The sequence below is a fragment of the Crassostrea angulata genome, chromosome 6 (assembly GCF_025612915.1).
Source record: "Crassostrea angulata isolate pt1a10 chromosome 6, ASM2561291v2, whole genome shotgun sequence".
In the NCBI taxonomy this organism is placed as follows: Eukaryota; Metazoa; Mollusca; class Bivalvia; order Ostreida; family Ostreidae; genus Magallana; species Magallana angulata.
In genome coordinates, this window is record NC_069116.1 from 50,075,754 (window position 1) to 50,219,932 (window position 144,179).

Here is a 144,179-nt window from a genome sequence, read left to right on the forward strand (position 1 = left end):
TAAAGTTCTATATAATAATTGGTATTTTATAATTAATAAGTGTAATTTAAAGGGTAAAGAAACTAAAAATATGTTGTGCAATAAATCAATTATCATCTACTATAATTGCAAATTGTAATTATTTTCATTAAAAATCCTAGAACAATGAATAAATCATGAAAATTGATTGCTTAATTAGTTTAAATTTATCATCTATGGGAGCTGCCATTGATCTTATTAATAAATCTATTATGTCATACCATCTATTATTATGGTTTGTTTTATCAACATAGCATCAATATTAGCAAATCATGATTTTTGCTCTAAATGTTCTGGAAAATTTGAAAGAATATCGATTGGAGACCATTCTTTTACTTTTGACTTTCCACTAAATTACAAACCAACGTTAAACCGAGCAATGTTCAATTGAAATCTTAAAGCAGAGGTTAGTGTCGATTGAATCTCCGCGTAGTTGTGGAAATTGTTAACAGATGTCAGGTATCCTACAATATGTTTTTGTTATTTTGACATGGTTATTAATTCCGACTTTAGAGAATGTATTTTAAGCATCCATATTTCAATTATAAGAGACTTATTTAGTTAGCAAAGAACTTGATTTGGAATAAAAATTTATTCGAGGTCATTTTCAATTTTGAATGATAGCAGATTAAGGCGGAATAACACATCATCACAAAATGGCTGTTCTCTTATCGAAACAAAATGTTGTTTTTTAAAAGGATTTTATCGACGTCAACATATAACTTACTTCATAGCCGAGTGGATAAAGTGTTGGGGTTGTGATCCGTACATCCCGAGTTCGAATCCCTGCAGGGGCTTTTGTTGTTATTTACTGAATTGAATTTTTTAGATATTCATTTTTATCCAAAAACTGCAATTTTTTCGCTGATTTGACATATGTACAGTTTATTTATCATTATATCTTTCATAATCAAATCATTTTCTGTTAATTTGAGTGACTCTTTCCAGGTGTGTTATTCCACCTTAACAGCTGTCATTTATTTTTTAAAAATGCATATACTAGTATTTATGCATACATGTATATTCTTTAAATTGACATGTGAACTTAAACATTATCAATTTGTTTAGTTGGATACTTGAGTGACAGAAAGGCATGAACCAGTGTTTTATATAGCTCAGCACTGTGTATATTGTATATGTAAACCAAAAGGAATAGATGATGTGACCTCAAAATAATTAATTTTTGGTTTGGTCATAATTAGTATATGATTTTGAGATATTTTTGTAGAAATATTGAGAGACATTCATTCCTAATTTGAAAGATTTTTTGCCATCTGAAAAATAATAACTTATTAGCATGCTTGGTCATAATTAGTATATGATTTTGAGATATTTTTGTAGAAATATTGAGAGACAATCATTCCTAATTTGAAAGATTTTTTGCCATCTGAAAAATAATAACTTATTAGCATGCTTTATAACAGATTTTTTTTTTTCAATCTGGTTTGCAAGCTAGCTAGTGCACTTATTATGTATTGGTTGTTGTTCATGAAAATTCAAGCAATTATTTTTCTCTGGACACAAGAAATTCTCTAAAAAGGATAAAAACACAACAATCATGCAGATTTGTGCAACATTCATCTGTAGGCTTTGATATTAAGAATATTATCTCCTGAGTGAAAAATGGCACACTTGGGAGAGACATCACTAATGGAGTACTGGTTTAATATCAATAAAGAAGCTGTGAAAAACTCAAACAAATTGAGTTTGAGAGACACCTCCCCCAACAAAACAATCAGATGTTATTTTCATGGTATACAGTGACTTGGGATTCCAAAAGCAAAATTTCCATTATTTTAGATGCAAAAAGAGGTTGTTGACAAAGTTAGATGGTGGACCCATATTACTCATTTTCAATATTATTGAGTATATTGCTTATAATACTAAACAGAAATGTAGACAACAACTTTCCTCTTGCCAGTGTAAGATGTCTCTCACTTTAATTATCTGTTATGACATGTTTGAAGATAGTGTGGCAATTGTTACTCTAATGCAAAAAAAAATTTAATCAACTGAACTGAGTCCCTTGAGAGTATGCTAAAGTGCAATACACACCTAGTTCTACACTAAGGACTGCCAGACAAACCATGAACCATCAGCTGTAAGGAATATCCAGAAAAACCATGGTAGCTCAGATATATAAACATTGGTCTTTACACCTATATTTCAAAGCCTATGGACATAATGAAGTGAAATTGGTGTCCTAACAATTTGTAGTATTTTTACTAACCCAAGATTTGTCAGATATGAAAAATGACAATAACAAAGTGACAACCATCCATGAAACGAAATACAGATTCAAAGCAGAGCAACACGGACCTCTAAAAAGATAAAGATTGGATCAGGTGCCATGGAGGAGTGAGCATCCTCTGCTGACCGGTCACACCCGCCGTTTGCTCTTTGTCGTATCGGAAAAAACCCCCGGAAAAGTCTGTAGACAATTATGCGATTAATTATGGTCTAACAATTAGTATGAAAAAGGTCAGTCAGCATGGGAGACACAGAGGAAGATTGTATTTGCTGACAAGGTCGTTTTTATCGACCATAGATCTCGGAGCTTTATTTGTTGTCATGAAGTTTAAGACAGTTAAGTTTGAAATGTAGTGGTGTAAATTATGAGGGAAAGTTAAAGAATAATCTGTTGCTTTTACATTCAGCGATACCTACCATGTTCATAATCACTCGTAACCATACATTAGGAAGAGGATACTTGAAAACTAGCTGATATTTTTACATTTATGATCTGGATGCAATCGTATCACTCTCTGGAGCACAGGAGCAAAGTTCCACATATATGCCTGTTGTTTGATGTTCGAAGTTGTCTCATAATATGCAAGCTTATTACAAAGTGCCAGACAAGGGCAATTTTGCTTCGTTATAAGCATAATGCATGATAATGTCAAGTTGACAATATGTAATAAGTCACGGGGAACGTCAATTCATCATAAGTTTGCTATAACTGTGTTTTACTGTAATATCATAAAATGGAAAGCATGTGCTTTTTCAACCATGGAACCAAAGTTTTCACAATGTGGAAACTTTATTTTGTTACAGCCTGAAAACCATATATTATATGACAACTCAGAAATTATTCAATATAACAGCCTAGAAACCATATGATATACGATAACCTGAAAACGAATGACTTTACAGCCTGGAATATATTTGATATTTTATTTTGAAAACCAATGAATTTACAACATTGAACCATGTGAGTTAGCAACCTGAAAACCATACAATTTTACTTATAAAAAATGTTATACAAAAGAAAGATCATATGATTGTTACAACCAGAAATTATTTGAATCAACAACGTGGAAACCAATTCACTTAACCTACAAACCAATTGATATTTTAGCCACCTAGTAACTTTTTGACTTAACATCCTTAAAACCAATGATATAACAAACTGGAAACCATATGATATGAAAACCTAAACACCAGTAATGAAGCCATTCGATAAAACACCACAGCCAGGAACCCATATTGTGTTACTGAAAACCAACATGGTATTCAATGGTTTTAAATTACTGAAACCATATAGTTTGATAGTCTGAAAACCACTGGATGTTTTTACAACATTGAAACCATATTATACAATACCTGGAAATTGTATAATTTGAACCTGAAAACAGTTATATATGACATATATTGTATTTCATAGAATTGGCTGAATTTAACCTTACAACTACATGCTAAACTGTTTATAAAATCTGATACTTTCAATGGAATGATGAATTGGCAAATTGATTGTAACTATATCTCGAGCAACAATGTGTATACATACTATTCGATTAACCTTTAATTGTGCAAAGAAATTTTAAATAAGTCAACAATTATTGAGAACATAATGTAACAATATTATGGTAATGCAGATGCATATTTAGGTTTTTTGTTTTCATTTTAATCATGTGATATTTTTGTAACATACATGTAACTTTCATCTGTTTAAGTGCTTTATTTCTAAACTGTGATTGTAATGATGTAATATAATTCTTGCAATGTATTTAAAAAACTGTAACATTCAAAATAAATGATTTATTCTATCAATACCTCTCAGTGATCTTGGCATTATAAATTGCATTTGCTCTCTTGTCAGTTTTCCATGATTTGCTGATGCATATCATGGTATTTGTCACAGAGCGTTTGCACTTTATAATGCCAAGATCACTGAGAGGGGTTAAATTTTTTTTTTAAGGAAAGGGATTGTTTGCTGAAAAATCCTATCGGAGAGGAGAGTTTATAGTGGAATATGCTGGGGACCTCATCAGTCGCAAAGAAGGACTCCGACGAGAAAAGTCTTACCCTGCCAGGAGAGGAAGTTATATCTTCTTTTTTGTCTGGAACAGCAAAAAGTACTGGTAGGTTTTCTTGAGGTGATAATTTTGGTCTGGGCGTGATCAAATACAATTAATCTCGAAGGGCTTTATGATACATTTTATCAAACCCCGACCAAAATAATCATCTCATAATACTCAAAGAATGATTCCATATTACTTATATAATTTTTGCAATTTTACGATTAAATATATTGTATTTCCTCCAAAATCTTTTGATACAATGGACCCAGTTTAATTTAAAGAGAGAATCATAGCCATCTTCCCCATGTGGCACATATTCGGAGTTGTCATTGAGATGAACAAACAGTCATCAAAGACAAACACCTGTCCCTTGGCATGACATTTGGAAACAACGAAGTATTCCTTTTAAAGGAATGATCGGCAATAATGATATATTGATAGCTAGAAGCAATCAACATGATCAGTTTGATGTAAAATAATTAAAAAAGTACTGTATTCTTACAAAATATTTTGAATCTGTACACCATAATTTCATCATTATAAACCGTCAACAAATTTAATTTTGAAATTAAACTCCTTGTCTAGTTTTATATTTTTAACGATATTATTAAATGTTAATGTATCTTCTTCTTCTTCTACGGAATACTGAGTAGGGCTCTTCAAAGAGCATTAACACGTATACAAAGAAAGAGTTGTATTAAAATAATTTAATGCGACTGAAAAACATTGAATGCCATCATAACTTGCGCTATTGAGGTCGCATTATAAGGTAACCTTGTTTATAAATCAAGTCCTCTTCCTAGCTACTATTATGCAACATCAATACGCGGGTATGATAAGGCAACTCTCAGCGATCAAATTCCTCTGATCAATATGATGTCACAATAAGCAGCATGATGTCATATTTTACTCAGAAACATGTCGATTTTAACTTTATCTCTGGTTTAAATTATAAAAACTACAGGCATAAAATATCACAAGAAACTCTTCAAACTGAATATATCTTCGATTTCTCTCTATTACGTATAATTATCATTGATGACGTCAGAAGCATGTTTAATAGAGAAGATCATGTCGGGAGACAAATCATCGGAATGCAGTGTAAACAATGCCGAAATAAGACTTATTCAATACAGATACATAAGATTTAGATGAGTATCAGTTAGGATATTATCAGGATAATACAGGCATGGATATTTTGTTTATTCAGTGTGTTTTAAGGTAAGCAGATTGACATTTATATGGCTTGACCAGCCTTTCCTCTGCCAGTGTGTACAAAAAAGGCAAAAGTGTAACACTACCCCGGATATTATGAAAGATGACTTTGGTAAATATCAATGGTATATGACCTAAACTACTTGAAAAGTGCTGCTAGAATCCTGTGCTTGTTGTTTTAAAGAAAAAATACGTAGTATTTTCAATGAAATTATAGAAGTTGAGAGGGTTTCCGATAAATATTTACAATATTTATTTTATGCGATTAACAATAGGATTCTAGCAGTAATACTAATAAACATGAACTAATTGCCGATCGAATTATTGTAGCAAACATACAAATGAACTTCGGGGTGGTGTTACACATTTTGAATTTTTGTTAAGGTAAAAAAGTGATCTATTTTTAACTGTCACGTGATACCATGGTACGGCAGCTTCAAAGATCGAGTCGATTCCGAAGTAGAAAAATAAAATCTTGGTGAACACATTCACTTGGCATTAATATTCAGCACTGTTTTCATAAAAATAAACAGTTTTTAAATTGATCATAATTTTGACGGTCATTAAACTTGGAGTTGCCTTAACCTACCCGCGTAGATCGAGGTCAGTTCATGGAGTATCTTCTTATGATTGAGGTCAGTTCATCGAGGTCAACTGCATTACTAAATGAATCTTTCGATTGAAATTCTTACGCGTGAGACAAAATGTGCATTCTTGAATCAACAGGTCGAACTGTATTTTATTTATGTTTGCATTTCTTAAGGTAAATGAATTGAAATAAAACTGAGTAAAATGTTATATAAATACTAAACCAAACTTCAAGTTTTTATAAGAACTACTTATGCAAGCGGAATGTGTGCGCACGTGGAAGCATTTGCCGGATGCCTCATATGGACACAACACAACACAAAAAGGGTGTTGCAGTAAGCAGTTCTGTTTTCCAGTACTTCTTGATGTCTAGTTGATGCAGAAGTCCCACCAGCATGAGAAGTGATATGAATTACTTCATATCTGAGGAATTTGTTTCATACTATTTGTGAAACCTACTACATGTTGTCAATTGAGCAGCTGAGCTCAAGAATTGCTGTGCATACAGATTTGTCTGTTGTGCAAGAAATTAAAAAAAACTGTCATTGAAAAATGATTTAAATATTCTTGAGGTGAACCTTTGTTGTTCATTAATTGCTTGTATTAAGCCAGGAGTTTTTGCATAGTCAAGGGATGGGGGCTCCTCGTCTCTTGCCACCCAGTTGTCTGAATCTATAAAATTTTCTAAGTTTTCGGTAGGTCTACTCACAAATCAAAATCGTCAAATTCAAAATCACTGTCCATTCAAAAATGCTTCAAAACCAATGCTCCTTGCTGTTGCCATTAATAATTATCCTCTGCTCAGTACACTCATAAGATAAGTATTTACATGTATACCAGGATGCATATACTGTAGAAGCACATATTTTCGTTGGGGTAAAATTTCGTTGTTTATAAACCAAATACAATTTCGTTGGCATTTAAATTCGTCATATCCTTATCCATAAAGTATATTACATATCAACTCTGTATTTATTGAGACTTGTTTTAAAAGTTCGTCATGGATTTAATTTCGTTGATTCATTCTGCCAACGAAAATAACGAAATTAAATCCTCAACGAATATTTCTGCTTCTACAGTAATCGGGCAATACAAAATAGATATATTGATATTATAGAGTTACTTTAGTCATGTAAGTAATTACAATTTTTTATTTACAGTTTGGATGCAACAGAATCATCCAGAAAAGGCAGATTTGCCAATGATGCAGCACCTGGTGATGTCCATCGTAACGCTTCAGTTAAGTGTTTATCCAGCGAAGGAAAACCATATTTGGCTCTCTTTGCCGATAGAGAAATAGAAATCGGGGAAGAAATAAGATATGACTATGGGGTTCCAGATCTTCCATGGAGAAAGCAGGTACTTTGAACACAAGGGCTGAACATTTTCTGTGTAAATTTAACCTAATTAAGGTGGTATATTGAACACCTTCCCACATCTTGGGTCACTAAATACTTTATATCATAATAAATAAATTAAAATCAAGTATAACCTTATAAAAAATAAATCCTCTAAACATCCAAAATCTAACACCCCCCCCCCCCCCCCCCCCCCCAATTATTACAAGGTAGTAAAAATCAAATTGAAAGTTTTCAACATTTTATTGCACTATCCTTATATTCTTCAAACACTGAAGTTTTTTAAAATCATTTATTTTTTTATTTACCCTCATACACTGTAATTACACATTACTTCAATTAATATAGCAGGGAGATGTTGTTTACATTGGTTTCTGGTAGATTTTAGGCCATACCCACATTTTGAAAGTCTGTTTTCTACCTAAGCACATTAATGTTACAACTTGTAATTGAAACAGTCATTTTAATATGTGATTCACATCTATGAAAGAAACTGGAACATCAGTCTGCTTATATATTATTACTTCGAGGAACGGAGAGCATATTACTTCTGCCTGTTAGTATGTCCGTCGGTCCACTTACAGTTTCCGTTCATTTTCTTCGCAGAGGATGAACATGTTGAAATGAAATTTTGTAAACAGGTTTATCATGATAATATCTAGGTCAAGTTCGATATTAGGTACGATCTCGGCTCTTGGACGTGGAAAAAATCCAGTAATTTGCAGTTTCCGCTTTTCTTTGCAGAGGGTGAACATATTGAAATGGAATTTGATATACATGTTTATCATGATAATATCTAGGTCAAGTTTGATATTGGTTATGATTGAGCAATTTTCGACAAAGTTTAGTTCCGTGGACGTAAAAAAATTATTTTTTTTGTAGTTTTGTTTACTTTCTTTGCAGAGGATGCACATATTGATATGAAATTTGATACACAGGTTTATCCAAATCATATCTAGGTCAAGAATGATTTTGGGTATGATAGAGCAATTTTCAACAGAGCTATGGCCCTTGGACGTAGAAGAAATCTACTAATTTGCAGTTTTCGTTCATTTTCTTCGCAGAAGTTGCACAATTTGAAATGAAATTTGGTATACAGATTAATTATGATAATATATAGGTCAAGTTCGATATTGGGTACCATTGTGCAATTTCGACAGAGTTATGCCCTTTGGACTTAAGAAAAATTCCAATTATTAGTTCATTTTCTTTGTGGATGTTTCCAAGGGAGGGGGGCATAAGTGTTTCACAAACATCTCTTGTTTATTTAAAAAGTGCAAAATCTTGATTGCTTCCCTCTATAGTAGACATGCCATTTAAAAATTTTAACCCGTTTTCGACCTCATTTATTTCCAAAAAAAATTTAAATATTGTAAAATTAAAATTTCTAAAACAGTAAAAGAATTTTGATTATAATGGGCTTTTTTCCACATTGATATTGACAGTTGTCCAAGAACAAGAATGTTTACTAACAGCTGTGTTTTAATCATGCAGTCTATCTAAACCACTAATTAAGCTTTTTAAACGCCATTATATAATCTAGCATCATTATATCTACATGACAGAAAATATTACATTAAAACTTATATCGCTATAAAAATTTGGAAGAAAATAATTCTGTATAATTTTTGCTGAGATACATAAAATCTAGATGATATTTAAAGCAATTGTGATGGTCAGACCGGTTGGTTCAAATACCGGCGCCAGATAGCTCAGTTGGTAGAGCACTTGACTAGATATTCAGGAGGCCTGGGTTTGAATCTCGGTCTGGTCCGTCATTATTTTTACCATCCCGTTACATTTGGTGCAGTGACCAACCCCTGCAACTGACAGGTTAACTCCTGCCAGGGGAAGAGCCTGGGGTGATCTTCGAGGTTAAAGATCATTTAAGGGGGTAGGAATGTGACTGTCAGACCAGTTCGAATACCGACGCTAGATAGCTCAGTTGGTAGAGCACCTGACTAGAGGGTTCGAATCCCGGTCTGGTCCATCATTATTTCTCCCACCCCGTTACACAATAAAAAGGTATAATGTAGAGGTAGGGCTTTATAGTCTTGCTTACAAAGTACATTGCCTCGCACAACTTCTACATATTACCTGTACAATCCATAGGATCCTCAACCCCCTGGGAAGCATACAAGCAGAGCTGCCAAATTTTGGTGCAAATGCTTTACATTCACATAGCCAGCTCGTCCCATGTGCCAGGTACCCAATTTAAGCTGTGGGTGGAGAGAGTGCACTAGTAGAGTAAAGTAACAAGGTTACAATGTTACTGCAATAGCAACAGACCAGACTAGAACCTGGGGCTACCGTGTCTAAATCGGTCAATGCTATCAAATGCGCCAACACCTCTAAAATAATTTTTCAACTTTTACTTGATACATTTGCTCTTAAAATATTTGAATACAATTAGAATTAGTTCTTTCTTTTTTATTTGGTTTCCTTTTTTTCTTAGGGTAAAGAATGTAAAAAAGGAAAAAAAGAAACTTTTTGTGCGAAAAAAGATTTGCCAGTAAGTATACATATATATTATCTTGAATTTTTTTTTCAATCACAACTATTATTTTGTAATATACTGAAGAATAATGATATTGATATTTATTTAAGTTAAATCAATATTCAATGATAAATGTGTCAATGGTTTTGAAAATATTGATGTTAAGCAACCTTAAATTTAATTTTGTGTAATTTTCCAAGATTTTTAAAAATTTTATTTTGGTATTGATACACCTGCTAGTGTGTAATCTGTTACATCACTCAATGTTTTAGTTAAAAGTGTGCAGAGTACTTGTCAAGAGACTACCAGTGAATATTGGGAAAGTGGTGTTTCTGTCTGGTGAGTAAAAAATTAAAACAATTGATAAAATAATTTTGGCTTCCTACAAAGCAACAAGTGGGTGCTCATAAGTGTGGTTGCTGTAGTTGAAGATTTCAAAGCTTATAGACGTAAGTGAAATCATGAACAAATGAAAACATTTGTGAATGTCTTATGGCCACAGCTGACTCAAAAGGATATCCACAGATGTCAGCTTGACACATGGGTTTCTTGTCTGTGTCAGAGGTGATGTCATCAATTTCAGATTCCCGCACTGTGGTCCAATCGACCGGAGACTCATCTGCAATGAGAATGAGTTTGTTTCTCCTAGATACTGTAAAACAAGAAAATATGGTGCACTACAAATTGTTGTGCCTTTTGATTTGCTGCAATCTGGCTCATACTCTCTGTCTTTGATCAAAGAGTATACAGTGACCTTAAATGATATTTGTAGGTCATGTTTCAAGGTAATATCGGATCACACAAAAGAGCATATATATAAATACTCTTTACTAAGCCCTATTTGGCTAATACTTAAGCTGAGCTGTTTGCGCGGGGGTGTTAAGGAAGCATATGGGCAATTTAGCGTCTTATTTTGACTGTTATATTCAAAATCGGGAAATTAAATAACTATTTTAAATACGATCAAAAACTTAGTATTATCCTTTGAAATAGATGTCAGTGCAATAAAATCGGGTAGTACATTACTGCCACATTGGTGCATTATCACCTGACAACTATAAATAGCTTACGTATATTCCTTAACATAAAATGAGATAGAACAACACTACCCCGCAGTTTCCAAAATAAAATAAACATACCAAGTGAAGGCAAAACATCTCAGTTTAATCAAAACTTCTGCTAGAATCCTATGTTTTTCTTAATTCAATAGTTATTCATCCAGTTCTCGTAAAACCTTCCCAACTTTAATAAAGTTTGTACGGAAAACGGCAAGTTGCATCAAAACAACACACAACATGGGATTCTAGCAGTACTTTCAATTGAAGCATTGATCAAACTAACGATACATATAAAATTCCAAGTTCAATATATGTCGGGTAGTGTTGTTCTAGTCGGATTTTTATATCGTAAACAACGACAGAGGAAAGCCTGGCCGAGAAATAAAAGCAAATTTACATACCTTCTAGCGAATGATTGATAAAACTATTATCTCTCCCAGTATTCTTATGTTCCATTCTCAATAAATCACACCACAATATTTTATTAGAGTTCTTAGATTAGTTATATTTTGAATATGTTTACAATGCTTTCCGATCAAATTCACACGACATTCAACTTTTAGTCATGACGTCATCAATGTGTAAATCTACGTAATACAAACTAATTTCTGAAAAAAAATTTGACTTCAGTTTTTTTATTTGCTTTTGGTCTACGTTTCGTTGCTTAGATGATTGAATATGTACATAATAACTAAGATTTGTGATTTCACGAAATTACATGTAACTCGGAATCCATATGCTTCCTGAACACCCCCGCGTGGTTAATGACATGCAGTGATTTTGAACCAAGTCAATGTTAAGGTTAAAGTGGATCTCTTTATAATCAGTTTTAGATGGTCACCAAAGATTATTTTTCATTTGCTTAATCTTGCTCAAATGAACAAAAATGCATGTAGGTAAGGGATAATGAGATGGAATAAGAAGTTCTATGCCAGGTGGAAAATTTCTAAGTTATAGGTCAAGGCCAAAGCAAAATTGTTTAAAATTCTTTTCATCCTATTGTCCATTATTTAAGCGGAGCCTTTGAGATGGTCACCATCTCAATGTAGTCTAGTTTGCTTAGCTAAGAAGTCAAGAGTCATTAACATTTGAAAGCTGGTCATTCAAGTTATCTAGTATATTGAATCTAAATAGGATTTAAAGAGGTTGAATCTGTCAGCAACATCTGACATATAGCCTCTGGTCTATATGTATTTAGAATTTTTGGGTCCTTATGAGTATAAAGTCATCCATAGACTGGTCTCTAATTTTAGCCAGGAAAACTGTAGTCTGCTTTGAGGACATAGGCTTAGATAGTCTGTTGCAATGTGGCATCGAACTACAAATAATTTAAAAACCCCAAATTCCACTTTTTATGTGTTCAAGTCATATGCTTATGATGGATTCAACCATCTCAATTGTAAACTATAATGATATAACAGCCAATCAATATGCCATTTAGTTAACATGTATTTTTTAGTTCACTTGAGTCACTTTATTAACCGCCGGGGCCTCAAGGGTGGGGCCAAAGTTTTTAAAATCTTCCCTTATCCAACACATGTGAAGGAAAAAACTGAATGCATGATTATGATGTCCAGCAGTCCTTTACCAAACAAATGGAATGACATGGCCCTTGGGTCAGGGGTGACAGACCCTAAGATTAAGCCAAGATTTCCATGTAGTGAAAATGTAGTAAATCTTAAAAAATCATCTTTTGTACTCCTTTATATTTTTGAGAAAAACTAAATCAATGGTCATTATATCCATAAAGCTTTCAATATAAAGTTGTAAAATTCATGACCTCTGGATCAAGGGTTTAGGCCCTTTGGGTAGGGCTAAATGGTAACATAATGAAAATGATTTAAATTTTTAAATATTTTCTTCTGTACTTACTGTGGAATCATTAGATTTCGTGGTGGCTCAATTTTCGTGGAATTCGTGGGTACCTCTCATCCACGAATTAACATCCTCCACGAATTAATAAATTATGGTAATAAAGTCATATTTCCTTTGTAGGTTTAACAGAATACACGAAATTACGTCCACACGAACTTGTAAAATTTAAGCAATCCACAAAAATTGGCCCCCACGAAATTTAATGATTCCACAGTAAACTCTCATTGGAGATTAATTAAATGTACCATATTATTATTATTATGTCCACGATGTCCTTTTTTTAAATGGTGAAATTCCCTGCCCACGGGGCACAAATATGACTAATAGTGAATGTGTATTTTTAGCTCACCGAGACGAAGTCAGGGGGAGCTTATGCTATACCCCCAGCATCGGCGTCAGCTTCTGGACCTGGTTAAAATTTTTGTTGCAGGTCCTGTATCTAAGTTATTACTTGTCCTATCTTCACCAAACTTGCATGGATGATGCATCTGGACCTACTTTTGTACTTGAAAGACGTGGATGCTGAATCTGGGTCCTAAATTTCAGATGCTAGAGGAGGTTTTTTGAGCAGGTAAAAGTTTTTGTTGCAGGTGCCCTTTGATAGCAATATCTAAGTTACTGCTGGTCCTAACTTCACGAAACTTGCATGGATGGTGCGTCTTATGATACTGATGCACCAGACAGGCTTGAATGCTAAATCTGAGCTATAGGTTTCAGATGCTGGAGGAGGTTAAGGTTTTTAGAGCTGGTGAAAGTTTTTTTTGCAGGTGCCCTCTGATGATTATATCTTATTTACTACTGGTCTTATTTTCACCAAACTTGCATGGTCTTATGATACTGATGCTCCAGACAGGCTTGAATGCTGAATCTGAGCAATAGGTTTTGGATACTGGATGAGGTTAAGGTTTTAAGAGCGCTGGTTAAAGTTTTTGAAACAGGTGCCCTCTGATGATGATATCTTACTTATTACTTGTCCTAACTTAACCAAACTTGCAAGGATGGTGCGTCTTATGATACTGGTGAACCGGACAAGTTTAAATGCTGAATCTGAGCCATATGTTTTGGATGCTGGATAAGGTTAAGTTTTTTGGGAACAGATCATGTGTTTAATAGATAATAACACTATTTCAAACTTGCATAGTTGATTAATCTATAATATGAATGAATTGCAGACTGAGGTAGCTTCAGATGCAGAACTTGATTTCAATTATCAAGGATGCTAAAAAATATATATAATATTGTATTGTATGATACGATATTGTATATTATATATTCTACTACAGTTATTGCAGAGATCAAAGAGATGCCGCGGACATTATTCTCCAATATACCACGAACGTCATCAGTAAATTATCAGATCAGAAATACCTATTTGTCTCGCACTGATTATGAAAGTACAACTTCAAACCGTAAAAAGTTTTAAAACCATGTCAATTTCTCATGTTAGTTCCAGTCAAAACGATGTGTATTGCCTCAAACGTTTATTTTTAAGAGATTAATGCGGCTGTTCCTAGGACCTCCCGAGCACATTTTCACTGCATGTTTTTACAGAAAATATATAACGTGTAGTAGTAATAATCGCATTAAATTGCCCTTAAATAATTAGGAATATAACTCAAAGATATTTTATAAATAAGTGAAGAGTATCAAAAATCCCAAGAAAAAATTCTGTCGTCTGCATGTGATTCCTCTGATCGATACACATGTAAATATGACTTACATAACCACTGAAGTTACACGGAACAGCTGTCAAAATGACATAGATCATCTCTCTATAGGAGAAACGATCTGTAGAAATACTGGGCTGTTAGTAGAATAGAAATTAAGTTCTTGTTTTTTTTTAATGTTGCAGGATAACCTCCTGGGTCTAGAAATGTTGTTCAAAATATAAAAGCCTCGGCTAACACCTCGGCTTTTATATTTCAAAACAACATTTCTCAACCTTGGAGGTTATTCTTCAACATTCACGATAACTCATCCTTTATTTCTTAAATATAGTATCATACTTTATTGTATAATATGATATTGATTTTTATAATATGGTATTATATCACATGAAATTGTCATACCCCACCGTCACCAAAATTTTTAAATCCCTCAGCTCAGTCCTCAACTCAAATCCTTAAAGGAAAAGTGCATGAATTTGAGGTAAAAACTCACACTTGACGCTGAGTAATGACTTCAGGAAAGTTGGTGACGGCGGGGCATGATATTGTTATATTATATAATATCTTATTTTATTATGTGATCAAATACAATAATGTATAACATGATATAATATCATATCATATGTTACAATATCATATTGCATCCTTATTTATTACAGTATTTTATTGTATTATATGATATATATTGTAAGTTAATATGATAGGATGCAATATCATATTTTATATAATTGTATTGATAAACATTGTATCTTATAATGCTGTATGAAATGAGCATAATGATTATCATACAATTTTTTAACAGATGATATACGATATTGTGTCAAAACAGTATAATCCATGAATATCTAAGATCATAAAGTATGATTTTCATATAATATGATAAAGTTGGTTTCATAAAGGTGATGCCTCATAAAGGTGATGCCTCATAAAGGTGATGCCTCGTCTCGGTGATCTTTGTAATCTGTGATAACCTATGTTTTTTCATTAACTTAAGACACTCAGGTAACCTACTGCTGTTGGTCATATGTTGCCTGTAAATAATTGAACATTTTTAACTTGAAAATTTTAAGTGAACTGTAACTGTCATATGGCCAAATTAAATTTTGTACAGAGGGTTCCACTTAATCTGATAGTGGTTAATCGATTAGTTCGGTTAATCTAAAATAATATAAAAACACCAAACCATTTCTTATATATCCCTTTATATTTTGTCCTGATAATCTGATAGGAAAAAATGTCATTTTGGTTTATCTGATAGGATTGTGACCATGATGTAATGATTTCCCACCGTCTTACAAATGACAATATTCTTTTGTTTAATTGGTTGACACCCCTCTTGTGTACACAGTAACTCTTTACAGGGCATTAGTTACACTTCAACGCACACGGGTGTCTCCCTTCTTCATAAGATGAAAGCTACAGCGATAATTATTCTGGGTTACCACACAAAGGACTGACCTTACCTGTGTACACATTTTATTGTTTTTTTACGCGAGTACTTAATTCTGCGATTCAACGATTTACCATCAAATCGTGAGTACATAAAATCGCGATATCCCTTTGAAGTCCGACACGAGACAGGTGTATGCCTATGACACCGGAAATTGTTAAACAAACATTGACCACGCGCCGAGTCAACAGGTGACTGGTTACGTAATGGCGAATACACTGGCGATGGTCAGAGTGGATACTTATTTTAATGCTTGGGAATAAAATATTTCTGACAAAGTAAGTTTAGTTTTGCATAACACGCGATATCGGGAATTGTTTACAATGCAAGCGACTTTGTAGAAGTTGCCGGTATTTGAAAATTTGATGCATAAGTATAAAGCGTAATTGTTTAAATGTTAATCATTAATAATAATTGGTAGCAATATCGGTGACATAGTGGCATCATACACTGATGTTACTGCAGTTTTATAGGCCATTTTGAAGTGATAAGATCGACGTATGGTCTGAGATCGACGTATCGTAGGAATTTGTGAAAAATTTGGCTAAAAATGGGCAATTCGACGAGTCGTCTGCATCGACGAGTCGTCGGGAAAATACGGTATGTATAATGGGACCGTATTTTGACTATGAGGTTTCAAGGGTTTCGAGAGATTGAGAGTTCGAGAAATCAAGGGTAAATTTGCTTAGTTATATAGCGAAAAAAATCGGGACCGGCAACTGACTTCGAGAGATCAAGAACTTCGAGAGATCGAAGTTCAAGCCATCGAGTGTTACCTGTATTGACATACAGATTATATCTTTTCATTGATAAATTATGTCTTAAAACAAGTTCTATCTTATTCTATACCAAAATCAAAGACCACAAAAATGCTAAATCGGTCAATCTAATAATCGGTTAATCTGATAATTTTTCTCTGACAAATGACTATCAGATTAGGTGGAACCCTCTGTATGTGTTCTTGTTGAGGAAATCTAATTTCCTGTGCATTGTATGTTTGTGTGCATTTTAAACGAAACTGTGAATATCATTAAGTATTGACCATTAAAGGCCTGCAGATTAAAAAAAAAAAGTTTAAAATTTTCGGCCCCCTAGCAGAAGCCTCTCACGCTAATTTATGAATTGGTGTTTACAGATTTCCAATAATAAAAGCAGGGGATACTTGTTTGAGGAGACTCGGGTTTAAGACTCAAAACTGAAACATGAGACAGGTCCATTTAAGGGAGATGGTACTCAGGTGACCATCAAAGCCTAAGAGCCTCTTATTTAATTTGAAAACAGAGTGATCAGGGTAAACTGTCATTTGGCCATTTAATTAAATATGTAAATCTTTCAAAAGCTTGCAGCAAATGTGTAGTGTACGAGTACGTTTTAGGGTCTGTAATTTATCTTACAGTTTTACCAAGTGTAAACTTTAGTCATTTATTTAAACCACTTCATGAGTTCAAATATAAAAACTAGGGATGTCAACGAGTACACGGTTAACCGGGTACTCAATCAAACGTCCGAGTATCGAATACTAAAATTGGTACTCGGTTACTCGGATGTATATTTTTTAATATATCTAAGTTTATTTAATAATGCATTAAAACATCGGTTTTAAAACTTAAAATGTCCACTGCACTTGTACATACAGTAATTAGGATTTCCTACGCCTCTAAATATGCTAAATGACCGTTATCGCCTGTGGCAGTGTTTATATAGTAATTATCGTGACCAAGCACCTATTACCTAGTTTTTGTCACCTTTGACTGTCTTCTACCCTTATTTTTGGCTTACTTTAATGATTTGTTTTCACTGAACATCGTTTATATAGTCTATTATATAAATTAGATAGCACACAGTAGAGAAATTGAACAGACAATGCCGCCACCGACTTCAAAGGTCTGGAAATATTTCCAAAGAACTGAAGATTCAAAAGACGTAAAATGTCAGCTGTGCGAAGTAAACTTATCCTATACGGAGGAAACGACAAACATGTTAAATCACATTCGTCTTAAACATAAGGAGGAATTTGACAGTCCAGAAACTCCAGAAAAACAAAAACTCATAATTCTTACACATAAACACACTTACAGGGCAACCTCCCATTAGATCATGTCGTTTTATTTCTACAAAAGTGACCAAGGTTTTACAGTTATCAATGTACTTGTTCATATTTATTTACACTTTTGCCGAGTACCCGGGTACTCGATCGGAAAACATCAGATCGACCGAGAACTAAAAATTGACGGATTTGACATCCCTAATAAAAACTAAATGACTTCTTTTTTCATCCTTTAAGATTTAGTCAAGCAGCAAGGTGGCTTGCTGGAAGAAGATATTAAAGACGAATCACAAGAAGTAGAAATTATACAAGAATTGGCAGAAGAAGATGTAGAGAAAGAGTCACAAGAACAGGAGGTTATACAAGGATTGCCAGAAGAAGATGTTGAGGAAGAGTCACAAGAACAGGAGGTTATACAAAGATTGCCGGAAGAAGATGTAGAAGAAGAGTCACAAGAACAGGAGGTTATACAAGGATTGCCAGAAGAAGATGTTGAGGAAGAGTCACAAGAACAGGAGGTTATACAAGGATTGCCAGAAGAAGACGTTGAGGAAGAGTCACAAGAACAGGAGGCTATACAAAGAATGCCAGAAGAAGATGTTGAGGAAGAGTCACAAGAACAGGAGGTTATACAAGGATTGCCGGAAGAAGATGTAGAAGAAGAGTCACAAGAACAGGAGGTTATACAAAGATTGCCGGAAGAAGATGTAGAGGAAGAGTCACAAGAACAGGAGGTTATACAAGGATTGCCGGAAGTAGATGTAGAAGAAGAGTCACAAGAACAGGAGGTTATACAAGGATTGCCAGAAGAAGATGTTGAGGAAGAGTCACAAGAACAGGAGGTTATACAAAGATTGCCGGAAGAAGATGTAGAAGAAGAGTCACAAGAACAGGAGGTTATACAAGGATTGCCGGAAGTAGATGTAGAAGGAGATGTTGAGGAAGAGTCACAAGAACAGGAGGTTATACAAGGTAATAACTTATGAATGCTGCAATATGTTTTTTCTTTACATTTTTTGGATGATATGAGTTTTTTGAAACCTTTGAATTTTATTTCAAGGAGGACATGATCTTTTGAGATGTGGAAGATGCAAAGGCATTTATAGTGATGTAGCCTTGTTTTTTAAGCACAGAACAACTTGTCATGCAAAGAAAGAGAGCACCAAGGTAAGTTAAATTGTGATTTACATACATTCATAGTTCTCTCAAAACTACAGGCTAAATGACGAAAGCCTGAATAACAGTTTGTTATAGAAATGAATAAAAAAATGTAAACCCACTTTTATTTGCGACGACTTTATTTCGTGATTTACTTCCAATAAACTGGTTTGTGATGACTAATGTTTATGACCAAGCCTTAACAAGGCCTGTCTTGTTATAACTACAAAACGATAACAACTGGTTCACAGCGAAAAATATTCACAAGGACGAGGCCCTCATGAACCTAGCTAAAATTTCTCGCACACGAATAAAAGTTGGTTAACAGTAATTTTTTGAAAATGCAAGGGCTTCAATTTTTGAAGATAATTTAGAAGCATTGGTAAGTTAAGGCAATGTTATTAACACTGTTGGTCAAAGAGTAGAGAAGGAGGGGGCAGGAAGGGTATGTCCAATTTTGAGAGGAGAGAGAGAGAGAGAGAAATTAGGAGTGTGTACCATACACAAGGCTTTGCAGTAATTAAGTTCAATTATCGCTCTGCTAGCGATGCTAGCAAGATTTAGATAAAGACTTGAATTGCATTTGTGATGCTCTAGGCAAAAACCTCCATTATCTCATTAAAAACAACGTCAATCCACGCGTCTAAATATCACGACGTAACCGGTGTATTCTCTTATGCCTTGTGTTTCAGTTCCATGTCCAAACATCAGTTACAACGTAGTGAGGGAATTTCTGCTAAGCCTAAATAAAGTTTTGCATAATCAATAATTTTTTTAAGTTAAAAGTGGGATGTTTAAAAATTTATAAGTGAATTATGACTGAGTGTTGAAATATACATGCATGCACTTTTCAAAGAATGTGGACCTAAGTTGTGTGGAACAAGTAAAATTTTGGGGCTTCAAAGTTAATTTCAGTAACTTTTTTTAATGTAATATTCATCAATTTACTTAAGGTACTTCACTACACCGAGACTTATACTTTTTAAGACACTACGTCACAAGATGGCGATTAAACTGTTTTGTTAAACTGTTTGTATCAATCGATTCAGATGTATATCGTCGTAGCTCAGTGGTTAAAGCATCAGGCTTGTGAACCGCAGGTCATGAGTTCGAATCCACCTGGGGCTTTTGTTTATGTTTACTGAATGAAATTTTTGAAAATATCATTTTTTATCTAAAATTGCACATTTTTTCGCCTATTTGACATATAAACTTCTTATCCATCACGCTTTGTATCATAAGCAAGTAATTTTCTGCTGATTTGAGAAACTATTTCAAGGTGTAGTGAGGCACCTTAAATACTAAAGATTTTTATTAAGTAATTGATAAATTAGCATAACTCAAAATATTTTTTTTAAACAAACGTGATGCTTAACTGAGTGACGATCTAATCTAAATGTCATAGGTGCCCAAAAACATGTATTTATGTGTTGTCAGTAGTAAACGATAACCCGATATCAACAGTGACATGAATGATTTGTATACTTCAACTATAACTGTAGCAATACAAAAAACAAAAAAATCATCTGACAAAAAATCACTCATGAGATAAGCTACATACCTTTACCTTCATGGAAAAACTGGGTTGACTAATTATCCGAGAAGCTACAATTCTGCAACTATCATAAGATAAACATTTATGAATGCTAATCAGAAATACAGCAGAACCTTTCATTGTGGTTTCTATACACAGCAGTTGTTATTGTCTTCTTTTTCCTTTTAATTAGTATTACTCAATGTATTTGAATATTTAAGAGAGATAAGTATGTTTGGACGCTTTAAAGGGACTTGGACACGATTTGAGATCAAAAATTTTATTTTTTATGTATAATATGATTTATTGGTGCATTTTAAATGATTGACCAATATATTAAATGTTAAAATCAAGTTACAAGTGAGATAAAGAGGTAAGAATTGATTGTTATGTAAACAAAGCTTGAGTCTTATAGTTGTTTACAAAAAATGTAATGTAAAGAATTACCATTTCTTAGACAAAATGGCATGTAAAAAAACAATTTAAACTAATTTAATATCTTCTTAAATAATATTATCAACAAAAGAAAGTTACATTTGATTGAAATTTACACCAATACAACGAATATCTAAAAAATGACAATATTCGAGCTAAATTGTTTACAAACAAAGAATTATAAACTCTGTATCTTGTTTATAAATTGATATTTGAGTTTCAAATTTTGACATGGCATTATAAACTTTTATATTTTTCAGTATATATATACACATTGAAAATGGAAAAATAAAATTTGAAAATTTTAAGTCAAATCGTGTCCAAGTCCCTTTAACAGATGTACCTGAAAGGCTGAATTTCATACCTTTTGGCGGACACTTAGCTGTTACAGGAACCAATCATTATACAACCTGTTTTTGATTTGTGAATATATCTTCTACTTTGTTTGTTAGTCTCATGGCTTTTGGATCTGTGTATATATGAAAACCAAAAATGATACACTACAGCCAGCGTGGATCCCTTATTTTCCCGCGACATCGTGATGGTGTTTTAATCCTTTCCGCGACACACCGTCGCGGGATTGTCATCGCGGTGATCGCGGGGCCACGATTTTACCGCGATGGTGTAAGACACCATAACAGGTGTGTTATCTGTATCATTGATTAAACCGAAAAGAAGAAAAAAACTGCTGTTTTAATTATTGTTAGAATTTAGATATAAATATTATTAGAAGAAAAATTCATTATTTTCTTTGAATTGTTTTTAACAAAAACTTCTAAAAAACTATTGCTGCATTTCTTAATATTGTGTAAGAGTCCCAAACATACCAATTTATTACGCAAATCATGCATATACGTGTACTTGAAAATTAGTTTAAAGTTTTATTTTTTGCATATGATGAGTTGAAAATATGCCACAGATTTATAGAAGACAAATATTCCGCGATGTACTATTATAAGGTCGCGATCATAGGCATCGACTCAACTTTTATGTTTTCCCCACAATCTGACTCTTATTTAACTCATTAAATACTTTCGGGGCCCCCCTCTCTCTCTCTCTCTCATTATAAAAAATAAGATTTTATGTAAATTATCTTAAGAGGGTCGGTGTTAATTATAGTTTAGGCAACGGTATCGTCAATTATGGAACAATTATCACCTTGCAGGACAAGTGTCACCTATTATATATATATGAAGGCGACAATATATATCGTATGGGCTTTAGGTAGACTGCCTATATTCGAACACAAAATAATGCATACTTCAAACAGGCACATTGAAAATCAGTCATCCGTATGTTTAGGGGTGTGTAAATATTACATAACACTTCCTGTCTGTGACAGCAACCGTGCTCTGACCACGTGCCATGAGAAATCTTATCAAATGTTGAGACATTCTCTCTCTCTCTCTCTCTCTTATTCCAAATAAATTATATTTTATGTGAACTGCTAAAGTAGAACATGTAGACATTAACGGCATTCTAAATGAAATGCACATACATAACCGACGTTTTCAGAAATATATATCATACCAGGGACGTATATATAAAAGTCCATGATCATACACGATTTCTATTTTTACCACATGAAGATAAAATAGTGCATGATTCAGACAGATATATAGAAAATCAGAAGTACAGCACAATTTATTCAAAAGCTATCCCTGTGTATAACTATTACATAACACTTGCCGTGAGAAATCTTAGCAAATGTTGAGACACACCTCTCTCTGTCTCTCTGTCTCTCTGTCTCTCCAAAATCAAAATATATAAAATTCTAAGAATTTTGAAAAATAAAACTTTCTTAATTTTAACATGGCTAAAGGAATTAATAATATACCACATATACAAACGATTTTATCATTAGCATTTTCTTAAACTGATTGAACCTATTTTATTTAAAAACGATTGATAAACAAGTTATACAACTTATATTAATATTTTTCGTTGGCACTGATGTCAGCGCAAGGGGGTCAATGATGTGGGAGAAAGCCAGAGTGCCTGGAGAAAACCCACGTGTACAACCGGGCAACCTGCAGCAAATACATGCAACTAATGTCGATCACGGGGATTGAACTCGGGTTGCAGCGGTGATAAGCGAGTGCACTTTAAAACATTTTATATCTACATGTACTTTGTTATTCATTAAATCAATTCTTTAAATGTATTTCGAAATGGCCAGGTGTAAGGTATGTTTTATAAGTAAGAATTAATTATGAAAGATTGTAAATGAAATGCTAATTAGTATCCCCATTCTCGAGGCCAAAAAAGATATTTTGATGAAATGTTTATTATATAATTAATCAAATTAACTGATAACCAAGAATTGTCAGCGATGAATGTGCCAAAATTAATTTATATGTAACGCTATCGAGTATAAAAAATTCTGTATTAGCATAATTACAGGTTCCTTTTATTTCTCCCACTTTTTAAAGTAATAATAATTAATTGTAACAATCAACACCTTTTATAAAATAAAGGAATATGAATTAATATTCATTAATTCTCTCAATCATATTTCCCATATGAGAAGAAATTGGGGGAGGTAACTCGCGTTAAAAACAAGAAGAGTTCACCTGGGACTGGTTTCACAGTACCGCGACGGTGTGGACAAGGTGAGAAGCTGTATCGCGAGGATGCACGGTTTTACCTGAGTTATACCTGATCGGATATAAGGATTTGCGAATTACTGTGAAGTAAAATCAGGTAGAACATTTGTATGTTAATTCTTACGGACGGCGGAATATCACAAATGACCGTTTGATGCTGAGGATATTTTGGAAATGAACTTTGCACAAAATTGAATTCGTGAATTCTTTGTTGAACTGAGAAAATTACAGCGATCTGTTTTCAATTACTTTCTTCAATTTTGGTTTGTTTCTTCATATAACAAAACAGATGTTGACTGTTTTTCGGGTAACATTGATTATATAAGCCCCCTTGGGACGAAAATATTGCCCTTCACTTCGCGTCGGGCAATATTTATCCCTCAGGGGCTAATATAATCAATGTTGTCCTCAACCCCAGTCAATATTTGTATAATATGTATATGTATAGTTACAGCAATAATTCTGTAGCGTTTATTTGCACAGTTGATGTCAAAGCAAATACATCAGTCCTTATTCTATACAACACCTTAATAATGAGAAATATATGTAATGCTGTATATCATTAGATAAGAATCAATAAAGAACTGAAATTGTCAAGGCGTAAATATGCATGACATGTTTCAATGTTCGTAAAATTTCGATCTCTTGCTAAAAAAGAAATAGTTTTTTTAGTAAAGAAAAATAGTTGTACCGTACGTAATGCATTGGTTGCTCAAACCCCTTGATGTAGTAGATGTCCATGGATACACTAAGCCAATCATTTTTAGCACACCTGGGTTGAAAGCTTAAGTGAGCTTTTCTGATCACATTTTATCTGTTGTCCATCTGTTCTTTTGTCCGTAAACTTTTCACATTTTCGACATCTTCCCTTAGGCACCTGAGGTGTGTCCAATGCACGATGTTTTATCAATATTGTCGACATCGCAATGTTGCCCAATACCGAGTAGACATTGTGTTAATATCATATTAGCATAATTTTTAAATTTGCATTTGCAGCGTACCATATATATCCTGTGTACATTTTCGATATCGCAATGTTGAACAACATCGAGTCGACATTGTGTCCACATCGTGTGTCTTGTTTCCTGTTTACATCGTCGACATTGCAATGTTGATCGATATCAGGTCAACATCGTGTCTACATGGTACCTCTTATATTCTGTTTACATCATCGATATCGCAATGTTGATCGACATCGAGTCGATATCGTGTTTACATCGGGTGCCTTCTCTTCTGTTTACACCTTCGACATTGCAGTGATGATCAACATCCTGTAGACTTTGTGTCTACATCTTACCTCCTGTTTTCACAGTCGACAACGCAATGTTGATCAACATCGTGTAGACATTGTCTACACCGTATCCTGTTTACATCGTCGACATTGTCGATATCGAATGTTGACCAACATTGAGTCGACATCGTGTCTACATCATGTTCCTTCTTTCCTGTTTACATATCGACATCGCAATGTTGATCAACATCGAATCGACATCCTGCCTACATGGTACCTCTGTTTACATCGTCGACATTGTTGATATCGCAATATTGATCAACATTGATTCGACATTGCAATGTTGATCGACATCGAGTCAACATCGTGACTACATGGTACCTCAAATATCCTGTTTACATCGTCGACATCGTGTCTACATCGTGTGCCTTCTTTTCTGTTTACATTGTTGACATTGTTGATATCGCAATGTTCAACAACACCGATTCGACATTGCAATGTTGATCGACATCAAGTCAACATCATGTCGACAATGTCGACTTTGTAAATGGCAAATAAAATATTGGCAATGTTAACAATGTAAACTTGATATTGTTTCAACTTCGTCAACGTTGCAATGTCGACGATGTAAACGGCAAATAAAATATCGGCAATGTTAACAATGTAAATTCGATATCTGTTCAACAGGTAGTGGTTCAAAGTAATGAAATTCATGACCCTGGGGGTAGGTTGGGGCCACAATGGGGGATAAGATTTTTACATAGGAAAAAATAGAGTAAATCTTTCAAAAGCTCAGAAACTACTCAGCCAAAAAAGTTGAGTTGTGAAATTTGGGGGGGGGATCGAAGTTTTACATAGAAATATATAGAGTAAACCTATAAAAAATTTTCTCAGAAACTAATCTGCCAGGTGATTCTTTGAAATTGTTTAGACTTTGGCCTCAGAATGATCCTTGGGCCTTACAAGGGGTTCAGAGTTTGATGTAGGTTTATATCACATACATAAACAATTGTTAAAAATCTTTTTGATAATTTTAAGAATATCCAGGGGGAAAATTGATTTTTATTTATACAGGATCTACATGTATTATCCTACATTGTCCTGATAGTTTGTATTATGACTCCATTGAACTGATTTTTTAAAAATATGTATTGTTCTTCAGGTGAGCGATGTGGCCCATCGGCCTCTTGTGTTGAATAATTGATCGTAATATTAACATCAAAAGAATAATTTTATTTGTCTATATAAAAGGCAGATTTACGGTATGAATTAAAAAAAATATGATCTCTGATGCTCAGCCATAAATGTAGATAATTTAGAGTTAATAATGGCCGAGCATCAGAGATCATTAATCAAATAGAAATAAAGAATAAAGCAATATGTGTGTGTGGTTTTTTTTTTTTGGGGGGGGGGGGGGGGGGTTCATTTTAGGGGAGTTGTAAATTGGTGCCTTGGGGTCAGTAGCTTGGTCTTTTGGCCATTCATTCTTAATCATCATGTTAATTTGCTCCATTACATAAAATGTTGTAAATTTTATAAGAAACAGACTTTGTATGACACTTGTGTTAGCTTATTAAACTAGAATATTTTGTGAATATGACATACCAAATTTTAAAAGCTCAAATGATCTCAAACTTTTTCACTTGATTAAAAAATTACAATTGCAGGCAAATCTTGGCAGGAATTTGTCTTCCTTAAGCAGTGATAAGAATCTTGCAGCTGAGGATGAACCAACGGCAGATCATCAAAATCCAGCAGGTATGTAGTTTCCGTACAAAGGCTATGTAGTTAGCTACGATAGCCATGCAATGTTTTACCTCTTAAAACAAAGTGTCAAAATTCCACTGGGATGTATAATAAGCACCCTTTTAATTCTCATAAAGACATTTTTTAGAAAAAAATATGCATATTGTCATCAAATTGTTGTACATGTTAAGCTGTTAAGCGCAAGACTGGCCAATTAATACCTTTGTAATGAAGTATATAAATAAATGTAGATATATAAACAGGTGTTGTAATCAATTATCTCATTAAATCCCCGCAGACTTCATGATCAAATTACACACTCAATTATTTGTCATAAATTCATTATCAGGTGTCGAAGTTTGGCTTCTTTTGTTAAGGGGTCACATGTCAGAGTCAGAAGTCATGTGACAAAACAGACAAAATAGCCGTTGAAAACAGGCATGTTGAAACTATGGGACCTAAAAACACTGGCTGCTGGCCGCGTTAGTCAGGTGGCCGCTTAAATTAGTTAAAATATAGTGAAATACTAAATGGGCGGGATTGAAACTTGCCATTAATGGTGAGTTGCTGCTGATTTAAGGTGGCCGCCCGTACCAAACATTCTAACAAATGCTCATGAGCAGCTCATGAGAAGCACATGAGAATCTAGTAAGAAATGTATGCAAATTAGGTAGGAATTCATTTTGCTCATGTGCAGATTGTTAGTCTCTGTTAGGGAGGAAATTACTAACCAAAATGCACATGTGCAAAACTTTGCTCACCTGATTGCTCATGAGCAAAATTCTATTCGAATTGCTCACGTAAGCAACAGGCTTATATTATATACAGATACATTGACGGTAGATTTTTTTCTAAGTTCAACTTTCTCACGTGAGCAAGAGGTTAGGAAATTGGACTTAGTCAGTATATGCAGTATCAAAGTTAAATCAAAATGAAAGAAAAAAAAATTACGTCCTTTTTCCTCACGTAAGCAATTGCAAAATTTTGTTAACAAGTACATTTTGACACCCCCTCCCCCACCCCATTTTTTTTTCGTGAACACCAAACTGTCAGGTTTTTTTTTTTTGGTAACGTTATATTCTTTTTTTCCTAAATTGAATTATCACTCAACTTACTATTTAGATATGAGAATCTGACAAAACCGCTTGATATTGTGATTTTTCGTACGCTGTTTGTTTCTACTTTTACTTTTGTTTTAATGTAAAGTTACCCGCTAGTCTGGTTCTCGCTCCCGCCCAAAACGAAGTAAATAACGCAGTGGCGGGGGAACCAGTCTAAGCTACGCGCGCGCTCATTGGTCGATTAAATGCCAGCCGCCAATTTTCATATTCGATTCCGCCATGTTGTCTACCATCACAGATGACGGTGAAATGAATTAAAAAGGGAATTATCTGATTCTGTACGGTACTACCGGTTGATAAGGTTAAAAACTACGTTGTCAATGGGGTATTCGTCTATGGAGTGTTTTAGTGTGAAAAATCCACGGCTGAACAGAGAAAGAATCTGAATGAATGAATCGAGTGTCGACACCCCCTGCATCTTCTGTATGAGCACTTCATTAAGTAAGTTGAGCATTAACTTGTTAAAATATATTCTTTGAATCACTTGAATGGCAGTTAAACGTGTTTGTAATTAGAATATTGTCTTAGCATCTACCTTTAAAACGGGGTTAAACAATTTACAACTGACCATCGGGCAAATACCGGTGTCTCGAATGTAAAACACTCGTTATTTTTTTCTTTGACATTTTACTTGACAATAATTTTTGAACAAATAATTCTAACTACATTTTTTTATTATTAACACTGATTAACGATTTTATGACACGAAGAAAAGAGCTCATGTTTTTCTTGTGTAGAATCTGATAATATTAATAGTTGCAGTATTATATAATGATTTTCTTAAAAACTGCTTGAAATATGAAAATTTTTAACAATTTCACTGATATCAAATTTATTTATCTTTCCAATAGGCTTGCCCTGAGTTGCACAGACCTGAAGAAAACCATGAAAAGCTCGCTGATTTTATGAATGATGCAACAAAAAAAGTGGAGACGTAATTTAAGTAATGGAGAAGTTATACATGCTGAAGTCTGGTTGTGTCAATTTGGATATTATTGTGATGTTCTGGTAGTCAGCTGTTTGTGTGGTTGTTTATGTGTGAAATCAGAGAGCATGTGAGACACGAGACTGTCAAAGAAAGGACATTTGGAATGTTGGAGACGAATGCCTCGATCGATTGTAATGCAGCCAGTGTTTGTGCAGCACTTATGAACTACTTTGTATGGTTAAATTGAACTTTGCCTACTGTGAACTGTGATTTTTTTTCCAAGTCCGTCTGTGTGCTACACTGCTTTGTGTGATCAAACTGCAATACAAGTTTCAACATGCCAGCATTTATTATTGGTAAACTTTCTAAAGATTTATGTAAATGTAATGTTAAACAATGTATGAAATTGTATTTTTAAAATGACTGATGTAAATATATATTGATGATTTTAATTTCAATTTTTGTTCATTGTCTTTGAAGTGAGCAACTGTTGCACATGAGCCTCATGAGTCTCATAAGCCTCATGAGCCTCATGTGAGCAAAACTCTTGGTGAGCAGATCTATTCCTCACGTGAGCAAAAAATGCTCGTGTGCAGAATTTTTCTCACGTGAGCATTTTACCTAATTTGCATGTTAAATTGCACATAAGACTCACATGAGCAACTCACGTGAGGAAATCTTGTTAGTCCTCACGTGAGCTGCTCATGAGCAAATTGTGAGAATGTTTTGGTATGGGCGTAACAACAGGTGCGACTGTATATAGGAAACTGTCATATTCCGAACATCGACAAAATAATTGTAAAAATGCTACTAAGCTTTTTTTTAGCTCACCAGAGCTGAAAGCTCAAGTGAGCTTTTCTGATCACATTTGTCTGTTGTCTGTCTGTCCATTCATCTGTCTGTCTGTCTGTTCATCAATCCATAAACTTTTTACATTTTCAATTTTCTTATTCAGAATCACTGGGTCAATTTCAACCAAGCACAAAACATTAATAATATTGGGTGAAGTGAAGTTTGTTAAAATGAAGGCCCACACCTTTTTTAAAAGGGAGATAATAAAGAATTAATTGAAAAACTGTTGGTATCTTTCTAAAATCTTCTTCTCAAAACCTGTTTGGACAGAAAAGCTGACACTTTAATGGAACTAACCTCAGGAGTGAAGTGTTAAGTTTGTTCAAATCATGATCATTTGGGGTAGGGTGGGGCCACAATGGAAGGTCAAATTTTTACATAGAAATGTATAGAGAAAAATCTTCTTTTCAATAACCAGTTGGCCAGAAAAGCTGTCACTTGTATGGAAGCATCCTCAGGTTGTGTAGATTCAAGTAAGTTAAAATCAAGACCCCTAGTGGTGAGGTGGGGTCACAGTGAGAGTGAAGGGAGGTCAATTTTTTTTCATATGAATATATAGGGGGAAATATTTTAAAATCTTTTCTCAATTACTCAAGTACCATTAGACTGATAAAGCTGTAACTTGTGTGGAAGCATCCTTGGGTAGTGTAGAAATCATGATTTCTGTGGGTAGGGTGGGGCCACAAAGGGGGGGGGGCTCAAATTTTTACTTAGAATATATATAAAAATCCAACTGGCCAATAAAGCTGTAACTTATGTGGAAGCATCCTCTAGTAGTGTACACAATGTTGGGGGGGGGGGGTGTTAGATTGAATTCTTACATGTACATTGGAATTTCTATAGAGAAAAATCTTTTAAAATCCTCTTCTAACAAATGAATCACTGTAACTTTTATGAAAGTATCCACTGATTGTGAAGAATCAAATTTAACAAAATCGTGATCTTCTGAGGTAAGGAAGGACTTCCAATTCTTACAAAGGGAAAAAGTTGAAATTATTCCAAAAAACTCAAATGCTATAAGACAAGTGATTTCTTCCTATATGCGAGCATCTTGATATTTTGTTGATTCTCAGTTGCTTATACTGTGGCCTTTATACAATTTTTGATGAAGGTTTATAAATATATGAACAAATGTTTAAGATCTTCTTGAGAACTGCAATACTATATATGTGATATGACTATAAAAACACCCTGTTACAAATGGGGCTTAATGTTTAACATAAGAATATCTGGAGAAAAATTTAAAAATCTTTGTATACCGGAACTATTCTATTACACTGTCTAAATATTTTGTATATGACTACTTAATCTGATTTCATTATGGTTATTTTTGCTCAGGTGAGCAATGTGGCCCATAGGACTGTTCATTTATGTTACTTCTTATAATGTACCCCATAATGTTTCATTCACTACACATCATTCTCAGAGAAGTTTTTAAAAGTCAATGTTCTCAGAAGAGTTTGTAGGTCTAAAATGCGAAAGTAAGCACTGATGTTAACACTCTCTTAGTAAAAAAAGGAGGGGGAATTCTGTACCTGAAACACTATGTTTAAATCTTTATCATCTAATTGACACTGTATCTGAGATGCATCAGATAAGTAACCAAGGCTGCTTATATACTGGAACTTAAAATTTATGAATAATGATTTTTAAAATTAAAAGTAAATTGTATGATTTTTTGTATTCAATTTATTCAAGTTTTTGCATATATTTATAAAACCATGCTCATTTTTTTCCATAATTTATGAATGGACATATATACCAAGTATAAGTTAATATATACCTCCTTAAATTATCATAATCAACATTCTTTATTCGATATAAGAGATATTCTAGCCAATCAAAAAGTGCATTGCAACCAGAATTAAATTGTTTTATGCTATTTAAATTTAAAGATGATCAAACCAAATTGAAAAAATCCAAACCAAAAAGACCATGTCCGTTTTGTGGTATGCTGGCCTCTCGACTCACAGACCACATAACAAGAAAACACAAGATGGAAGAAAGTGTTAAAGCAGCATTGGCGTTACCAAAGGAGCTAAGAAACAGGGAATTTCAGAAGTTGAAAAAAGAAGGAATTTTTAAAGCAAATAAAAATCTTCTTAAGGAACAAAATCCAGACTACAGCAAGATTTTGGTTGAGCGAAATCAAGGGAGGGGTGCATTGGCAATGTGTTCCCTTTGTAAAGGATTCTATCATAGGAACATAATTAACAGACATAAGAAACGATGTTCTTCTGCAGAAGGTACTACTGACTACCCTGCAACATTTAACATCACACTGTTAAGTCAGCCAAACTTCTCAAACTCTTATGTAGAAGAGATTTTAAATCGTTTCCAAGAAACTGAAATTTCAGCTGTCATTCGATCTGATGATTGGATCCAAAGATATGGATATCTATGCTTCCAAAACTTTGAGGGCACTGAGAAGAGAACAGAAAAAAGGTCATCTCTTATGTCTAATCTAAGACGCCTAGCTCGCCTATTTTTGGAGTTTAAACAAATTATTGCAAAGGAAAACCCATCTATAGAATTGAATTCTTGCAGCCAAATGTTTGATAGAGATTTCATTCTCTATATTCAAGAGGCCATTTGCTCTATTACCACAGACAAAGATACAAATGCAGTGAAAAATGGCCTGAAAGTTTCTCTGCGTTATCTCATAAGTGATGTCTGCAAGGTTATGAGAGCAAATTATCTGTTAATGAAACAGGATGAAAAAGCAGAAGAAATGGCAAAATTCATCTCTGTTTTACAACTGATTTGGCCTTCCTTTTTTGCTAGTGCAGAAGAATCAGTAGTAAAAAAGAGACAGTCTGATTTAAGAAGACCAGTTAGACTGCCAAGTGAAAAGGAAATAGAGAAATTAAGAGACTGCACAAAGGAAATTATTGACAGTCTCTCCGTAGATATGTATGAGACTTTTGACTATTCAAAATACAGTCAGCTACGAGATGCTGTTGTTTGCAGATTAACCCTGTTTAATGCCAGAAGAGGGGGCGAGCCAAGCAGAATGGCAGTCCAAGATTGGGAAGATGCCCTTCAAGGTGTTTGGATAGACCAAGCAAAGGTGGAGCATGTTGAAGATGACATAGAGAAAAAGCTTCTATGTGAAAACAAAATTGCCTACATACATGCTTCAAAGGTAACCAAGCTAGTGCCACTTCTCATACCAAAAGACTGTTGGCAAGCAATGAAAATTTTAACGGATTATGAAGTACGCAGAGGAGCAGAAATTAATGAGGACAATACATATGCATTTCCAAACATAAAGCATTCAAAAAATCATGCCTCAGGGTGGATTGCTGTTAATAATTTATGCAGGAAAGCAGGACTGGAGCGCAACATAAGTGCAACTGATATGAGGCATTATGTTGCAACCTCATACGCTCTGTTAGATGTGTCCCCAAATGAAAGAGAAATGTTTTATAAACATCTTGGACATTCAAAACAAATGAACGAAAATGTTTATCAGTGCCCTCCGGCAATGAAAACAATCACACAAGTTGGGAAATTTCTTAATCAGTTGGAAGGCAACTATTGTACATGTAAGTTTGTTATTCATCTATTAAACGAAGACTACTATCACTATTTACAGATAACCGGCAATAATTTATTTTGATAGAGCATAGAATTAAATCATATCACGAACATTAGTGATGTTTTGATTTTAATGATATGGATTAAATTTCAAGTATTTATTTTTCAGCCATTTCAAGCCCAAAGAAGTCAGGTGCCAGAGAGGTCGGAGTCGAAGTTCTTTCTGGTATGTTTCATTTATTGATGAAATAGTTTTAAAAAACTAAGGTCAGATGCGACCTATCTTTCATTATTTTCTATTTTTTTCTATCTCCGCAATGTAAAGATTTCCACTACACTGTGGTTTCATCAATATTCGTTGAATACCAATTTTTGTGTACTGTCAAATTATTAAAATTCGGGGTACGGGGGGGGGGGGGGGCAATTTTACAGGTTAGTAGGGATGTAATTTCGTGTTATCACGGATACTTACAAAAGTAAATATGACTTTACAGTCCTAATTTATTTATTCGTTGAGGATGTTAGTTCGTGGATTAGCAGTGCCCACGAATTCCACGAAAATTGAGCCACCGCGAAATCTAATGATTCCTAAGTATTTCGTTGTTTAATTGATCCTTGAAATTAAATGTTGCTAACTGTATTTTTCAGAATTTTGGTTTTAACCATTTATTGATTCAAACTAGCGGTCATTTTTCTACCAATTCTTCAAAGTGGACCTATTTACACTTTTTAGAAAAAAATTTTGCTAAATTTAAGTAGACTCCATCACCCTATAAAATGGATCATTCTATTTTTCGAAAAATATGATGTTTTGTATATTCAGTGTAGGGGTATCATTAGGCCAGCATTTTTTGAAATTTCGATTTACAAACCCGCCGACCCTATTGTTTTAAAAATTCAAATAAAAATAAAAGGACCTGAACTAGCTATTAATTTTATTTTTTCCTCCGACCCGAAATTTTCTTTCTGGTAAAAATAAATGTTGATGCAATCACGTATGTGTAGTCTGAATTATTGTTGTTCATGCATTGATTAAAAAGACAAAGTTCTTTCCGATCAAGTCACAGGCACTAGAAGTCACAAAAAAAACACCAACGGGCCTACTTCTATTTGCTTTCGCCCAACCCTACAATTTACGACCCTATTAAGTTTTGTGATCGGCAACTTAGCCAGAATTTCCTCAAGAAAGAGAAGTTGAAGTCTTTTTCTATCACAATTCCGTAAATTAAAAAAAAAAAACCAAGAAAATGATAAGTTACTTTTTTAAAAAACATTTTTGCAAAATAAATTCTAAAATAATCATAATTTAACCGTTTGGAAATAGATCCTCTACATAACGGTTGTAAGTGGGTCATAGGGTTGGACTAATAACCCTAAACACACTGAACACAGTAGTCTTATGACTGAAGGAAAGAGAATGATTTTATTTGTCATTAAGCTAACAAAATAACGAAACATTTCCTTCATTAAAGGTATAATTACATAAATAAATAAAATTTTAAAAGTTAGTTAGTCTTTTTTAAATAAAAAAACTTGTTTGATTTTTTACTGACATTTATGGACATGCTTCTAATCCAATTTATTTTCAGTAACAATATTTTAAATTTTGAATTTGTGAATAGCATTGTTAATTTAAACAAATAAATGATTTCTCAAACTTCTTCCTTTTTTTCTGCAAGGAAGAAGTGAAAACTCCCTTAATTTTTTTTTGTCTTAAAGGGTACCTGCAGCCCAGCCGATGTGAAACATATGTTAAAGAGTTTATTTACCAAAATTTAATGCAAAAAACCGCATCGAAATCGGTGCAAAAATAACGGAGTTACGCCTCCTCAAAGTGGCTATTTTTACCTGCTTTGGGAAATCTAATCAAGAGAAAACAGAATTAGGCGATAACGAGGCTTCAGCGGAAGTGACGTCACGGGGTCAACAGGAGGGAAATTTCCTTACAAAGCTATACAAATTAAATTCGATTTTTCAGCCAAAATGATTGATATAGGTATTGTTTTGACGTATCTTGTTATTTTAAGTATTGTAGGTATAGAAATTTGTATCCGTTATTATTTTATTACAATCAGATTTCTTTTTAAAGGATTTTAAAATTTGTTATTCTCGTCGCCTTTTTATCGATGAATACGATATCTTAAAACGCTTACATGGGCTGATTATGTTCATTATTCATTTTTTGATTACATAATTTCCTTTCACACACGAGTGATTCGAGACAATGACACAGGTAAACAGGTAAATAATGAAGCCACTGCACCAGACACACGTGTATCTGGGGTATGTATACACAAGGTACACGAGTCTGGTGAACAAAGAGAGAGTTTCACACCTCTAGACTGGTAAATTGATTTGTGTATAATTAGCTACTCAATTGTTAAAAGATAAAACAGAAAAATAAATTAGACTGTGTAAAATCAAGCATTCGTCAGCTAAAACATGTGTATAGTCCGTCAATCAGTGCATGATACTATTAAATAGTAAAACTAATGTTCGAAGTAAATGCCTTTACTGTTACTTATCTAATCACTTAAATAATGACCAAATTTACAATTCAGCAATTGAAACCTTTTTTATAAGATCAAGTAATTATTTCGGAAGTTATTACGTTGGTCTTTATAATTTCTTATTTAATAAAGTGCAACTTTCTTTCAAGCGCTTTCAAGCGCTATTTAAACGCTTTAAATAACTCCGTATAGCTTAAATTGTAATACTGACAACGAATTATTTTGAAATCTGAATAAACTGGAACATTTTGACAAAGGATGTAAATAAATGTAAAAATTCCATTATCGTATTTTTAAAAGAACACGAGACAGACTTAATCATGCAGCCATCTTGGACTTTCGCATTGATCCGTTTATAATCCAGTGTTTGTTTGTTAAAGAATGCATACTATTTTGATTTTTATTGGTCCGAAATCAATATTATTGAATAATCGGGCGACATAATTTGTAATTTTATGCCTTATACGAGGAATAGACCCCGAGTTACCTTTTACGGAATATCATTATATGTATTATCAATATTATTAATCAGTTAATAATGTCATTGAGAAAGCATTCGAAAGAATGACATTATTAACAAAATATGTTTCTTATAACAATAATGCTTTCATTAATTGTCATTTTGCTACATATGGTGTGCATTTATATGTAAAACGTTACACATTTGACGAAATTCATGAAGCAAACAATTGTCCGAATTCGTCATTTTTGTTCGATAAAATACGGGTTAAACTCAAACAACAGTATAATTAGTCATCCAGGGTTGATAAGGAAATAAAACAACAAAAAAAAATGTTCATATTTCGATAAAACAGTACAAGAAAACGAACAGTTTTCATACGATATTCCTGTTTCTCATACAGCGGCGTTGACCCCGTGACGTCACAGTTCATCTCGCGCCAAATCGGCTTGATTCAAAACTCGTTCAGGTGTGAAATCGGGTTTTCCCCAAATATCTCGAAAACTACTTATGCGATCGCTGTAAGATTTTCAGGATGATATTTTTACACATAGATCTCCATTATATCAAAAATTGACGGGCACTGCAGGTACCCTTTAATGTACCGGCCATGTATAGTATGTACTTGTATATATATAAAAAAAAAACCTTTGTTTTTATACATGCATGTACAATTTATCAAGACAAATTTTCAGTGCCCATGGATGAAATATGTTATGATAAAAACATCACCAACAACCAAAATTACTTATATATTTAAAAAATGGCAGCTCCTGGACACGTGTTCTTATTTTAAAAATAAAAAAAATATTGTTGAAAAATTGTTTTATTTTTATTTTTTTTCTCGACGGACAAATTTTTCAATTTTATTTTTATTTTTTTTCCCTCCTCCTCACCAAATAATTCGAAAAATATTTCGTAAATCTAAAAATAAAAAAATGCTGGCCTTAGTGAGTTTTGTGCTCTTGTTCACTACTAGATAAAATATAGCAGCCAAGACTTGGACACAGAAGAATTTCATAAAAGTTTTTCATGACACTTAATTTTTAAAATGATTCAAAATTGTAAATATATATTGACATCTATTTTTATCAAGATGATGATTAGATCCAAAATTTGATTCAATTTGTAAACAGGCCTTATAAATATAAGTTATAACAAGTGTTAAATACTCATTTAATGAAGGTTGAAGATTATTAAAAATCCTTTAAATGAGCAATTTAACACAGTTAAGAAATGAACCATATTGTTCATCACTAGATGATCAAACTTATGAATCTGTGCAAAAAAGGAATCAATAGGCATACCAAACCATGCAACTGGTGTAGTAACACATTTCAGATTCATGAGTTACTGAAAAACATGTAAATACAGAAGCTTTGGAATGATTTTTTTTAAAAACCACTTTGGATATCTTGATTCCCGGATATCCCAAAGTTTTGTGGAAGTCCCCTCCCCCCCCCCCCCCCCCCCCAAGTTTAAGATCCCAATGTTTACCTGTATACACAGGGACCAAGCACGTTTTAACATTAATTTCAATGTATCACCATAAATAAAGGGGACGAACTCTGACCCAGACAAAAAACTACCAGCTCGCTTCAAAAGCCTAAAAAATCAAATAATTTTTATAACATTTGCAATATGCATGTAGTTTTCAGAAAAGTGATGTCTGAGATACAATCATGCCGAATTTCATGTTGATGGGTCGAGATCTTAAAATAGCGGAGATATACGTCATTATTCTCTCGAAGTCGCCAGTTTATTTTTACTCGGACATTTACCGGTCCAGCTAGGGCTCAGGATGGGTTTTTGCCTATGACAACAACAGTATCTCGACAAATGGAGAAACATTTGCACTAATCTTTTAAAATTTCAAAAATCAAACGCACTCTACTTACATCCTCCAATTCCGATAAATTTCCTTAAATACTCTCCAAACTGAACTTTTATTCTGCAGCCACATCAACTTCTGACAAGGCCGGCCATTGTGATAGCTAATGTTAAACTCAATTTCATTGGTTAATATTCCTTACGGTCCAATCAGAATCAGTCTTTTTTGAAATCATCAAAATGGCTGGCCCTGTCAGAAGTCAATGTGGTTGCAGAGAAAAAAGTTTAGTATGGAGAGTAATTAAGGAATTTTATTGGAGTTTTTGCATGTAAGTAGCGTGTGTTTGATGTGAGATTTTAAAAGATTAGTGCTAATTTTTCTCCATTTGTCGAGATACTGTTGTTGTATCAACCAATGGTTTTCGAGGGGCTGTCAATTTCAACTGTTATCCTCCCAAACAGGCACTATTTATTTTATTATACTGAATGTCTAAATTTTAGAAAAATTATTACTTTTTTACACAGAAATGACGTGAATTCTACAGCGAACCATGCGCGCATAATTTACGCGCATGTAACAATTCTTTGTGTTACCTGTTGCCAAGTATGTTGCTAACGCTGAGGGTAATAGAACGGATTATCAACTGTGTATAAATCAGATTTCAGTATTTAAAATGAAAGTATGGGTAATGATATGAAATTATACAAATGACATACATCTTTTAAATGTTTTAATTGTATTTTACAGAATTTATTGAATTAATGGCACCAGATACTTCATTGCCGGACGTTCTAAACTTCTACACCAAAATTGATGAGGAGCATGTGACTGTTGACCCAGAGGAGTTGGAGCAGAGAAGACATCTAGTTTTAGATGAGGATGTTCAATGCCAAGCAAAACAATTTTTTACAGAGGATGCTTGGCTAGGCATAATGAATACACTAAAAATGCTAGCTGCAGATACTGGTAAGCCTTTTTGGTGTAATTTAAGTAAAGTTCTAGATGTTAATTTACAGATATTTATAAATTTAAATTTAACTGACTAAAAATTATGTCATTTATAAATGATTAAGGTATACATGCATGTATTGTGTCTGAAAAATGGATAATTTGTAAATCGCTCAAGATGTGGTTTGATATATTTTTTCTTTCCATGGCTTTTTTTTTTTTCAGACAACAAAATACAAAAGCAAAGCAAAACCCCCTCATCAGGTAATTTAAAAGGTTTTCTATTGTATAATTTGATTTTTGTTGAAGTGTTTTGAAAACTTCATGTTAATGATCTCCGATCCTCAGCAGTGTTTCGTGCCATAAATCTGACTTTTATACAGACAGTTTTGATTAGTATTCTAGTGTTAGTATTACTATCAGTCACGCAACTGCATGCTTGGCGTAGTGGATCCATAGAGATCTACTAATCAAATTCAAGACAGCAAAGAGTTGAAGCCACTGATGCAATGGTACTTTTTTTCATTATATATGTTTATTAATTCCATAATATCCATCGTAAGCAAATTTGCAATAACTTTGTAAAATGCATGGATACCATCTAAAAATTTCATTTTATTTCATTTATAAAGTTTGAAAGAAAAAAAAAATTATGATGAAAAAAAATACTTTGAAGCTGAGAATCGGAGAACCTTAAATACATAGATATTTAGCTCAGTTAAAATTTAACATTTTTTACTTCCTCTCCAGAATCACTTGGCCAACTTCAACTAATATAAGCTTGACACAAAGCATGATTTGGTAAAGGGGATTCAAATTTGTTGAATGAAGGGCCATGTCCTCTTTCAAGGGGAAATAATAAAAAACTATTGGAAAATTGTTGATAATTTTAAAAAACCTTCTCCTCCAAACATATTTGGCAAGAAAGGCTGTTACTTTATGAAAGTATCCTCAGGTAGGGTAGAGCCAAGTTTATTCACATCATGAACCATTTGGGTGGGGATGGGTAGGGCTACAAAAAGGTCACACATTAACAAAAGAAAGAAAAGAGAAAAAATTCTTTGAAAAACTTCTGCTCAAAAACTAATTGGCCAGAAAAGTATATAAGTTGTTAAGAAGCATCCTCAGGTTAGGTAGATTCAATTTTTATCAAAATCCTAATATTTTGGGTGTTAGAGTGGGTTACATTGGAGGTTACAATTTATTGTAGGAAAAGTTTTTGAATTAATGTATATGCATTCATGTTAACTCTACCGCTTCACGCAAAAGTATACAGCTTTTTAGCTCACGGTTTCTCATCTACCGCTTTTCTTCAAACAGTCTTGTCAGGGGTAAGATTAGCATGTGACTTGAAATGCTTTTATGAAGTCAAGTGTATGATAAATTTTCAAGTAAAGTGATTTTACTATTCATACAAGCCCTTGGAATACAGGAATACATTATCTGCACATGCAGATCGATAGGGGTCACCTGAAAATTAAATCACTTACGATAATTTTGTTACTTTTGATTTTGTGTTTGTGGAGAGATATGCTAGAATTTAAGTTCCTTATACATATGACTACATAATGCTGATTTTTTTTTTATGGCTATTGTTGCTCAGGTGAGTGATGTGGCCCATGGGCCCCCTGTTATCCCCTTGCGCAACTTGTTGCAAAGGGGATATAGCATCGCTACCATGCGTGTGTGTGTTCGTATGTGTGTGTGTGCACTCCATTTCAATATTCTTGTAAATTAAAAAAAAACTCCCAATAGAATTTCCTCAACCTTTGCACAAATATGCCTCATTGTAAAAGATTAAAACAAATGCAATGTCATATTATTTGGTCAAATCTTTATGCAAAAACTTAAATAAAATTACACCATTATAAAGGAGGGGGGCATACATTATGATAAAATTTGTTTAAAACTAAAAATCATAGATTGCACACTTCTGTAAAATAACAAATAAAAAATGCATGTGCCTTTCCAAAACCATTAATACTATTACAAATTATTATTTCATTAAATCAATGTCATCATCAACTTTGTATACGAGTTATCAATCGGAATTTCTGAGTAAGAGTTATCAATCACCCAATGCGAAAGTAGCGTGACAGAACAACGTTACGGTGAGTTGATAGAGTTAATAGCTTAATGTGTGTTTGAATGTTTGTTATTATCCCCTCGCGAAACTTGTTGCGAAGGGGATATAGCATCGCTGCTGTGCGTGTGAATGTGTGTTCAGCTTGGAAGCAAGTTAAAGAAAACCCTTGCACGAAAATTTATCAAACTTTGTATACCTATTTGGCATGGTACATGTGAAAGGACAAAGCCTGGTAGTTTTCAAGTCAATTAATTGAGTACTTTCTGATATATCGTTAAAATAACACAATTTTAAACAGAAATCTTATGTACAATTTGACAATAACTACTTCCGCTTCACTTCTTTGAAACCAAAGTGAAAGTTTTTTGGATTTAGATCTCATACAGGTAAAGAAAACGTAGGTTTTGTAGTAATGGAGGGTTAGTAGAATGTGGTCTTCTCATTTACATTTACTATATATTCCTAAATAATGCATCCCCACACAATAACTCTTATTATATACTTATTGTATTCTGTTATATGATCTTTTTAGTTAAAAGATTTAATCGTAAATAATGCAATTGAAATAATTCTATGTGTATGATTATATTGAATTTAAGGCAGACGGTTGATAAAGTTTAACATAAAAATGATTTGTTGTTATAGGGTTAAAGAGAACCATAATTGAAGATGACCTTTCAGAAAGCGAGGTAACTATCAATTAATCCAAAATAATTTTAATTAGTGATTCAAATATGTAATACAATTACCGGTACAAGTATCCTTATTTTTATTATGAAATTTCTAAACTAACGAGGTCCTATTTGTTAGAAAAACTTATTAAAAATGCAAGGTATTTTTTATATGTTCTCTTAGATTCCTGGCCCTAGTCTGATGAAAAGATCAAAGAAAGATAAATTTGAAAGTGTTTCTTACATTTGTGAGGATAGTGTATCATCAGGAGAATCATCTTACAAGGATGATAACATATCCCAAGAAGGTATTAGTAAGAAATTTAATAATCCATGCAGGAACAAACAATTTATTCAGTATAAATGTTGGGACTTAATTCATTCTGAGCATATTTGCTACAATAGTGTTTTACTGTAGACATGCATATGAGCACTATTTTACACTGAAAGCATTCTATAATTGATCTATCATCATTAAAAAGTATGAACATATAGTACATAATTTCAATTACTGAAAAGCATTCCACCAGACAAGAATGTTACACATAAATCGATCACCATTCAGGGAAAAAGTGAGGAAAAAAAGACATGAATGAAATGTATTTTATTTTATTTAATAGAAGACAGGAGTTCAGTAGTCAAAGGCCAGAGACACACCTGGTCAGCAGAGGAGAATGCTGCGATTGAGCGTTTCTTCAACAGTCACATTAATGATACATCTAAACCTGGAAACCAAGGAAAACTGCATGGTAATTTATGCATGCAATTTAAAAAAAAGCAGAAGGAAACTAAGTATATGTTGTACAAATTTCAGTAAAACTTGTTTAGTACGAACACGGATATTGCGAATTCACGGATATAGCGAAGTCATCTTGGATCCCCAGCTATGTAAATTTAATTAATTTCTTATACGTTTATAACGAATTACATATATAACGAAGTAATTTCTTAGGTCCCAGTGACTTCGTTATAACCGAGTTTTGCTGTAATTTTCTAGTAAATTTGATATATTTTCCTTAAAACCCCGGAACAATGAAGAAATATATACTGCTTAGTTTAAATTCATCACCGTTATGATCGAGAATTGCTATTGATATATGACGTCGCTCCATCTATTCCAATTTGTTTCAATAACACAGCATCAGTATTCACAAATCATGATATTTGCTATAAATGCAAGTTCAGGAAAATATGTAGTGTTAGAGGAATCACCGTATGCAAGTGTCAATCAAAAAATATGAAGACAATGTGGCTGTCTATCATATATTTTTCAAAACAGTCATGGCTAACAGATTAAATTATGCACTAACACTACTTATTTAATTGATATATGAAGTTTAATTCCATTTAATAAAAGTGTATTTTTGTTTCCTGATTTTTTGTACAGTTTTGTGGTCTTCAACTTAACTATCACATGTGCATATTGTTGATCAATTAAACATTGAGAATGAAAGATTTTTGGGACAACTCCTTTTGTCAATTTCAGAGCTAACAGATGGATGCTTGGTGGTTGATAAAATGATAAAATGCTGTTAAATGTTAAAAATCTGTGAAGCAGAAATGAAAGATGTTGTAAATATTAGAGAGGGCTGGAGTTGAAAATCTGCTTTTTTCTAAAAATCAAAAATGAAATATAAATTTCTGATGAACTGTCCCTATCTTTTCTTGAGGACAAAAACAATGTTAGGAAAGATATTATATCCCTATTAACTGGCAATGAGAATGATAGCAAGTTTATTGTCCCCCAAGACAGCAACTATTTCATAAGGCAAACAAGGGAAAAAGTTGCTGTCAAGGAAGATACTAAACTTGCTATCAACCAAATAGTAAGCAAATAGGTATTTTATTATACTGAAGAAAACTTTATTTGCTGGCGATGCAGAATTTCTTGATGATAAACAAATTAGAGTTATCGGATTTTGAATTTAATGTAGCGATTGGATTATGCCAGAAGCGTTCTGAGTTTAAAAAGGAGGGAAATCGTATGCCGCCGGTGAATAGTTTCGATGACTTATTACTATGTACAGATAACACAGAAACTATTTCACGGTTAGATGGAATACCATGTTTATTTGTTCACTCGCAATTTTAGGTGTAACAAATAATTATAAATTCTGATTAAATTCAAAGATACATGTACAATACAACCCCCCCTTCCCTTTTATATGGTCAATTCTGCAAATCCTTTTAACTTTTATAGTTATAAAAAATGCAATTATAACAAATTTAATGATATATTGTTACTGGTATATTAATAACACGTGCAATTTTACAAAGTTATAACCCTCCTCCTAAAACTGAATTAATGGAAATGACGACTGTAGAAAGTTTTCCTCCTTTAAAACTAAACTCAGTCTTGTTATATGTAATCTTCATGTTATGCTGTTATAAAATGTTAATCTTTGTTTTTATGATTATTCACAGTTGCCAGTGATATACGTAACTTCATACTGAGATATCCAGAAATACTGAAAGATTTTCCAAAGCAGAAAAAAATCCATTTGATCCGAACAAAAATATTGAATCTAAGAAGAAAAAAGAGAGAAAATGCCTATGAAAGAATAGAGAAATACAGGACATAATTCTAGCAGTGTCAGTAAGCTGAGCACATAGCTCCAGCAATGAAATTATTTTTGAGAGGTAGGAATTTAATTTATCTTATAAATTTCCACTTGATTACAGGATCTTGACATATTTAATATCTGACAATTTAAAGGGGCATGGTCACGATTTTGTTCAAATTCCATTTTACTGTTTTATTATTCACATTGTTTTAGAAATGTATTTCTAATAATCAAATGAAATTTGAGAGTCAGTCGTAGAGTTATAAGCAAGATAAAGGGCTCACAAATCTTTGTCATGTAAACAAGGCTCGTGCCCTGTTTTCGTTTACATAGGTTCAATATGCCTGTTAAAAATCATTTTCAAGCTGATTTCTCCATCTTTAAATTCTTTTTAAGCATAAATATATAGTTTCTAAGTTCAACACATTCATAATAGGTCTAAAACTGGAATTTCCACTTCAACATTCAAAATGTAAACAAAAGCTTTGTTTACATAGCGAAGAATTGCAAGTTCAGTAACTCGCTTATAACTCAACGAATGACACTCAAAGAACTTGATTCAGTTGATGTGATATTACGCCCTCAAATTTACCAAAAAATTAACTGCACTCTTGAAAAATAAATTGTACCGTAAATATATATTTAATATATGTATTATTTAAATATGGAATAAATTTTGCCGATATTGCCTCGAAGATGATTTTTTTACGTGAAATTCTCCGGCGGAATTACAATATCCGGAAAAAATTGGTAAAATCGGCAGTATAATTCAGCATTTTACTGTGTGCGCATTGATTTACCAAGTTCTTACTTTGCCAAAAAATAAAACTCTATAGGAGCGACTTCCATGCCGAAAATCACGATGGTAAAATTCTGCGCACTATGTTAATTTCTAAAAAAAACAAACAAATTTTTGAGTTGTTTCCCTTTCGCTGTGTAAACAGTATGACGTCACCGTAGTGACAAACGCAGACGAATGATCGAGGTGTCCGAGTTTAATTTGGAGAAATCCAAGACTGCCACTTTTGTTTATAGGTAAGTTTAAATCCATAGAATTGTACAGTGTCAAACTGCCATGAAAAAAAGAACTAAACCATGTAAACCTGCCCCTCTTCTTCATTTGCATGTAGAGACGACTTGAACACAAAATGCACACAATCGTCTCCTGGTACTGTAACACTATGTAAGCGATTTCACTAGTATTTAGTAATCCACCTACATTGTGTAATTAATACACTCATTAAATAAAACATTTTATTCAGTGTGTTTACATATACATGCATTTTAATAGTCATTTTGAAGGTTACAGATGTACATGTTTATCGATATACACTCGGACAGTACTGGTTTAGGGTAGGCCTATAACAATAATGGACAATTTTCGTCGTCAGTTGTGAATTTGTGGACTTGATCACAGTTTATCAATGGACGTTTGGTCATATTTTTTTTTATAATTTGTTCATTATGAGAGGTATATAGCGCATTTCACACATGCACCGTGTGTTTCCCTATAAACAATTGGAAAGTACCTGTTACTATAAATAGATTTACTTGAGGTAGCCAACTTTATAAAATAGATTTGTGGAACTACTTTTATACGAACTTTGGTATGTGATGAAAAATATACTCATGTTTATGGTCCAATAGATAATTTGTTTTTAAGATTACAAGTTATTTTACAGCTTTAAACTGTTAAAACTAGAATTATATCTGGATATATTTGCTATAGATATTATGTCATATCTGTACGTGTGTATACCGGTACGTAGCTGTTAGAACACTTGATACAAATTATTTTTTTAATAGCTATATGTATTAACGAATGAAAAGACAAAATATTATGAAGTTTTAATATTGTATTGTCTATGATGTCCCATATTGAGTCATGTACATTAATTGTGTGAGCATTTTAACATGTGAATTATGTACATAATGTTAATGTATGAGACACTTCAAAAAATATATCTAAACTTAAATTTGCTTTAATCTTGGCCCCTGGTAGGTTAGGCGATTAAAGGAAAGTTTGACAATGATCAAAAATTACATAGAAAATGAAAAAAAAACTAATAAACTGTTTATTTGGTTCATTATATTTATGAATTATAAAGGGCAATATTGGGTATTGAAGATTCAAGTTTATTCAATACATGACCATGGCCTAAGAAAGATATGACTGCCACAACAATTAGAGTACAATAGTTTCACCTAGGCATGGGAAAAGAACTCTTTAAGGTAGGATATTATTAATATAATTATTTTTTGTAAAAAAAAAAAAAATCTAAAGGGTAATTAGGCCATTATTGAAGAAAAAAAATATAAGAATATAAGAAGAAAAAAGAAAAAGTATCAAAAATACAGCAAGCCAATTAAATTGCATGACCAACTGAGTTGCTGTGGCCCATTGGTTATATATACAATCTTGCCAATATTTATCATTAATCATAATTAATGCATTATATAATTATTAGTACATCTGCTTACATATTTGTCAACAGACGTTGGTAAACTTGCTTATTATAGTGGTGCACAAATTAATTAATTTACTGCTTATTATATTTAATAGCATATGAGGAAAAGAGAATATCCTTGTGTTTGCTGTAAGAAACGAACAAACCAGAGAGATCGACGTACTGTGACAGCTGCACAACGACTAGTTCTCCAGAAGTGGACTGTAGGCGATGTGTCTGAGGATGAAGTGTTGTGTAGTTTGTGTCGAGTGAAGGTACATTCTCATCTTAAGCGGAGGAAAAGTGAACAACAAAACTTGGAGCATGAGTTAAGAGACACAGCTCCCTTCTCTCCTCCAGAGAGGAAGCAAATTAATGCTAGGAATGCTGCCATTCACAGTCCTCCATCAGTAACCCTGACAGTGCCCTCCACATCTTCCAGTCATTCCAGCTGCTTCATCTGCAGAAAACCTGGGCCAAAGTTGGTTGTGGTGTCATCAAATGAACGTCACTCTGTTTTTTTACAACAAGGAGTATTGATTCCGCCAGGTTCAAGATGCTGCACACGTCATCTCCCCAATGGAAGATTCACTGAAGAGGCACTAGAAAAAATTTCCTCATTTTCAGAAACATCTACACTTAACAGGACATCTATTGTTGATATGCTTATGTATCTAAGGGAGATTGCTCTGCTAAATGGAGGGAAAAGAATAGACTTTGATGATCCAAATGCATTGAGTGACCAAGAGTATGTCAACCTCACTGGAATAAATAAAGTCTCCTTTGATGATCTGCTATCAGCTGTAGATGGAAAGGTAAAGAACACATCCACTCGCAGTGTTAGAACCAGCCTTGGAATTTTTCTTCTTAAGATGAGATGTGGTCTGTCCAATGAAATGCTGTCAACACTATTAAATGTTTCAAAGTCAAGCATTCGTCGCGCCATCTCGGTAGTGAGGAGAACACTGATGGAGACATTTGTACCAAACAATGTTGGGTTTCAGCACATCTCCAGAGAGGATGTTATAAATAAGCATACCAGGCCATTAGCAGAGTCTCTTTTTGGTGGTACTGGCACCCAAGCCATTCTTGTTTTAGACGGCACATACATTTATATACAAAAAAGTATGAACTTTGCCTTTCAAAGGAAATCATATAGCATGCATAAGGGTCGTCCATTGGTGAAGCCAATGATTGTTGTAACAACTAGTGGCTATTACCTCTCTGTCCTTGGACCATATGTAGCGAAGAACAATGATGCTGCAATCTTGAGCCACATCATGAAGACTAACAAAGAAGATGTGTTGAAGTGGATCGAAGAGAGAGATGTGTTTGTTGTAGACAGAGGCTTTCGGGATTCCTTGACATTACTTGAAGACCTTGGATTAGTATCTGCCATGCCTGCATTTATGAAGAAAGGTGAAAAGCAAATGTCAACAGCAGATGCAAATACAAGCCGTTTAGTGACCAAGGTAAGGTATGCTATATACAGCATTATTCTAATTTATAAATAAGAAAGAATCAGGAGAGAGAGAGAGAGAGAGGAGAGAGAGAAGAGAGAGAGAAAGAGAGAGTTGCTATATATTAGTATATTCACATAGAGTTGATCTCTTTTATTATTTATGTTACAGATACGCTGGGTGGTAGAATCTGCTAATGCAAGGATAAAGAGGTGGAAGTTTTTTGACCGTGTCCTTCCTTCGTCCCAGGTGCCGTTCATTAGTGACTTCATCAAGATTGTGTGTGGAATATCAAACAAGTACTTTCCACCTTTGTCAACTGGTATGTATATATGCTTTGAAAATGATAGCCATGAATAATGGAACTTCTTTATATTTAAGTCACTTAATTAAGTCACTACAAGTATAATATTGTTAAGTGTACACGATGCTAGTGAAGAAATGTGAGTGTATTACAGTATTTTGTTTATCCCTGATCATCCGATTTTACTTGGTTTTGGGTATAAACATATATCACCAATCAGTTTATTTTGTTTCATCTTTAATTGTGTGTATCAATTGTAGAGTATGCTATATTCAGTGTATGTTAGGACCCACGCTGTTAGATCCTTGGGTCTCTTAGTTTTTTGTTACATGTACATTACATTTCATGAATTATCTTTAGGTTGCACTGAGGAAGACTCTCTTGTAGCAGCTAAGATGCAGTACCTGTCCAGACAAATCAATCAACTAAAAGAGGAAGTAGAAGAAAGGAAACTGGATACCCGCTCAGCGATCTGGAAACACCCTGACGAGCTTCAGGATTTTCCTCGTCTTGATGAAGATCAACTTCGAGAGCTGACCTGTGGCACATATCAAGTGAAGCTTGCTAGTAGTTATGCAGAGGAACACTTTGGGAATGGATGTGATATCATGGTTCATAAAGAAGACCCGTCCTTGATAAGAGTCAGGATTAGGAGCCGGCATATTTCCTCAAAGTCTTACCTTCTTTGGATACGATATGATGAGGGAAGCGTGATTGGATGGTATTGTAGATGTCGTGCTGGGGCAAGAGTAGTGGGTATGTGTGCCCACATTGCCGCAGTTTTATGGTATATTGGTTTAGGACGTGACATGGAGTCCTTAAGATCTGTAAGGGACTGGAGCAAGTTCATTGATGATGCAGCTGTTATTCCAGATGCAATTGATGAGTCAGAATCAGAGGATGATTCCTCAGAGTGCTTGAATGAACAATAGACTGCCTGTTCTTCATAGATATAAATGTGTACCATACATGTATATACATGCTACCTGCATTGCCAATTGCCTCAATTTTTATTATGATCTATTCAGTTATTGTTATAATATTCTGCAGTCTATTTTGTTTAAGTAGACTGAATTAATATTAACCTTAATTCATTTAGGGAAGCGGATTTACATGAAAACTTTTGTGTGAGTTTAATGTTGGATGCATGCAGAAATAATCTGCCCCAGATGTAAACAACAGTTTTTTTTCAAGTAAATTAGCTAGTGTGGTTTTATGTCAAAGGTGGAAATTGGCCAACCATATGTATAGATATGCTATAAGTTTAATCAATGTCAATTAATTTTTTTTGTGTAATTCATGTACTCAAAATATCTGATGCAGTTACCCAGTACATGTATTTAAATTGGAATTGCACTAATTATGGTATTACTCTTGAAAGTAAACTGTTTAATTACCAAATTAATTTTGTTAACATTCTGACAGTTTGTTATTGTCATTTTTCATAGAGGTCTGATTTTTTTTTCAATTAATGTTATGTGTGTTACAGAGAAAAAAATTGTAGGAGTATAAACTTTCTTTGTAGTTTTTCTTTAAACACGCACATTTCAACTAAATAATTTATTTGTACAGTGGTAATTTTCTTTATACACTGTATATTGTTTAATCCTCAGTTTTATGCATAAAATAATTATTTCATCCCCCCAAGGTTGTTTCCTCATAGTAGTTTTGCTAGACAATGAAGAAATCGAATAATATGAATTTATTTAGACTTTTTAAAATTCAACAAGACAGCTTTTTTGTAAGCATGTTAATTAAATTATTTTACAATTGGTTAGAAATTACAAATGATTTGATCATCTTTATTGAATATGTTTTTGGGGAGATGAAGCATGTTTAATTTTATTTATCTTTGCTATCACCATGATCACTTATTTTGTAGTGATATGTGCCAGTTTACTCAGAATTGTACCTTAAAAGGTACATTGGATATGTTACATGCGCTGAGAAAATTAAACACTTCATAGGGCCTAGCCTTTCATTTTCATTCCGCACTTTGTTGGAAATATTTAAAGGATAATCACTTTTAGATTTCATGGATTATTTTGTTATATTACATTGTTGACTTCAGAGCAACATATACATGTAGACCGACTGTTTGTCCATTTGTCTATCAAACCTCATATCTTGACCAGAGGTACGAATTTCATATTTATTTGGCTCATGTATCGCATTGAAAAAAAGACTGTATACAGTATAATATATATTAAACTTTAAAATGCTTTTTGGCATAGGTACTGGTTTTGCTTTTGAGCATGTTCAAAAAAACATATAGGCATGTAAATATATTGTCTGTCTGATCTTGATTTGGGCTTATTTGAAATAAAAGTACTTAAAATCATTGATATATATCAAGAATTTTGTGAAGTTTGACTTGCATGTGTAACTAGTATTTTAGTAAGAATGTCTCTCAAATGTTTTAATGACTTGTACCAAACATGCGCCATAAGTTCCAAAGCTTTCTGTTGGCAGTTGAACATCCATCAACCACAAGAAAACTTCTGTTATTCTCGACAGAAAAAACCCCAAAAGAAGTTCTTTGATTAAATAAAAATGTCATTTGTGCTTTAACAAAGATTCCATTTATAGCTGTATTTTGCTAAAAACAGAATCAATATAATATGGAATAATGTTTTTTGATTGTGAGTCTTGAAAATTGTTAAATCTAACTTGTTTAAATATTCGTAAAAATAATCCCAACAAACTGTTGTTGACTTGATAGAAAAGATTTGATGGAGGTCTGTGTTATTTTGATTCTTTTGTTAGTTCTGGATACTTATCCCGACTTTTTGGCTGATAAGTCTTTAAAATTTAAATTGTTGAAATAAAAAAATTAAACTGTGAACTGTTAATTTGGAAACAAAATATTAATGAATCTATTTCAAATTAAGTATGGATTAAAAATTGCCCAGGTCTTAAAGATATATGACGTCATGACGTTGCAAATATGCGACGTAACGATAGCGTAACCATGCTATATTCAACAACCTTGTGTGGGGTGACTAAATGCCTGACTAAATTTATTTTGATAAATTCTTATTCTACACGTTCTTGAGTCGATATTGTAAAAAAATTAGCTAATTTGAAAGAGGGCCAATTTTTAAGGGAAGTGAACCAGGTCCTTTTGGTTGCCTGTTGAAAATGCCTTACTGAAGCATTGTAAACATTAAAATCGGAAAGATAATTTTTTACCAAAATCGTGACCATGCCCCTTTAAGTTTAATATGAAGATTTGCTGTATTGAATAAATGTTCAAGTACCAAAAAATCAATGCATCTAGACCCATTTGATGAATATACCTTAATGATAGTATAGAAATAAATGTGAAGAATGTGAATGCATGAAAAAAGAATTGTGCTGTTATATTTGTTATTGAGTACCTGTAAAACTGTGCTTGTCTGACCGTCACCACTAAAAAAGTGGTTATTAATGCCTAAGGGGGAGGGATTTACACTTAAGTTACACTGTAATACAATGTATCATTATTGATATCATTTTTTTAGGAGTTGATTTTAATCAAGTCTCCTATGCAGTTACTCAGACAAACTGAAAGTGAAATAGTGTTTGGACCTCAGCACAAATCACTGCTGCTGATAATTAGACTTAATTCAAATCTCCTTTGCAGCATAGTGTGAATCTTTTGTGGACCCACAATTTGGAGGCTTTGAGGTCACTGAACGCCACAGGATTTCTCTCTGTGAGTGTGAAATGATTGTATAAACTTGACTTTGTAAATAACTGACAATGCAGTAAAATCACTTACGAAGCTATGGGACATCTGTCAATATTAATTTGGATAAAAGTACATTTTAATTAAAATACATTCACAAGTTTAGAATTTGTAAATTTTAATATTTTTAACCAAAAAACATGTTTTAAAAGTTTTTGGAAAGGTAAAAATTGCAAAAACACCAGCAGGATTCGAAATAATGACTTAAGATTTGTAGTAAACCCTCTAACCCACTGCACTACGCTGTTATGTGACAACTGTGGGAACAAAATAAGTTATAAAATTTCAATTGATTTTATTGTTTACTTCGATAAATAGTATGTCACAACATGGAGGAATCCCATACCACGTTAATTAATAAGTATCATATGTATTCATGGGTTCTTTAACCAATGAGATGATAAGCAATAATTTTATTTGTGTTTTAAAATTGCTATCTGAAATAAAGTGATAACAATTTTATTTATTAAAATTGAAGTTAAAAATTGTTTTTAATTTCAGACACTTAAAGTAAAACATTGCTCCTGGCTTTAGCGTAGCATGGTTACCTAGAAGCGAGATCATATATCTGTCTCATTCAGAAGATTGGTACTTTGTACTCCTTCTGACATTGACTTGATTTTGAAAGTGGATGATTTTATAAAGTAAGTTTTACTCAGTGTGCTTGTTATAAGTTAACATGAGGATTATTTAAAATTACATTAATTATAGTTGTTGTTCATTTTTTACTCATAGTCAATTGAGCTGTGTAGCTTCTCCATATATACAGTATATATATATACACACGTATATACTTGTTTGCTGTCAACAGGTGTGTTTTGCACAAAAAATTAAGTATTTTTAGCAACTTTTCTTATTTAAAATGTTAAAACCAGAAATAGCAAGTGTGGATTAGTTTTAAATGTACGTAGTATGTTCTAATGGTTATCAAATAGGTATACCAGCTAATTGCATGGTTATAATGAGCAAGGCATTCTAATATATAATTTAAACATGACCTACACCTTATTTTTTAGTTGACTTATACAACTTGTACTTTATTTACACTTTACTTAATAAACTTCAAGTACAGTATTGTTTCTGCATTCAGGTCTTAATTTCAATTTTCAATCTAATGTATTGTTGTTATTTCCAGCACACCTTGAGGACAGATGTCTTGATGAACCCATGCAGGTCTTGGTCTATGGAAATTCCAACTGATATGTGATGGTTTGGAGAAGTACTGCATAAGTATTGTTTTGATATTTTTGCATGATACTGCTTTCAGATTATTGTACATGTATTTGTATATTTGTACTGTACACAGAGTTAATTAGCGAGAATACTATTTCCATAATTGCATTTCAAGCTCATTTTATTGTTGAAGTTTACAAAACAAGAAAACTTTTCTTGATTCAATTGTAAAATGGAATAAGTCTTAATTGATAAATTTACACTTGACACTGATGTACAGTACATGAATACATGCTCAAGTTTATTGTTGTTTCGTGTAGTTGGTATATCTTGGTCTACATGGGCACTCTGAAATGAGCTACAATGAGTCCAGTGGCGCTGGATGATACCCCTGCCTTTGAGCAGATAATACAGTTGATGGGAACATGAACTATTACCTTTAATTGATGTGTCAAGTTATGTTTTTTTTTTCATTTTGAGTGATAGCTACATGTAGTGTAGGTAAAAACTTAATGCACCATAGTATGATTTGATTTACATGTAAACAAAACTCCATAAAATATGTCCAGTTTTTGACTGCTTTCTATAAGGACTGTAAAGTATGAGTATGCCGGCCATTACTTACTGTAATGCAGGTCTACTACCTTTTAAGCTCACCGAGACAAAGTCAAGGGAAGCTTACGCTATACCCCTGGCAATGGCATTGGTGTCGGCGTCCGGACCTGGTTAAAGTTTTTGTTGCAGGTCCTGTATCTAGTACGGTAAGTTATTACTTGTCCTATCTTCACCAAACTTGCATGGATGATGCATCTGAACCTACTTAATATGGACTTGAAAGACTTGGGTGCTGAATCTTGGTCCTAAATTTCAGATGCTGGAGGAGGTTGAGGTTTTTGGAGCAGGTTAGAGTTTTTGTTGCAAGTGCCTTTTGATAGCAATATCTAAGTAAATGCGTGTCCTAACTTCACCAAACTTGCATGGATGGTGTGTCTTATGATACTGATGCACCTGACAGGCTTGAATGCTGAATCTGAGCCATAGGTTTGGATGCTGGATAAGGTTAAGTATTTTGGAACAGGTCACATGTTTAATAGATAATAGTATTTTTTCAATCTTGCATAGTTGATTAAACTATAATATGATTGAATTGAAGTGGTATCTTCAGATGCAGAGCTTGATCTCCAATATCAAGGATGCTAAAAAATATATCTTAGTTATAACTGGTCCTAACTTCACCAAACTTGAATGGATGGTGTGTCTTATGATACTGATGCACCTGACAGGCATGGATGCTGAATCTGAGCTATAGGTTTTGGATGCTGGAGGAGGTTAAAGTTTTATAGAGCTGGTTAAAGTTTTCGAAACAGGTGCCCTCTGATGATGATATCTTAGTTATTACTGGTCCAAATTCACCAAACTCGTATGGATGATGCGTCTTATGATACTGTTGCACCTGAAAGGCTTGAATGCTGAATCTGAGCCATAGGTTTGGGATGCTGGATGAGGTTTAGTTTTTTGGAACAGGCAACATGTTTTATAGATGATAGCTTGCATAGTTGATTTAACTGTATTATAAACGAAACGCAGAGGTATCTTCAGATGCAGAGCCTAATCTCCATTATCAAGGATGCTAAAAAAATCTCCTACCACTCAAACCTGCTTGATCCTCATAAAGGTGATGCCTTGTCTCGGTGAGCTTTGTAATCTGTGGTTACTTATGTTAAGTTAATTTTTTTATTAAATATGATTATTAAAAGTAAGATTAATCTAGAGTGTACATAATTATTCATGTTACACTTTCAAACTAGATTTAGAGGCATGTTCTGCTGTGCCATGAGCTATATTATGGTTTTAAACTGTAAAGTTTTACAATACTTTACACATACAGGGTATTTCAAATTAAACAAAAATCAACTATCAAGTTTTAAACAATAAAATATGCTCACATCTCGTTAGGATGTATTATGTTTTTACACCCAATGTTAAAATGACACTGAATTTAAAAGATTTTTTTTTTAATTCTTAATTTGCCAATGTTGAAAATATTTCACTAATTTTAGTTAGGTCATTTTTCTGCTGTGATCAGTTTGGGAGGTCAAGATCCACTATGAGCAATTTGAATAGCTTAAATGAAGTATACATGCAATTTATTTGTTCCCTGACATCCACAGATTAAAAACCCAAATGGTGTTATATTCATGTTCTCTTCCACTGGGGGACTCATGGCCAAGAGTTACCTTCTTAATTAGAAGTTAAATACATGCATGTTGCAATTTTATCATGTTTTTATACCCCAGCTCTGAAGGAACTCTATACTTTTCACCTTTCAGTGTCTGTCTTTGGGTTAATGTGTGTGTATCCGTAATAAATGTTTGACACAATTTTCTCAACAACTATTAATTACAGATACTTGAAATTTTAACACACTCTTTCTTTGGGTAATGCCTTATGATGGGATTTATTTTAGTACCAGTCAGACGCCAACTTCATGTTTAATGACAGCTTTGTTTATTTGAAGCCCAAATTTTAGAACAAAGATTTCTCAGCAGCTATTTATATATAATCACAGATGCATGAAATCTTAACACACTCTTTGTTAAAGCATATCATATGGTGGGATTCATTTTTGAACAAATATCTATGTCAACTTCCTGTTAAATGTCGTATTTTGTGTCTGAGTTGTATCTTTCTTATGGAGAATCATTGAAAGTTCCTACTTCACACAAAGATCGCCTATCACCTGAGAGTATGTCATGACTGACTCAAAGTCATTTGGGCAAGTTCATGGTCACTAGAAGTACAAAACTTGCGTCCGGTCTATTATACCCGGTTAACGTTTTTTTATGGAGATCAATCATTAAAAGTATTTACTTTACACAAAGATTGCTTATGACCTGAGGGTGTGTCAAGATTTTGACCCAAGATGATTTGGGAAAGTTCAAGGTCAAGGTTCAAGAAAGGATAAGTGCAAAATTTGTGTTCAGTCTATATCTTTCTTATAGAGAAACATTGAAAGTTTTAATTTCACACACAGATTGCTCATGACCTGAGGGTGTGTCATGACCCAAGGTCATTTTTACAAGTTCAAGGTCACTATTAGAAAAATGGTGCATCCATTACTTTCCAATAGAGAAATACTCACACATGAGTTATTACATTTTCTTAGCGCGGTGTATCATTTGTGAGCTTGCTCACAGTGCACCTACTCTCCGGATGATATCTTAGAAATCCATCAAACATTTGCAGAGAACTTTTACATAACTTATTCCAAACAATGGCCTAAGAATTCGGCACCAATTCATTTTAAAGTCAAAATGTCAATACACTGTCTTCATCTTCTTTACCACTTATTTTGGTAATTTTTAAAGTACATCTAATAGATAATTTTTCCAAAACTACACATGCACCTAAAAATACTACCAACTTAGATCTGTGTGTAAAAATAAATGCCATCAAGCACCACATGTGCCGATGGATGAGGACCTGACACCTGAATCGGTGTTTCAGGCACATTTAAGAGATATTGCAGGGTCTGCCCCTAATAAGGTCCAACCGGGGTTAATGTTTTTTCATTGAACATCAGTTCGAACTGATCAGTTTAAGAATTGAGCATTATATTTTTTGTAATATATGGTAATACATGTACAACATGTTCACTAAGTGAATCCAAAGCTGTATGTTTTTAACATATTCAAAACAATGAGTTTGACAACTATTTTGTCTTAGAGAAATAGTATTCTTTAATGTGTGGGCTAATAGAGTATTTGCTTGCTTGTTTTGTATCATTTGTTTAAGTCGGCTTTTTTATAGAACTGAAATATGCAGGCGGGGCGATACGTCACATCAGCGCGCTCGTGGAGGAGTAAGTGCTCTTCGCGTAAGAGATTATTGTTTGTTATATCTGCAGGGAATGAAGCTTCTTCATTTTAAATTTCTTACGTGCTTATTAGTCCCCTACCGGTTTTCATCGGAGGGGACTATAGCTTTCCTCTGTGTCCGTCAGTCCATCTGTCTGTCTGTCCCACTTCAGTTTTCCTTACTTTTTTTCTTTATGCGTTTGAGGAATGATATGAAATTTGCTGAACAGCTTCAAAATGTCAAACTACAGATCAAGTTTACACTTTTATAGCGTCTGGTTGACATATTTTCGAGAAAATTATTTTTTTATATTCCATTTTTTTAATGATCAGGTTCGGAGTGTACAAGGAAAGTATGTAGTCAGTAATAATATCGTGCATTACTTGGACCATTCCTTGTATAAATTGTTTCTATTAACAAACAAATAAGTTCTGTAAAATAGTGTTAAGCATTGTGTTGTAAATTTAATCGACAGGGTTTTTTGGTATTATTACAATCGGGTTCGTTATCAGGTTGGTCTGTTGATTCGGGGTATTAGGTCACATACCACTATTTTTACCCCATGCTCATTGACCAAGCAAGTAGTTCCATTCTAAAAAATGTATGTATTATTTCAAAATTTCCTTGGGGTACTAAATGGTCGAATTTGGTTCATTTTATGGCATGGATGGAAAGAAGAAAGTTTGAAAAAAAATACAGGCAGGAAAAAATTTAGAAAAATGATCTTTACAGGCGCAATAGAAAGGGTGTAAAGTGGCCAATGTTTACACAAATTCCAAAGTGAAAGTGAATTTTTCATGGTAGGGGTTATTTTAGGGGCCATATCTCAGTCCCCTCTCGATTGATTTTCCTGTAGTTTGGATATGTTGTTGGACTAGTGTCATTCTATAGGTATGCTGTATTTGAACTCATTTGAGCCGGTGGAATTTTTTATATGATTTATTTTTGTATAAAAGATTAAGAGGGAAAAATAATTGTGGTCTGTGTCCTACAGAAGACGATAAGAAATGATATTCTGCATAACAGTGCATTGTTTTTACAAATTCTACAAACCGGTAGGGGACATGTATTGCTTATGCAATACTCTCAGAATGCTTGTTTATTTGGCTCTAAGTCATGTTTAAGAGCTTGTTTATATTTCTGTGTTGCTTCTATCCAATGATAGGGGGTGTCAGGAATATTAGGAGCAATGCTTTTCTTTTTTATCTGGGCTCTGGTGAAAGCAGAGTCCTGGCTGTAGGCGGGCAAACCACCAATGTTACTATAAATAGCACAACTTCAAAAGTAAACAAAAAACCAAACAGCGTCAAAGTCAAAGCCTCTGCTATACCAAATAGTTTCACAACGAGACATGTTTTGTCAAAGGTATGATTGGTTTTTAAGTCATATATAGTAGAAACACACTGTGTGAGGTGTTTTTTTGGCTGTTTTCTTCTATATTTTTAAAGGAGGCTGGGTGGTCATCAATTTACACAGTACAGTAAAGGCGGCCAATAAAGATATCGGCAAATTTTTGTAATCAAAACACGTATATTTCAGTTCAACTGGCATGTCCTTTTTAAAATCAAATACAGTTACTTAAATGCAATAAATTTCTAAAATATATATATTACCGTACAATATTTTATGTTCATAGCGGTTACGTGATATGACAGTCGCATGGTACAAGCAGATGTATTTGTGGTTTTGAGGTCATTTAAAAAATTCAATATTGCATGGGCATAATCATGTCAAAATTCACAACTGAATTAAAAAATAACTTGATGTTATATTGCAGATTTTGAAAATGTTGCGAACTTTTTGCGATAAGATTATTTGGTAGTAGAAACCGTAATTTATTATGCATATGTTGAATAATTTTGAAGGTCACAGGGTTAATTCATTGAAAATAAAAATTAATTTGTAAGATTTTACAAGGATCTTAGAAGTTTTTAAGTTACATATAGCATATTTCAAATGCACATGTAAAAGTTTGTCAGTTAAAGTGATTTATTTAGGTACTCAGCTTTGAGAAATACGATATTTTATACAAAACCGAGGTTGCGCAAGAAAACGAAGGCATCCTAACTTCTAGACATGTCTTAAACTTATTAGAACCTAATTGCAAAAAAACGACGGCATCCTAACATCCAGACATGTCTTAAACTTATCAGAACCCGACACTCTTAATGAAGCATTTGGCCAATTGCTTATATATGTCATAGCTAGTTAAGAGTGTTTCAGCGGTATTAATAGCACATGTCATTTCAGAATTGTAATAAGGCCCACCTTGTCAGGAGTTCATCTTATGCATAAACCAATTAATCTCTTTGAACTTCAGTTGGTTTTAATTTGGATCTAATGATTAGATTACCTATATTTTTGTGTTTACTGTTTGCAACCATACAAGGTGTTGTGAATCATATTTTGCATACTTCGTCATGTTGTATGTTATCCCAGTATTTCATAAGTCGTTTCCTTAACCCTTTAATTAATACATGGGTTAAATTTGGTCAACAACATGTTCGGTACAGCCTCTTTAGTGTTTTTCTTCTTTTGTTTATTGAGAATAAAGATCCATTTGATTTGCAGAAAGAGTTTCTTGCATAATAGATTTGTAACTGGTTGGAAATGAATTCTAGAATGATGCAAATCCCGTGTGAGTGCTTATTGACTTATAACTGCTTTTACTGCAAAGACTGCTAAGAAAACTGCTTAGAATAATTGCTTATACTTTTACCTAGACAGTTTTGACTTGCCACTAAAACCCTTACTGCTTGTAACTGCTTGAAAACCGCCAAATAATTTGAAAACTGCTTAAGAACTGTCTAACTACTGCTAAAATAGGCTGCAGTTCATTTTGCCATGGGTTAGATTGTGTGAATTTGGTACGAAAACTTTTTCTCAAATGCGATTGTTTCGGCAACAGTTTACGATTCATATCTAATTTTATTGGTTGCTTCTGGTCGTGCGCCAATTGTGAAAGGGGCTTTAGATGCATTAGTTGTTTATACGTAGCAGAGAGAGTCTCTAAACCATTAGTTTATAAATAGTCTTTTACTTAAAACGAAGCTTTAAAACTGCCAATTCTTTGATACTGGTTTTTAATATGAATGAATTCTTTACGTCTAGCAGTAACAGCAGCATCTATGTAAACGAAACATACGGTTTATTGCTGGTTTGATATACTTGTAATTCACTTTGAACGTTGAGATATATATTCCCTGAAAACTATCCACAGGAATGCAGATCATGATGTCAAAGTTAATTATTACGTCATATCGTATGAAGTACAGACAAGTAACTTTCTACATATTGCTGTAAAATCAATCGGGAAGCCTTAATCTGCACGTGTAGCCTTATTAGTTATCTCATTTCTCTGGATAGGTATTGTTTATCTTTCAGAGTTGACAAATGAATTATGGATACAGGTAACATAAAAGAAACCCGGGTTTGGTTTACTTTCCAACTTGAACAGAGAGTGAACAATGTGCACATGCTTCAGCTGAGCTAACAGTGAGCGCACGCTGAACTAAGTTTGGTGAGCGCTTGTGAATGGTGAGCAAACGCAGAGAGCAAATGCAAGCGCATTCTAAGCAAATGGTGAAAGAATTCAATTGTGTGAACACTATGTGAACGTAAGATAAACAATTTATTACAAGAGCCTTGTGTTTCGTTGGTCATCAGGAAAAAATAACAAATAAACTACATGTATGTATTCTTACTAGCCGAAATATAATATTGTCGGACTGAACGATTAGTGACTCTGAACGTTAGGTAAGCACAAGATGAACTCTTAGTGAACGGTGAGTGTGTACAGAGTTGAGCGGAGAGCGCAAGTGAACGCACTATGAGAGCACTGTGAGCGCAGGTTGAACACATGGAAAAATGTGAAAGTAGAATGTTTCAGGGACTGTACCTCAGAGGAGGAAACAGTCCCTATGCTGGCACCTGACTATTGTTTATAGAGGTGCCCATTAAATTCATCATTCTGGAGCAGAATTTTTAATAATTCAACTAAGATTTTGACATTTGGAATTTTTATTGTAACCTCATTTAATCCAATTTTGTGAGTGCTTTTGTGGTAGATTGTACCAGTTTGTCATTGATATTGGTAAACATGGATTAATTTCAGTTATGTTATTAATAAATAATAAGCCATGTGTTAGGTTCCAAATGCATTGATTATACTTTGTTGATAAATTCAATAGTGTCTCTAAAATAAGTGCTCTGTACAAAAAATGATCTACAAAGTGGCCAATCAGCATTGTAGTGGAGGCGCATTGAGATATGATTGACCGCCCAAGTAACAAGCATCATGCTACCATGCCTCTAGTCCTTTGAACTTTTCAATGTCCAGGATGTCAGTTTTATGTATTTTAGGTACCATAGTAGATACAAACTGCCTGGGTAGAATTTAAGTGGCTATGGGAGATATTTGTAAGTGATTCTATTAATTTTAGAATTGATATGCAAATTTCACCTACAACCTTGTTGACCAAGCTATGTATATCTTGCGTATTGTCCTTGAGGATAATTGCCCGAGTCCTTCACCAACATGACTGGCGCAATTTTGATCCGCAACAGTGGAAGATTTGTCCACATTAATGTGATAAATTTCACCATTTAAAAAAAGAGCTGGTCATTAAAATGACCCTGATTCTCTTGTTGGTTGCAAGGTGCTTTGTTTCTGTGTACATTGATTAACATAATAAAACAAAGCTATAATCCAAATGAGGATCAAGGTCATTGATTTAAATACAAATTAAAACAGAAATCAAATTTCAATACTAATATATAATAAAAAGATATTTATTTTTTCTTATTTATTTTGACTGTCCTTCCTCTTGGAGTTACAGTTATCACAAGATCGTTGTTCCATGTGGGACGTACTCTGACAAAAATCTTTAAGTTCTTGAAGGTGCTGAAAACAAGATTAAAAAGCGTCTTTAATAACATAATATTAAATACTGTAAACATATTACATTTGGCTCTATATTCTTTTTTGTGTATTTGGCAAACAACTGCCTCTGTGAAATCAAAAACATTGCAGTACATTCCTATATGCATAAGAATAGGTACTTTCAGAAATAAGCTAATTGAAATCCAAACTAACTTGAAAAATAATTCCTTAATCCTGATTTACAGGTTCTACAAACCAATTCTTTCTGATAACTATTTTTAACAAAGATGAACTGGTTTCGATTTTTGCCAAATATCGTACATGCTGAATATATTACTAGTATATGTTTACAGTAATACCAAAAAACACAGACAAACCAATGGGCTATATTTACATCTACCAAGTATGATTCCCTCTATTTCTTACGGAAACTTATATTAAATTCATAGCTCTATAGAAACAGCCAGACTGAAATCTACTCGCCCCATTTATCGATTGGTCGAAATCTACAGCGGCTGAAACTGACAAGAAAATGACAGGACAGATATCGACACGCCCTGTTTATCGATTGGTCCAAACCTATAGCGACCTAGGAAAAATCACGGACTGCACGAAATTATCATGACGATGTCAGACTCAAAGTCTCACAGGAAACTATTTGGCTGTTCCATTTAGCTAACTTACTTACGTACATTAACAGTTATTTAGTGAATTTTACTTACTTTTCCTAATCAATTTATCAATTAGCTTAAAGAAAGATGTCAATATAAACAATAAAATGCTTTCTTTGATGATTCATTCGGGTTATGAAGGTAGTGATTATTGCGGAAAAATTTTACATAACCCGCGTTATTTTTTCTGCAATGTCACTACCTTCATATCCCGAATGAATCCCCAAAGAAAGCATTTTATTGTTTAAATGTCGCTCACCTGAGCAACAATGTTCTACCTTAATCCAAGTCAGTGATTTTTTTTTCTTGTAGAGAGTTGCAGTGAAATTTTCATTCTGTTCTAATTTTGTCCTGTTTGCCCTCACTGACATCAGTGAGTGAAATGAAATAACCCTGGCTTATTAATCTAAAACCTCTCTGTCTGTCTGTAGACTTTTTACATTTTCGACTTCTTTTCCAGAACCACTGGGCCAGAATCAATAAAACTTTGAACAAATTTTTTACAGGATCTATTTCACTACATTGTCAAGATATTTTGTAAATGAATTAATAATTTAAAATGTGATAATATTATGGCTGTTGTGGCTCAGGTAAGCAATGTGACCCATGGGCCTCTTGTTTAGTGTCTGAGTTGTCTTCAATAACATTTTGAACTAATTTTGTATAGTACAGTCCGATAAATTCATATGACCGGTTGGGGTGCAAGCGGGGTTTACATATCTGAATTAAAAGAAATGAAAATCATATGTCAATTAATATATTCTAATCTTCAATCATACAATATGCTGAAAATTATGTACTAATATAAGTATTAAGGAATCATTCTTTGAATTAGATGATAATTTAGGTCAGTGCATAATCAAATCTATCAAAAAGCCCAGAGTTCGTGCTTTTTTGGATTTGACCATGCCCCGACCAAAATTGTTTACCACATAAAACTCAAAGAATCCTTTTTCCATAAATAATGTAAATTTTGAATTGTTCAAAATGAGACCACTGGACCAATAACAAGACCCCAAGGAAAGATTCAATGTTTAATACGGGTATATAAGAATACAGTTTAGAATTTAAATTGCTTTAAATCTTTGCATGATTGACCTCCTAACTTATACTAGGTCTCTGGAGATCTAGAGTTTCAAAATTTACTATAGGAATGTATGCAGAAAATATTTAAATAATTATAAATTCTTTTCCAGAAATTCAATTCTTCACTTATATATATTTATTAAATCATCTTAATAAAGTTTTTATTTTTTTTAGTAAGTGTTCAAACAACCAGAACCATGGAAACAACCATGCATCTAGGAGCTAACATGCAATGTTTATAAGCATTAGAATAAGTGGGGAAAAATATAAATCTAAAACACTTTAAAAACAAGACATACTATATGAAATATTTGTATTGCATGCATGTCTCTTTTTCAAAATCATCATCACAATCCACAATATTGTAGAAGTAGAATAGACACATTACCCTAAGCTTGCAATGATAAAAACTCGGTATATTTTTAGCTCACCTGAGCCAAAGGCTCAAGTGAGCTTTTCTGATCACAATTTGTCCGTTGTCTGTTGTTGTCGTTGTCGTCGTCGTTGTAAACTTTTCACATTTTCATCTTCTTCTCAAGAACCGCTAGGCAGATTTCAACCAAATTTAGCACAAAGCACCACTAGGTGAAGGGGATTCAAGTTTGTTCAAATGAAGGGCCACACCCTCTTTAAAGGGGAGATAATTGAGAAATATTGAAAATTTGTTGGTATTTTTCAAAAATCTTCTCAAAAACTATTAGGCCTGAAAAGCTTAAACTTGTGTGGAGGCATCATCAGGTAGTGTAGATTCAAGTTTGTTCAAATCATGGTCCTCAGGGGTAGGAAAGGCCCACAAGAGAGGGATCAAGTTTTACATAGGAATACATAGAGAAAAATCTTTAAAAATCTTCTTCTCAAAAACTATCAGGCCAGAAAAGCTAAAATTAAAATGGGAGCATTCTCAGATAGTGTAGATTCAAGTTTGTTCAAATCATGGTCCCTGGGGGTAGGGTGGGGCCACAATAGGGGGATCATGTTTTACATAGGAATATATAGAGAAAATCTTTAAAAATCTTCTTCTAAAAATCTATTTGGCCAGAAAAGCTCAAATTTAAATGGAAGCATCCTCAGGTAGTGTAGATTCCAGTTTGTTCAAATCATAGTCCCTGGTAGTATGGTGGGGCCACAGTGGGGGAATGGGTTTTTACATAGGAATATATAGAGAAAATCTTTAAAAATCTCCTTCTCAAAAACTATTAGGCCAAGAAATCTCAAATTAAAGAGGAAGCATCCTTAGGTTGTGTAGATTAAAGTTTATTCAAATCATGGTCCCCGGGGGTAGGGTGGGGCCACAATAGGGGGATCAAGTTTTACATAGGAATATATAGAGAAAATCTTTAAAAATCTTCTTCTCATAAACTAATAGGCAAGAAAAACTCAAATTAAAATGGAAGCATCCTCAGGTAGGGTAGATTCAAATTTTTTCAAATCATGGTCCCTAGTGGTAGAGTGGGGCCGTGATGGCGGTTTGAATTTTTTCACAAGAATATATAGAGAAAATCTTTAGAAATATTCTGGGAAAGTTTTCGGTCCTAAACTCAGTACTTAGTGTGAAAGCACAGGTTATGCAGATTTAAGTTTGATGAAACCATAATTCCATAGAGAAAAGTGGGTCCACGAAATGGGGGGGGGGGGGGGGATATAGGAATAGAGAAAAATCTTCTTACAGGTACAACAACAAAAAGGGCTTGGTATTTACCCCAAAAAAAAAGTGGATAAAAATTGGCAGATTTTCATTTTTTTTTTAAGCAAGATCTACTGTACTTAGTTGTCAAGATATTTTGATACTGTAATGCTAATTTAATTAGAATTAAGGCAATTGTTGCTCAAGTGAGCAATGTGGCCCCTGGGCCTCTTGTTAAATAAGGTACCGACATTGAATATTCATTGATACTTACACTTTATGGGTTTTGCGTCTGTAACTTTTTTTAGCTGTCATCTGTAAGAAAAAAAATATTTTTTGTTAATTCTTTAAGAAAATTTTTAATAGCTCTAGACCAAGCTGAAGCTAGCAGTGACAAACAGCAGCCACTAAGCCCATGAAGCTAAGCCCCCCCCCCCCCCTTTTTGCAAAGTTAGACCTTTAAACCATCAGGCACATAGCATCGGGGAGGGGTCAGCCCCCCCCCCCCCCCACTTTTTCTCGCAGCAAACATACATATAATTGTTCCTATTTACCTAAAATCTAAATTTAAATTGGAGTCATAGGTAAACTAGCCACCCCCCCCCCCCCACCCCTAGGATTAAAAATTTTACGATTTCGGAAATATTTTTTTTTGGTAAGTAAGAATTTGAGGTATAGGTATACTAGCCGGTTCCGATGACCAGTCTACCCCCCCCCCCTTTCCTTGAAATCTACACAACCAAGTTTTAACCACTTTATCGATAGATGAAACCTTCGGTAATCTTTAAAAAATCACACAGAAAATAATAATAATGATGTCAGAATGAAGTTACCTTTATCTCGATTTCAGTGACTAACAGCAGCCACTAAGCCCATGAAGCTAAGCCCTCCCCCCCCCCTTTTTTTTGCAAAGTTAGACCTTTAAACCATCAGGCACATAGCATCGGGGAGGGGCAGCCCCCCCCCCACCCACTTTTTCTCGCAGCAAACATACATGTAATTGTTCCTATTTACCTAAAATCTAAATTTAAATTGGAGTCATAGGTATACTAGCCCCCCACCCCCACCCCCCCCCTACCCCACGGATTAAAAATTTTACGATTTCGGAAAAAAAAAATTTGGTAAGTAAGAATTTGAGGTATAGGTATACTAGCCGGTTCCGATGACCAGTCTACCCCCCCCCCCTTTCCTTGAAATCTACACAACCAAGTTTTAACCACTTTATAGATAGATGAAACCTTCGGTAATCTTTAAAAAATCACACAGAAAATAATAATGATGTCAGAATGAAGTTACCTTTATCTCGATTTCAGTGACTAACAGCAGCCACTAAGCCCATGAAGCTAAGCCCTCCCCCCCCCCCCCTTTTTTTTGCAAAGTTAGACCTTTAAACCATCAGGCACATAGCATCGGGGAGGGGCAGCCCCCCCCCACCCACTTTTTCTCGCAGCAAACATACATGTAATTGTTCCTATTTACCTAAAATCTAAATTTAAATTGGAGTCATAGGTATACAAGCCCCCCACCCCCCCACCCCATGGATTAAAAATTTTACGATTTCGGAAAAAAAATTTTTTGGTAAGTAAGAATTTGAGGTATAGGTATACTAGCCGGTTCCGATGACCAGTCTACCCCCCCCCCCCCCCTTCCTTGAAATCTACACAACCAAGTTTTAACCACCTTAAAAAAAATCACACAGAAAATAATAATAATGATGTCAGAATGAAGTTACCTTTATCTCGATTTTTTCCCCTTTTCCTTGCCTAACTGACACACGTGTTTCCTGTAAAGTATCATATTTCTTTAAAAGTTTAGCACAGTTTGGCGAAAATGTGATCAAATCAAGAGAATCGTTTTTAAGCAGGGTAAATAGAGTAAAAAGAAATAATGTATAGATTGGAAATGAATGTTTTCATACTTAATTCAAAGATATAAAAACAACAATTCAAAGTAACTCATCACAAAGATAGTTATGAAACGCTTTTCCATTGTTTTCTGCTATCTTTAAGACGTATCAGACCAATTATTGCACGTATAAGATGAATATTCGAAACCCTCTTACCTTTAGATATGAAGGCTTATATGCTGCTTCAGCTATTAAATCAGTTGAATAGTCATAGAAATGTGGGGAAAACCCGAGTCCGATTTACATACGCATGCGCTAGTAATTCTCTCTCTCTCTCTCTCTCTCTCTCTCTCTGGATAATGTATGTCAGGTATAATAATCGGAAATTTACACAAGCTATATATCATTATCTTTTAATTGTAAGCACGATCAATTAAGACGTGTATCTGTTTTTCAATAATGTTTTTCTTTTAAAAGTTCAGCATGAAAAGGGTCTACAAAACAAATTTGACTGAAAGTGCGTGTAAGCGAATGCAATTTCAATTAAAATGATGTTACGTTTTGTATAGTCATGGTCTACATTGTTTTCAATTAACCTCTCTTGAGAGGGTTCCCTGAGATTTGTACCCGCACTTTAGTAAACTATCACAGACATTATAAGATCACAGACATAATGAGGTAGTGTTACGTTACACGTAATGAACCGCGCTGGGTAATTTATTTGTTTTACTTATGCAAAAATAAAAGTGTTTATGGGGCTTTCGTTAAAATAATTGCCATGAAACTGTGTTATTTTAATTCATGCTATCATAAAGGTAGAAAAAACATACGTTTCAAATTGTTGTTTGTTTTTCGTTTCAAGTTACCTTAATACACATCAAAACTTTTACCCTTTATATCTAGCATCAACAAAGGGCAAACAATTCCTCTCATACATTTAGGATTTTTTATCCAACACATATTGGCATTTGCAGTTTGCTAATTTCGGGAAATTCGTGAAAACTTTTAAGGAGGTTGTGGAACAGAGTAGCCATCAGATCTGCCTTTAAAACGATTATTTTGAAAGAAAATCAAAATATTTTGGCTTTAGAATCTCCACTGCATGAGCTTAATTCTTGCGATGGCGATTGAATTTGTTCATGTTTGACCGTCAGATTTGGAACCTCAAGAGGAAGTCACTGGAACTTCCAAATTAACAAATTACACGTAGGGGGATGTACCTATTCTACGCAAGCTCCAGCCCAGTTTAAACACCAACGTCCTACATTCTGTGCTAAAGAAAGTGCTATGTATGCATGATTATTTCACTATTAAATTTAATTCAAATATTGAATAATAAAAACTTTTCATTTTTATGCCTTGACAACATCATGTCCTGTTGCTGTGGTGACAAATTTTTATGCCTTGAGATTATCATGTCCTGTCGCTGTGGTGACAAGGTAAGCAAGGTAAAACAATGGGTACATTGAATTTGGGGTGCAATTTATCAGGCATGTAGAGCCCCCCCCCCCCTTCTTTTTTTATTAGTTTAGTGACACACAAGGTTCAAATCCCAAGTGATTTGTATTTGAATATTTCTATTGTTTTCACATACTGAATGAATTATCGATAACAGTAAATTGAAGTACTGAAAGGCGGACTATTTTGATGTGCCATTATGCATATTGTGTCGTAACAGCTGGCAAAATCTCTCTCTCTCTCTCTCTCTCTCTCTCTCTCTCTCTCTCTCTCTCTCTCTCTCCTCTCTCTCTCTCTCTCTCTCTCTCTCTCAAACTGTTTTAATAAAGAAAAATCCTCGTTGTGCAAAAACAAAAAGTTGGGGGGGGGGGGGGGGGGGGGTGGGGAGCACTCGTGACTAAAGTTAATTTATTCGCAAAACACAAATCCGGGTGTTGCTAAAACGCGGTATGGGGAAAAGGGAACTAAAAACAAAAAGGAACTTTTATTGCGTTTTTATGCATTTTAATTCAAATATGATGTATTCAATATAAGCAATAATATACATGTATATCACCATTAAGATAAAAAAAAAAAGCAACCACACATGAAGTCTTGCAAAATCATTTGTTTGCTACAAAGTCTCTCCCACCCTTTAGAACCAATTTAACAAGTCCTTTGACTTTTGATTGAACGTAGCTATCTTTTTCTTGCGTCAAAACAAGTTAAAAATGATGCATTTTCAAGCAAAATATGCACTGATTGCGTAGTCTCAGCTCAAAAGCCAGACAAATCTTGTTGATTTTAAAGAGCCATGGCTGAGTGGCCAGCAATGAAATAGACAGGCCTACGTCACATTGCTGTATGACACAACTACCCAAAGTCCAAGCTCTTGTTAAATAGTTCTAAAATAATATCAAATCAAATCGAAAACAGCATCATTTTATTAGATACTAACGTTGCCGATGTGCTATGTTGTAAATTTTGAATTTATCGGGTGGCAGTAAAATACAAAACTTACGACACGACAACTTGTAAAATATTGTATTTACTGCCACAGGTAAATTCAAAATTTACATGACATATGTCTTGTAATGACAAATATATACTAGCAAGAGCCATACTTTACTGTCTTATCGATCCATTTTTAAGCTAACTGTGTATGCATGTACAGTAGGCAGGTAAGTATATGAGTAGGGAGGAAATAAACAATAGGACATTTTGAACTAAATAAAAAGGAATATTAAAAGAGAAAAAATAAACAGTTAAAAAATTTATGTTGATATTGCATATAGTCAAACCATTGAATTTAAAAGTGGGAAATTACACACCCTTAAAAAGGGACTAAGCTCTCTCTCTCTCTCTCTCTCTCTCTCTCTCTCTCTCTCTCTCTCTCTCTCTCCCGGGAGAGGGGTAGGGGGTTGCGCTGTATGTATCGTAACCATTAAAATTAGTACATTTGGCATACTTATTGTAGAGCAATAAGTGAGTGAAAAATTCACACGTACTAGGATGACATTGATGCAAGGTATGTGTAATTCTTGCTGCGCTCGCCAGAACGGTAGCACCGTAAAACATATTAGTTAATTCATAGCTCTACAGAAACAACCATACTGAAATCTACACTCCCCATTTATCGATTGGCCGAAATCTTTCGCGGTTGAAACTGACAAGAAACTCACAGGACTGAAATTGACACGCCATGTTTATCGATTGTATATTGTAAATGCATATGATCAGAATTTATACGGAGCGCAGCGAGAGGCAGTCTGAGCCCGCCTTGCGAAGGGAGAATTAATGGTAACACGTATATATTAGAAAATTAGTGAAAAATGAAAGTTGAATCAGGGGTACTAAGGCCAAAAAAATTTCTTCCAGCTCTGGGCGCCGCGCCATATTGGCAGCCATTTTGTTTTTAAAAAGTTAGTTCGATCATTGATTGACTGGTACTTATCGATGTTTATTGCCCCTAAACTCGATTAAAATGTTCCAGTGTTTCAATAGAAGGTATAATATGAATTTAAAAAAAGTAAAAGAGGACACCAGATAAGTTTCAATGGTGCTTCAATCAAGAAATACGACTATAAAAAAAACTCTGTCCCGAGTTTTTTCGCTTGATATTTCGATAATAATGAATACATTTGTGCTCAAACTATGTTCAACCACTAATATGAAAAATGTCCAGATTATCTATTTTGAAACGCCCCTCTACCGCTTCAGGTTTCAATACACACCCCAAAAAAGAAAGTCTACGGAGATTTAACATTGCATCAGCCATTAATAAGCCCGGATGATAACGTTGAAAAATTGCGCGAGGTGTCCCGAATAGTTCCGAATGGAGAAAAGATGTACTTTTAAACATTTCCCTTTATAAATCTCCGCAAGAAATTTGTTTTCGTTCCTGCGAAATTTTATAAGTGAAAACGGATAATTTGTCAATGAAGATATCTTGGATATTTTCCATTTCATTGATTTCTACTGTACTTCTTTCACAGGTGTGTGTATTTTTATTAAAAATCATCAAAAAGTGACGGAAGCAATAACTTGGGACAGACAATAGTTATATGAATGTCTTGTATCAGATGGAAAATAAAAACATTACTGTAACATCAAGGAACTGATCTTTTAGATACTGCATAAACTATTTAATTTTATTACCGCGGCATTTATATGAATTAAATTGATAAACAATGAAAGAAGTAATAAAAAAGTTCGGAATAACGTAACTCGATCTCTTCGGCTATTTCCGAATACAAAACGTGTACGTTTTCAATGCAGCTTTCGGCAGCTCCCTGCTACCCAGTTGCGCATGCGCAATTGAACTTCCGCTTTCACTTTATCTCAGCATAACAAGTTAGACGCTCAGGAATGATTCAGCGAGGTATGTACGATATTAAAAAATATTTTATTGTCTTTTATGGATTATATATGCTCAAATATTTCTTGTGTTTAAAGAAATAATGTTATCTTAATAAATTTTATGATATGTGTAGCCTATGTCATAGAAGGTACATATATTGTAAATATAGATAATTATTTAAGTTGACCAGATATACAGGTCCTAACCATCATTGGGTTTTGGCTCAATCTGTCAGCAATAAAAAGGGGGTATATAAAAAGAGGTATATACCGTAAATCTGGAAATTTTTTACCGTAGATAAATTTTTAGCTAATTTGAGCGTGCTCTGCATTCGCAAAAAAAAGTAATAAAAATTTTGCCGAATGCTGGTCTCTTCTCCTTACAATATGAACAGGTGTCCGTGAGTAGTGGTCATTTAAAAAACCAGTTTATATAACCAGGTAATTACCCCAAGCTATAACCAGCGTGTGGAGAAGGACTTCACTCAAAATCGGTATCTTCGGTTGACTGGTAGCCTCATGTCTATCTTAAGTGTACATGTATACTAATGACACTGCATGCATGCGTGATTAATTCATAGATATGATATGTATGGAACGCCAAATTAACATATATTCAAATATTTGTACCTATCTTCAAATAATTGTACCTATCTTCAATTAATTGTACCTATCTTCAAATCATTTGAAGATAGGTACAATTGAATTAAAGATAGGTACAATTGAATTGAAGATAGGTGTAAATAATTATACCTATCTCTAAATAATTATACCTAGGTACAAATGAATTATACCTAGGTACAAATGAATTATACCTAGGTACAAATGAATTATACTTATCTTCAATTCAATTAAAGATAGGTTCAATTGAATTATACCTATCTCTAATTCATTTGAAGATAGGTAAAATTCATTTAAAGATAGGTACAATTGATTTGAAGATAGGTTCAATTCAGACATATCTACAAAGGATTTGAAGATAGGTACAATTCAATTATACCTAGGTTCAATTCGTTTTGTGTATTGTTGAAAATAATGAACGCTCCCTTGAAGACATTTCAACATGGAGGGAAACGAGTGTGTGTGCAATATATTTGCAAAAGGCATCATTTACTTATTAAAATATACATGTATATCAATAAGTAAGCCAAAAACATGTATACCCGAATACCCAAAAGTGACGGAGTTAGGGTAGTGACGTAGTTAGGGTCACGTATACGTTATATACCTAAATAAAAAAACTGGCTTTATTTTTTTCCATAATTTTATTAAAGAATGTATAATTCAGTTGATAATCACTCTATTTATTAACGCAGTAACAATTATTATGAGTTTTTGTTTGTTTTAAGGCTCAATCTTTCGAAAAGTTGACAAAATCATACTATTTTATTATCCCGATCCCGATTTTATTGTGACGTAACGAAAATGACGTACTATACAGGGAGTATTCATTATTGCCAATATTTTAGTAATTGAAGATAGGTTCAATTCAATTGTACCTATCTTTAATTCAATTGTACCTATCTTCAATTCATTGCATTTGTACCTATCTTCAAATCAATTGTACCTATCTTCAAATGAATTAAAGATAGGTATAATTGAATTGTACCTATCTCTAATTCAATTTGAAGATAGGTACAATTGAATTGAAGATAGGTACAATTGAATTGAAGATAGGTACAATTGAATTGAAGATAGGTACAATTATTTGAAGATAGGTACAAATATTTGAATATATGTTAATTTGGCGTTCCATAGATATGTACCAGCGTTACGCTAAATGTAGCGCGTTATTTTTTTACCCCATTCACAGTGTACCGGCGGGACACCAAAATTCACGGAATACGAAAATTTGTACAGTATTTGAATTTCTCGCTGAATGCTGCCATTTTCTTCTCATTCCCGCTCGCTTGACACAGGAAAACATCACCTGTGTTCGACACGTGACCCTCCGATACTTGTGTGGTGTACACAAACCGTCGCATGTGAAGGTGTGAACTGCTAATTGGGATAATTATCTCGCTATAAATCCGTATCAAGATACCCCTTTAGGTAGTTTTGTTGCATTTGCTGCTGTTATTGTATATATCGGTAATTTGAACAAGATATAAATTGCAGACATCAACTCTCACATGATACTATATGAAGTTGGTAAACCTATACGATTCGTGAGAAAATTAGAGGCGGCGGTAATATGCAATGTCCGAAGGTTAGCTAACATTGTACATGTCAGTATGTTGACATTTAATATTTGAGTGCTTTTTATTTTTAGCGCCGATGACAATTCTCAAAAATTTAAAACGTAAAAATTAATCTATAGCTTAATGTCACTCGAATTCGCAAAAATAAATCGACGTAAAAATTTCCAGATTTACGGTAATACACCTTCTTTTGGTTGTTACTCAGATTGTGTCAAATTCTTGTGCTATATAATCATGGACCCTGAATAGTGAATTAATCTTTGAGCCTATAAATGTTTGCCCCCATCAGTGGTCTAGCATAATGTAGTAAATAGTAATAAATACATGGAGCCTTATGTCGTAACAGGGGCCTAATGACAGTTACTTAATAGGGCCTTATGACCTACAATGTAGATCTTTCCAGTCGTGGACATCTATAGATAAATTAATTAAGCAAATTTAGTAATGTAAATGTTCACAGGACCTATATGTTATCCATGTGTGTGGGCTGTACCGTGTACCTATGATCTATCTCACTGATGTCTTGTCTTTATTGTCATTCATTATGCTAATTTACAAATAAAGTGATCTTAATTAGTGTAAATAGAGTTTTGACTTGCCTATTGAAATAAAAAATCTGTGATAAAATCAATCTTCAATGTAAAATGTTAGAAGTACATTACAAGTACAGTATATTCTTCTGTAAGATTGATATTTTTAAATTTTTTATAAGCTTTGATTCTTTTCAGTGCCGAGACAAGTATTTATTACATGCTGTACAGTATTGGGCCGTGTGTCCTAGCCTTTACAGCTTCTATAATAATTCTACATTGATTAAAGCATGCTTTTGTTTCAGAATCCTCCAGTCAGCCAGCTGGGGTGATTCTTTATAAGCACCCTGGTCAACAAGTGGATATAATCTGAATATAAATCCTTCTGCACTCCCTAAATGTGACCTACACAATATCATGTAGTGTCTTCCATTTGAGCGATGGGACTGCTGACTTAAGAGTGGTATAGCATTTTGTTCTTGCTAAATTCTTGGTGCTCTCAGACATGCAAAATAGATGAGGTGGAAGACGTGATTCTTGTTCAATGCTGATTGAAAGATTTCTATTTGTTTTTCAGGAACCCTGTGTTTTCATCTATTTGGTGATAAAGTTACCTTTCTATACACCTTACCAGGCAGAATAAACAATCAGGTAATCCACATGGAGACTTCTCTAGAGCTTCAGTATGTTATTGTAATTTTGTGTTTTAAAGAGATTCTTATTATTACAATTAGTCATTGACATTCTCTTAACGTTATTAACATGTATCTTGATTCAACTTCTTAGGTTTTAGATGATCTCCATTTGTGTCTCATTTGTTTCAGTTAATGAGAAGCTCTCACTTGATCCAGACAGTGACATTAAGCTATAACTACTCACCTATTATGATCACTCACATGCTTTGTAAATTTCAAGTTATTACATCATGCAGTAGGTTCAAGATATTGAATTATATTCATGCATATCATAAATGTTAAAATTTGTAATGTGCAGCACACAGTCACAGTATATGACACTAAAAGAAATTGATGTAATTCAGAGGAAACCTAATTGTAACTGTATCTCTTTTTGTGAAGTGTTAAAAAAGAACTTGTGCTGTTTGATAATGCATGTAATACATGTACTCAACTATGAATTCTTTAGTCTTATTCACATTGCTCCCATCAGAACTGGGGTGATGTGTAATGGTAATGCATTGTAATTATTACATTATTCGAAAGTAATGTGTAATGCACCCATTTCTCAGTTACTTGTAATGTAATGCATTACTTCCATAAAAAGGCCATGAATAGTTATTAAAAATTGTCATTGTATATTTTTTTGTAATGTTTAATGTAATTCATTACTTTATTGTTTAGAAAAGTAATTGTTATTTATTACTTTTGTAAATGAAAGTAATGGTAATGATAATTGTAATGGAAAGAATTCCAATGTAATTGTAATTTTTAAAGTGATTGACCCCTGGACTAGCTCCTATGTTATTCAAAGACTTGCGTCTGGTCAATGTAATCAGTTTCTCAGGTCACTGTTATCAGTATTTGTTTACTGTAATCAGTATGTCTGGTCAGTGTAATCTATATCTGGTTAATGTAATCACTACATTGTATCTAGATAATATTTATTTAGTATTCACTAACTGGACAATGTCAACAGTTTCTGGACAATGTAATATGTATCTTGTCAGTGTAAACAATGTACTAGGCAATTAATGTCTTTTTCTTTTTAGTATTTGTTTAATGTAGTCAGTTTTAGATTGACATAAGATGTATTTACACGTATATGTGTGTCTAATAAATATATCTATACAGTATACATGTATACTAAAGTTCATACATTTGCTTGTTACAGCGCAGTATGAAGAACTTGAAATACCCACATGAGCCAGACCCTGTTCCCTCATCCATTGCTTTGATAGACCCACTTATCTGATGATGAATGAAAAAAATGTGTCCTAGTGTCTGTAATAAACTTTCCAGATTTCATCAACTCTTCATTGATGGGTATATATTTCTAACTAGGCCATTGTTGTTCAAAGAGATATCTTAGAGAGAGTAAAGATTGAAATGAATATTTTTCAAATTTGTCTTTTCATTATCATAATAGTAATATTAATAATTATGAAGAGTGTTTGAAAACTCTGAAATTTGCATGCATTGTGAATCAATGAAGTGAAGCATTTTTTATTACCTAAACTTCAATTTTAGTATCTGCTCCATAGCAATAATTTTGATAAAAACTTTGATCAATTAATATAATGCAAATTTATTACAATTAAGGTACCGGAAATCCACTACACCTTGACTTATACTTGTTAAAACACCACGTCATAAGATGGCGATTGGAATGTTTTGTTAAAATGAGGCTTTTGTTCATCTTTACTGAAATAAATTTTGAAATATTATTTATATCCTAAATTGCACATTTTTTCACCTATTATATTTACATGCCACTTAGCCATCATGCTATCTGTCATAATATATAAAGTAATTTTCTGCTGATTTGAGAAATTTTTCCATCAGATCTACCAGTACCTTAAATTTTAAGGTATGATTGATTGAACTATTGTTTAGCTTCTAAATTTAAGTATTTTCCTATTTATACAGAACTCTTGAAGACAGAATACAGAAGATGGCCATGACCATCTAGTCCACCAAGAAACCCCCCATAATTTCCGGTACGTGTAATGTATTAATCTTATGCACTTTCGCATTGCCAGATGCAAGATTTTAATATTACAATTAACATCAACTCAATGATAGCTAACTTTTGCAGGTTGTATGTAGATATACTGCAGAAGACCTCTGATGTGAATGAAATTTAGTTTTGTAAGAGTGGAGCATGGAGTACATCCTTTGGAAATCTTGAAGGAAGCTAACAATACTCCTCCTTATCTGCCTCAGGTAAGCTTTTACTCTAGCTCTGATTTGATTTGAACATATTTTTATTGTACAAAATCACAACTGGGATTGGGCTCAAGTTTAGACCACCCTCTCCTGTAGCTCTATTTTGTGTGGAATTAATTATTGAATATTAAGGTTATAATCTGTGTGGTTTAATTTTATGACGTCAAGTTTTTCGTCTTTGTGATTTTATCATATATACATAGGATCTCTTATAATTAGAGATGTTGTATGGGTTGTATGAATTTTATCCAACAAGTTGTGTGTTTATTATCCTTAAGCCTTGGCGAGTAGATAGAATACACAGAATGAATTGTATAAAAATTATATAAATGTACCATCGCAAATCATGAGATATTCTTTTTATCACGTCATACCACATCTTTTGTTAAACTCCATTCTTTTAGAAACGTCAACTACTTTATGCAGGTTGAAAAAGTTCCAAGCTTAACAAACATCAAAACTTTCATTTTTCAAACGTAATCTTATGAATTTATAAAAATATATATATAAAACAGCATTAAATGCTTCAGATTTATAACTCAGATTTACTCTACACTTTTCAACTGTTATATTTTGATACTTCTTCATTCTTTGTCAATCATCCAACTTAAACCTACAGTATGTTTATAATTATGACGTCATGTTGGGTAAGAATACATAGTGTAAAATGATAAATTTGTTACATGACTCATGATGAGTGTTATCCAAAACATATTGAGCTGAACATGTGATAAACATTATTAGTATAACTGTTCTTAGTGTATGTTAAAAAAGAAAAAAAATGGGCTTGGATGCATTTTAAGTTTCATGTGAATGATATTCAATTTCAAGATTTTTGTTCTGAATTTTTAGGACCTTCTCCAGAGAAGATGAAAATGAAAAAATAGAATTGACAATTAGTTCTGACAAGGAAAAAAACACTGAAACATAATCTCCAGTAGGTTCCTCCATATCGGGAGATGTGCTGCATTACCTAGACAAAAATCCATTAAGCTATTACTAACATCATGTTTAGAATAGAAGAGGAAATAGGGATGAGGCAGCAATGGAGTTGGGCACTGGCTAAAGTCGCTACCATCCTCTACAAGTCATGTTCATCTATGGTTGATCTCTACCCCCTTCCATATGTGGGACTGGAATTCACAGTTACCCTTTCACTGTGTTAAACATAATATTATCTTTCTACGCCCTGCAGTATACCTTAAGTCATGACGCTAATTATCTTCAACCCTCATGGCCAACTCGGCATATATATGGCTATTTCTTTTACATTTTTTGTATTCTAATGCATGTTCAAATTTGTAAATTAAATATTAATTGATGACAGACATGTTTGTGTTTTGATATTTTAAACATAGGTAATCAAAGATTACAAAACTCACTTAGACAAGGTATTATCAACATGACCAATATGATAACATTATATGCAAATTATAGTTAATGATCAATATCATAATATAATACAAGTGAAGCTAATGTCATAATATACATTGTGATATAATTAATATCACTATATTCATTCAAATCATATAAATATCACAATAGCAATCACAAGATATGGTAAAAAAAATTATACAATATGATATTGTATCATATGATATGAGAGAATATTGTATCAAATGATATGATTCAATGTTTTATAATTTGATTCAACTGTGTATCATATGATGCAATACTATTGTATTGTATGATATTATACAGTACTGTAACCATATTACTTTTGGCTGCATGTATATTCTATTTAGCGTTTTTTGCGGAGTGCGCTTCTACTAAATCAAGTACTAGCTATGCCATTCACATATGTATAGAAATAGTCTTGTTCTGACAGGAAAACACTACTTCAAATCCACGCCAACTTTTTAAAAAACTATTTTCCACCAAATATTGTATGATACATTATGTATAGTATGATTTGTATCATATCATGAAGCAAGATTGGCTCAATTTAAAGTGGATGTCTTGTTAAAATATAAGGTAATTGAGTATTTATTTATTCTTTAAAAATCTTCCTTTTTAATTCTCTTTAAAACTTTGTGCATGGATTGGATGAGCAGGGAGATCTATACCAAAATTGTATTTATGTTCCCAGGGCTCTTATTTCGGGTGGGCCATTTTGGTCATAAAGTTTAACTCTTTAAAAAAATCTTTCTTCCATTACCAAGTACATGTATAAAAACTAGCAGGCATACAAGTACATTCCTGTGATGAACAGATAGAATTCATCTGGAATTTTGAAATTCATGACAACCGAGTCAGGGGTACTGGGTTGTTTGAGGGGGAGCCTTATCATATATTGTCATATATTAAACATTATTGAACATTAACATCTAATAGTGCACTTTTAAGTACAGGTTAGGATGAGAATGGAGCCTATAACACAATTTATAAAACTCATGAGCCTTTGGTCACAATTCTTGTGGATATTTTTTTCTGGGGGAGGAGGAGTGCCTTTCCTATTTTGACAAGTTTGAATTTTCCTGACCCACCCCTAGATACATGCATATTAATTGTATCACAACTATCAATTCGTTATGGTAACAGTTAAATAAGGCTTTGGGCCTCATTTTTTAAATATATACAGGTACATGTATTTTAAAATCTAAATATTTGGGACTGGAGACCTACTGTGGAATCATTAGATTTCGTGGTGGCTCAATTTTCGTGGAATTAGTGGGTACCTCTCATCCACGAAATAACATCCTCCACGAATTGATGAATTAGGGAAATAAAGTCATAGGCTATTTCGTTTTATAGATATAAGGAGTACACGAAATTACGTCCCCACGAACCTGTAAAATTTAAGCCATCCACGAAAATTGGCCCCCACGAAATTTAATGATTCCACAGTATATACTTGACAAAAAAAAAAAATAGTGTATCATTGTAAAATAATTGTTTTAAACTATACTTACTACATTTATTAGTATATTAATTTTCCCAAACATTTTATGTATATGACCATGCATTTTCTTTTAATTAGTTATTTCTCTGCATTTATTTTAAAGGAAGTTAATTTTATTCTCTATTATCCTTCTCCGGCCATATATAAGTTGATGCATTTCATCAGCTAGCTTTCATGTATATGCAAAGGGGGTACATTTACAAGCACAATGTACATTTTGGACTGGTTAATATAAAATTGGAAACTTTTATCACCAACATTTCCCTATGCTAGCTAGTATTCTGTCAATCGATCCAATCTTGTATGTTTAGAAATAATTAAATCAATTATCTTAGTACTTCACAATAAATCAATGCACTGTAACATTACGATATCACCTAAAACTATTTAATTAATGCATGCAAAAGTTATGTGATTGTGGAAGAGAGGGAGATCAACCCAACATAGGCTTACCAGGATGAGAGGATGGGGTGCATGTTGAGAGATCGGTGTGTGTGTGTGGGGGGGGGGTTACATCTTCTCTTACGTATAAATATTTGTTACATGTAAATAACAATACATAAACACTTTCTTCACTTTGTTACAATGCAGTTAAACTTTTTGAAAAAAAATATTATTCTTACACGTCCGTGTGTACTGTATAAACACGCATTAGACCTATGTGAATTACCATTTGCATTTGTTGACAGACATCGCGTTACTTTCACTTTGAGAGTATGTGACGTCACAGTAAAGGTCACATGGTGTGCAGGGAGCTGCCTTTAGTCTCGTTCGTACGTTTTACGCCTGAAACATGACGTCATAATGTAGACTGAGCATGTGACGTTTAGTTAAACTTAGGCTAACGATTTGAGTAGACAACTAGGCGGATCCTATTGTGTGCGTTTCAAATAAATTTTGTTCTACAAAAATCAAACTGCACTGTGTTAAATCTGCACTCGGTCCAACGGTCACATCGTTTACATATTAGAGAGCTCTAGACGTTGTCCGATGCTTTGGGACTAGTGGTCAATGCATGCATGTGTTGTATATTATTTTCCCTCGGACTGAAATGTCACACTTTCATTGGTTTAAACATAGCACGTGATTGCCTCATATATCTCTATATTTGTTCGGTGAGAAATAATATTAGGCAATATGGCCGTCATTAGTCGACGCTTCGCTTTCTCATTTTGACATTTCATAGTATTTAATACATAAACCACATGCCGTAAGTTCTTAAAGTATTTGGAGTAGTTGCCCTTTGAAATTCTTTCAAATTAGAGTAATTGCCCTTAAAATATTGACGTCACATTGTTTTGTCTGGAGCAGAACAAAATGGCAGCGTCAAAATTTGCTCAAATCTCTGCAGAGAAAGGGAGAAAACATTTAAAATTGAATAGCAACAAAACATTGCAAGTAAACATGGGTGAAGCAGAGGTTTTTAAAGAGTATTTGAAAGGTGATATTGAAAATTTTGAAGAGTTTAAATGAGTTAAATTTGGACTAGATGTTAGGCATCTCGTAAATGGCTTTGCGTAGATCATTGATATTTGCGAATAAATATGTTGCTTAATAGTCCTCAGGGAAAACAAAACACGTATTAGGTTAGTTACTGACTCACTACGGAAATATATTGGGTTGATCAATCTCATAGACGGCTCGGCTTCGCCTCGCCATCTATGAGATTGATCAACCCAATATATTTCCGTAGTGAGTTAGTAACTAACCTAATAAATTAAGTAATAAAAATATGAAAATAAAATAGGTTGAACCTTAGCGCAGTCATCATAGCTCAAACTATTATTACTTCTAGGTCTTTAAAAATTTGTTGATGCTAGATGATTTTATATATGGAACAAGTGAAAAGCTGTCAATGTGACAGCAAACCAGGTTTTCATTTATGTGAACTGTATCAATAATCCATGTCAACCCGTATCCAGTGAAATGGAAAACCCTGTATGCCATCTTTTGTCAAAAAATGACTAAGTTCAAAAGCTGTTTTTTTTCATAAATTATTGGAAATCAAAATCCTAGCAAAATGCACATCTCTAATATAAGTACAATTGATTTGCAAAAGAACAACTTCTTATCTTGAAAACTGTAGGAGGAGTTATCCGTACAATGAGGGTACCCTATATGCAATATTTTGCCAAAAAATGACTAAGTTCAAAAGCTGGTATTTTTTTCATAAAATTATTGGAAATCAAAATCCTAGCAATATGCACACCTCTGATATATGTATAATTGATATGCAAAAGAACAACTTCCTATCTTGAGAACTGTAGGGGGAGTTATCCGTAGAATGAGGGTACCCTATATTCAATATTTTGCCAAAAAATGACTAAGTTCAAAAGCTGGTATTTTTTTCACAAATTATCGGAAATCAAAATCCTAGCAATATGCACACCTCTGGTATATGTACAATTGATCTGCAAAAGAACAACTTCTTATCTTGAAAACTGTAGGAGGATTATCCATACAATGAGGGTACCCTTTTAGCAGCCGCCCGCCCGCCATTTTCACCATTTTAATAACCGGATTTTTCCATTGCAAAACCCGGTAAAAAATATAGATATATTTGAAGATGCGACTGTTGTCTTAAAAACCAGCTTTAACAAAGTAGTTTTGAAATCTTTTGGAATGCCTTGTTGAATTTTTTCTTGTGAATTGCAAAGTTATGAAAATGTTTTGGTTTGAATGATGGCCCTAAAAACTTAAGGCAGAATAATCAAGTTTAAACTGCTAATAAATTTATGCATTTTTATTACATATATTATAAGTGTATTATAAAATAGTTTCAATCTAATTGAAAAACATAAACGAGCATGCTTTTCACATTATGTTAAAAAAAGCATTGTTGAGTACATATATTTATTTTATATATTTAAATATGTTATCATATTTTATCAATTCATATTCATTAAATCAGGCCCATAAACGAAAGTGTATTTACCTTGGTTATTCCACATACTGTGATTCAAATCATTGGTCAGTGCATTTAACACCATTCACAATATTGAAAATGAGCAAACTAACAGCAGCAGTATGATGTCAAAACAAATAAATTAAAGAATTGACAAAACACTGATACCATTATGTTGCATGCTATTGGACCTGATAATTGCTTCAAATGGCACTGCCATGATGTTTTATACATATGTCTGGTTATTTCAGCAGAGCTGGAAAAAAATATAAATAATTAAAATGTTTGAACAATAAATTGATAATAATGGTTCATATAATCCATGTTATTTATTTACTACTTCAATCAATCTGGTATGCCAATTTTTCTGTTGTAGCTGGACCATCAGGCAATTCTTAAAACCCACTGGATATGAACTGCAAACTGCATTCGTCTGCATGGTGCTCTGCAGCACTGACAAGCATTCATTTAGTTATGTAACAAAAAGATTAAAATTTAACAAAATTATTAACAAGGTGTTTCAATAATTTAAACTTTTTGCAACTGAGATTACAATAAAAAACAAGAGGCCCAGGGGCCACATTGCTCACTAGAGCCTTAACTCTGATCAAATTAGCATTACAGTATCGAAATCAAAATATCTTTACAACTAAGTACAGTAGATTTTGCTAAAAAAAAATTTGAAAATCTGCCAATTTTTATCCACATCTTTTTTTGGTAAATATCAAGCCCCTTTTGTTGTTGTACCTCTAAGAAGATTCTTCTCTAATCCTATATACCCCCCTCCCATTTTGTGGCCCCACTTTTCTCTAGCGAATCATGGTTTCATCAAACTTAAATCTGCATAACCTGAGGTTTCAAACAAAGTACTGAGTTTTGGACTGAAAACTTTCCAAGAATATTTTTAAAGATTTTCTCTAAATATTCCTATGTAAAAATTCTACCCGCCATTGCGGCCCCGCCCTACCTCCAGGGACTATGATTTTGCAAACTTGAATTTATACACTACCCGAGGCTGCCTCTACACAAGTTTCCGCTTTTCTGGCCAAACAGTTTTAAAAAAGAAGATTTTTAAAGATTTTCTCTATATATTCCTATATAAAAATTCCACCCCCTATTGTGGCCTCACTGTACCCCGGGACTATGATTTGAACAAACTTGAATCCATACGACCTGGGGATGCTTCCACTCAAATTTGGACTTTCCTGGCCTAATAGTTTTCATCAGAAGATTTTTAAAGATTTTCTCTCTATATAAAAATTTATCCCCCATTGTGGCCCCGCCCTACCCCTAGGGACCATGATTTGAACAAACTTGAATCTACACTATATAAGGATGCTTACACGCCAATTTGAGCTTTCCTAGCCTAATACTGGTAGTTTAAAAAAAATTCTTTTTTAAAGATTTTCTCTAAATATTCCTGTATAAAAATTCATACCCCAATTGTGGCCCCACCCTACCCATGGGGACCATGATTTGAACAAACTTGAATCTACATTATCTGAGGATGCTTCCAGTCAAATTTGAGTTTTTCTGGCCTAATAGTTTTTGAGAAAAAGATTTTTAAAGATTTTCTCTGTATATTCCTATATAAAAATCCATTCCCCCATTGTGGCACCGCCATACCCCCGGGGACCATGATTTGAACAAACTTGAATCTTTACTACCTAAGGATGCTTCCACTCATATTTGAGCTTTCCTGGCCTAATAATTTTTGAGAAGAAGATTTTTAAAGATATTCTCTATATATTCCTATGTAAAAATCCATTCCCCCATTGTGGCCCTGCCATACCCCCAGGGACTATGATTTGAACAAACTTGAATCTACACTACCTGAGGATGCTTTCATTTTAATTTTAGCTTTTCTGGCCTAATAGTTTTTGAGAAGAAGATTTTTAAAAAATTCTCTATATATTCCTATGTAAAACTTTATCCCCTTATTGTGGCCCCATCCTACCCCCAGGGACTATGATTTGAACAAACTTGAATCTACACTACCTGAGGATGCTTTCATTTTAATTTGAGCTTTTCTGGCCAAATAGTTTTTGAGAAGAAGATTTTTAAAGATTTTATCTATATCTTCCTATGTAAAACTTTATCCCCTTATTGTGGCCCCACCCTACCCCCAGGGACTATGATTTGAACAAACTTGAATCTACACTACCTGAGAATGCTTTCATTTTAATTTGAGCTTATATGGCCAAACAGTTTTTGAGAAGAAGATTTTATAGATTTTCTCAATATATTCCTATATAAAAATTCATCCCCCTGTTGTGGCCCCGCCATACCCCCGGGGACAATGATTTGTACAAACTTGAATCTACACAACCTGAGGATGCTTCCATTTTAATTTGAGCTTTTCTGGCCAAATAGTTTTTGAGAAGAAGATTTTTAAAGATTTTATCTATATATTCCTATGTAAAACTTAATCCCCCTTTTGTGGCCCCACCCTACCCATGGGGACCATGATTTGAACAAACTTGAATCTACACTACCTGAGGATGCCTCCACACAAGTTAAAGCTTTTCTGGCCAAATAGTTTTTGAGAAGAAGATTTTTGAAAAATACCAACAAATTTTCAATAATTTTCAATTATCTCCCCTTTAAAGAGGGCGTGGCCCTTCATTTCAACAACTTGAATCCCCTTCACCCAGTGATGCTTTGTGCCAAATTTGGTAGAAATCTGCCCAGTGGTTCTGGAGAAGAAGAAGAAAATGTGAAAAGTTTACAACGACAACGCCGCCGACAGACAACGGACAAATTTTGATCAGAAAAGCTCACTTGAGCTTTCAGCTCAGGTGAGCTAAAAACAAATTTCAGTTCTCCAGACCATGCATCTTACCCTCCAACACAGACAGTATATATACCACTCTTTTTGTCTACCACGAGGCATTAGACTTGCACCTTTAACAAAGGAATGGATATTTTAAGAGACCTACAAGTGACAGCTTCTGGATGTTTTATATCTCAATATCAAGGTGTCTGTAAACATTTCAAGAAGGCATGCATTCTCTTTGTTCAATGTCAAGGTTGTCACCCTGTCATTCAGTATCAAATACTTATGAGCTTTGTCTATTGTGACAGAGGGTATTTGTCCATCCAAACTTGGCATCATTGTTTAGATTTATGGTACGAATAAAAGAAATCTGAATAATTAAGAGTTATCGAACTTTGCTGAGGATCGGAGACCATTAATGGAGTCATGATACAGATTATCTGGACAATTTACAATAAAACATGTAGATCCTGCATAAATAAAATCTGTATTATTTATGCAGGATTTTCCCCCTTGATATTCTTATGTTTATAATCATAAGTCTCTTTTCTAACACGATGATTTTATAGTCATATCACATGTTGAGTACTGTAATTCTCAAAACGATCCTAAATAACAACTGTTTATGTATGGTATATATATACACCTACATCAAACTCTGAACCTCTTGTGAGGCAGAAGATTTGTGTTGGGGCCAAAGTCTTAACAATTATAAATAATCTTCTGGCTGATTAGTTTCTGAGAAGAAGATTTTTAAAGATTTAGTACTCTATATATATTCCTATGTAAAACTTCAACCCTCCCCCTCCATTGTGACACACCCTACCCCACTGGGGTAACCCCAAGGGATCATGAATTTTACATCTTTGAATCTACACTACCTGAAAATGTTTCCAAACAAGTATCAGCTTTCCTAGCTGATTAGTTTCTGAGTATTTGTTTTAAAGAATTACTATATATATTCCTATGTAAAACTTCCACCCGCCTTCAATTGTTTACTTATTTTATTGATCAATTCTTCCCCAAGCATTACTACAAATTAAATGAATAATATATGATTCTATTTGCATAAAAAAACTCAAACTACATGGACTTGTTTTATTAAAATATTTTAATAAGTCTGTTTTACATTTGATTAATGCTCAGTATATGAGCCGAGGTCGGGACCCTTGGAATATATGTTCTATAGATCGGGTTCCTGGCGCAAGAGAAAGCCAAAGTTTAGGTTGGGGCACAGGTTGCATTTAACAGGGCAGGGACGTATATACGATGTGTCGTTCCTTCTGCGCTCGCCCCAACGGTCACACCGTAAAACATATTAATGATATGTATACATGTATACATAGTTAATCAAAAGTGTAAAGTTTTTGTTGAGTATTGAGACATAATGGAAAAATGAATTTCTTTCTTCTTTATATAATGGACATTCAGTAAGAAAGTGACATTCATCTTCTACACAATTTTGGTTACATAATAAACATGTCCTTTTGTTTCTTTTTAAAGGAATTGTTTGACCAGTATTAATTTTTGGCAAATTCATATCTACCTCTTTCAACTCGTAAGTCGTGTGCACTTATTCTGAATCTACAAGGTGTTTTCTTATTTTATGAGAACAAATTACGTTATGATTCCATTGTAAAATTTTCTTTATACAAAAATAAGTATCAAGTTTTCCAGAGTTTAAGCCCTTTTCACGGTTTAATGTCCAGTAATTTAAAAAAAAAATTCTTAAAATTTTCTTAACTTGTTGTTTAAAACATGTGGTTTTGTACTTTACGAGGATAACGTACCTTCCTGGCTTCCATATTTACACACTCCATCTCACAACAAGCATTGGTTTCGTATCTATGTTTCTCCTATATGGTGCACATCAGTTTTCTCAGCGAACACTCTGCTACACTGGAAATTAAATCTGATTATTGTTATATTCATTTTTGTTAGTAAAATATTACATTAAACAGCATCAATCACTATTCTTAAATAAAATTAGTACGAAACTAATCCTTTCCACTTAAACAAAATGGCGTCATGTTCACAGAACGCGATGTAGATCTATGTTTCACAACGTTTCACGATGTGTAATTAGGTAAGCACCCCTTCTTCACAGATGCTCTTTCAAAGTTTAAACAAGAGATAACAGCCTTGGCGGCCTACGAAATAGGATCATGCAATGCTGCGGACCCAGATAACGGTTACAGTTTTACCAAGGCAGTCTGTACATTAAGATCGACAAAGCATACTTTTGCTTTTGCAAATTTTTTTGTTGATGCGTTTAATATGTTGAAAAATTTGATCATCAAAAAAGAAATTCCTTCAGACCGTCAAATGAAGCTAACACTGGAGCTCCTCATCAGATACTTAATGAACGATGGTATGGTTTAGGTTACATGAGCCATATGTTTTTCTCTATGACGATTAATAGCTGCATTATCCCCGAGTACCCAAACTCCGTCACCATAAGCAGTCTGCAGAAAACCTCCCGCGTTTATCTGTAAATTATTTTTTGTGGTTTTTATCATTTGCAATCACTAAATATAATCTGAAACAATATAATTTATAAAATTATTAGCAAAGATATTTTTATTTTTATTCAAATAAGCTCTCTGAATACGACGTTTATCAAGCGTGCCTATTATATCTTATGAACGTAACTCCGTCACCCACATGCTCTATGATATGGCAGTGAATGAAGACACATTAACAATTTAGTTAAAACTCAATTCGTATCTAGGCCAAGTTATAATTATAGTAAAAGTGGTGCATACAATTTAAATTGTATTTAATTTCATTGAAATGAAATGATCGCCAGAATAAAAAATGGGTCCATGTAACAACAATCACAATGGCCTTTTCAGTATTTATGGATGCCGTTTGATTTATGTCCTTACATATTTCAAATATTTTATATCATTAATTAATATATTACTTATTATATTATTTATTTATTACATTTTTAGAAATGTAGCATATTCTAAATAGCGATATACCGGAGATATCTATACCCTGTATAAGGCAAAAGTATCGGCATGAGTGTTTTGACGTTATCATCAAGAGTAGTGCATAAAGGCTATTGCGAACTGAAAAAAATGTATTAATTACCTTAATCAAAAATGTATTCCATGTGAAATGTTTCATCTTGACCTCTCTAAAAATGGCTGACCACCGTAAATGGACGAATGGGCCCGCATGTCAGAAATATCGATATTTTAGTGCACCCGTGAAAAAGTTTTAGCTGATTTCACACAATTAATGGTGCATAAAATGAACAAGGTTTAATTCTGTTATTTTTTGACACATTCTTTAATTTAGCCGTTGCAAATTGTTGACATTTGATTAAAGATTTTTGACATGTAAAAAATGACGTCATAATCGTACTTGATTTCAAACGGCGAGAAGTTTCCCGAAAGTGACGGAGTTAGGGTAGTGACGGAGTTAGGGGGCTATGCGATACTTCTACCCCATGTTATTTTGTGCTACAAATCCTTAAAATCTCTGCATTGGTGCAAGTGCAAGACTGGTTTTAGAGAAAGTCTGAGGCAAGTAACTCTATAGTGATACTAATATGTAAACAGTGTGACTGTTGGACCGAGCGCAGATTTAACACAGTGCAGTTTGATTTTTGTTTAATAAAATCTATTTAAAACGCACAAAGTAGGATCTGCCTGCATTTTTGCCTACTCAAATCATTCGTCAAAGTTAAACTAAACATTGCGTGCTCAATCTACATTATGACGTCATATTTCAGACGTAATACTTCAAGATTTGTCTTCAGAAATAGCGAAAGAGAGTTACGTGATTCCAAATTTTTTAATTTCTTCTTTCATTGTTCATCAATTTAATTCATATGAATGCTGCTGTAATAAAATTGAATACTTTATTCAGTATGTAAAAGATCAGTTCCTTGACGTTAATTTTATTTTCCATCTGATAATTTGATAAGACATACATAGAACGAGTCGTGTTTCTTGATTGAAGCACTATTGAAACTTATCTTATTTCCTTTTTAATTTCTTTTTTATCAAATTACCTTCTATTGAAACACTTGAACTCATTTAATCGAGTTTAGGAGCAATAAACATTGATAAGTACCAGTCAATCAATGATCAAACTAAGTCTTTAAAAGCAAAATGGCTGTCAATATGGCGGCGCCCAAGGCTGGAAGAAATTTTTGTTGGCCTTAGTACCCCTGATTCAACTTTCATTTTTCACTGATTTTCTTTACGCGTTACCATTAATCCTCGCTTCGACCGCCTCTTGCTGCAGGGTTGGTCGGGAAATACCGGTATTTCCCATCCTGGTAATTACTACTGATTTTCACTAAACTGGAAAATACAAATTTGTAATCCTTATTTCTTTAATTTGCTCAATGAAAATTGTATGTTTGAGATATAAGATATTATTAATAACATCATAAGCATCAAAACACAATTTAGCATACCTTGCCATTTCACTGTCAGTTTATGAATCTTAAATTCACCAGATCACCTATTCCCAAAGACTTCTATAGCTGCTAGAGAACAAATTTTAGTCCGGCTTTTTGAACCCCAAGTTTAGTGACTTGCTGATTAATAATTCAGAGCCCAAAATAAACTGTTATAATTACTGTAGGTGTTGCAAGTAACAATTTATTAATCACACATGTTTTATTAATTAATAAATAATAGACTTTTGACAGTTTTGTGCTCCTGTTTTGGGGAGATATATATTACTATGAGTGGGGTTAATTGGCTTCTCAAATGTTTTGCATACTGAGGTAATGACACAAGTCACACTTTATTTTTCATAATTTTCTTGGCCCATTTTGACATACACCAAATAACCAGAAAATGAAACATTTAATTCCATGTTTATGATAACTGTATAAATGCATCTATACCTGACTTAAATCTAAAAAAAAAAAATAACAATGGTGTATGAATGAACCATGTTTGGAATATTCATAAGAAGATAACCAATACATTACATGCCAGTCCAAACTTGATAAAATGAAAGACAATTATAAAGGTGTACTATTGTCCACATCCCAACAGATTTGATCAAGACTAAGTAGTTATACTTTATTTCCCAGTATTTCCCGGGAAATACCAGTAATTCCCGGGAATTACCAGTATTTCCCACCATCCTAGGAAATATGAGTATTTCCCGCTTTTTAGCTCACCTGAGCTGAAAGCTCAAGTAAGCTTTTCTGATCACATTTTGTCTGTCGTCCGTCTGTCTGTAAACTTTTCACATTTTCAACATCTTCTCAAGAACTACTGGGCCAATTTCAACCAAACTTGGCACAAATCATCCATAGGCAAAGGGGATTCAAAGTTGTGAAAATTAAGGGCCACACCTCTTTTCAAGGGGAGATAATTAGAAATCAATGAAAAATTTTAAGAAATTTAAAAAAATCTTTTTCTCAAGAACCATAATGCCAGGAAAGCTGAAACTTGTGTGGAAGCAGCCTCAGGTAGTGTAAATTCAACGTTGTGAAAATCATGACCCCCAGGGTTAGGGTGGGGCCACAATGGGGGGGTCAAAGTTTTACATAGGAATATATAGAGTAAATCTTTAAAAATCGTCTTCTCAAAAACTAATCAGCCAGGAAAGTTGAAACTAGTGTGGAAGCATCATCAGGTAGTGCAGTGTTTTCCCCGCCATGCATCACACAGTGCCGCCATGCTTCCCGCTATGCATGTTTATTTCAAAGCAAAATTCTTTTTCCAATTATTACACATCTTAACTTTAACACAGATATTAAAATACAATTATGAATTGAAATGATACTTGTTGATGTAGATTTCATGAAAATGCATCAATTATAGTACATATCATGTAGTACGTTTCATCAAATGGTTATATTATCATTAGGGGCAGTGATTTCAGGCCGGCTTAGGCACTTTAATGCCGCACCGCGTGCTTACTCTGACAAACTTCCCCCCATGCATCAAAAATTTTCTGGGGAAAACACTGTAGTGTTGATTCAAAGTTGTAAAAATCATGACCCCTGGGGGTAGGGTTGGGCCACAATGGGGGGTCAAAGTGTTACATAGGAATATATAGAGTAAATCTTTTAAAATCTTTTTAAAAATTTTTAAAATGAGGTAGTGGCCAAAAGTTTCTGACTGAATTGAATAAATTTCTAACTGTATTTATATTCTAAAAGATAATGAAAGTGAGGCACAGTACTCATGATAATTACTCAGAACAATTACATTGACTAATTGGGGATAATTAGGAGAGCAGACTGACCCTCGCTAATTAATTGTCATCTGGCATGAGTTAACTCTAAAACACGTTACTCAAAATTACACACCATGACATATATATAAAAGCTGGAATGTTTACTGGAGGAACTAAATCTCCAAAGCGGGGTGTGACCAAATTTTCATTCAGTTGGGCGATTTCATTTATCTTGAAAAGGGATCAACATAACTTGCATGTCTTACTAAATGTACATTACTACATTTAACAATTACTAATCAAGTGTGTTTGTTAATTCGATAGATTTCTTCCAAAATAATCTTCGCTAGCCAAGGGTTTTCTAATAACCCATAATTTACAATACTATACATTACAATATCATGATACAATATAATATCATATTAAACAAAAAATGTATACAATATCATATCATATAACCTTTTACAATATAATATACGATATAATATTGTATCATAAAAATATTAGTGTATCATCTCATAAAATACTATATCATAGGTATCATTTAAGAACAAACCCATCTATCAAGCAGGTTTGAGTGAGGAAGGAGATTTTTTTAGCATCCTTGAGAATGGAGATCAGGCTCTGCATCTGAAGCTGCCTTTGTGATTCATTTATATTCTAGTTAAATCACTTATGCAAGGTGTTGCCTTCATTTGGTTTCAGGTGTCTAAAAAATAAACTCAGAAATAAATTAAAAAATATAATAAATAAGTTTAATGCATAGAATAATAGATAATTAAGCAGAGATGACAGGCAGCCTCTATTTCTAATTTCTCAACGATATCTAAACAGATTTTGTCGACCATTTTGTTGTCTGAAGGTTTATGATCAATCCAGGTCAAAATGTAGGCCTAGCTGGTTTGACAATGAAAAGCTGCTTTCTTTGGTGAGACATATTATACCTCTTCTATCATGTAAAATGGCAGCACCTCATTGGCAGAATGGCCTTCATTTGGTTTCAAGTGTCCTAAGTCTTAAGTAAGCTAATAAAAAATACACATATATATAAAAAAAAAATATTTTGCAAAAACAGGTCCTTTTCAGATTTTTAGCTTCCTGAGGGGGTGGGGGTCACAGTGGGGGATCAAACTTTTAAATAGGAATATATGAAAAATATATATTAAAAATTTAACAGGCCAAAAAACCTGAAGTTGTACACTTTTAAATAGGAATATATGAAAAGTATATATTAAAAATTTAACAGGCCAAATAACCTGAAGTTGTGTGGTTATATAAGCATCCTAAGGCAGTGTAAATTCAAGTTTGTTCAAATCATGATACTCGGGGGTAGGGTGGGTGGTGTTGAAGTTTAATTAACAGAGAAATATATGAGAAATATCTTTTCAAAAACCATTTGGCAAGAAAAGCTGTCACTTGTGTGGAAGCATCCTCAGGTACCATAGATTTAAGTTTACTCAAACTAACACCCAAGGATTAGGCTGGGCCACAATGGGGGAAGGTGGGGGGGATTTTTTTTTAATAAGAATATATAGAGTAAAAACTTCTTCTCAAAAACCAATTGACCAATAAAGCTATCACTTGTTTGGAAGCATTCTAAGATTGGGTAGTTTCAAGTTTGTTCAAATCATGATTCCCATCGGTAGGGTGGATAACAATGTGGTAGAGGGTTGGGTCAATTTTTTACATAGGAATATATAAAGAAAAATCTTAAAAAATATCTTCTAAAATATCATTTATTTATTCATTGAAGCCATTTTGATAACAAAATAGAAATTATAAAAAAATATGCTAAATAACACTGCTGTTACACATGTTTTATTGAAATAAATGCTTGATTTAATCAAATTTTTTTTCTGTTTGTGGAAAGATTTCAACAAATAATGAAAGTCATGAAAAGTTCCCCTTCCCCTCAAGTTTAAGCAGTGATGGTTACGATCTATTATTAGTCTTTTCTTAGGGAGCATTTTATTAATAAGATACTTAACAATCTATTTCCAACGTGGCAAATGACCTTGTTAAAGACCATGCACAAATGAGGGGAAACATTTTGGTAAGGATGATTGATTTAATGCATTTTTCACTTAAAAAGACAGTACAGCTGAAAACCCATGAGTGAATAACTTCAGATTTACCCATTGTATCGTTAGGAAATAAGAAATAACGTTGATTGTGATAGTTGAAGTACAGCATACTCCGGATATATTGAAATTCAGGGGACCATACAAATTATTTCAATATATCCGTAATTCAATATAAGCGAAATTGACTGACATGAACCGCCATTTTTAAAAGTTCAATCCCGATCTTAAAAAGAAACCCAATCAAATTATTCGGTCATCGTTTATCTATTACAATGAACAAATTACATGGAATATTAGTCCTTGAATGTTTAATTAAAATATCAGTTAGTTTCATTTTGTTACAATCTTTTTAACCTCATCCTATTCCCAGATCGCTATCTTCTACGTTTTGGAGAAAAATCACCGGACTCGAATGCTTCAATTACTGCTGAATGCTGCTTGTACATGTATATCATTGGAAGCGTACTCGGGTTAATCTGGAAATCCTTAGCTATTTCAAATTTAGGCTTTGTCCTTTTATCAGCAGCCATAACTACAGTTTGTATTTAGTGTCCAAAAATTATGTTTTTCTTTTCAATGGGGTTTCCATATTACCTTTATCCTCAATATGTACGTTTATGTAAAAACAAAGAATTCAACAGTGAATACATTTTATATTTTAAAAGAAGTATAAAAATAAACAAGGTAAAAACTTATCAATTCACACCTTTGTATATCAATCGTTTGTCAGGCATAATTACTGTTACCAACCGTGACGACAGCCGTCAGGGAGTACTTCAATATAGCCATTATGAAAACAACTTATTATCACCTCTGGGGGCTGATCAGTGGCTTCAATATAAGCGATAATTCAAAATAGCCGATTTCATTGAACTGTTAATTTAATGCAAAGAAAATGAGAGGCTGAAACTGGGGATTTAATTCTATTTCAAAATAAGTGGAATTTCAAAATAAGCGATTTCAATATAAGTGGAGTTAGCTGTACATAAAAATACCTTTTACATTCCTAATTAATGTAATTATGAGCTTCTGGAAATTAAATGGTCGTACAAATCAGAATTATCTTATATCGTCTATTTGTACCACGTGAATTTTGATTGACAGTAATTGACACGTACGTGCTGAAAACTACACTCTCTAAACGGAACACATCATCACTTTTTTGATAATTTATTAATGGTTTACCAATTTCAGTTCATTTCAGTTCATTTTAAAATGAACAGACATAAATATGTCAAATAACCCCTCAAGGGGCCCTACTTACAAAAAATGAATTTTGGTTGTAGCAACTCCTATGATAAACACGCAAAATTCATGCTTACAAAATAATAATTGTGGTTATTTTTAAGACTTTGAACAATTATTACCTGGGAGAAGTAGAAAAGACATATTTCTATCAGCAATTATGTCCAGGAGAATCTTTGCGAGCCCTGTATGTGTTTTGTTTAAAGTAAATACGCATGCGTAATAGTATAGAAGGCTTAACCCCGTAACACATTGTGATGTAAATATGTATGGGATATTCTAAATTATAAATTTTACTGAAATAAATAGATTTATTTCATGGAGAAATTTGTAATTTTCTGAAAATTTATACATTTATGAGTAGTATAAAAATACTGAACCCGATTGGAAAAATTTTTCAAGTCAGTTTTTTAATAAGATGCGCCGTACTGTCTCATTAAATGCGACTATGGCACATGACAAAGGTCCTTCCCAATTACTGTTTTGGTGAAAGCATCCACTGGTGTGTGTTGATTCAAGATTATAAAGATCTTGATCTTCTGGGGTAGGGTAGGAGGGGGGGGGGGGGGGGGGTCCAATTTTTACATAGGATAGAAAAAAAAAATATTCACAAAAACTCAAATGTTATACCGGTAATACATGGTATGTCTACTTATATGTTTATCTTGACATATTGTTGACTCTCAATTGCTTAGACTTTGGCCCTTGGATAATTTGGATAATTTTTGGGCCCCACCGATCACTGGGGATAAACATTTGATATAGGCAATTGATTAAGATCTTCTAAAGAACTGCAATACTCAATGTGATATGCATGTGAAATCATACTGTTACAAAAGGGGCTCAAAGTTTAAAATAAGAATATCTGGAGATAAAATAAAACTTTTTTTACAAATATCTTGGCCCCTAATTAATGGGACCAGCCCCTTTCTCTTGGCTTCATACGTAAGGTATCGTGAATACTAAAATTTTTAGCTCACCTGAGCTGAAAGCTCAAGTGAGCTATTCTAATCACATTTTGTCTGTCGTCCATCTGTCCGTCCTTGTTCACGAGAGTGCATGTATTGGGTTCTTTTTATACTCAGTTGGTACTAATTGGGTACTTTTTTCTTATTGGGTATACCCAAAAGGAAGTGTCGCTAAATCTACTTAAAATGCCTTAATTGGGTACATGAAAGTTAGTGCCCAACAAAACTTAGACACTGCGACTTGTCCAATGAAGTGTCTAAAAAAGTTGCTTCTATGGACGCACCGTGTATTCACTTCTGTATCATACTCTCGGAACACTAAATTTAGCTAAGCTACTGTCATAGTAACTCTCGAGAGTTCCGAAAAACAACTTCCGTTAATCTTGATCTTTCAACCGTTTGATTTCCATGAACATTTGTTTGTGAACACAAACATTTGAACATTTGATTTCATGGATCAACTTCACAACGAAATCCACGAAAATTGATATTCAACGAATATTGATGAAACCACAGTATATAATTTGATTATCATACAATTTTGTATCCTTTGATATTATACAATATTGTTTCAAACCACACTTCAGTATCCCATATAGGGTTGGATACCGTTAAGGATGAAACGGTACGATACCATACCGGTATTTTTGAAACGATACGGTATTTTTAACGATACGGTACTAGACCTTAAAAAATGAGAATGATGATTTTTTTTCTTCTTCAATAAATGTGTTTTTGATCTTTCAGTGTTATAATTTATAAGGATAGTATCATATTTACAATAACATACGAGTTTACAAACTATGTTTATGCTTCAATCTTTTAATAAAAGATTTACAAACAAATAAATTGAATCTGATTCTTAAATGTTTAGTAAAGTTACTGGTGTTTCCCCCTTTTCCCAGGCAAAATAACTGACAATGGTTGCAAACACCACCATCTGATTTCCTACTGAAATGAGGCTAGACAGCCGAGCGCTTTACCCGGTTGCCAGCCATTGTTTGGTTGCACTAATTGACGAAACATCAGAAAATAGAATGGAAATAAATTAAAAAAAACCTTTGCGCTATATTGTCTTTAATTTACATTTACTGTCAGAATAAAATTTAAACACTATTATTGTAAATGTATTTAACTTTTCTTTTTAAATCATTTATTGATTTATTAAAGTATTGGCAGTCGAATCAAGTATTGTACTAAGAATGATAAAGCACATATTTCGTTAATTAGCCTATCCTTTTAATACGCGGAGAATTCGATTTTAGCGAGTCTTAAATTGTTTTTTAAAATCATTTTAAATGTATAAAAAAGTTTCAAGGTACAGAAATACCGTTATTAGTACCGGTATTAAATGAAACGGTATTTTACCGGTATTTTTAAAGCAACTATTCGGTACGGTATTGGTACCGTGTACCGGTATCCAACCCTAATCCCATATTTTGATAAAAGATCAATAACTATGATTTTCATATAAAAATAGTATTCTTATTTAAGTGATGTCTCCTCTCAGTGATCTTACCTATGTTTTTTTAAATTTTATATATAGAATTGTGCTAATATACAGAAGCTTGTCAGATGATTAGTAGCTCAGGTAAGTGATGTGGCCCGTGGGCCTCTTGTTTGTCAGTGAAAAAATTATGATTCAGAGGTGTTGAAATCTTATGAAATCTTACCAAGCAAGAAGTTTATATGAAAGATATTTTTTTTTAATTCTTAGGTAAAGAAAACCTTGTCAAAAGATGATGATGATTTGTCACCTCCCAAAAAGAAGCTCAGAACTAGCTCCATAACTGAAGCTGAACCTTCTTACATTGGGGACCAAAGGATCTGGTCTCAGCATATTGGTGAACTGTTTGTACACCTGGAATTGTCACCAATATCTGATAGAGTACTTTGCTTTACCATTGAGAAAACTTGGGTATGCAGTTGAGTATGCTTTTTGAAATTATTAGCTCACCTGAGCTGAAAGCTCAAGTAAGCTTTTCTGATCGCATTTTGTCTGTCGTCTGTCTGTCCGTAAACTTTTCACATTTCAACATCTTCTCCAGAACCACTGGGCCAATTTCAACCAAACTTGGCATAAAACACCCATAGGCAAAGGGGATTCAAAGTTGTGAATATAAAGGACCGCGCCCTTGTACAAAGGGAGATAATTAGGAATTATTAAAGAATTTTAAGATATTTTCAAATATCTTCTTCTCAGAACAATTTGGCCAGGAAAGCTGAAACTTATGCAGAAGCATCCTCAGGTAGTGTAGATTCAAAGTTGTGAAAATCATGACCCTGGGGATAGGGTGGCGCCACAAAGGGGGGGGGGGTCGAATTTTTACATAGGAATATATATAGAGTAAATCTTTAAAAATCTCAGAAACCAATCAGCCAGGAAACTTGTGTGGAAGCTTCCTCAGGCAGTGTAGATTTTAAAGTTGTAAAAATCATGACCCCTGAGGGTAGGATGGGACCACAATGGGTGGTCAAATTTATAAAATAGGAATATATAGAGTAAATCTTTGAAAATTTTCTTCTCAGAAACTGATCAGCCAAGAAAGCTGAAACTTGTTTGGAAGCATACTCAGGTAGCGTAGATTCAAAGTTAGGAAAATCTTGATCCCTGGATGTAGGATTGGGCCACAATGGTGGTTGAATTTTTACATAAGGAATATATAGAGTAAATCTTTAAAAATCTTCTCCTCAGAAACCAATCAGCCAAGAAAGCTGAAACTGGTGTGGAAGCATCCCGGGATAGTTGTGAAAATTATGACCCCGGGGGTAGGGTCATGATCTATTTTAAATGTTGGATTGAATCAAAGGGTTTTTTCAAAATAAAGGACTATTGCTACTGGCCTGCAAGCAGTGCAACAAAAAAAATCCAAAAAATGTCCTTACCAGATAAAAAGAAGTGGAGAAAGTACAGATGTAGGCAGATCGGAAAAGAATAGGAATTTTTTTAAAAACAAATTCCTAATATTGATTATTACAATTAAAATTGATTTAATATTCAACATGAATGAATAAGTATTATAATGTACATATATATGAAAACATTGAGAATGAAATGAAATTTTTCAGATTATGAGGATTATGAAACTGCCAGAAAGTACAACAAGAGAGCTTTGGACACATCAAATGTGGAAACTCAAAGTGAAGGAGAGTCCAAAAAGCGCAAACAGCTAGTACCCTCAAGATTTCTGAGTGACACGGAAATTGACAGTGAAGGTAACGTTTCTGCACTAACCAAAAATTGTTATGAGACATATAAGTCAATCCTACTGGCTGGTTTCATCGGTGGGGACTGTAGGTTTCCTTTACATCTGTCAGTTTGCCTGTCCGTCTGTCTGTCCCACTTCAGAATTCTGCGTTTTTGATGCCTGTCTTCAGCATATTGCTACAATGCCATTGTAACATTTGGCAAGACAATGCGCACTCTACAGTGCTGTCTTCCTACCCAGGGGTTAAATGGGTCAGGATGTGTAATGAGCTGATTATGTTATTTGTGCTCACTATTATGTAATTATTATAGATCACAGTATATTTACTTTACTTATAGTAAAAAAAAAAAGAAACGCACTAAATCTTATTTTTATGAACTGGTGTGCTTTTTTTTTCTATTTTAAAGGTGAATGTGTGCCCTCTCCTCCTAAAAAACATCAGTTACGTCAATGTTAAACACCGGTGAAAAAAACTGGGACCACTACACCATCCAATGCTGATGAATCCTCACCATCTCCTGTGCAAGAATATGTCAGTGGAAGGACCCCAAGACAGTTGATTGCCATTCCTGTTGGAAGATCACCTTTGATTACTGTTAAGAAGGACAAACCACCTAACAATGCCCTTTCAAAGTCTCTTCCTATTCAAGGTACTTGCTATGTCCTATTATGTTTAATATTCTACAGTATTGTAGTCATAATACTTTTTAAATTATTGATCTATATGTTAAAATAATGCATAATATACTGGTAACATATTCAATTAATTTTTGTTGTTAGGTAAAAACGTCTCCCCTCCTGGCAAATCAAGACCTAATTGTAAATTAACGCCTTTATGGAAAAATGGAACATACACAGCATCAAGAGAATCACCATCTCCGGTAAACCCTGGTACAATGTACACACCCATCACAGTGAGGACACAATTGCTTACGCTACGCAGATCACCACGGTCAAAAACTGTTGAGCAAAGACATCCAAGCAATGCTCCATCAAATTCTCCTCCAATTCCAGGTACATGCTGGGGCCTATGAAGTCCAATATTCTATCTTATAATATGTATATATAAATCACATATAATGACATATAACATGTATGATCTAAGTTCCTAAATGATATTTAAAAGTGTTAATTCTTTTTATCAGCTGCTGCCAATGAACTAACAGATACCACAAACCTGCCTGATTTGTTTCAGCAAGGTCAGCAAACATTCCTCTAGTGATTTAATCTGGATAAATATTCTTTGTTTTAAAGCTGTAGTATATATTTTGTGAATGCAATGGATAAAACAAGCATTCAAGTATATGATTAAAAATAGATTTACAATGTTATTAATTTGAGAAAGAGAGAGAATGGCTTAATCTAAACATGAAGATTTTGACTATGTGCTAACTTTGACTATTTTAGCGATTTTTATTTTGTCAAAATTCTCACATCATATACAGGATAGATTAATTCGTCAAAATTGCCTTTAACATAAAGATTGTCAAATTTTGAACTCGTCAATATTAAACCACGTTTACAGCATTTGTTTCTTATACTTATTACTAGCATGATTCACAATTTCAGTTATTTCTAAACTTAATCTCCTGCAACAAGATGTTGCGGCCATAAAATCGCATCTTATAGTAACAGTGGATACACACTATGGAACTGTGGAAACATTGCTACCGCAGGGAGAAAAACTCAATAGCAGCAGAGAGGTGGAGGAGTTCCAAGAAAATCTGGATGACTCTTCCCAGAAAAAGCTGGCAAGTACAAGGGTTGATCCAAAAGTAATGTCACTTGCAATAAAATTTTTAAAAATCGATGTAAAAAAAAAAATAATAATAATAATACATCTGTCATTTTGAACTTTGATGTAAAAATCTCGTAACATAATATTAATTACTTTAAAAGTAATCATGTCAAAAATGCATATCTCTTATACTTTCATAACTTAATTCCTAAATTTATCTTGGTTACCCTTTTGTTTCTAATTGAAATTCATGTTTGTAAAATCTTATTTCAGATTATTGCATTGACTTCCCTGCAAGGTGGAAGCAATGCAGGAGAAATTACAAGGGTCATTATGAGGTCCATCATGACTAACAACTGTATGAGCCAGTTTAGTGGATGTGGACAAAAGGGGAAGCGTGCTTTTATTGGCACCCAGCTGTACAAAATAGTCTTGTGTATGTTCCATGCATTTAATATTTCTAAATGGTTATTTGAAATTTCTATTGTATGATAAATGTCCACACACACAAACATATATATTTTGACATTCTATTCATTACAATTACCTCTTTTTCTTATCAGCTGCTGCGCGCAAGGCATCTAAAAAGTCCATTCCATTTGAAACAATAAAACGAGAAGTTTTAGATGTGTTGAGGTTGCTCCCAACAAACCTGGAGGAACCAACTATGTTAAGTATGTACACTTGTACTGAATTACATGTTTATGGCATTGTTATCATAACTGTATAAATGATGTGCCTATTGTATGACCACTAATGGTAATTAATGTATGTATTGCAGAAAAAAGGAGACGGACGACCAAGAGTTGATGATTTTCCGGAGGAATCGGATTGAGAATAACTGAACATTATTATGGCATATTATACCCTACTCATCAAGTTTACTTCTTGTGTGATTTTTAGACTCTTTTTAAACAAAATATGTCGACCATTTCATTTGCATGCAGTTAGTGTGCAGTTTTGAAACGTAACTTTTAAAATGTTGCATATAATGTAGGTCTTTTTTAATATACATTTATTATACCCCCACTCTGAAGGAGAGGGGGTATACTGTTTTACCCCTGTCTGTCTGTCCGTGTGAGTGATCATTCTGTCTGTAACAAATTTTCTGTCACATTTTTCTCAGCAACTATTAATCACAGACTTTTCACACATTGTTTAGCAAGGTCTGCCGTATTGGTTTTAATTTCCTGTCAAATTATGACTGTTAGTTTTAAGACTTAAATTTTCGACAAAATTTTCATTCTAGAAGTCTGAAATTGTTACATTCTTTATCTAGGCATGCCTTATAGTGGAATTTATTTTCAAACAAATCCGACTCCAATTGACTTTGAATTTTTGTGTATTTACACCAAAGCGGGGGCACTGCTAGTAAGCATTGGCTCACAGATCACTTGTTTTTAGACATTTTTTGATATATTCATGAATTAACAGTTTGTAAAAGCATGTCCCCTAAACCTCATAAGAAATTTGAGAAGGACACAATGTTCAGATGAAGTAAAAAAAAATGTGCAAATCATTTTTTGTGTTAATTATGTAATGCTGTGCAATGTTGGATATGTCAATTAAACAACTTTTGTTATTTCTTTTACATGATTTGTTTTTTACATTTTATTCCTAGAATATGTTGGAAAATTTGACCAACAGTGTTTTTAAAATAGTTCAGTACAAACGTTTCAAGGAAACGATACAATAACGTTAAAAAAACCATACAAAATTTCCTAAACATAACATTTTATAAAAATGTTTCACCGACATTTTAAAAGACGTTTTCCAAAATTTTTGTATTTATGTTATATTAATGTTTTAAAACATCTTTTTTAATAATGTTATAATTACGTTAAAAAACCCATACAAATTCACGTAAATTTAACGTTATAGATTATGTTTTCGTAACATTTAAAAAACGTTTACATAACGTTTTAATAATGTTTCTGTGTTAACTGGGACACATAATATGTATATACATGTATATACGTCTCTGCATATAGATACTGTGGCATTAGTTTTTAATCACACATACGCTGCTTAATCAATTAAATGGTTTGTCTCATTATGATAGTTAACGTTAGCCAATGTGTTAATTAACACCATTTCAGCGGATTTTAGGTTTCATAGTTCATAGTTATATCATAGATTCTAAGCGTTTTTGACTTTTTTATTAATTAGTACTCTTTTTAATTACTTTTTCCTTCAACTGGGCTGGATCATGAAAACTCTATATTTATGTTTGTCTGTCTGTATGAATGAATGAGGTTTAAATATATATATATATATAAAACATAGTTGTTAATAAATTGTATTAACTTATATTTTAACTGATGCTGCACCTGCCCCTGTTGCTGACCAACCTGATGACCCAGTTAATTGTATTATTAAGAACTATACAAACTACAATATTATACTATACTCTGTCCCGAGTTTTTGCTTCCACCACTTTTTGCTTGATATTTCGATAATCATAAATACCTTTGTGCTCAAACTATGTTCATCCACTAATATGAAAAATGTCCAGATTATCTGTTTTGAAACGCCCCCTCTACCGCTTCAGGTTTCAATACACATCCCAAAATAGAAAGTCTACGGAGATTTAGCATTACATCAGCCATTAGTAAGCCCGGATGATAAAGTTGAAAAATTGTGCGAGGTGTCCCGAGAACTTCCGAATGGAGAAAAGATGTAAATATAAGAAAGTACAAAAGCTAAATCCTATAAATACTGTCATATGGTCTCGCCTAACTTTGTTAAATTGTCAAAAGCGGTGAGACCAGTTTAAAAACTTTAAGGTGTATATACAGTATTTAAAGCAAAGAAGATGGATGGAAAATGCGTGTAAAATGCCTGTACTAGGACGGATAAGATGCTGAAAATTAAAATATCAACAAATCTCCGTAAGAAACTTGTTTTCGTTCCTGCATATATGTGAACTTTTATGAGTGAAAAATGATAATTTGTCAATGAAGATATCTTGGATATTTTCCCTTTTATCTATTTCAACAGCATTTCTTTCACAGGTATGTGTATTTTTATTAAAAATCATCAAAACGTGATGGAAGCAATAACTTGGGACAGACTATAGATGAAAATCATTGGTACAGGCATGATGAAAGGATAACAAATTATTAATTAAGGTTGAAAAGAAGATAAATTTATCAATAACTTCATTGTAAGCACATAATTTACAAATTATATATATTTAATCAATTACTAATTTAATTTTATTTAAATTAATTAATAAAAAGATTATAAGATCTTTTTTAATCACTGGAAATTTAATTATTATAATATGGTTATATTATAAGGTGAATTGATCAGAATACAAAAATATATAACTACATTATATGACAGATATATATAAATATAATTATATATAAAACTAAGTGCGAACGGCGTCAAGGGCGAACGGACCTAGAGCGAACGGCGTCAAGGGCGAACCTGTTTTAGAGCGAACGAACAGCCAATCACCTCCGCATAAACCACGTGGCGCTTTTGTTTATCTCCAGCGCGTAAATCGGAAATGACGTCAGAGTGAGACTTCTTGAACTAAGATGGAGGAATTTGACAAGCGGATATTTGAGGGTCTAACAGCCCTGGGACTTAATAAGCTACAATTTGCTATTATCAAACTAAAATCTTGTAATGGGATGGAAAGTATATCATTTTCAGAGGTCTCTTGTGGATATGAAGTGTTGAGGGACAAAACAAAACGACGGCCATGTTTTTTTCCTTTTACATTAATCTTCAATGACGGAGTTTCTTTCTTGGAAACTATGGAGAAAGCAAGCAGTGATGACATAAAAAACATGGAACCTCACATGAAAGAAGCTTTTTTACGCCTTAATGCATTTTACAAAGCTAAAGGTGAGAAAAGGAATTAAGTAATGCAGGGTTTAATATCCCTTAAAGAACCCAATTTAATTGAAAATTTCCCAAAATAATTGCGTAATAATCAGATAATGTGTTATAAAACATGGAAGATAGGATGCTGAATGATTTTGTACCTATGCTGAATAAGATATCCTTATCAAAACACAGGCACCTGAATTTTTAATAATCAGTCGCTCAGTTAGCCAAATATAAAAAAAATTCTACCTCCTCTATATATAAATACACATTTAAATTATAAACTTGTATTTATGTAATAAGATGAGGTAGAATTTTTTTATATTTGTCTTATTGAGCGACTTATTGATAAAAATTCAGGTGCCTGTGATCAAAATATCTGAGTGTCCTGTCAATATGGTTTACTGTAATGAAAACATCAATTTAATGATTAAACATGTAATATGAAATGAAAACCAAGAAAACTGTATAAAGTTTTGGTTTTTGCTAACTTGTGTTGAGTAATATTAGTTAAACTGTTTTTTCCCAAAAGAGCAATTTTTCGATGAAAAAATTCCCAATTAAAAGGGTACAGGACCCGGCCTAGGTACCAAAAATATTCAATTAAGCCCTGTATTGAACTGTGTAAAAGGGGATTTTTGGTTAAATAGTTAAATTGGACACGCATACATGGTGGTGACAAAAGTGAGTACCGTAATCCACTGAATATAATACACAGTAGTGTAAAATACGCACCCCCCCCCCCCCCATTTTGGATCTGAAAGTGGTGAAAAAAACTAGTTCGGGTGTATAATGCGCATCCAAAAAATTGACCAAACTGTAATGCTGAGTATTAACAAAGCAGTTATACACACTCAATTTCCTACTGAAAATAAGAAAAACATGATAATTTTTAGCTCGCAGAGACGAAGTTGGGGGGGGGGGGGGGGCTTATGCTATACCCTCAGCGTCGGCGTCCCACCTGGTTAAAGTTTTTGTAGCAGGTCCTGTATCTAACTTATTACTTGTCCTATCTTCACCAAACTTGCATGGATGATGTATCTGGACCTACTCATGGACTTGAGAGACTTGGATGCTTACTCTGGGCCATGAATTTCAGATGCTGGAAGAGGTTAAGGTTTTTAGAGCTGGTTAAAGTTTTTGGAGCAGGTGCCCTCTGATGATTATATCTTAGTTATACCCCCGCAAACGAAGTTTAGAGGGGTATATTGGTTTCACCCTGTCCGTCTGTCTGTCCGTCTGTCTGTCCGTCTGTCCGTCCGTCTGTCCCTCTGTCTGTAGACGCAACTTTGTCCCCCCTATAGAATTTTTTACTACTGCATGGAACAGTCTGAAAATTTGTACATATGTTGAACACCATCTGAAGATGTGCACCTGCAATTTTTTTTAAGATCAGACAAGATTTAATGATTTTATGACAGTTTTCATTTTCCTTATTCTATATATTATACACTGATGTTGAAAAGTAAGGGAGGTAATCCTTACAGACTTTCGGTTATTAATTAATTAATAGTAAACACTCTAAAATATATTTATATTAATACATCCAGATGGAGGTTTTTTGTCTTTATTTCTTAACTTAATTTATTTTTTATAAGTATTCTATCAACTGACAATGCAAAATTTCTGTTTGTCATTGATAAATTCTTAGGAGCTAATAAGAACATCAAAGACAAGTGTGGCTGAATTCAGTTGTCCCAAGGGGGCCATTATCTGAGCCATGGTTTAGATGGAGCATGGGTTTAGGGAAAATTGATAATCTGTAAAATGGGCGGTGGTTTTGGGGTTATTTTAATACTGCTTCATGTAAACCAAAAGTTTCTATCATTATAATGAAATAAATAATATCATTATTAATAAAGAAGTTAGCTATTATTAGAAGCTGTTTAAATTTATTAGTCAAGTAAATTGATGAAGTGACCCTATAGGGCATTAATTTAAATGAAATTCAAAATTACTGATATGATTGTAGTGTTTAGGCAATTTTAAAATTGTTTGTAATATTAAATTTTCTTTTTTTCATATTTTTATGTAGTATGCTAATTATGATAATGTTTTGGGATTTTATCCAATTTAACAAGCTCATCAAAGAAAATCATAGTCCTATGGGATCAATTTTCTGATAGTGAGTTGCATTGTACCATAGGAGAAAGTGAGGAAAATTTGAAACAACTAATTGCATCTGTCAAGACTCTGATTAGAAAGATATTCAAAGTGTTATCAACAGAAGAGCATTGCTTGGCTATTTTCATTTACTGCAAAGGGAGGGGTTATTGTCACTTTGTTGGTTTTTCTTTAAAACAATGAAATAAAAAAATATCACCAGATACATAAATTTGTAAATGTATTACTGTTATACATATGTATTTACAGTGAAGTTTTGAAAATTTTGATTTTAATTTTTCTTTGTTAACTACATGTGTAATTGAGTTTTTTAACAATTCTAGAATTTTTTTTTATTTATGTGTCGCAAACCTTTATTATACAATTCAATTATTTGTCCCATTTGAAATTAGCCTTGCGGGGGTATTAGTCCCAATAGGACAGTTCTAGTTACTACTGGTCCTAACTTCACCAAACGTGCATGGATGGTGCGTCTTATGATACTGATGCACCCGACAAGCTTGAATGCTGAATCTGAGCCGTAGGTTTCGGATGCTGGATGAGGTTAAGGTTTTTAGAGCTGGTCAGCTGGTTAAAGTTTTTGGAGCAGGTGCCCTCTGATGATTATATCTTAGTTATTAATGGTCCTAACTTCACCAAACTTGCATGGATGGTGCATCTTATGATACTAATGCTCATGACAGACTAGAATGCTGAATCTGAGCCATAGGTTTTGGATGCTGGATGAAGTTTAGTTTTATGAAACAGGTCACTTGTTTAATAGATAATAGTGCTATTTCAAACTTGCATAGTTGATTTAACTATGATATAAATGAATTGCATAGGTATCTCCAGATGCAGAGCCTGATCTCCATTACCAAGGATGCTAAAAGAAATCCTACGTCATTCAAACTAGCTTGATAGATGTATTTGTTGTTAAATGATAGAACATGATTCCTATTATATACTATTGTATCATATGATACACTATTGTTTTATATGATACAATATTATATCATATATTATTTTGTAAAAAATTTATATGATATGATATTGTATCATTTTTAGCTCACCTGAACCGAAGGTTCAAGTGAGCTTTTCTGATCACCCGTCGTCTGTCTGTCCGTCTGTAAACTTTTCACATTTTTGACTTCTTCTCTAAAAACCACTGGGCCAAATTTAACCAAACTTAGTACAAGGCATCCTTATGGGAAGGGGATTATAAATTGCTAAAATAAAGGGCTAATCCCTTTTTGAAAGGGAGATAATTGCGAAACAGTGAGTATAGGGTGCATGTCTTTAAAAATCTTCTTCTCAAGAACCACTGCACCAGAAATGCCAATATTTACATAAAAGCTTGTATATATAGTGAAAATTTTAAATTGCAAAAATCGTGACCCCCGGACCAAAACTGGGGCCCCAGGCAGGGTTCAAAGTTTAACATAGAAATACATAGGAAAAATGTTTAAAAATCTTCTTCTCAAGAACCACTGCACCAGAAAAGCCAATATTTACACAAAAGCTTGTATATATAGTGAAAATTCTTAATTGCAAAAGTCGTGACCCCAGGACCAAAACTGGGGCCCCAGGCGGGGTTCATAGTTTAACTTAGAAATACATAGGAAAAATGTTTAAAAATCTTCTTCTCAAGAACCACTGCACCAGAAATGCCAATATTTACACAAAAGCTTGTATATATAGTAAGGATTCTAAATTGCGAAAATCGTGACCCCTGGACCAAAACTGGGGTCCCAGGCGGGGTTCAAAGTTTAACATAGAAATACATAGGAAAAATGTTTTAAAATCTTCTTCTCAAGAACCACTGCACCAGAAATGCCAATATTTACATAAAAGCTTGTATATATATTGAAGATTATAAATTGCAAAAATTGTGACCCCCGGACCAAAACTGGGGCCACAGGCGGGGTTCAAAGAAACACATAGGAAAAATGTTTAAAAATCTTCTCAAGAACCACTGCACCAGAAATGCCAATATTTACAAGAAAGCTTGTATATATAGTGAAGATTAAAAATGGTAAGAATTGTGACCCCCGAACCAACACTGGGGCCCCAGGCGGGGTTCAAAGTTTAACATTGCAGTATAGGGAAAGTGTTTAAAAATCTTCTCAAAAACTACAATGCAACAGTTTGTGGGATTACTATGCAAGCATCCTCAAATTGTCAAGATTCTAATTTGTGGAAGCTGTGACCCCTAGACTAATACTGGGGACCCAGAAGGGGTTCAAAGTTTAACATAGAAATATGTAGAAAAAATGTTTAAAAATCTTCTTCTCAAGAACCACTGCACCAGAAATGCCAATATTTACACAAAAGCTTGTATATATAGTGAAGATTATAAATTGTAAAAATCGTGACCCCCGAACCAACACTGGGGCCCCAGGCGGGGTTCAAAGTTTAACATAGCAGTATATAGGGAAAGTGTTTAAAAATCTTCTTCTCAAGAACTACAATGCAACAGTTTGTGGGATTACTGTGCAAGCATCCTCAAATTGTCAAAATTCTAATTTGTGGAAGCTGTGACCCCTAGACTAATACTGGGGACCCAGAAGGGGTTCAAAGTTAACATAAAAATATATAGGGAACATGTTTGAAAATCTTCTTCTCAAGAACTACAGTGCAACAGTTTGTGGGATTACTATGCAAGCATCTGTGGCTATTGTAGTTTCTAAACTGGTAAAATCTAATACTGGGGCCCCAAGAGGGGTTTAAAGTTTAACATAGAAGTAAATAGGGAAAATGTTTAAAAATCTTCTTCTCGAGAACTGCAATGCTACAATTTGTGAAAAAAATATGCATGCAAGCTTGTATAATATAGATTCAATATTTTTAAAATAGTGACCCCTGGACTGATGCTGGTGACCCAAGACGGATTCAAATTTTATCGAAGAAGTATGTATGGAAAATGTTTTAAAAATCTTCTTTTTGAGAACTACATTGCTTTAATTTGTCAGATTACTACGTAAGCATCCTCAAAAAGTGTAGATTCTAAATTATAAAAGCCGTGACCCTTGATCTAATACTGGGGCCCCAGAAGGGGTTCAAAGTTTAACATAGAAATATATATGGAAAATGTTTAAACATTTTCTTCTCGAGAATTACAATCCTACAGTTTGTGAGATTACTATGCAAGCATCCTCAAATAGTGTAGATTCTAAATTGTTAAAGCCAACCATAAACCCTGGACCAATACTGGGGCCCCAGAAAGGGTTTCAAAGTTTAAAATAGAAATAGCATATGATACAAAATTGAATGTTACAAGGAACTGTTGTTCAGGTGAGCAATGTGGCCCATGGGCCTCTTGTTTTTGTATATTATGATATTGTATTATGATACTGTTATCTATAGTATTGTATAATCTGATTCAATATTGTATAATATGATATTGTATTATATATATTATTTTATCACATGGTATAGTTTCATATGATATTGCAATATATAATATTGTATTGTATGGTTTGATATTGTATAATATATAATCAGGGTTGGAAATAATAGCCCGCCCGCCCGACCGCCCGAGACGGCCTGTTTCATCTGGCGGGCGGGGGCGAAACTTCAAAAGACAGCCTGGCGGTCGGGCTTATTTTAATAGCCAGTTCCTATTTTTAAACTGAATATTATTTACCTCATTCACAAAAAGTACAGACGCTGTCACGTTGTTAGGTGTCGTTGAGAATTAGGTAAGATCTAGAAATTGTAATCTATTCACTCAATGGTCTGGATGATTGTTATAGCCAACCAGCGTTGGTAATACAATTTTGTTTGGCAATATTACAAATGAAGCAACGAGCTAGATGATACGCAAGCTTTTGAGGTTGTCAAATCCCTCAAAGCGTCCCTTGATTGACGCTAAAAAAAACCAACAAACTCTACGACCAAAATAAAAGACGCCGAACGATAGTGAAGAATTTGAATGGCTGATAAGTGATGAACCTCTTTACAACTTTTAAAACAATAATTCTTAAACAATTTAGTAGCAAATAAACACACAGCCATCCACAAAGGAACAATAGTTTGTTTACATCAAAAATACACGTGCTTGAAAATCAAGTACGAGCATTTCCACCCCCTGCTGAAACAATTGGCATAAAAAAATCAAGTGACCCCATATTTTTACAAAAGTTAGAAAATCAGGCATTTTACACATTTTTTTCCATAAAAAATAAAGCCCCTGTCACTGGCGGAAAACCCCTAAAACAAAGGAGAATTCAGGAATTATTTTGCCTCAGTTATATTTTGAACCTTCGGAAAAATAGTGTTGTGAGACCTATAAACAATTAGCAGTTAAAAGGAGTGCATCTGACCGAATAAATAAATTTTTATCACATTTTTTCACTGTTGTTTTTTTAAAATTACCTTTCAATATTGGATCTCATTATTGTCACTTTTCAATCTTAAAAATTGTTGTGAAAGTTCATGATTATGATATTGTTAGCTGGCTACCAAAAGAAGGTTTATAATTATATACATGTAGATGAATAGTTTAATTTTTCAAAGCATGTAAAACTTAATAATAAGCGTTCTTTGGGTTATGTTTAGATATGGTTTCAAATAATTAATGTAAAAGGTGAAGATTTCCAGGGGTCTGTGTTTCAAATGTAAAAATAATGAACATTTTTATCAGGAGTGGCAGATTTTGGGCAGGGCTGGCAACTTTTAAAAGTAGCCAGCCCTGTGGCTGGCTGCTATTTTTAGTGAATTTCCAACCCTGATATAATATCATATAATACGATATTGTATAATATGACATTGGTTTCTATAATTTATTATAATATCACTTGTTGTTATATTGTTGATATTGTAATATATAATATTGTATCATATGATACGATATTGTATAATATGATATTGTATTATATAGTATATTACTATATTAGTTAATATTGTATCATATGATATGATACAATGTTGTATCAAACTATATTGTATCATATGATACAATATCAGATTATGTATCAAATATGATACAATATCATACAATACAATATCTTACTATATTATACAATATAATATCATATGTTACAATATTGTGATGTATTTTGTAATTTCTCTTTGGGCAAACGAAAAAACAAACCAAAATGCATCACGGGAATGTTTAGAAACGGAACCATTTGGTTTCGTCCCCCAAATGATTGGGTTTATTCACCCTGCATGTTATGCATCGATTGTAAACAAAGCAAACTTCAGAAATATTAGCGAAAAAAATGTACACAGGTTATTTTTAATTTGCCTGAACATTATGACCTTTATTTATAGCGATGTCAAAGTCGTAATACAACCATACCGGTCTCGACATCAGGGGCAAATTTTAACATGAAGCGAAATAATGCGATACCCTTTTATGTTGTTTGTTTTGTTAACAAATTTTGTGCATAATTTTTTTCTTTGAAATTTGGCTTAATTGACCGGGGAAACTACTGCAAAGTCTATTATTATACACATACTTAGCATAACCAAGCATAACCATCGTTAAAAAGCGTACACAAAATTTGATATAAAATCGGACCAAGCAGCTTTAACAAAATAAACTTTATTATTTTTAGAGTTTAACGAAACCTGTCTGAAAAAAGTCTTTGACATGAAACTTAATGGTGAAGAAATGGCAGCTACAGAGACGGATATAAGCATAACACTTGCAGAGCACTTGCTAGGAAAGCTAGCCCCTGGAGAGTCCTACAAAATTGATAATAAAGCAAGGGGAAAGAAGAGCTGCAGGTGTGGATGTAAAGTGACGCCTGTATTTGATGGAACAGGAATAGGTATGAAAAAACAGTTATGAAGGTACTTTTTTCATTGAACAGAACTTATAAATGAGGCCTAAATTAAAAATTGATTTGTTTGATGTACTCCGACCGACCCATCAAAATTGGCCCGACTAAATCGTTTTTTAATCACTAATCGAAGTTCAATTTTTTTTTTGGAAAAAAAAATATATCGATCATATTGGTTTAAAAGTTTAGGTTTCGTTTGTTATATCCCGAAGACGCTTTAATCCATAAAAATATTGCTTGTAACTTGCAAACATCTACATAACATCTATGAAAAAAGATCATGGATGAAGCCATGCTTTGCTCATTGACAATACAGTTTCAACCGCATGCCGTGCACTGGATATTTGTAGAAAACTGGCTGTCTGACATTTTAGTTATTAAATAGCATTTTAAGAATAAGATCATAAAAGCATACTAAATTCTAAGCTTTGTTTGTTTGTAAATCATCTTGAAATTTGTTTCTCTGACGCATGTTTTTTCCCAGGGACGTATGTATATATTCTAACTTAGTATATACGTCCTTAGTTTACCGTAGTTTGCAGAATTTAATATGCACTTTTTTTCTAGAAATCTTCTTTGTGATAAAGGGTTGCGTACTATACACCCTAATGGAATTTTTATGTTTTTAAACGGGTAGAACATTGGCTATCGTTAAATCAGTATATAGCCTTTTTTCTGTTTGTTTACAATTAAGAAAAAATATTGTTTGAAAATGTATTGCTCATAGTCCATTGATAAATAAATTGTATTAAAATGGCCGTTTAAAATTACTATAAACTGTTTATTTAGCAACCTGAGCTGTGCATTCACCATCTCCGTGTACGCCGCCATTAAAGATGTTATTAATAGATCTGTGCAATAGATCCCGATTGCGGGCCTGATTGAGTTAGTCTACCCTTTTTTTTTTAATATTAATACGCAATCTTAAGGACCTGATTACGGTATATAATAACTATTATTTAAATTAAAACAACTCATCTTGAAGATTCGTTTCACCTTTATTATTTATTAACACCTCTGCGGTCCTATCGAAGCCATTGTTGTACACACATGCGCTTGCCACTAATTCATGCTGATTATCTCGGACATACAATGTATCATCTTTAGTGAATACCCTGTTGTCTGTGATCAGTCACCCCTTCAAGCTGTTTGAAGATTACCGCTATGCAGGAAGTCAAGACTTTTAAAACATCTTCAGCAGAAACATTACATCGTGAATGTAAAATTTCCAGTACAAAACATTTCCTCGTACACTTTTCCCTGAATTACCATGACATTTTGGACAAAAGTCTTGGTGCCTATTATACACCTGAACTACGTTTTTTTTCTCGAATTTTCAGGCCCAAAGTGGCAACTGTGTTTTATATTCGGCAATTAAATTACGAAATAGAAAATTATATGTCAGATTTAAAAAAAAAAAACAACCTACCTACCGACCCACTTTTGAAAATGTGGGTCGGAGTACATCAAACAAAAAAAATTTTGATGATGGCCTGAGAAGATGTGTAATAGTCATACACCATGGCAATACTTTCGATTTCCATTAGCGCGCTCTTCAAATTAGAGGCGCGTTTAGTCGTGTCTCTGGGACAACCGATAAACACTGTTATGGCGGAGAATACAAATTACCGCAGTCTTCAATGTGCCGATCTGAACGCTATTTTAAAAGATAAAGGTTTTCCCTATTCCAACAAAAGAAAGGAAGAACTAATAGATCTATGTGAAAGCGCGGAAGCTTTAAATTTACCAACCATCGGTCAAATTGACGACGATCTCGGGGCATCTATTTCGAGACGTACCGTCAAAGGTAAAACGTACCCGGACCCACGCAGCAATACGCAGCTGGACTGGACAGAAAATCTCAGGCGTATGCCATCTATAGATGCCTTTGATATTGCAGCATATCTGCAGAATTTCTGTGGCTGGTCCACGGAATGATTAGAAAGACGCAAATCTAATAATGCATACAAGTTGCATTGTTCTGGCCATATTCATGGTGTCGTGATGGCTCCATTAGGTGAGTGAATTATGGCTTTGGTTGTTTACACATAAAAATTAAAATTTGTATGAATATATCTTATATTCATACTATCTTTAAATTTTTATAATTTGAATGAATTACCGTATTTTTCGGACGAATCGTCGATGCGGACGACTAGTCGAATTGCTCATTTTTAGCCTAAATTTTAAAAAAATCCTACGATACGTCGATTCAGACGATACGTCGATCTTATCGCTGTAAAATGGCGTTATCAAACTGCAAGTAACATTATCAGTGTATGATGCACAGATCTCCAAGATATTACTACCAATTATTATTAATGATTAACATTTAAACATTTACGCTTTATACTTATGCATCATATTTTCAAATACCGGTAGCATCTATAAAGTCGCTTGCATTGTATACAATTCCCGATATCGCGTGTTATGTAAGTTGTATGAGTGAAACCTAAACTTACTTCGTCAGAAATATTTTATTTCCATGTATTAAAATGATTATCCACTCTGACCATTGCCAGTGTATTCGCCATTACGTAACCCGTTGACTCGGCGCGTGGTCAATGTTTGTTTAACAATTTCCGGTGTCAGAAGCATGCACCTGTCTCGTATCGAACGTCAATGGGGGATCTCAAGTGGAGGAAGATTTGCAATTATTTTCATTTGATTTAACTTGTTTACTTTGTGTCCAGAAATGCAGTTAAACATTATTGCTTTACATAGACAAAAATGTAGAAAAAAAAAAAAGAAGTAAAAAATAGATCGATCATTTGTACGACTTGATAATGACGATATACGACATACATACGTTTCTTCACAATGGCTATTTAACAACAATCAAAGAATGTATTACAATTTATTAACCCTTATAACGGTACGCTGTATATACACAGGGAGTGAACACGTACATGTATAGATCTCAGCCTTAGGGCACGATAATTAGCACAACCGGTGTCTAAACTCCAGCATTTTTGTTCCATTCGAATTTGGTTTTAATTTTACTGTGCAATGATATCTTCCCACTAGTAATGTATGGATGCCATGTGACGACGTGTTTATAAAATGTGTTTATAAAAACGGAATGGTAACATTTTAAAATTGATTAAAGACATGTACCATTTTTAATTACCGTTATTAGTATGTATACTAGTGCTTACAAATGAGTGAAAACGATAATTAATAAAGATGAACAAGGAATTCAACAAGGTAATTTCCAATCACACAACCAACTATAGGTGATTAAAACCAAGATTTTTAATGCTATTTTTGACAATTTTCCGACCTCAAGCCTAAGATAATTCGATCTTGACGATAAGTCGGGTGCTCTGCTTCAGAGAAAAAAAATACCGACTAATCGTCGGAAAAATACGGTAAATTCCAGGGGATGGTTTGTTCTTCATAAAGCGAAAATGTGTTCCTGAGACAAAACAGTCTAGCAGCCCGTAATGTCCATGGATACTGCTTGAACAAACAGGACATGTTGTTTCAGCTGAGTGTACCTGTGTTGCGTAAGTTTGTATTCACTTATTCAACGTACAATAATTTAAAAATTATGTTATTTTGCTTTCTGACTCGAAGTTATTTGGATAGTTTTTAGCTCACCTGAGCTGAAAGCTCAAGTGAGCTATTCTGATCACCTTTTGTCCGTCGTCCGTCTGTCCGTCCGTCCGTCTGTCTGTCCGTCTGTAAACTTTTTACATTTTGAACTTCTTCTCTAAAACCGCTTGGCTAATTTCAACCAAATTTGGCACAAAGCATTCTTATGGGAAGGTTAATATAAATTGCAAAAATGAAAGACCAATCTTTATTCAAAGCGGAGAAAACATCGAAACTGTAGAAAAAGGGGGGTGCATTTTTAAAAATCTTCTTCTCAAAAAAAGCAATTTTTCGAGTCTCTATAATTTGTTTAGAAGTAAGCACTCTTCCTATTCCATTTTTCCACTCGCGAGTGAATGGTGGCATGTTTAGGCATGTTAAGGTATGCTCCTTTTAAAGTTAAAAGGTCTCTAATCTGAAATCCTCTATCAGCCATTACTTCATCACCGGGGGAAATGTTGTCAAGGTATTTGCTGTCAATAGTTATCTTCCTGTCACTTATATTCCCACTCCACAGCTTTGAAACAAAAGTAAATGCACCATTTGGCTGAATAGCAACAAGTGCTTTGAGAGTGTTGTGGGATTTATAGTTGCTCCATGTACTTGATCGAGCAGAACAGTTCTTTGGCTTTTGGATAAATATTTCAGTACAGTCAATAATAGAGGTGGTTTTGGGGTATTTAAGTTTAAATGACAAAGGCAAATGCTTCCTGATTTTAGCACTAGATGGCCATTTGATAACTGACTCAAGAATCTGTGCTAGAAAATTAATCCAGGTGTTGAATAAGATTGAAACATGGCCCACAGATACACCAAAAAGCACAGACAAAGTTAAATTATCCAAACCAAGTCTTAATTTCATCATAATCATCACAAATTCTTCTAACATTGAGAGTTTTCTCTTTTTACCAGGCTTTTGTTGCTCTTTTTCCTGCCAGATCTTAGATCCAGACCGCCCTGCTCCCTTCCAAAATGCAACTTTACCATAGAATGTTGACAGGAACTGTAGAAAGGTTGTAAAAAAGCAGAGTGATGGTAGTCCAAGGAAATGTTTCACGTTATTATCATCCTGCAACACCTTCTTCAGCAGTTCTTCTCTGAAATTAACTTTCCGTGCCTTCAATTCTTCATTTTCTTCCCTCAGCCTTTTATTTTCATAGTGTAATTCCTCACATTTAGCCTGAAAAAGGAAGTATGAAGCTATGTAAATTAATGTTATTGTTTAGATTTAAAAAAGCATCTTCTGAAATTAACTACAACATGTAGTATTTAAGCACAAAGTATACATGTATGTAGTAAGAAAGGAGGAATGAGCATATAAATACAATGAAAATATATGGCTGGACCGGGAATCGAACCCGGACCCCTGCAGGTGTATAGTCAGGAGCTCTACCACTGAGCTACCTAGGCTTATATCTACCGTCCATATAGCCCCAATTACTACATGTATAACACACAGAGAAGATATTCCGATAATTATACTACTGATATATCTAAAATTGTAAAAATACATGTATGTTGTTTCTTTCATTTCATTAACATGACAAATTTAAAGTGCATATTTAAAATAAACTAATTATATTTTGTTGATTATGTAACCTGATTTAATCAAATTACTTCCAAAATCCTAATTCTCTCCACTAGTTCCTCCGCTCTGCAGTATTTACCATTTGGATTGCGACAAATGTATTCATGATCTTGTGTCACTTCAGGGTAGGATAAAACTCCCACAGCTGCAATTTACATGTGCTCAAATTTAACAGATGTTTTATAATTTAAGATGTTTTACTTTAAATATTAATTTATCTTATACATGTTCTAATGAATGGTTTCATTTGGAGCTATATAAACTAGATCATGAAGTACATTAGTATGAAAAAGACACATTGCAAAATGAATATTTTACACGTTTTAAATAGTTTTAATAATAAATTTACATCAATATAATTATGCATGTAATTTCATTATTACCTGTTTCATTATTATTCTCATCTGTGTTGCAGTCTGAGATGTCAATCTCACCAGAAACATACGGATAGCACAACTGGGTTTTGTCCGTGTGGCATTTAATTAACAAGCTTTGCTCTTTTAGGAAATGGTTCGTTTGCAGTACTGTTAGTGTTACACTTGATATCAGCTGTCCTACCATGATAAGAGTTTTTCGTTTTTCTGGGTGTGCTTTGCTTAAAATTATTGTACACAAATAAAGTGGGCAAGGGGTTTTCAAATGTTGGGCAACCATCTACAAAATGTTTAGAACAAACAACGTTGTGTCAATTGTCTACGTTCGGATCGACATTTAATCCCTCTCGTCGAATAAGGTTCAACCATCTTTTAAGAGTACATTCCACTTTAGGTAATTGATAAAAACGTTCATCTTTGTCTTTTCTGCTGTCCGATGTACAGCCAACAGCAATACAATGCCTCACCGGCATATTTCTGTCATATTCACCGCGAACTTTTTACATTGTTTACGCGTTGTTACGGAATGTCCCAGAAATCTCGCGAGAAGTGTGCAATTTTTTACTTTTTCACAGGAGAGCGCACAAAGAACAATAACTCTTCCGGGGATGGAAATAGAAAGTATTGGGACAAGACAATGGTGTCTGACAAATGATATATTTTTCAATACCATAATTCAAAGTTTTTTCCCCTTTTTGTGGAAAGACCTATTGGAATTGTTCTGTGTATTAAGGTTTTCTGTCTGCAACAGAAGATCCTTCTATTATTATATTGCTTATATTTCACTTTTATTAGCTCAGCTGAGCCAAAGGCTTAAGTGAGCTTTTCTGATTACATTTTGTCCGTTGTCCATTTATCTAGCTATCTGTTAACTTTTCTGACCAGTCAGTTGAATGAGTTCAATGCAATATGGGCTACTACAGTACCTGAAACATTCTACTTTCCCACTTGAATCAGGGCTCGACATTAACGCTTGTCCAGTACCAGTTAAAAAGAAATACGGACAGGTGAATATTGCTGGGCACTTGTCTGACTGGACAAGTGCATTTTTAAGGCGTCGAGCTAATGCTCGGCAGCCTTCTAGCGATCGTCTGGATTGGCAATCGTCCAAAAAATCATGCTCTGCACCGCCTTTTAAATGCGCATAAGAAATAAGTTCCTTAAAGTATTAAACGTAGTCTTAAAAGTATTACAAGATTTTTATTCCATTTTTTCAACTAAATTGTGTACAAAAAACCCAACTTTGCCTCCCTGGTTATTGACAACTCATTGCATAAGTATAAATTTGCTTAAATAAGAAATGGCGGATGAATACATTAAGGTGTAAAAATTCACTGAATATTATTTAAGTTTATCACTTACATTTTAATTGGAGACCGTGCCCGATAGACATAAAATTTGATGTGTAAATTTATTTTGTAATCGGGCACGGTCTCCAAAATAAATGTAAGCGATAAACATATCTAGTGATTTTGTTGCAATTAATAAACACGATAATGCAGTTGGTTTGGTCGAGCATTTTAGATAACACGTGTTGTGTACTTGTTTGTAAACAGCCAATATACCATAGGTAATCTTGTTTCAAACGGGAATTGAAATAAATATAAGTATGTTTTATTATTATAATTAGGGACACACTGTTGATATATTCAAGTTATGAACCTGTGAAAATTGTTCAAAGACTGTTTAAAGCAGAAAGAAAATAATTTATTTTTGAACTTTGAAATGTCTTCGACCTTTGTAACTATGATGAGTTATTGTATTATAAACGCGTCACTACCTATTTTATAAGGAAACTTATTTTTGTTTTTAAAGCAACACAAAACATAATTCATTTACTTTTTTATTCTTATATTATTTGATATACGACTATTAGTACAGAAATTCCAATTATTGATATCATTCTATATAAAAGAAAATGTCAGCTCGACGCCTTTGTGGCCGTTCCGGCCTTTGATTATGTAAAGAAGTCTCCAAAATTAAAAAAAGAAAAGAAAGTTTGGTGATAAGTTTACCCGTAGTTAATTAGTCTCGTTATAAGTTTATCGGTTACTTATTTTGAATTTCGATCCTGACATCAAATTGTAATGCAATTGAGTTTCTCTTGATCGGGATTGAAGTTCACTAATTTCAAACAACTTTCAATATTGAACTGTAAAGGTGTGGATCTTAGTTCTTACAAAAGTACCAAACACACGTTAAGAAAGACAAAGGAACAAAAGGTAGTAAAGATAAAGGATTATGGAAAGCAATGTGATTTTTTTTTAGGAACCATTACATAGGAATATATTGAGAAAAATATTAAAAGATCTTCTTCTCAGGAAGCGATTGGGCAGAAAAGCTGCAACTTGTGTGGAAGCATGCTCAGGTAGTGTAGATTCAAATTTGTTCAAATTATGATCCCCAGGGGTAGGGTGGGGCCACAATGGGGGGGGGGGGTCAAATTTTTACATATTTAGGAATATATAGTGTAAATTTTTTAAAATCTTCTCACAAACCATTTGGTCAGAAAAGCTGAAAATTGTGTGGATGCATCCTCAGGTAGTGTAGATTCAAGTTTGTTCAAACCATAGTCCCCGGGGGTAGGGTGGGGCCACAATTGGGGGTCAAATTTTTACATAGGAATATATAGAGTAAAACTTTACAACTCTTCTTCTCTAAAACTGATCAGCCAGAAAAGCTGTTTTTTGTGTGGAAGCATCCTCAGGTAGTGTAGATTCAAGTTTGTTTAAATCACAATCCCCAGGGTTAGGGTTGGGCCACATAGGGGTGTCGAAATTTTTACATATTAGGAATATATAGAGTAAATCTTTAAAAATCTTCTTCTCTGAAATTTATCAGCCAGAAAAGCTGAAATTTGTGTGAATGCATCATCAGGTAGTGTAGATTCAAGTTTGTACAAATCCTGATCCCCGGGGGTAGGATGGGGCCACAATGGGGGGTCAAATTTTACATAAGAGTATATAGAGAAAAATATTTAAAGATCTTTTTCTCAGAAACCGATTGAGCAGAAAAGCTGCAACTTGTGTGGAAGCATCCTCAGTTAGGGAAGATTCAAGTTTGTTCAAATCATGATCCCCAGGGGTAGGGTGGGGCCACAATGGGGGGGGTGTAAAATTTTGACATAGAAATATATAGGGAAAATTTTTTTTAAATCGTCTTCTAAAGCACAATTTGTCTAGAAAAGCTGTAACTTTTGTCAGTTCAGATAGTGTGGATTAAAATTTGTCAAAATCATAATCTTCAGAAGTAGGGTTAGGGGGGGGGGGTTCCAATTTTCCATTTTACAAAGGAATAAAAATTTAAATTATTCACTCAATTAAAAGCTCTAATGTAATTGTATATGGCTTTACTTTGTGCAAGCATTTAGACATATTGTTGATTCTTTAAAATTGTTTAGACTTTGGCCTCTTGACAATTCTTCAGCCCCATAAGGGGTTCAAAGTTTGATGTAGGTTTATAATCCATATATAAACAGTTGGTTAAGTCTGATCATCTTCTCGAGAACTGCAATGCTCAATATGTAATATGACTATAAAATCATACAAAGGCTCAATGATAAACATAAGAATATGCAGGGGATATTTTTTTTATACAGGATCTATTATACGACATTGTTCAGATATTTTGTATACGACTACGTAAAGCTGATTTTATTATGTCTATTTTTTCAGGTGAGCAATGTGGCCCATGGGCCTCTTGTTCAGTCATTATTGTTATTTCTTTCGTAATTTGCTAATTATACAGTGTTTCTGGTGTAATGCTATTGTATATGAGGGTATCTGAGGGGGTAAGCCACGACTCCACTGCTACCGCAACATTTTCCTTCCGAGGTCTAAAATATCCGGTAAACATTGTCAACAATGCACGGCTTCAGTCCCAATGAATGTAGACTCCAGCCGAAGAAATGACACCCCAGCAAACGAAAATACATACCGAAGCGTATTCAGCAAGACGACAGCAAACAGCAACACACGTTTTGACAATTGTTACAACGTTTTAACATCGCGAAATGACCAGACAAACGCTTCGATGTAAACACTAGAACTTGCATCACCTTCCGCATGCAGACTACCACTCCTCGACGTCATGTTGTAAAATACGACGTCACAGGTACATTGTTTTCCCGAACTTTCTAAATCTAAAGCAAACCTTGCGCCTTGTAAGTAATATAAGGCATACAGTCTTTATTATTAAACACACATGCTTTAAATTTGTTGTAAAAACTTCCTTTTTACCCACACAATCAAATATATCAAGAAGAAATCAAACTAGAAAGCAGAAAATAAAGAAATCGGACTTCGAAGTTTGAAGATCCATGATCTGCACCCGTGTTTCACCTCCATCTAAGAGGTGCATTTTTAGTGTGCAAGTGGAGAGTTTTCAAGCCGCGGTGACATCATTTTACAGAACCTTATTTTATATTCAGATATCAATGAAATGGCACACGTATTTTCCTCGTAGATTTTAAGAAAAGTAGAATTTTCATTTTTGGGATGTTTTTATAATATAGAATTTAGATCTACTCGGTAATATCTCCGCACACGCTATTTTATTTTTTAAAAATCGTCATAATTGCACAAAATGCAAGCTTTCCTGTAATGCATGTATGTATGTAATGCTTTCATATGCAATATTTATCTGTTTATACTATGATGCTGTTGTGTAATTCTGTATATTTAGCAGAAGTAAATGCATGCATATAAATACCTTCATTTTATTTCCACTCAATACTGTAGTGATAATTTATTTGGACGTCGGAATCAAATCAAAAATGGGAAAACACGTTAAATAAGGCTAGTGTACATGTAATTTAAATTTAAATATATGAAACTGGGGCTCTGACCCCTTTTCCCATTTTTTTTTCCTGCTTCCGATGCCTCCCCCCTCTCTCTCTCTCTCTGAAACTGGGGCTCTAACCCCTTTAGCCAATTTTTTTTGGCTTCCGATCCCCCCCCCCCCCCCCCCCCCCCCGTCTCTCTCTCTGCAATTTACTAATGCACTGATTGTGATTATTTTGCTTCTGTAGTATATGCACCCTCTGATCCTTAAACACCCTCTGTAGTATGCTAGCTAGCTTTGTAACATAACTGCATGGTGTGCGCTTTTGTGCTCATGCGTATGGGTCACTAACCAGCTAATCCAAGCACTATGGACTCTGGGGGTTCTAGCTAGTGCTAACAAATCTATTTTAAATGTTGGATTCTGGCATGAACTAAGTTTTATTATGCTTGAAAAATAATTTAATCATGCATAACAAACCCATTTTAAGAATAAATGTTGCTTGATTCAACTTGACTAGCTTCCTGTCTGCAGCTTCCAGTCTGAAAAAGATCGGATGGACAACATAGGACAGACCCGCTGCTAAATTCACTGATCTTCTTTGTCATTTTCTTTTGTTGTACACTATTCCCTTAATCGCATGTACATGAATAAAATTTAGGGATTAACCCCAAAACTCCCGATTGATGCAACGCCACCGTTATCAACATGTACAATCTGCTAAAGGTGCTAAAAAAACGACGGCATCCTAACATCCAGACATGTCTTAAACTTATTAGAACCCGACACTCTTAATGAATCATTTGGTCAATTGCTTATATGTCATAGCTAGTTAAGAGTGTTTCGGCGGTATTAATAGCACATGTCATTTCAAAATTATAATAAGGCCCGCCTCGTCAGGAGTTCACCTTATGCATAAATCAGTTAATCTCTTTGAACTTCATTTGGTTTTAATTTGGATCTAATGATTAGATCACCTATATTTTTGTGTTTACTGTATGCAACCATAGGAGGTGTTGTGAATAATTTTTTGCATACTTCGTCATGTTGTATGTTATCCCAGTATTTCATAAGCCGTTTCCTTAGCCCTTTTATACATGGGTTAAATTTGGTCACCAAAACGTTCGGTACAGCCTTTTTATTGTTTTTCTTCTTTTGTTTATTGAGAAGATCCATTCTAAACAGGGTATTATTTGAACTCGGAATAATTATTTAACTCGGAATTCAATAAAATTCTGATTTTAGCTTTAGTTGCTATAGTTATACAATAGTTTTGCAATAATGATGATGCATGGTGTAGAAGAGAACATATGAGGGTTACATTCATTGACACAGCTTATATAGTATTTTTAAAATTATAATTTCTAATTTTAAAGTCTACATGTGTATACATATACAACTATAATCATTTCAATAAAGTGTGTATGTACGAGTCATGTACTTTTATATTTATTTTTCAATTTATTTATTGGTTTTATTATTTATCATCTGTTGTTGTGTTTTTCTTTATTTACAGATTGGGGGGGGGGGGGGGGGGGGGGGGGTTAGTTATTTTTGTGTTCTAGTGTTTGTTGAGACATGCGCAGAAGGGTTAGTCCATGCCTGGCATGGACTAACCCTTCTGCGCATGCCTCAAATTTGCTCTTTGATCTCTTTTCTACCTGAAGTGTAAACAATTTACTTCAGGCCAATAAAATCCAATATTGTATCTGAAAACCGACGCAGAATTAAACATACGACTACAATAGGTACGGTGATAGACTTCCTTTAGCGTAATCTACAACATGTACACTGTAACACAGCAGACATAACGTTATGCACGAAATCACCTATTGATAAAATTCCATAATCTCCCGAGTACCGTCACCTGTACTTGCACCCGCGTTGTACAACAAACTATCTCCGGTGTCGATCGCGACCATTTTATCCACAGCAGAAAATAATCAGGTTAAAATCTCTTCTTAACACCATATACACACAGCCATTCTCCCCGACATGTAAGACGCAGACTACAGGAATGCTATCGTCACTTTTAACTGTCTGACGTCACGCTCACACATTTTCCCGAACTTTTTTTTCACCAGCGTTTTAGTCTATAACACAGTGCTGCTACATGCGGTGTCAACTATTGAATTTATATGCATTGTGCATTCAGTTTAGGGTTGTTGTCCCCCACCCACCCCCCGGTTTAAAAAAATTTCCTATTTGGGAATACTCCCTCTTCTGTTTATTGCAGGAAAAGATATTTGGATGAGCACACCCCCCCCCCCCCCCCCCCCCCAACCGCACACTTTCAAAAGCTATGGTACGTGCCTGCGTATGATAATGAAAAGAATGATTATAGGCGCATATTCTTGATTTATAGCCGATCTTCATTCATTGATGTAAAATATTTACCATAGACATCTATAAAAAAAAAAACCAAAAAAAAAACACCATATAACGTTATAATATACTGCAGTGAAAATCAATATTCAACGTAACATTAATATTTTAACATTTGTATAAATGTTATCTATCTTATTTGTCAATACATGTCCATATTTTTTAAATTCAATTTCTATTTATTGCAGTACAAACAATATCTTTCCCTGGTCATGTAATTTCAACCCCCTTTGGGTGTAGTAACCCGCATTTTCAGTCTGAAAATCCTTTACTATGGCTACTTCTCGAAAAATTCGTCATCCATTCTTTATTCCTCTACCAGTGTTAATAATGCAGTCATGACTTTTCTTCAAATTACGAAAGACTATTGAAAGGAAAGGACTAAAAGTTTTAAAATTTCAAGATCCGCCCATATAATTCCACTCCCTTTAAAGGCACCTATTTTCATGTGCAAGCATGACAAAATCACTCTCAAAATGACGTTACATTTACTATGACGTCATTCTAGAGTTGATCACTCTAGCTGAGAAGAATATTTTACATGATATCCCCGAAGCAAACTGAAAGGGGGGGGGGGGGGTGGGGGGGTGGTTCTTAAAAAATGATGGTATAGGCCTACTTTAGTTATTTCCCGTTACTGGATCATGTGTGTTATACCACTATTTCCATGCACGCCTTGTTCATGTAGCATTGATGTATGCAATAATGTCTGCTTTCTGCTTGCACCTTGCACTTCGCTTTGTTTTTATAATTTTGCCTCTAAAGCCTGTCCTTGTTGTAGATTAAATATACTCTCCTTCAGCCTATAGAAATGCATGTTTAATCACGTTTGCTTCTGTAGTATATGCACCCTCTGATCCTTAAACACCCTCTGTAGTATGCTAGCTAGCTTTGTAACATAACTGCATGGTGTACGCCTTTGTGCATATGCGTATGGGTCACTAACCAGCTAATCCAAGCACTATGGACACTGGGGGTTCTAGCTTGTGCTATTGAATCAAACATCACCTGTATTTAACACCGAAATAGAGTTCCTTTTACGGTTTTTAATTCCGTACTAAAATTCGTAGAAAAAAAAGATAATTTTAACTTTCAATTTCTATTTGATAAGATCTATGACATTGTGTAAGTCAGGGTATATAAAGCGTATACGGTCATAAGTTATGTTTTATCGTATTAGCTTATCGTAGGTCAAAATTAAATTCATTCTTAAGCTAGGTTAATCGATACACCAGTACATATTTGTTTGATCGACCAAAACAACAAAAAACAACAACCACAAAACATTTTGAAAAATTATTTTATAAAAAATGAGGATGATAAATTAATTTGATTTTTTTGTTGTATTTTTTAATGAAAACCGGAAACATCATTACGGCTGCAAACAGGATAAAAATTTGTTATAGAGCAATTTTAAAACGATTATGATCGAGATCAGTTTTTCGTTTTCATTACTTTGTTCAAGTGTGTTAAAATTGCAATTTTTCTTAAATTTTGCGTTTTGTTTTCAATTTTTTTGTAAAATATTTATGTTTGATAAGTGCTTTATGTGATTTTTGCTAATTATTTTGTTTGATACATGGATTCAAGAGACATAAAGGAATAACTATTAATATATTACACATCATGATCATACACATCAATTACTACCAAGTTTTAGCTCTAAAAAACCCATTTCGGGAGAGACTGATACAATTAAGGCAAAACATTGTCCGATGACTTCAGAGAATCAATCGTCACAAGTCTGAAATCAACAGATCAAGTGGAGCCATTGTTGAAACGGGGTTTATTCCCAAAGTAAAATAATTCAAATTCCGATTTAATAAATCAAATTTATAACCATATATTTTTTCCTAATGTAAATGCATACGAATAGATATGCGCGTTCATTGTTGATCTAGCTATACACTTACAGAAAAAAATCACATATCGACATTTTTAAAGATTTCTGAGGTAAGTAAATATTTATAAAAATCCCGTTTCTGATATTGAAACCGCAGAACATTATACATTAATATACAATGTAGTTTTTAATGTTAACTTCACTCAAATTTAAATATAATGAATGTATTTTAGTATAATTATGAGTAAAGTATAATTCTTCTTCAAGAACAACTTACAAGATATTATCAAAACGGATTTTGGTATGCTTTTTTACCGATAGCGTCATGATCAACTTTGTCAGTTACGTCACGCATAAACAATACACACCGCCGGTATTAAAACTTTATGATTGGTCAGCTCGTTTTCTTAGCCGGAGTTATAGATATATGCACGCTTACGCAATTCCAGAGCTTATGGATTTCACAGAACAGTTCATTTTTTCTCCAACATAGACTTTCCCCTTTTATTTAAATTATATGCAAAACTCACGTACATGTTGACCCTGGTTTGCGACAATGGCGTTAAACAAAAATTAATTTGTATGTACTCCGTGTTAACTTCATGTACATTGAATAAATGTATAATGTACATGTATTACCTACTTACTTACCAATCGAAATAATAGACATGAATTTTTCTTTTTCTACACCTTTCTATCGGCAATCAACAGTCAATAAACGAAGTAAACGATGATATGAAAGAAGCTGATACGGAAGTGGAAAGTGCAAAGGGGGTATACTGGTACGTACATACATGTATGTGTACGTAGAACTGAGCCATCTTCGCTAGGCAAGTGTCAGACTCGTTTATTCTCCTTTTACCCCACCACATTCTGTGTATATAATCAATACTAAAATATCCTCATACATTTTACCGCAAACGTCATTTCTTCACTTGTCGCTGAAATTCTTTTAAACGCCATCATCAGTCCCAGATACAGTGGCGTGGTTTGTTTACATATAAAATGACAACTCTTGATCCGCTTTCCGGGTTCGATAAGCCAAAGATTGTTTATTAGGAGAAAGTTTGGGGCAACTAAAGCGACAACTATGAACAGAACACCCTTGCGAATGTTATTGTCATTTAAATTTTAGACCAAGTGGTTGTATTTGACCCTTTCTGTTTCGCAGTAAAAATTGTGACTAGTGTTTGTAGTCTATTTTAGAGAATCTAGGTACTTGTAGTCAAATATAAATTCTAGAGGTTTATTGATTTTAAACTTTATCTTCATTAATTGGTGGATAAAATGTGTTCTAGAAATAAACAAGACAATACAAAAAATAGTTTTTTTCTGCTGTTGCGACAATTAACATGCGTAAGAATTAATTTTCGATCCGCGCCTGACCTAGTAATAATATCAATAGTGAAACAGACTGTGCTATTTTATGCAGAATCTTCCTTGAAAATGGCTCGATACACTAAGTTTTTATGCAAAACATTCACCCATTAATTTTCTTAAAAATTGGTATTGCACACCACAAATATCAACCATGGCTATGATTTTATTAAGCAACCTAATGTTTATATTATCAACCACTCTACACATGGTTGAACACGAACGATAACTCTGTTCTGAATATCATCGTTTAATTAAAAAAACCGCTAGATGGTGAAATAAGACATACATCTTAAAAGATGTTGATGTTTTAACATAAATCAAAGTAGAATATGAAATGAAAATCGACCAGTACTTACGTATTTTGAGAATATTATCCGAACACTTATACTTCCGCTCGAAATTGCACAGGAACTGAACAAATCTCGGTGAAGTCTCGTGAACATTCATTCGAGCACCTCTGGATTTATTACATACTTAGCAACGATAAAGAAAACATTCCGAACACATTCGCAGGGGTGCAGAAGGAAGTTCTAAATGGATTATATGCACTGATTGTGGTATGATATATAATGTTACTTTGTTCAAAACTAGCGTATTTTTTTGTGCCGTAAATTGCAAGTTTTTCGTAAGTATCGTATGCCCTGTAGCTACATGTATATATATAGTCTAAGCCATTTTTTCTTCGTAGAGCTATGTATACTGTATGTATGTTTGCCACAAGTATACACTTTCGAAAAATACCCCAATTCCGACAGTCACGAGTAACACAGTGAATTTTTCATTCTCTGATAAGTTGTTCTATCCGTGCATAATTTAGTTTGCACTAGCAGCTAATCAGCGGTAAGGTGATAAAGAAGCGAGTATTGTTTATGCATGACGTAGCTTACAGAATTGAACGTGACGTTATCGGAAAAAGCACACCAAATCCGTTTTGAGAATAATTGATTGGATATCTTTAGCTAGACGACCGGCAGTTTAAAGAAAATTCACCAACATTGCACAGCGATCTGAAGTTATAAAAATTTATATCGGAATAACCAATACTTTCATATTTTCGGTTCTTTATTACAGTTTCAATCCAATGTTTTCCCGCATCAATTTTTTGTCCCCGCCCATTTCAAATGCTTTGACTGGAACAGGTGAAACTGACGTAAGCTGAATATTTCCGATCTTGTTAACTGTTAATGTTTCGCGGTCTTATGAAGATTTTTCACATTTACATTCACAATTAATGAAAATTTTATATGGGATGTAATTAAAATAAGCAAATGAGCAAGAATTTTCACGTACCTGTGTGTTTGAACGGTTTAGTTCGCAAATTTTAAAATAACCATACCTATTCCCTCTTTTTTGGCTTGTCAAGATTTCTGATAAGTCTACCCCCCCCCCCCCCCCCCCCCTCCCCAATACCCACTTCCAACTTGCTTCCGACGCCACTAAATGAAACTGAAAAAAAGGAATTCTAATTGAATTGAAGTGAAAAGTAAAGGTCACCAAATCATGTTTCATCAAAGTTACATGTACAGTATAATAGTAAACACGCTTTAAAAAGTTATGACTTCGCAACTACTGCTGCATGAAATAAAAAAGATGCGCAAATTTATGCGCATGCACTCAGACTGGGTTTTTTTTTTTATCTCTCGCCGCCAATGAACACGCCTGTGAAAAAATAATAAAAGCACGTGACATTCGCTGTATTTTATGATTGGATCAAAAATATATAAAGTACCGCCTCGATTACGTCAGCAGCTAGCTAAATACAATAGCTAGACGATCTGCCAGCATCAAAGACTGGCCGCCTTCACAACACCACGCAGAGTTGCCAAGACGCTATTACCGTGCAAAACTCACTGTTCAATTATAACTTTATTTTGGACTTTACTTTTAAAATTTAACATCTGTTTTGTAATATTTTCTCAGTTTATTTCTTACAAAGTTACTTATTTACATGTAATTAGTGATTGACACTTTTCGGAGTCTGAGTGATTTCAAAGAGACAGAGTGTCATGTCTCAAGAACTGCTAATCTCTTAAAACAATATTGTGCAATTATCAATTTTTCATGTCTTGAACATCACAGACTCATTGACTTTATTTAATTATTCTATATCTGTGAACCTTTCACTCAGGTTTCGACGTTTTATTATTAGGTTTGTCATGTTATAAATTTCATATTTACTGCCACCAAGTGAATTCAAAATTTATACAACATGACAGGTTTAATGACGAAACCATTACTATTCAAAACAATTAATACAAAACACATTTAACTTCTTAAGTCAGTCACATGGGATATTTAATTACATGTCAAAAGTTAAATGAAAGATGGAAAAACAGAGCGGCCAAATTACCGCCTCCGATAGAAAACACTCAAACATATAAAAAAAATAATATGCAAAAAAGCACAAAAAATTGGAAAGAAATCAGTCATCTGGTTTAATTTTCTTCAAGATCTGCCGGACTCTGTCTTCCAGTTTTCTTTTAGTAGATGTTACAAGGGACTTGATGCTGTTGTGGTTTATCAAGTCCTGGTGAGTCCTTGATGTCAAGTTGATGTCAACTGATATATCTACAGACTCCATGGCCCGATGTTCTTTGGCGGCATCACAAAACTTTACGAACTCTGTAGGAACGCATCGTCTATTGATGTTAAAATCTATTAAGGAAATATCAATTATTAAATAAATTCATTATACACTATGATTGAACGCTCATTGAAAAAAATACGGATAAAATACATATACAAATAGAAAACATATATACACTCAACAAAACTTCTAAGTGTTCACCCTAATAGATAGAATAAAAATGAAATTACGAAATAAAATGATGTGATATTTTCAACAATCCGTAACTGATATGTCTGATTATCAATAGCACAGATAAAATAAATGTGCATGATGACACTAAAGTAATACTCATATAATACATACAATCTTACCCAGGTAATCATCTACCATGTGAACATATGGCTCGTAGGTCTCTTCCGCTTCTTCCCATGTGGAACATTGCGTTTTTTCCAAGAAGACTTGTTTCAGAATAGTCTTTTTTTTCTCCGTTTTGAGATTGTTCGTAATTTTTTTCAAGTCGGGCCGTACCTCAACTCGTCGAAGATACTGGCACCGAACTTCTTCTTCCATCCCCATCAAAGCTTTAAACAACTGAAATATTATTGGAAGATTAATGAATTTTATTACCACTATATAAATAGTGTCTGTTTTGGAGGATAACAGTTGAAATTGACACCCCGAGAAAACCATTGTCAACCAACGCCAAACTGACACCCCGAGAAAACCATTCAATGTCAACCTCCGCTTTGCATCGGTTGACAATGGTTTTCGGGGGGTGTCAATTTCAACTGTTATCCTCCAAAACAGGCACTATTCAATTTATTATATTGAATGTCTTAATTTCAAAGAAAACTTAATAGCTTTTATATTGAAATGACCTGAATTCCGAGGCGAACCGTACGCGCATTTAACAATTCGTTGTGTTACCCGTTGCCAAGCGCGTTGCAAATATATGTACAGATCCAATGAAAATGTAAAGGTATTTGTAGTATTGTTCTGAATTTATTCATGGAAATATGATATTGTGGAAACAAAAACTAAAGATCCCGTTAGCGTGAATGAATTGCGCACGCGCAAGATTATAAAATCCAAAAAATACAGTTGATTTCCGGGATTTCTTGAGGAATTTTCATTGATTAATAATTAGCGAAGCTTAATTGAGAAAAAATAAAAACAAATTGGTAATCTTCATGTACCAATGATGTTAAAAATATATAAAACAAAAGACAGTACTATCGGTATTAAAGACCAAAAATTCGAGTCTATTATTTTAATATAGTAGTATAGATATAGATATATACTTCCAACCGCCGTCTTTAATGCTTATGAGATAGAAAGGGGTCCAAAGAAGTGTTCTATAGTTGAGAGAGAAATTAAAATTAGTTAATGATAGATAAACTAATCTGAATCTTTCTAAACAATAACATCATTACAATATGATTACAATTTTCTATTATTATATTTTCATGTTTAATACTGAAATCTGCTTGGTTTAGACGCAGTTAATAGTTCGTTCTATTACCCTCAGCGTTAGCAACACACTTGGCAACGGGTAACACAACGAATTGTTACTTGTGCGTAAATTATGTGCGTACGGTTCACCGTAGAATTCACTTCATTTCTATAAAAAGCAGTAAAATTTTCTTTTAAATTAAGACATTCAGTATAATAAAATAAATAGTGCCTGTTTGGAAGGGTAACTGTTGAAATTGACACCCCTCGAAAAACACTAATTAGTTTTGGGTTGAAATCCTACTGGTGACTCCTTCTATAATTTTGTTGTTGTTGACTTTTTTGTTTTTAAATGTTGACTTATAGAATACCGGTTTATTTTAATTTGCCGTTATTGATTTCTACCGTATGAACAATATTTTCTGTTTTTATTACTAGTTTATTAACATATACAATATACATATACAATATAACTAGTTTATTAAGATAGACAATATAACTGAATAAAAATGTGTTTGCATTTCCGTTTCTAGTATAAATAGTAATCGTTTTACCTATCATTGCCATTTTTAGAAAGCTTGTGAGGTTTTTTAAAAGCCGGAATAGACAAATAAAATCTGAATTCTTCTTTATTCGAAGCAATTTATTACAGACCAAAACACGAAAGGAACTCTATTTCGGTGTTAAATACAGGTGAGGTTTGATTCAATAGCACAAGCTAGAACCCCCAGTGTCCATAGTGCTTGGATTAGCTGGTTAGTGACCCATACGCATATGCACAAAGGCGCACACCATGCAGTTATGTTACAAAGCTAGCTAGCATACTACAGAGGGTGTTTAAGGATCAGAGGGTGCATATACTACAGAAGCAAACGTGATTAAACATGCATTTCTATAGGCTGAAGGAGAGTATATTTAATCTACAACAAGGACAGGCTTTACAGGCAAAATTATAAAAACAAAGCGAAGTGCAAGGTGCAAGCAGAAAGCAGACATTATTGCATACATCAATGCTACATGTACAAGGCGTGCATGGAAATTGGTATAACACGCATGATCCAGTAACGGGAAATAACTAAAGTAGGCCTATACCATCATTTTTTAAGAACCACCCCCCCCCTTTTCACTTTGCTTCGGGGATATCTTCTCAGCTAGAGTGATCAACTCTAGAATGACGTCATAGTAAATGTAACGTCATTTTGAGAGTGATTTTGTCATGCTTGCACATGAAAATAGGTGCCTTTAAAGGGAGTGGAATTATATGGGCGGATCTTGAAATTTTAAAACTTTTAGTCGTTTCCTTTCAATAGTCTTTCGTAATTTGAAGAAAAGTCATGAATGCATCATTAACACTGGCAGAGGAATAAATAAAGGAGGACAAATTTTTCGAGAAGTAGCCATAGTAAAGGATTTTCAGACTGAAAATGCGGGTTACTACACCCAAAGGGGGTTGAAATTACATGACCAAGGAAAAATATTGTTTTTACTGCAATAAATAGAAATTGAATTTAAAAAATATGGACATGTATTGACAAATAAGATAGATAACATTTATACAAATGTTAAAATATTAATGTAACGTTGAATATTGATTTTTACTGCAGTATATTATAACGTTATATATGCCGGGTGGTTTTTTTAATATAAATGTCTATAGTAAATATTATACATCAATGAATGAAGATCGGCTATATATCAAGAATATGCGCCTATAATTACTCTTTTCATTATCATACGCAGGCACGTACCATAGCTTTTGAAAGTGTGCGGTGGGGGGGGGGGGGGTTGTGCTCATCCAAATATCTTTTCATGCAATAAAAAGAAGAGGGAATATTCCCAAATAGTAAAAATTCTAATCCGGGGGTGGGTGGGGGACAACAACGCTAAACTGAATGCACAATGCATACAAATTCAATAGTTGACACCGCATGTAGCAGCACTTTGTTATAGGCTAAATCGCTGGTGAAAAAAAAGTTCGGGAAAATGTGTGAGCGTGACGTCAGACAGTTAAAAGTGACGATAGCATTCCTGTAGTCTGCGTCTTACATGTTGGGGAGAATGGCTGTGTGTATATGGCGTTGAAGAGATTTTAACGTGATTATTTTCTGCTGTGGATAAAATGGTCGCGATCAACACCGGAGATAGTTTGTTGTACAACGCGGGTGCAAGTACAGGTGACGGTACTTGGGAGATTATGGAATTTTATCAATAGGTGATTTCGTGCATAACGTTATGTCTGCTGTGTTACAGTGTACATGTTGTAGATTACGCTAAAGGAAGTCTATCACCGTACCTATTGTAGTCGTATGTTTAATTCTGCGTCGGTTTTCGGATACAATATTGGATTTTATTGGCCTGAAGTAAATTGTTTACACTTCAGGTAGAAAAGAGATCAAAGAGCAAATTTGAGGCATGCGCAGAAGGGTTAGTCCATGCCAGGCATGGACTAACCCTTCTGCGCATGTCTCAACAAACACTAGAACACAAAAATAACTAACCCCCCCCCCCCCCCCCCCCCAATCTGTAAATAAAGAAAAACACAACAACAGATGATAAATAATAAAACCAATAAATAAATTGAAAAATAAATATAAAAGTACATGACTCGTACATACACACTTTATTGAAATGATTATAGTTGTATATGTATACACATGTAGACTTTAAAATTAGAAATGATAATTTTAAAAATACTATATAAGGTGTGTCAATGAATGTAACCCTCATATGTTCTCTTCTACACCATGCATCATCATTATTGCAAAACTATTGTATAACTAAAGCAACTAAAGCTAAAATCAGAATTTTATTGAATTCCGAGTTAAATAATTATTCCGAGTTCAAATAATACCCTGTTTCTATTTGCAGAAAGAGTTTCTTGCATAATAGGTTCAATTTCTGATTGTTTGTAACCTCTTTTTTCGAGATGAGTTTTGAAATCTTTGAAGATATTTAGTAATACATCTTGATCACTAGTATTTCTCAGATGTCTGGTACATTCTCCTTTAATTAGGCCCTTGAAAACTGATGAGCTATGAGCACTCTGTCTGTGCAGGTATTGGAAGCTGTTAGTTGGTTTGATATATGAGGGAATGTCTAATCGCTGGCTATCTGAGAATCTTATTCCTTTGTATATGGTCGTGTCTAAGAAATTGACACTGGTGTGAGATAATTCATAAGTAAATCTCAGATATTTATGACAAGAGTTCCCTATGTCAAAAAATTCTTTAATTTCATCCGGGCTTCCATTAAATAGAATAAAGCCGTCATCTCTATATCTGCCGTCATCTATGCGAACTATTTTTTGATACATTTCTTAGCACTAGCTAGAACCCCCAATGTCCAGAGTGCTTGGATTAACTGGTTAGTGACCTGGCATAAGCACAAAAGCAGACACTATGCAGTTATGCTACAAAGCCAGCTAACATACTACAGAGGGTGCATACACTGCATAAAGGCAACCACAGTGCATTAGTAGATTTCATGAGAGAGAGAGAGAGAGAGAGAGAGAGAGAGAGAGAGAGAGAGAGAGAGAGGAGAGAGAGAGAGAGAGAGAAGGAGGGAGGGAGTCGGAAGCAAACTTAGTTGCTTACTTATAAGCACACTGTGTACTACATAATCAGTTGTTTCACATAGCAGTGATATGGATTCAGAAAACCACAGTGTGGCAATCTGAAAAATTGGATCACACTCTGTAAAATTAACAGCATCAAAAAAGGGAAATTGATGGGTAGATAATAAATTTATTTACCTTTCCATGGTTCCTTTACAGTATTTTGTTATAACAGGTGGCTGTTAAGGTCCTTGGGCCTCTTGTTATACAAAACTAAATGATTATTTACATGTAAAACTGTAATAATAATAATAATTGCAATCACTTTTAGGTCATGAACAAGTTTGGCATGGATTTATTGATATTGTCTTCTCCTCACATCTGGGAATTCCTGCCATGGCAAATACTGTGTTGGATATTGAAGAAAATAGTTCCAAAAAAAGAAAAGTTGATGGACAGGATGGTAAGAATCATAAAATTTATTTAATACCATTTAAATTTATTTTGTTTTATACATTGACAAAAAGACAAGAAACTAATCATGTACATGTATGCAAAACTATACAAATATTATCTGGGGTTGATCAAGGTTGATTGCCCCGAAGGACAGGTATTACCTAATGCATTGCAGCAGATGTCTGTGCTACAGGTTGTGGTTAACAGTTAACACCATAGGGGCCATGTGGGCCCTGCCTTTTCAAACTTTACTGGCCCACATCATGGTTAGAGGGCTCAATAAAAAATGGATAGTACAATTTTTTTTTTGTTTAACTTTTTTAGGGATCACAATCAAATACAGAATTGCTAATCATGGCCGGTAATACCAAGACATTCTGACTGATTAACCGATTAATCATATCAAAGTAGATATGCATTTTCCTTACTTTTTTTAGCTCACCTAAGCTGAAAGCTCAAGTGAGCTTTTCTGATCACATTTTGTTCGTCGTCCGTCCGTCCGTCTGTAAACTTTCACATTTTGAACTTCTTCTCTAAAACCACTTGGCCAATACCAACCAAATTTGGCACAAAGCATCCCTATGGAAAGGTGAATATAAATTGCAGAAATGAAAGGCCAATTTTTATTCAAAGCGGAGAAAACTTCGAAGTTGTAAAAAAAAAAAAGGTGGTACATTTCTCAAGGACTTCTGAGTCAAATCCAACGTAATTTAGCATAAATAATCCTAATGGAAAGGAAAATATAAATTGCAAAAAAAAAAAAAGGGCTAATTCTATTCCAAATTTGAGTTATTTAGTACGAAAAGAATAAAGCAAGGGGTCAATCAGTTTACAACTTTGGGTTTGGTATTTCTTATCTCGAAAATGAGGTTCTTGTTTGAAGCAGCCATATTGGACGCATGTTAAACAGGTCAATCTGACAAAGATGATTTTGTTTGTTGTGCAACAGTTTACGTGCGAAGGGAATCTTTGAAACATGCAAAAAATATTTGTGCCGACTTAGTGAAGTAAATTGAGGTTGAATATTTCAATGCGTTGACATTTTCACTTGTGATGGTGGTTTTAGCTGGTTTTGATTTTCGTTTCATTTTTGTTAATTATGCTTTTCAACTTGGGGGAACTATCGCCTGTACATATCAAATCAAACATAGACTTCGGTAAATCAGACAGCTGATTGTTTTACCTGTGCAAACTGAGCAAAATCTGATGCATTAACAACATACTATAAAATACTATTCATTTTTTTGGTAATTCGGTATGATCTCTGCATAATGGGTTACAAATGCAACATGTTTTGTTAAGATGTTCAGCCTTTTCAGTCTAAACAGAGATTATTTTTGCTGAATCAGATAGATATATGTAGTTATATATGTGATTCATTTTGAAAAATAAATTGCTCTTTCTTTGTTTTAGTGCATTTTTCCTTTGTTTTAATTGTTTACAATTTTCTATTTACTAACCATATTTGAGTTAAAAGCAAGATACACAATTCTATGTTTGTACACAGAGCTGAGGCGGCCATGCTTTAGTTTGTTTACATTTTAAATGCTGAATAGGAAATATCAAGTTTAAAAATCTTAAGTTGAATGTGAACAAAAACATGACTCAAACCAAGCTCTGTATCTTGCTTATAATTCTATGATTGATGCTGAAATTTTGGTAGATCATTAGAAATGTCTTGCTAAACATTAAATACTTGTACAGAAAAATTAAAAGGATGATATATGCTATAACTACTTTCTGGTGCCCTGGACTTCTTGTAGGATGAATTATATGAAATCTATCTACACCAAACGCAAGTAAATAATCAAAGTACTGAAAGTACTGTAAGACGGTGGCGTCGTTTGAATGTGGCATATTACATGTATGATAATTATTGTCGTCGAAAACCCGCGGCCAGTATCGCATACATGTACTAATGCTTAACGCTTACATGCACAACTGGTCGTGAGTTTCCTACATGGATAACTATGTGGAAATCGTAGTTGTGTAATCACAATTTACACTTTACAAAAGCTATGTCTCTTGGCCGTCGTCTTTGGGGGAAAACCCGTAGATTTATTTCAGTAGCCTTTGTAGTATAGAAGTCTGCATAATTTATATATATTTGTATTTATATCGTTTGACATTAAAATCCGTTTTTGGTATGTATTTTGTTTGCCCCAGAATGCCTCATTCAATATGTGGGTTGCCACCACATAGTGAATGAATAAATAAAATTCAAAGCGATTTTATCACAATACACCCAAATATTTGATTGTATAAAGAAGGGACATTTGTGGGTTTTTTCTTTAGACCTTTGGGTTGACCCCGCAAAGGGGAACAACTTTTGAAAAGTGAGGATTGGACTATTGTGCTTTAAAGGTATTGTAGATTTTTCAAAGTAACGAAAACAAATAAGGCTTTGGTATGATAAAATACTTGTCAGGTTTTTACTAACTATTTGGGCATACATGTAGTATGTTTATTTTCCGTCTCGACAGCATTTTCCCTCAATTTCTTCACAGGGAAAAAGTTGCAGTCTCGTGGGCCAACACACTTACTTTAATTTGTCTTCATAGCCAGTTAATACATGTAGGTGTATAGAAAACGGAATGAGTTTACAAGAACATGTTTGATAAAACTGGAAAATGCTTTTGGAATGCACTTCATCATGAAACCGCAGAGTCAATCAATATTTTATCTTCGACTTCGAGTGGTTTATTTCCATTAGCTCACAACAAAAGTGAATGAAAATTTGAAAAGAAAAATCATACAATATTCAGTCGCGGCAGTTTCATTAACCAACGTTTTAAAGTACATGTGTTCTATTGTATTTAGCTGTAGATTAATTCAAATCATTTGAATGAATTCGGGATAGTCACATGTATAATTATTTTATTGCTTCTCAGTACACTTTAAAACGCATAATTTACTTGCTACATTTAACTTTTCTAGTATAAATACAACAAATATTTATTAATTATTCACCAAAACATTTGCTTTACATAAGGTCATAATCAGTTCCTTTGTTTGGAAATCACATATTTGTTTAATCCTGCATTTAATATGCGAGATTTTGAAGAATCTTTTTTATATTTTCATTTTAAAAAACTCTGTGTAATGTCAGGAGTTTTGCACTAATATGTATAATTTTTACAAGGTCTTCAAATTTGCATCTGATTTGATTTTTTGCAGTATAATAATACTGTTAATGGGACATGTTGGGACATGTCTATAATATAATAAGAGCGTACAAGCAAAGGACTTTTCATTATAAAGTTGTATCTATGACCTCTAAATCATTTGTGTACAAAGGTATGTCTTCTTTATCAAAAAAGGACTCAAAAGATATGGACCCTGAATAAAACTGTTTATAATTATACATGTTTATTTCCAAAGCCGTGTGATGCTTCACTTTTTCTCCATCCCAAAAAATTAATGGCAATATTGGTAAACTATTCCGCACCAGATTTAAGCAAAATGAGCAAAGAAATAAATAATGTTTTCAGGGATCTTTTCAATTTCTCCAGGTCACGAATAAAACAGTAGTGGTAAAATGAAATCTAATGTTTTAACAGTATAAATCAGTTTTTAAAACACAAAACAAACAAAATCCAAGTTGAACGCACGTTTTTCTGAGCCGTACATCTGTGTATATTTTCATTTTATTCGTTCCATGTACTAGACAATAGATCTAGGGTTCGCAAATCTCGGCAATATTTCCGAAAAGCTACAGTTTAGTAGCTCAGTAGAATACTACAGTCATCTATGAAGCACATTCTAGCATTGCGTTGAGTGATGACACTATCTAACCAGTGTGTATTTCAATTGCGATTCGCAACAAGATCATAGTTCCGATTGACGCATTTATATAGACCCACCCATTTAAAAAAGCATGTTGAGAACATGATGCTAACACACGGAAACAAATGCTGAAGAAAGCTCATAATAAAGTTGTACTCGCGAGTTAAAAATTACAGAGTTTATTTGAGAACAAACGGGGCGATGTTTACATACATGTAACAGTTAAAAAAAAAAAAAAAGCAAGGACTGGCGCATATGGAGAAAAGTCACAGATCGTACCTCGCTCATCGTATTACGTTATTCAGTTTACTGTGAAAAAATTTATCAGAAACTGTTTTAGTGAACAAATATATTTTACATTGCCTTTCACAATGTACCATACATGTATATGGAATATTGCATGAGTTGAACCGATTGTTTTTCCTCACAAAAAGCTAGCGCTTGCTGCAAAATGGAGATTCACGGGTTTACACGCCGTGAAATCCATAAGACGTTTTACAGCATATATCTTCGATTCCTTACAACAAATCTGTACTGAAAATTTTTGAAACATCGTCACCAGGTCCGTAAAATGACGAAGTGTGGTGTGTTTATATACATATAAAACTGTGTGTGAAATGGCGACTCGATTTGCACATGAGTTTTTACAATCCGAGGTCGATGAGCGTGTTTGAGAGAAAATCATTGTAGAGCGTCAACATCAGTAGTAATTATTGTCTGATGAATATTGAGGTGCATGTATCAAAATTAATGATTCTACAGACTGAGAGGGTTATAAAATAAGGTTGATCACAGATCAGTCCAAAATTGATCATGTTTGTATAGTAAATTTCAAGTTTTTTGCATGTTTGAAAACACATGCACACTTGTAGAAGAAAGTGTGCCATCGATCGGTTGAAGTTCAATAAAATGTAATTTATGTAATATTCATTGTCAGTATATGTTGTGAATTCTTTGGAATAAGCTATCTTCACACGCTTGCGATGGAATGCCGAAAAAATCTTTCGGAGAGTCAATAGATTTATTTTAAAATTAAAACGGCTTTAATAGTTATAAACAAAGAAAGAGAAACATCTTTCGATTAAGTAAAACCGCTACAAAGTGTTAGCCTGAAAAAATCTCTGGAAGCCAGGCAACTGTATATTTATTTTACCTACTGGTTATGGAAAGTCCTTAGCTTTACAAAAAAAAAAAAACAATTTCTACACTGACACGATCCCACTCTCTAAGTTAATAACTCCATATTTTATAAACACATAAGATAATATGTACAGACCATGTGCTAATTGTGTGTAGCCTGTGTGCATTCAATTTATATGTTATCGGACCTTTACGAGAAAACGGAGCTAAATCAGATCGTTACCATCCTCAGCAGCCCCATAAATCAAGTTATAAAGGGCATGGATTGGAATGCTACGAGTAGTCTAGTGCCAATTATAACTTACTCAACAATGAAAATATTTAACGTTATACATTTCCGATGTAAATTAATATTTACAATACCCACATAAACAATGTATTGTCAACGGTGTCAATTAATTTGTTCTTGTTAATTTGATATTTATTGTCAAATTTATGTTTAGTTCTTCTTAAACCTTCTTTCCTTGATCCGCCTCAATCTTCTTTCCGATTTATTTTAAGTGTGCGCATTTGCTGTGCGCGAAGCTGCAGTGAGTTTTCCCACTGTTTACCTGTCCTTGAATTTCCTAGCGGCAGCATTTGGGATCAAGGGCAGGCTATCCAGTCTAAGATACGGCAGATCTACGCACGTGGTGTAGATTTACAACCATAGGTAATCTTGTTTCACACGGATATTGAAATAAATAAAAGTATGTTTTATTATTATTAGGGAAACACTGTTAATGTGTTACACTCGTATACTAATGATGAACCCGTGAAATTTGTTCAAAGACTGCTTAAAGCAGAAAGAAGTTAATTTATTTTTAAACTTTGAAATTTCTTCGATTTTTGTAACCATGATGAGTTATGATTCATTGTATTACAAATGCATCACTACGTATTTTATAAGGAAATATACTGAGTATACAATCACATGGTGATGTTAAAATTGCAAATAAGAATATAGTTGCATATGTGCGAATTTAGTTACACAAACCATTTTTATATACTGATAATATTTGATATACGACTATTGGTACAGAAAATTAAATTAATGATATCTATATTAAAGAAAATGTCAGCTCGACACCTTTGTGGCCGTTCCGGCTGTTGATATGTATAGGGAAGATTCTAAATTGTAAAAATCGTGACCCTCGGACCAAAACTGGGGCCCCAGGCGGGGTTCAAAGTTTAACATAGAAATACATAGGAAAAATGTATAAAAATCTTCTTCTCAAGAACCATTGCACCAGAAATGCCAATATTTACAAAAAAGCTTGTATATATAATGAAGATTCTAAATTGTAAAAATTGTGAGCCCCGGAAAAAAAGTGGGGCCCTAGGCGGGGTTCAAATTTTAACGTATATAGGAAAATGTTTAAAAATCTTCTTCTCAAGACCTATAATGCAACAGTTTGGAATATTACTGTGCATACATCCTTAAATAATGTAGATTCTAATTTGTAAAAATCGTGACTCGCGGACTAATACTGGGGCACCAAGAGGGGTTCAAAATTTAACATTTTAAAAAATATATAGAAAATTTTAAAAATGTTCTTCTTGAGAACTACAATGTTACAGTTTGTGGAATTCCTATACATGCATCCCTGGCTTATGTTGATTCCTAATTGGTAAAATCGTGACCCCGGACTAATACTGGGGCCCCAAGAGGGGTCAAAGTTTAATATAGAAATATATAGGTAACATGTTAAAAAGTCTTCTTCTTGAGAACTACAATGCTACAAGTTGTGAGATTACTATGCATGCAACCTTGGATAATGTAGATTCGATAGTTTTAAATTAGTGACCCCTGAACTAATACTGGGGACCCAAGATGGGTTCAAAATTTAATGTAGAAGTATATATGGAAAATGTTTAAAAACCTTTTTCACGAGAACTACAATGCTTCAATTTGTCAGATTACGACGTAAGCATCCTTAAATAGTGTAGAAGCTGTGACCCTCAATCTAATACTAGGGCCCCAAGAGGGGTTCAAAGTTTAACATAGAAATATAGAGGGAAAATGTTTAAAAATCTTTTTCTAGAGAACTACAATGCTTCAACTTGTGAGATTACTATGCAAGCATCCTTGAATAATGTAGATGCTAAATTAATAAAGCTGTGACCACTGGACTAATACTGGGGCCACAAGAGGGGTTCAAAGTTTAACATAGAAATATATATGGGAAATGTTTTCAAAAAGTTTTTCTCGAGAACTATTATGTTACAGTTTGTGAGATTACTATGCAAGGATCCTCA

At 33.8% G+C, this 144,179-nt stretch overlaps 7 protein-coding genes and 2 long non-coding RNA genes across 13 annotated transcripts in view; 7 read left to right on the plus strand and 2 right to left on the minus strand.

Moving 5' to 3' along the window:
* The first annotated feature begins 3,464 nt into the window (after positions 1 to 3,464).
* Positions 3,465 to 19,060, plus strand: LOC128187589 (involucrin-like). Its single transcript, XM_052858006.1, has 6 exons — positions 3,465 to 3,537; positions 4,217 to 4,379; positions 7,283 to 7,481; positions 9,936 to 9,992; positions 10,250 to 10,316; positions 18,312 to 19,060. Exons 1-6 carry the CDS (start codon positions 3,465 to 3,467, stop codon positions 19,058 to 19,060), a joined length of 1,308 nt encoding a protein of 435 aa, XP_052713966.1.
* A 76-nt stretch (positions 19,061 to 19,136) lies between these two features.
* LOC128186915 (uncharacterized) lies at positions 19,137 to 52,191 on the plus strand. Its single transcript, XM_052856895.1, has 11 exons — positions 19,137 to 19,241; positions 26,706 to 26,796; positions 31,581 to 33,233; positions 33,395 to 33,451; positions 38,774 to 38,992; positions 39,200 to 39,238; positions 41,706 to 41,749; positions 41,916 to 42,039; positions 42,352 to 42,480; positions 44,156 to 44,371; positions 52,132 to 52,191. Exons 3-10 carry the CDS (start codon positions 31,637 to 31,639, stop codon positions 44,311 to 44,313), a joined length of 2,367 nt encoding a protein of 788 aa, XP_052712855.1. The 5' UTR covers positions 19,137 to 19,241; positions 26,706 to 26,796; positions 31,581 to 31,636; the 3' UTR covers positions 44,314 to 44,371; positions 52,132 to 52,191.
* On the plus strand, positions 27,635 to 29,291 carry LOC128186919 (uncharacterized). Its single transcript, XR_008244005.1, has 2 exons — positions 27,635 to 28,346; positions 28,757 to 29,291. It is a non-coding gene; the product is annotated as an uncharacterized LOC128186919 (long non-coding RNA).
* Positions 44,869 to 50,855, plus strand: LOC128186916 (uncharacterized). Of its 2 annotated transcripts, XM_052856897.1 has the most exons (5): positions 44,869 to 45,330; positions 46,424 to 46,527; positions 46,859 to 48,214; positions 48,374 to 48,524; positions 48,867 to 50,855. In XM_052856897.1, the coding sequence occupies exons 2-5, from the start codon at positions 46,507 to 46,509 to the stop codon at positions 49,436 to 49,438; spliced, it is 2,100 nt and encodes a 699-aa protein (XP_052712857.1). In that variant the 5' UTR covers positions 44,869 to 45,330; positions 46,424 to 46,506; the 3' UTR covers positions 49,439 to 50,855. The 2 variants fall into 2 exon arrangements, with proteins under 2 accessions (XP_052712857.1, XP_052712856.1); XM_052856896.1 differs by lacking the exon at positions 44,869 to 45,330 and having other exon boundaries at positions 45,853 to 46,527.
* Positions 52,192 to 71,631: 19,440 nt separating the features above from the next.
* Positions 71,632 to 78,617, plus strand: LOC128186920 (uncharacterized). The gene is made up of 7 exons (XR_008244006.1): positions 71,632 to 71,694; positions 74,709 to 74,866; positions 74,981 to 75,054; positions 76,252 to 76,403; positions 77,007 to 77,077; positions 77,176 to 77,303; positions 78,159 to 78,617. It is a non-coding gene; the product is annotated as an uncharacterized LOC128186920 (long non-coding RNA).
* Positions 78,618 to 87,899: 9,282 nt separating this feature from the next.
* LOC128186918 (uncharacterized) lies at positions 87,900 to 102,889 on the plus strand. 3 transcript variants are annotated; one of them, XM_052856898.1, is made up of 10 exons: positions 87,900 to 87,975; positions 98,069 to 98,269; positions 99,421 to 99,567; positions 99,968 to 100,210; positions 100,341 to 100,574; positions 100,706 to 100,759; positions 101,130 to 101,335; positions 101,572 to 101,734; positions 101,862 to 101,972; positions 102,080 to 102,889. In XM_052856898.1, the coding sequence occupies exons 5-10, from the start codon at positions 100,457 to 100,459 to the stop codon at positions 102,106 to 102,108; spliced, it is 681 nt and encodes a 226-aa protein (XP_052712858.1). In that variant the 5' UTR covers positions 87,900 to 87,975; positions 98,069 to 98,269; positions 99,421 to 99,567; positions 99,968 to 100,210; positions 100,341 to 100,456; the 3' UTR covers positions 102,109 to 102,889. The 3 variants fall into 3 exon arrangements, with proteins under 3 accessions (XP_052712858.1, XP_052712860.1, XP_052712859.1); XM_052856900.1 differs by having other exon boundaries at positions 101,130 to 101,311; XM_052856899.1 differs by lacking the exons at positions 87,900 to 87,975; positions 98,069 to 98,269 and having other exon boundaries at positions 99,216 to 99,567.
* A 1,930-nt stretch (positions 102,890 to 104,819) lies between these two features.
* Positions 104,820 to 144,179, plus strand: part of LOC128187244 (uncharacterized) — a 47,687-nt gene continuing 8,327 nt past the window's right edge. Inside the window, exons 1-3 of the mRNA XM_052857536.1 lie at positions 104,820 to 105,159; positions 112,809 to 113,024; positions 136,891 to 137,022. Of these exons, the coding sequence (XP_052713496.1) occupies positions 104,847 to 105,159; positions 112,809 to 113,024; positions 136,891 to 137,022 (661 nt within the window). The 5' untranslated portion in view covers positions 104,820 to 104,846. The remainder of the gene's footprint in view (positions 105,160 to 112,808; positions 113,025 to 136,890; positions 137,023 to 144,179) is intronic.
* LOC128187243 (uncharacterized) lies at positions 116,552 to 120,856 on the minus strand. 2 transcript variants are annotated; one of them, XM_052857534.1, is made up of 3 exons: positions 118,605 to 120,856; positions 118,251 to 118,366; positions 116,552 to 117,813 (listed from the first exon to the last, which is right to left on the minus strand). In XM_052857534.1, exons 1-3 carry the CDS (start codon positions 118,873 to 118,875, stop codon positions 116,944 to 116,946), a joined length of 1,257 nt encoding a protein of 418 aa, XP_052713494.1. In that variant the 5' UTR covers positions 118,876 to 120,856; the 3' UTR covers positions 116,552 to 116,943. The 2 variants fall into 2 exon arrangements, with proteins under 2 accessions (XP_052713494.1, XP_052713495.1); XM_052857535.1 differs by lacking the exon at positions 118,251 to 118,366.
* LOC128187245 (uncharacterized) lies at positions 131,408 to 132,130 on the minus strand. Its single transcript, XM_052857537.1, has 2 exons — positions 131,926 to 132,130; positions 131,408 to 131,640 (listed from the first exon to the last, which is right to left on the minus strand). Exons 1-2 carry the CDS (start codon positions 132,128 to 132,130, stop codon positions 131,408 to 131,410), a joined length of 438 nt encoding a protein of 145 aa, XP_052713497.1.

What these genes read in the sequence shown, in the direction of transcription:
- LOC128187589 (XM_052858006.1), top strand. Translation starts at nt 3,465, where the DNA reads ATGAAGCCATTCGATAAAACACCACAGCCAGGAACCCATATTGTGTTA. An exon ending in TGGAACAGCAAAAAGTACTG is followed by an intron (nt 4,380 to 7,282) that starts GTAGGTTTTCTT and finishes TTTTATTTACAG; the next exon opens with TTTGGATGCAACAGAATCAT. An exon ending in GTGCGAAAAAAGATTTGCCA is followed by an intron (nt 9,993 to 10,249) that starts GTAAGTATACAT and finishes TCAATGTTTTAG; the next exon opens with TTAAAAGTGTGCAGAGTACT.
- LOC128186915 (XM_052856895.1), top strand. Translation starts at nt 31,637, where the DNA reads ATGCTGGCCTCTCGACTCACAGACCACATAACAAGAAAACACAAGATG. An exon ending in AATGCTAGCTGCAGATACTG is followed by an intron (nt 38,993 to 39,199) that starts GTAAGCCTTTTT and finishes TTTTTTTTTCAG; the next exon opens with ACAACAAAATACAAAAGCAA. An exon ending in ATGACCTTTCAGAAAGCGAG is followed by an intron (nt 41,750 to 41,915) that starts GTAACTATCAAT and finishes ATGTTCTCTTAG; the next exon opens with ATTCCTGGCCCTAGTCTGAT.
- LOC128186916 (XM_052856897.1), top strand. Translation starts at nt 46,507, where the DNA reads ATGGGAAAAGAACTCTTTAAG. An exon ending in CAAGCCGTTTAGTGACCAAG is followed by an intron (nt 48,215 to 48,373) that starts GTAAGGTATGCT and finishes TTTATGTTACAG; the next exon opens with ATACGCTGGGTGGTAGAATC. An exon ending in CTTTCCACCTTTGTCAACTG is followed by an intron (nt 48,525 to 48,866) that starts GTATGTATATAT and finishes AATTATCTTTAG; the next exon opens with GTTGCACTGAGGAAGACTCT.
- LOC128186918 (XM_052856898.1), top strand. Translation starts at nt 100,457, where the DNA reads ATGTACACACCCATCACAGTGAGGACACAATTGCTTACGCTACGCAGA. An exon ending in AAATTCTCCTCCAATTCCAG is followed by an intron (nt 100,575 to 100,705) that starts GTACATGCTGGG and finishes TCTTTTTATCAG; the next exon opens with CTGCTGCCAATGAACTAACA. An exon ending in GTACAAGGGTTGATCCAAAA is followed by an intron (nt 101,336 to 101,571) that starts GTAATGTCACTT and finishes ATCTTATTTCAG; the next exon opens with ATTATTGCATTGACTTCCCT.
- LOC128187243 (XM_052857534.1), bottom strand. Translation starts at nt 118,875, where the DNA reads ATGGTTGCCCAACATTTGAAAACCCCTTGCCCACTTTATTTGTGTACA. An exon ending in TGAGAATAATAATGAAACAG is followed by an intron (nt 118,367 to 118,604) that starts GTAATAATGAAA and finishes TGTAAATTGCAG; the next exon opens with CTGTGGGAGTTTTATCCTAC. An exon ending in AGAGAATTAGGATTTTGGAA is followed by an intron (nt 117,814 to 118,250) that starts GTAATTTGATTA and finishes TTCCTTTTTCAG; the next exon opens with GCTAAATGTGAGGAATTACA.
- LOC128187245 (XM_052857537.1), bottom strand. Translation starts at nt 132,130, where the DNA reads ATGGGGATGGAAGAAGAAGTTCGGTGCCAGTATCTTCGACGAGTTGAG. An exon ending in CATGGTAGATGATTACCTGG is followed by an intron (nt 131,641 to 131,925) that starts GTAAGATTGTAT and finishes TTTCCTTAATAG; the next exon opens with ATTTTAACATCAATAGACGA.